At 44.9% G+C, this 124,433-nt stretch overlaps 1 protein-coding gene across 3 annotated transcripts; it reads right to left on the bottom strand.

The window, feature by feature from the left end:
* Positions 1-5,973: 5,973 nt before the first annotated feature.
* Positions 5,974-74,871, bottom strand: Frmd6 (FERM domain containing 6). Of its 3 annotated transcripts, none has more exons than XM_050153611.1 (14): positions 74,849-74,871; positions 45,182-45,434; positions 37,839-37,929; positions 32,921-33,024; positions 31,881-31,957; positions 28,850-29,036; positions 25,989-26,144; positions 22,230-22,295; positions 21,489-21,557; positions 19,230-19,404; positions 14,867-15,202; positions 13,881-14,012; positions 10,975-11,066; positions 5,974-8,838 (listed from the first exon to the last, which is right to left on the bottom strand). In XM_050153611.1, exons 2-14 carry the CDS (start codon positions 45,278-45,280, stop codon positions 8,554-8,556), a joined length of 1,869 nt encoding a protein of 622 aa, XP_050009568.1. In that variant the 5' UTR covers positions 45,281-45,434; positions 74,849-74,871; the 3' UTR covers positions 5,974-8,553. The 3 variants fall into 3 exon arrangements, with proteins under 3 accessions (XP_050009568.1, XP_050009570.1, XP_050009569.1); XM_050153613.1 differs by having other exon boundaries at positions 32,945-33,024; XM_050153612.1 differs by lacking the exon at positions 74,849-74,871 and adding an exon at positions 74,279-74,401.
* Between the last annotated feature and the right edge of the window lie 49,562 nt (positions 74,872-124,433).

The raw sequence follows: 124,433 nt of genomic DNA, 5'->3' as shown, positions 1-124,433 counted from the left end.
GTCTTCTTTTCATGCATGTGGCCTGCCTCTTCTGATTTACTCGTAGCTTTGCTAAGTGTCCTTCATGATCATTTGCCACACACTTCCCATGTAAGCAGACACAGACAGCCACGTGACTTTTCCTCAGACCACGCTACTAGAGACGGTTTGTTTCGGCCACTGAGAGGTGTCAGTGAGGCGGGAGTGGTGGCTGCAGAGCAGCTCACGTCACAGCAGCCGGCGTGCACAGAAAGAGCCTGTCTTCGTTTGTGCCTTCAGCCCACGGGATGGTCCAGTCCTTTGCCTGCTAGTTAATCCTCTCTGAAATGTCCGTCCAGATACACCAGGAGTGCGCCTTTCTAACTGAGGCAACTTTTCCATTCAGTCAGGCTGACAATCAAGCTTGTCCTTCATGGATAGCCAGGGAGCCAAAAGCAGCCTGCTACCTGTAGTTTTGTTTTGGTGTGTGTGCGTGTGCGTGTGTGTGTGTGTGTGTGTGTGTGTGCGTGCATGTGTGTGTGACTATCTCTTTATTTGGAACAGATCCATGATCCTTTGCTTCTATGTTGTCTAGGGCTGTGCTCAAGCTACAGCAGAGGTATGTAGTTCTAACACACTTCACATGTTAGATAAATGTTCATTTATTGGCCTTTTATAAAAAACACATTTCTAGTTTTTTTGATAGTATATTTTCATCTTTCCTGCGCTATTATTGCCAGACACTTTCTTTCCATATATGCTTATATGTGTGTGTATATATATGTATATATGTATGTATATATATGCATATAAACTTTGTAATATATTGCTTTGGTTTTTGCTTCAACTCTTCAGTCCTGAGTGTCTCCTCAGTGTTTTCTCAGCTCACTAGGTCTCTTCATTCCCACTGGCAGGGGTGCAAACAGCTCCCGGCCTGGCTAAGCTCCAGGGTTTTGTCTATTCTGCTTTCTGTGGGTTCTTTCAGGGCCGAGTGTTTTCCTTGTGTGTACCAAGTCCTCAGTTCTGTCTCCTCCGCCTCAGTACTCAACCCCATTAGCTCTCGCCCCTTCACTTTACCTGTCTCCTCACCTTTCCTTTCTCATTCAAGGGGGCCCTGGGCTCTCCTGGGTGCCCTCCCCCTGTTGTGGCCTGGAAGCTCTCCAGGCATTGATCAGGGTATTGACAATGATGCCCGTTTCCCGTCTCTGTGCCTGCCCACTGCCAATCATCCGCAACCATCTAAAACACAGTCTACACATATTTTTAAAATTAGTTAAGGCAATTCATCACTCCACATTAGCCTTCATCACTCCATCGTGGTTGCCATGGCTCATTTTGGTTGCAGCTGGTGGAATTATCATACGTTATTGCAGCTGATGGGAATAACATCCGTCACTGCAGCTGATGGGAATAACATCCGTCACTGCAGCTGATGGAATAACATATGTCACTGCAGCTGATGGAATAACATACGTCACTGCAGATGATGGGAATAACATACGTCACTGCAGCTGATGGAATAACATACGTCGCTGCAGCTGATGGGAATAACATACGTCACTGCAGCTGATGGAATAACATACATCACTGCAGATGATGGGAATAACATCTGTCACTGCAGATGATGGGAATAACATATGTCACTGCAGATGATGGGAATAACATATGTCACTGCAGCTGATGGGAATAACATACGTTATTTCAGCTCTACATTTTAGGGACACAGCAGATCAATTATTTCGGCCTTCCATTAAATCCTCATTAAATCGCACTTACCTTATCTCACCCACGGTGACAGGACGTGACACCAACAACTTAGGACTCACAACTCTGGATACACAATCCACCCTGACCCCAGTGGCAGTGGGACTGGGTCCTGCCTGTAGCCGTTGAGGAATGCTTGTGTCCCTTTGACAGATGGGGAAGCCCCTTGATTGTTAAGACATGCATTTGGAGTTAATGGGCGAGTGTGTGTGCTGAGGTTCCCTTTAATTCAGTCTTGGGCTGGGTCCGCAGGAGGGTGCCACCTCTATTCAAGGTATGTCTCTCCCTTCAGCTAACCGTCCCTGGGAAAGTCCTCAAAGGCACATCAAAAGGTGTGTCTCACTAATGCCCAGGGATTTTACTCATCCAATTAAGTTGAAAATTAATCAGCTTAACCATCGCCCCCGTTCATATTGCTGTTGCATTTCAAGCCTTCACGTAAGTTCCTTAGCTTTTCTAAAACACTTCTACCCTGAGACCATTCAGTGGTAGAATCTTCAGGCCCTGAGCAGCTCCTAGCCCTTCCTTTCACCTCTGTGGATCTGAAGATGACATTTTCTAGGCCTTTCTCCCATGATGCCAGATCTTCCAGTGCTGCTCTGAACTTGGGGGGTTGCGGATGAGGAGATGGTGAATATTCTTCAGCTCCAAGACAAGCGCTTCACCTGGCCTGGCTTACCTGACGCTAATTTCTCTGTGTTATAGCTGAGCACAGAGGAGCCATGAGAAGGGAAACCTGAGATTTCACTCTTGCCTTGCAGGCTCTGCTGTCTTCTTTGCACCTGCTTGTGGGGGTCACCTCTGCTTGTGGGGGGCACTCCACCTACTTTCTTTGACAGATGGTTACTAATGCACATGGTGAAAAAAAAAAAGAAAAAGAAATCTCTAATAATATCCCTGGACGAAACAGGCATTTGCAGGCCAGTAAGGGAAGTGGGATGCGTGTTCTAAATGTCAGACGATCAATTTAGAAGCACACTTGGAACACGATTCCTTTCCCATCTGAGAGCTGTCTGTTCCAACAAAATCAGCCTCTGGCAGTGATGACGGCAACGCATGGAGACCTCAGCTGATTACAGCTGACACCAGATGGGTAAACATCCAGCCCATGTAATAAGGTGGTTAATTATAGCTCTGCCATGTTTATAGAATTCGATTAATCTCTTGAGCGTATTTAACTTTGTCACCTACAACGGCTCAGGGTATCTATCTGAGCAGGACTTCTGAGAAGTCACGCTCCTGTGTTGACTCTACACGCATGCCTCAAGAATCAAAGGGCTAGGTGGGGTAGCTTGCTTTCATTATCCTCTGCTTGAGGATAAATCTACACAAAGCATCTGAGAAATGCTGAGGCAAATGAAACAGTGGCTGGGGAGTTAAGAACATCTGAGGGCACTCCCTGGTCCCCACCCTCACGCTCAGTTACAGCGCCCAGCACTCTCCCCTAGGGAGGGAGGATGCATTCCCATGTCCTGGAACAGTGAGCCCACCGCCTCATCTGAACTCGAATCCCTCTAAAAAAGGAATGTTATTCTCGCCAAATGCAATATCCTTGGATGCCCTGGAGACCCAGCCCATCCCAAGCAAGGATCATGGCAGTTTAGGGGTAATAGCCTGACTAGTCCATATTGCTCAGGTTCAGTTCCAGACAACAGGCTCAACCCTTGTGCATCTACCTCAAACTACCCTGGATGAACCTGGCCAGATGCCCAGGCTAGCCCTGGGCCAGGCCTGGTTTATGTTCTATAGGTCTTTGTAATGGGCAGCCGAGACTGAAGAGAGTAGGGAACCGGTAGCCACTGGGACTGTTTTTTTAACAAAGTATTCACACAGCGTACTTGTCACTAGAGTTGTAGATAACCGTCATCGTCCCAGGCCCTCTGCCAAGCGTGCAACTGTCTGCTCTTAGCGGGTGAGAAGACTGTCTAACAGCCCTTGGATTCTGCTACCCCATGGCCACATCCCATTCAGGCTCTCCATCCTCTCTAGTCTGGCTTCTGCTCCCTAACCATCTGTAAGCACCATTCCGCTGTTTATCTCAAACCAACACACATTTTCTTCCTTCTGTATCATCCGTCAGTGACTCCTTCCATCGAGGAAACAAAACAAAACTCAGTGTCTTCTCTCCATCCTCAAGACCTTTCACCGCTATGCAGAAGAGTCACCAGGTCCCTAGAGGTCCTCACAGGGCCCCAGAAGACCCCTGCCGTGTGACGTTCAAGTCTTTGTTTGGCTAGCCCCATCCTGCCAGGAGGTCCCTATTGAAGCATAGTCTTCCCCCAAAAGCCTCTGCTCTCCCACTCTTTAAGCCCAATCCTTCATCGCTTTTAGGTTAAAGCAAAGCCTGAGCCTTGTACACGCCTGGCATATCGGGTGCTAAAAAGCAAATTACTTAATTAGCACATTTTACTTTCACCCCTAAAATGTGGTTCTTCCCCTTAGCGTCTGTTTTCTCTAAGGGCTTTGGTTATGTTGGTAGGTTCAGTGGGAAAGGTTTTGTGTAGATTTGGGTTTAAAACTCTGATTCATGGTGCTGGAGAGATGGCCCAGCAGTTCAGAGCAGTCCCGGCACCCACATGGCGACACACCTGCTCACCTGTAACGCCAGTTCCAGAGGACCTGCGGCTTCCTCCGGCCTGTGCTGGCTTCAGGCGTGCACACGGTACTCATACATACATGAAAACAAGATTACTCAGACAAAAATGTAAATGCTATGGTACCATTCACTAGCGACAGGGTCTTGAGCAAGATCCACTGTTTCCTCAGTGGTGAACCAAGGGTGATAACTCCTTCAATCGCCCGAGGATTAGATAAGACGGATGTAGCATTGGATGAATAACAGTAGCCTGACTTTTTTTCCCATTGACTTCTTCAATTTACTCTGCAACATTCATGAATAACACCCCACTACAAAGTTCTGGTTTTAGCTAGGCCTGATGATACAGGCCTGTAATTTATTCAGTAGGCTGAGACAGGGGGATCATGAGTTTAAGGCCAGCCTGGGCAATTCAGTGAGATCCTGCTTTGGGGGTGGGACGGGGGGGGGGAGAGGGAGACTAGGGGGACAGCTCAATGGATAAAGCATAAGGACTGGGGGTTGGAATCCCAGAAGCCACATAAATGCTGGGCAGGTGCGGTGGCCACCTGTAATCCCAGCCCTCAGAAGGCAGGGACAGGGACTAGGCAGTTTGGCTAGCTAGACTAGCTGAGGCTAGTGACTTCCAGGTTCAGCACGAGACCTGCCCCAATAGAGTAGAGAAAGATTAAGGAAGACAGTGTTAACTTTGGGCCTACACACGCATTCATTCACACACACAGAAGCATCATACATAAGCAAAAAACCATGGGCTATAGCTCAGTGGTACAGTGCCTGCTAGCCTGCTTAGGGCCCTAACTCCAAACCTCAGTGTTACACACACACACACACACACACACACACTCCCCTACCCATCCCACCTCTCACTGTGGACTCTAGGCTCCTAAATGACTCTATCCCAGAAGAGCTAAATGCCTGAAGTTCTGAAAGCTCTTGCTTCTCATCCTACTCACCAGGGTATCTTATTACTTTAATTTCTTAGTCCTTTGAATTATTATTGCCTCTTTGAGCCGAGAAAATCAGAGCAGAGGTAAGGTCTTGTCTTTGAGGGCGAGAGAGGCTCTGCAGAGATCATCTCTAGACACTAATTCCTGGCTCCTTCCCTTTACGCCTCAGGGCATCCAGCCTCGCGAATGCAGCCACTTAAAATCAACGGACAATGTTAAATGTCTAAAGTTACTGCCTTTTTTTTTTAAAGTCAGGGAGATACCTTAGTGGATAAAGGTACTTACTGCTGAGCCCAATAACCTGAGTGCGATTCCCAGAACCCACATGACGGAAGAACCAATTCCTGCAAGTTGTCACCTGACCTCTATACAGACACTGTGGTCTATGTGCACCCCCACGTACTCCCCCCCCCCCCCACACCTTTGAGCCTCTGATGAGACAGCGGTGTGTGACTTTGCCACAGTATCTGGAAAAGCCCTCGAAACCTTGGTTCACCCTAGCTGGCAAGACTCGCCGCCTCACAGACATGAGGATTAACGTGTGCAGCCCTAATCTGGCAACACAGGCCTGGCAGACGGCAGAACTCAGCACCCCCTCTCACCGCCCTGCACGAGGGTGTCTTAACTATCCTCTACAGCACAAAGAAAGCATACAGGGCACTTCTTCCTGCTTCCTGCTGAACACGAAGCCGAATAACAAAAGACACCTTAAAGGCCAAAAAGTTAACTTTATTGACTGCCGATCTCACCATGAAACACCTATAAGAAATAATTACAAAATAATGCGAGTTTTTTTTTTTTAAACATACTTTCAGTATCATCCCGACATGGTGATCCTTTCACAGAAAGGATTATTTACAGCTTACTGAGATATAAAGCTCACTGTGGCGAATACAAACGTGGGTGACATGGAGCGGTGACATGTTCCGACCTGGTCTGTGTACCAGTCATCGACATGTTAACCAATGCAGCATCAACAACAGCTGTGTCATTTTCTTTTCCTTTATTTTTAAAAACAATTTCCCAATACAAAAATGTCAATTATTCAAAGTGGGTTTTCACATAGCTACCTGTGTGCGAGTCTACCATGGACCACAGAATTACAAATGTTCCCTAGCAGGTTTCTTCTTTGAAAAATCTGTAAGGCTAATCCCAAATCCAGCCAAAGGAGAGGGAAGGAAAAGCAACACCCCTGGCAGAACCCTGGAGACTGGATTCTGGAGCAGAGAGGAAAAAGAATACAGAGTACGACCTGTTCAATTAAACAACTATTTTATCTTTGTATCTGCAAGCGCCGCCGAGGGCCCTGGGAACACACGGCATGGCGACCGGGGCTCTCAAGAAGACCAACTCCACCAGGGCCTGGCCCCTAAGTGTCTGTGAAAAAAATGGTGAGATTATGTAATGACTCATAAGCAAAAGAAGTCATTAAATCATCCCTTCAACTTCCAGCCTTCTGCAAGGAGACTGAGATAAATTCTGGTATCTGAGACTTTGGTTCTTCTAAAAAGCATTTGACAACAGCAAAAATAATGTCATGGCCACAGAACTTTTTTCTTTTGTTCTTCTTTTTAAGGGGTCCGGTGAGAGTTACTGGGTGACATTCTGCGGCAGCTGTGCCTGCACAGGAGGGCAGCATGGTGGGGCGGCCCCGTGACCGCCACTGGTTCTGTAACACTGACTCCCACCCACAGGGAACGCTGCTTAAGTTCTGCCGTGCCCTACGTCTACTTCTTCGTTACTTGAAAACATAATTTTGTAGAAAAATATGAGCTTCTTTAGAAAATAATACATTTTTTTAATAATAAAACCTGGCAGATAGCAAAAATGGAGTATCAAAATATGGTAAACAAATGTTGTAAAATACTACATCATTAAAAACACCCCCTAGAAAGACAGTGTGCTGTGAAGTCCTCTCCCGAAGTGCGAGCAACATTTCACTGCACGTCAAGTTGCTAAACTCGTCCCCTGGCTTGCTCTCACCACACACTGTAACAGTAGCAGGGCAGTGACCGTCTTCTTAAACATGGCCCATTCACCATCGCTAATACCCCGGTATACTTTTATTTCAAAGTTAATAAAAATACTCTCTTGGATCAGTGGGCTCCAGCCCTACTGTGCATTACTTCTGCCTGGTAAACTTTACAAGAAAAGACAGTCTCACCCGGGCCCCATCCACAAGAGCCTGATTTGAACTGACCTGGGGTAGGAGCCAGGCTTGTTTTAAAAGCTCCCCAGAGGAAGTCTTATGATGCAATCGGGGTTGAGAATCTTGGCCAAAGGCACACAAGGAAAGTCACTCTTAACTCTACATTTTCAACTGATTGTCTGTGGCTACCATTCTTCCAATAATGTACCCTCAACATTAAACAAGGAATTCTATGTGTGCAAGACATACACGGAAATCCAAATGAAGAGTCATTAGGTTTCAAACACATATGAACACATAGAGTTCCATGTATCTATATATGTGTGACATATACACACAGTTAGGGTATCTTTTTAAAGCAGAAACTAGCATTGCCACCATTAAAAAAAAACAACAAAGAAAACACCACCAAACAAACTTTTTCTAAGACATTTCCACTGTTTTTTAACATATACCAGCTTTGTAAACTCCACAAAACGCACCATGTCACGGACACAAGCGAATCCCAGAGCTTCCTGGAAGACCAGCACAGTGGGCATGCACCGTGTGAAGGAGTCCCAGCGCGTCTTCCGGGCTCTGAGTAGCACTTCCATTGTACACGCATCTTTGGCTAGAACCCCAGACTCCCACCACTCTGTCGGTGTTCATTTTGGGCCAGCCTCTGTGAGGCAGCCATGGCTATAGACCTAAGAATGACTCTCTGTAAAAGAAGAGAGAACTTCCATCTGTCCTCCCTCAAGACATAAGCGCTCCATGAGGGAGTGGCTAAAAAAAAATACACAAACAAACAGATAAACCTAACATCTTCTATGTGAATAACGTATTTGAACTAGAAAACAAGGGATGAACACACACCACAGCCTAAGCCTGGAAGCTGGGCAAGCTCTAAAGCACACTTCCCCCCAAAGGGTCAATAAACATCCGGGCACTTGTCTGCCTTTTACATTCTGTGTATCTTTTACCTCTGCATAATACTTAAAGTGCATTGTCCCAAGGCTTTCGTTTCCATCATGGAGATTATAAAGAAAGAGCTAAATTTGGGGTGAAAAAAAAATATGGCACAAATAATATGTGAAGGACCTCGGACTCCACAGCCTCCAGCAGACAGCAGCTGCCCGCAGGGCTGCCCGCAGTGGGGCTTATACGACGAACTCCGGGACCTCGTCGTGAGTGAGGTCCAGGGAGAAGTATTTGCTGGTTCTTTTGACTGGGAAAGTGTCTTGGATGTTGACGCACTGCCGAGCCAAGCAGCTGTTGCAGTAGAGACCGTCCTCCTCCAGTCCATGGCCACACCCGAAGGTGTAACTCTGAGCAGTGTCCTGACACAGGCCTGCGATGCGCAGGAAGTCTTTCTGGTACAGCCTGATGTCATCGAGGCTCAGGCTGTGTCGATCGGTGGACGTCTTTGGTTTCCGACATATTGTCTGCAAGACAAGGGAAGGGTGAGAAGATGCGGTGATGTGGACTGCCTGGAAAGGTAGTGGTGTCTCTGGCCAGCTGAGAGAGCCGCGGCAAAAGCGTAAAATGTCAAGCAGTCCTTCCGTGTTACAAAGTGCTTTCCTACCCACGGCTTCTGCGGGAAGGAACTTTGATGGACTATTTAAATCAGTGTGCCTGTATTCTGCCTAGACATTCAGCTGGTAGGAACTGTGTACTGTCCCTCCCCAGTCTATAGAACCAACACAAAGACAGGTGGGCAACTCCTCCTAGCACTTGAGAGATCCAGCAATTACTGCAAAAGAAGGCTATAAAGATAGAAATACTGTTTTTCTTTCTTTTTTTCCTTCCATCAGGACAGGGCAGTTCAACTTGCTAGCACCCTTCCTGTTTGTGTCTATTAATATTTTAATAAGAAATGGAAAAGCAATTATCACTCAAGAAACACAGCTTGAAGAAGCAAGTTCTAGAGTCCAGAATAGAGAGCTCTTGCTGCCGAAAGCTGGGAGGAAACTGGGGCTGCAAAGACGGCTTAGCTGTTAAGAGCATGGGCTGCTCTTGCAGAAAACCCGGTTCAGGTCCCAGTACCCACAGCAGTGCCTCATAACCGCTTGTAACTCTGGCTCTTGGGACCCGCCACTCTCTTCTGTCCTCTACAGGTACCTGCATGCATGTGCACACACATGCACACTAATAAAAAATAAATTTCGAAACACAGAATGAAAAAAACAGCAGTTCTGGCCACTCAGAGAGGGCCTGTCCTTCCAAACGGTACCGGTAGGTGGCAGGCCTTTGGAATTCATTTCCAAGTGGTCCTGGTGTAACAGAGAAGTTAACACTGGCTGAGAGAGTAACACAAACTGGAGATGCTTACTGGGTGATGTGAGGAAACCAGAGAGTCTAAGCTTGTTGTTTGGCACCACAAGGAACATCTTGTCGGAAAAAGGCACCACTTTTCTAGACACTAACATTCCAGGAGCACATTTTGCTAAAAAGGGTCACATATGAGAGACACTGGCTATATGGAATGTCCCCTTAAACTTGATATAGTCTTCCCAGGTCTCAAAAGAAGCTCAGACATGGAGTTATTTGGTTATTACCAGAAACCCTCAAGGCACACAAATGTCCCAGAGCTGTAGGTTTGGCATTTGCTGCTTAGCTGTGATACCTGTGACATCCGTGCACAGTGTAGTACATATGGGGTGGCAGGACTTGGGTTCCAATTTTCCATGCTACACCTACTGTTTAATATTGGGATTCTAGAATTATATAAGTATGTCTACATTTTTAAAGAGTTGTACCAGCGGCCACAGCCTCAGACAGTGTAAGTGTAGCTCAGCACCAGCGGCCACAGCCTCAGACAGTGTAAGTGTAGCTCAGCACCAGCGGCCACAGCCTCAGACAGTGTAGCTCAGCATACTTTGGAAATTCAGTGAATTTCCTGCCCTGCTAGTTACACACTCAACAATGATCTTCCCATTCGCTGAGGTGACACACACTAACACAAACATACACCTTCTCAGGTGCACACAAGCAGTTATCCATAAGGCCTACTGATCAGAGTTTATGACAAAGTACACAATTATCCAAATAAAACCCAAATATAAGTGGAACTAGCAAGATACAAATAAATTCAGAATATAGTGAGCTGTATGTAGCTGGTCACGACTTGTTTCCTTCTGGCTGTTTTTTGCTCATTTGTATGAACTGCAGTCCTATGTAAGCATGTGATGGTCCTATGTAAGCATGTGATGATGATTGGCCCATAGGAAGTGGCACTATTAGGAGGTGTGGCCTTGTTGGAGGAAGTGCATCACTGTGAAGGTGGGCTTTGAGGTCTTATATGCTCAAGCTATACCCTGTGTGGCCCACAGTTCACTTCCTGCTGCCTGTGGATCATGATGTAGACCTCTCAGCTCCTCTCCAGGACTATGTCTGCCTGCATTCTGCCATGTTTTCCTGCCATGCTGATAACGGACTAAACCTCTGAACTGTAAGCCAGCTCCAATTACATGTCATCCTTTATAGGAGTTGCCGTGGTCAGTGTGTTTCTTTACAGCAATAGAAACCCTATGAAGGCAGAATGCCTACAACTCCAGTTCACAATATAAAGGTTTCAGTACCTGTGGAAGGGAGTCGGTGCTCTGTCCACGCAGCTTGACAACCGTTTCTGAAGAGCTGGAGGTGGAAGAGCTGATTTCTTTCACAATTAACCCTGAGGTGGAACAGAAAGAACAATGAGCCTCCTCCACATTTCCGACAAGGCCAGCTGTGACCATTACGGAGGACTGTCATGGCGGCTCCTCGGTGGCTCCCAGCTAGTGGCACCCACTCTTTGCTAGGAAGCAGAGGGTGACGAGTAAGGGTCAGCTGGGGTGGGGAGGTTCAGGAGTAAGTTGTTCACAGCATGAGAAGAGGCCTCTTGACCTCGTCTCCGCGTCTCCCTTCTCCTCTCCATGTATCACAGTGTGCAGCACCAACATAATCTCCTAGCCTTGGGTCTATGTGGACATTAGGAGTGAGGACGTCGGCCTCTGCAATCAGGTGGCGGGGGCTGGAACCTGCCCAGATAATTAACTGACTGTGTACCCTGGCCAATTCTCAAGTCTCCCCACATCTCATTAGCTTCCTTCTACAAACAGGGCCGCTACGCAACTAGCATTTTCGTGATGGTTAAACAGCAATGGACAAAAAGAGTCAGGAGCTCCGGCTGGCCAACAGGTCACTATGACCACAGCCCCCATGGCAGATCCCAGTGGGAAGAGATCAAGATGGAGATGGCAGTGAGAACTCAGCACTGGGTCTCAGATATCAGCACAGCCCTTAATCACCTCTGGGTCTCAAGGAAACCTCCATTTCCAGGACCAGAAAGGATGATAGTCTCCTTTGTGACTTTAACATGGGAGTGATGTACTCTCCAAAAAGTTCCCTAGGCTAAAATCACCAACCCGGGCTGGATATTGGACAAACAAGTGAGGACCAGCAGAGGCGTAAAGACAATGGCTCAGAGGGACATACACCCCCAGCACCCCACGGCCAGCAGCCTATGCCGCCTAGCATGCACCTTGTAAATACGGAGGATTCAGTAAGCAGCTCAACTGAAACATGAACCATGAAGCTTCTACACAGGTGCTTTAGATGCTCTTGCTTGGGATGCAGTGTGAGCCCCTGAGTAGATCCCACAGGACTGAAGGGCTCGCGCACCATTGGGTATGTGGGATGAATCTGTGTGGGCTCTCTGGTAATGTTCTTGGCTCCTATGCCTGTGAACACTCCTCCACGCTCAGATCCGCCACTGAAGAAGTCAGAGTCAGGCATGGCTGCCCTCATCAGTCCTCAGTCCACCACGAGAGTGCAAAGGCCATGCTCATGTGGTACAGAAAGTGGAGAGCTGGGGTGATGCGAGGAGCAACTGAAAGCATCCGTGACCCCATCAAAGTCACGTTTTTATGTGTTCTATGTAAACAGTTTTAGTTATATCACTTTCATATAACTTGTGTTTTTGTTGCCTAGCTTTTGAATTCTGTATAGTATCCTTCAAAAACTCATGTAAAGGTTATCTCCAATGTCTAGTGATCAGATAACAACTAGTCACTGTTTGCCTTCTTCACTATTAAAAAGGTATATCAAATATTAACAGCCATACTATTTAAATTCTGTTTCTATTCAAAATTACAAAATTATTCATCTCATGAAAATTGAAAGCAGAAACATACAAATACGAAGCACTTGCTAGTGGCCCACATATTCCACTTTCATGGGCATTTGTGTATACCGCTTCAAATCATTTTCTTTTTACAAACGTAACTATGCAGTTATCACATGCACACAGCTGAGGATTTCCACATAATGAGAATGGGCAGAAGGCACCAAGGCTGGCCCAGCATCGTGAACCTGGGCTGGTGTGGACAGGAGGCTCCATCTCCACCGAGGCTGGGTCGGCCATGGTTTGGGCTGAGCATCTACAAGTGTGCTTAGGCTGGGTGAGCAAATGGGATTCTGCAAGGGATTGTTCCTCGTGCTCTGTACAGTAGGAGGCGGGATGAAGGAGACTGTGTGTCTGTCTAGTTTCCCTCTGACGGCTGGTGTCTGCCACTCAGAGAGACAGATGGAACAGCCTCTCCCTTGAGCAGAGCTGAAAGTGGTTGGGGAATAAGGATCCGGGGTCCCTTTACAGAGCTGGCTCCCTAAATCTTAAGTCTTAAGAACAGACCCGTGATAGAGGCACACAGAGGTTTTAAAACAAACTTACACTGCTGACTTTAGATGGTGGAAATATGCATTACAGAATATTATATAACCCTAGTGTTGAAGTTACTGTGAAGGCACGTTTTCTAGAAGAATTCGTGCAAATATGCACTTTAAGAATGTCCACCTCTGTGAATGACAGCATGGTCTACAGAGCGAATTCTAGGGGAGCCTGGAATTTGAGATAGAGAAAGCCTGTCTCAAACAAACAAATAAACAACAACAAAAGAGAAAAAAAAGACTATCAAAAAACTACCCTGGTTTTTCTTGCAGATTCTTTTCTTCATATAATACAGTGGGGGACACAGACCAAACCTGGAGACCTGACTTTTGTTTCTAGCCATCGACACTTGTCTCTTTAATCTCTATGTACTTCTCATGTACACAAGGAAAGCGGCCAGACTGAAGGGGTCTCCAAGGTTTCCTCTGGGGCTACAGGATTCTCTAATTATCAGGTTGATAATAGCAAGGAGGGAGATGGGAGAAGGAAAGAAAAGAAAGTCAGTCACCCTATAGCACAGCGTGGTCCACAGCCTGTGTAAAAGATGCTAATGCTCCTTCCTGGTATACGGCACGCGCGCGCGCACACACACACACACACACACACACACAGTCTACAGATGGCACCTGGCCTTGTGACGGTCGAGTGACCCAGAGTGGCTACTCTCCATGGTGAACTGAGCATGCCCACTCTCCTAGTCTCAGAGTCACACACTTGTGGGTTGATGCCCACTCTCCTAGTCTCAGAGTCACACACTTGTGGGTTGCTGTGAGAGCTCACCCGAGTGTCCATTCAGCTTCCTCGACAGGAGCATGTCCTCTGTGATGTAGATGCACACATCGGGGCTGACTTCCAGTGACTCTTCTGTCATTGGCTCCAGGTCCCTGGGGTCATCGACCAACATCTCTATTTCTGACACAGAAGCAGGGAAGAAGACATTGAATGATCTCAAGGAAAATGAAGACCATACCCACAGCCACATCATACTGCGAGGGCGGCCAGGTAAGCATCCACACTGAGAATGAACCCAGAGCGCGACTCTCAGTCTCTGAAGGACCGCTGGTGCTGCCGCAGCCTCTGGGCCACAATCTGCCATCAACCGCTCCACTCTTTACGCGGTAGGGTCATGCTGCAGTGACCCGGGGCTAACTGATGCTGACGGGTCATTAGCACCAGGGCGAGGACTGCTGACCCATGCCCACCTGAGCGCCCCAAAGCGGCTGCTGTGGAGTCCTGTGCAGCGGTGCAGCGTTCAGGGGCCTAACATGTTGTGCAGCTTTTCTTAACAGAGCCAATCGTGTTTCTTTGTTTGTCTGTTTTCATCAAGCCCAGATGTCACAGAACTCATGTGAAACAGAACAAAAGAGGTAAACAAACGCTACATCTGGCAGACACAGGCTGGGATCTGCTGCGTTCTCTCCACAGGGAGCGATGTCCTAGCAGCCAGGTTCCGTGTTTCTTTTATATTCCCTGTAGTTCCGGTGGCATGGGGAACACTCAAGAAAACACTTTAGGGGTTATCGGTATGTACTGGGTGCAATGTTTCAGGGGAAGAAGAACACAGGACAAAAGGGCTACAGGACTTCCGTCCCCTTGACTTCATACAAGCTGCCAACCCTGAGTCTGCCAAAGTCCCTTACAGACATGGGTAACTCAACCATGTCCCTGGGGAGACGGCCAGACCTCTCTACCACCATTACTTAGTCACTAACCAGATACTAATGCTACGGGACCAACATGGGAAACGCCGCAGGGCCAGGAGTTACCATCGTCCTGAGAGTCCTCTTCCAGGCGCTCTTTGCCGCCGCTCTCCACTCCTGAGGTGTGGGAGCTGCCATGGCTGGTCATGGAGCTGCAGGTCTTCAGCTTGCGGTGCATGGCGCTGCCGGAACAGCTGTCTTCTGGCCCGGGGTCGCGGGGCTTAGTGTCTGCTTCGATGCCGGAGGTGTGGGAGCTGCTGTGGCTGGCCGTGGAGTGGCGGGACAGACGCTTATGCTTCGCGCTGCCAGCGCTGCTCCCGCTGGCACGGGACCGCTTTTCCAGCTGGTCCATGTCAAGGTCCAGGGTGTCGCTGATGTAGGATTCCCGGTACTGCTTCTTCTCTGTGTGGGAAAACGCATCTCAGCAGCATGCTCAGTCAAGGCAGAGGGCATGAGAGTGCCAGCCTGAGATCAAGGGCAGCCTCTCTGAACCTAGAGACTGAGGAATTCGGGGAGCTGGAGCTTGCTGTAGGAACACTATGCGGGGAATAAACATCAACGCAGCAGTGCCTTGGGGGGGGACTTAGCCAGTTATGAAGCTCCAGACACCAGAAAAGTGAGCCCTTCCGAGTGTCATGGCATGTCACTTACTCCCTGTCTGCAGACTGCTACCATTCCACAGTGAAATAAATTCAGGGACTGAGAGCACCTATCACCTTGCAGCGTGACGGTGACATTACCACGGCAGTCACTACGGGATTCTGCATTTTGCAAAGCTGGCTGACAACAGCATGTTAAATATCAAAATCTGGTCCTCCACAGATGATTCTAGAAACATTCAATGACTAGTTATTCAATATGCTAACTGCTGTTCAATTTTGGTGTCCTGTTACCTTCAGTTGCTGAACCCAACAAGACAAAGCTATTCAGAAAATTTCTTTCAAAAGATTCTAAAACTTAGCTTTTCAAGTAATCCAAGAAGAATGACTCTCCAGTTTGGCCAAAAAGTGAGGCACTCTTTACCATGGTCATCACTAATGGCTTCGTGCCACACCCAGGTGACCTTCGATTGGTAAAAATCCTCAGCTGTTGGCTGAAGCAGTCAAAGCAGATACTGGAAAGCCAGACTTGAGGAAGCTCTCTTAGCAAACACTAAGCTAAATGGACATGGAGTTACAAAGCCACACATGGACACGTAAAATGAGCAGCTGGACTAGGGGGCGGTGCTCACTGCCGAAATTTTATGTTTCAGATGAGAAACATTTAAAAGCAACAGTCTGGCTTCCTTAAAACTGATGAGAAAGAAACACAGCAGACCAATGTTAAGGACAGAGTACATTTGGGGACCATTAAACTGATGTAATTTTAGACTAGCAGACTATAATTGGGATCTTGGGGGCCTGTTAATGGACATACTTGTCCTGCTTCTTGGCTAAGTGGAAACACTTGCAGCCCTTCTGTCTGCACACAGCCCTGAACCTGCACCCCCACCCGCTCTCTGGAGGCAGTGGGTGGCAGGACAAAAAAAGGAGGCCTGGGGATGCAGCTCACAGTCCCCTGCCTCCTTCTGACCACAAGAGCCCGTGGCCAGATCATCAGAACCATGCCTTCTACAGAGGAAGCCGGGAGAGCAGAGGTTTTTCCAGACTATATTTTGGAATATAATGTCGTAACTATGACTTCTTGATCTGGGACCTAAGAATGAGTTCTAGTAACTGTAGATGATGTTTTTTGTTCGTTTGCTTTTTTCAAGACAGGGTTTCTCTGTGTAGCAGCCCTAGTGTCCTGGGTTTCACTGGCCTCGAACTCACAGAGAGTTGCCTGCCTCGGATGATGCTGAGATTACAGGCAAGCACCACTGACTGGCTAGATGATATTTGAAAGACACTAGGCATACTTCCCTTCTCTCAACCCCAAGGAAGTATTCTTGTGACCTTTTCTATAATAATGGTGAAACGGTAGTATCTTAAGAAGGTATGTAGAAATGAAATTTAAGAATACCCTCTCTTTTTTTTCCTTTTAAATATTTATTTATTTATTCATTTATTTATTTATGTATGTATGTATGTATGTATGTATGTATGTATGTATTATGTATACAATATTCTGTCTGTGTGTATGTCTGCAGGCCAGAAGAGGGCACCAAACCTCATTACAGATGGTTGTGAGCCACCATGTGGTTGCTGGGAATTGAACTCAGGACCTTTGGAAGAGCAGGCAATACTCTTAACCACTGAGCCATCTCTCCAGCCCCGAATACCCTCTCTTTTTATGTTCAACTAAATGCAAAAAAAAGGGCTTTTCTGGTAAAAATGATAAGGCCCTTACATGTGGATTAGCTCACAGAAATTTGGTGTGAGAATTTTTTCAGACCTGAAGGTACCTCTAAGTAGGAAAAATAAACAAACAACCCCACCCCCTGCCCAGATGGGTTTTCTTTGTGTAAGTCCTAGCTGTCCTGGAACTAGCTCTGTAGAACAGGCTGGCCTTGATTCACAGAGATCTGCCTGCCTCTGCCTCCCAGGTGCTGGGATTAAAGTGCGCCACCACTGCCTATATATATGTATATATATACATATATATAAATTTATTTATTTATTATGTATATAGTGTTCTGCTTGCACACCAGAAAGAGCACCAGACCTCATTACAGATGGCTGTGAGCCACCATGTGGTTACTGGGAATTGAACTCAGGACCTTGGGAAAAGCAGACAGTGCTCTTAACCTCTGAGCCATCTCTCCAGCCCCCGTATATTTTTTTGTAGGAATACTGTCCCCATCATTTATTTGAATTGAACCAAATAAAAGATGCAACATGTACCGTTATCATTTCTCCAGTCCCCTATTATGCTCTGAGTGCCCCCTCACAACCCTGGTTGAAATTTCATCAGCATTGAGACAGCGTAAGATGTGGGGCTGTTCGGAGGTGACGAGGCTGTGACAGCTCTATCCTTATTAATGGGCAAATGTGACCGTGGGAGTCTCCTCCAGTCTCCTGCGCCTGCTCCTTGTTCTTCCAGATGATGCATCAGGAAGTCCCTGCCAGACGCCCAGCCTTGTTGGGCTTCCCTGACAGTCTCTCTGCCTCACCAGCCTGGAGCGCTCTGCTCCGGCAGCAGACTGAACTGAAACACTTGCTCCCTTAAGTTCTAACACATCAAGGGGACCGTGCCCCGGCCTCCACGAGCTCAGCGTCCTCTGTAGCCTCACCAAATCTACCATACTCTCAAGGGTTCCACTCAAGGTCTTCTGCATCACCAAAATGCTTTGGGCTGAGAATTGGTGTGATAAATAAATCTCTTTTAAGGTGCCACAGTGGCCACTTAGGAATGAGGCAGGGGTGGAAAATCATGGGCTCTACACCCGGCTGAGTCACCTGTTCTCACAGGCTCCTCCTTGGTGCTTTTGTCCCTGAGAGGATCCCTCTTAACATTCATGCCAGCCCAGAGGTGACATACTGGCTAGGCTGAAGAACAATGGCAGTCTGCAGCAGCAGCCAGGACATCGGATGGCCACAGGAGAGTCACAGTGGCAGATGGGACAGATTCACGTTCCCATCATTGCAGACAAAGGACTCTCCACACAGATCTGACCACACCGGCTTTAGGGAAGTTGGTCAGATGCACGTGTCTTTAAGGCTGCGCTGTTAGAGGAGCGCTGGAGTCAGCAGTTGCTTCCAGAGCTAAAGCATGAACCGCATGCACCACTGTGTCCTGAGGCCCGGCAGACATTCCGTTTCTAATCTGATTACTGTGACAGTGACCACAATAGGACTCTGTGCAACAAACTGAAAGCAATGCTCAGCAAACCGCATTTGGGGCTGAGGAGCTGGTATTTACTAAGCAGAGGAGCCCCAGGGTGTCACAACTGACGACAAAGACAGAATCTGTTAAACTGAGGTCTCCTACCGGAGGCCCCAACACTGCCTCCTTCCCCACACATTGGCCCTCTTAGGAACAGTGCTAGGACCTCAGACACGCTCTTCAGCTTCACTGCATCTCCACGGAACCACCACGCTGCTGTGGGCAAACTCCTTGGCTGGAAAAAGCCTCCTCCACTTTTATTATTATAGGGTCAGTCACCTTGAGGGTCTTCCCTGCTGTCAGTCAGAGAAGCTGTGATCTATCTTCACTGACACTTGGGCCTAAGGAAAGCACCACATTAGGAGGAACTGCAGCTTCCCGTAGACAGCAAGGCCATGGCCGGGTGCGGTCAGACTCTGATGCAGAAGGTTCCATCCTAGCTCTCTGCAAGCTTTTCAGGCTGGGGAGCTGCTCAGTGGGAGGGCCTCCTGGGCTGAGACCAGAGTGGAACTGAGCTCTGAAGTCCTAGTCCCTGCTCCTGGCAGGGAGAGCAGGAGGCTAGCGGGGCTAAGGCAGTCTTTGCTTTCCCCATGTGGGACCTACAACGCCACCCCACCCGTCCCACCTTCGTTCTCCTCCAGCTTGCGGAGGTGGCGCAGGACCGGCTGCAGGTTCATGTAGAGGCGGTGGCTATTGCTCAGCAGCTGCAGGAGATGCCGGGAGCGTGTGGGACACCCTGTGTAGTAGACTAGCTTCCTGGCCGAGGGAAGGCCGTCGGGCAAAATCTCAAACTTCTTGCCCTGTGGAGAAAAAGCGCAAATCAAATTATGGCAGAAAACTCCCCCAACAGCCAAAGTCCCCTAAGCTTTTTATTTATTTATTTATTTGTTTGTTTGTTTATTTAATTATTTGTTTATTTATTTTAGATAGTTTATTTATTTTTACTTTATGTATATTGGTGTTTTGTCTGCATGTATGTCTGTGAGGGTGTCAGATCTTGGATTTACAGACAGTTGTGAGCTGCCATGTGGCTGCTGGGAATTGAACCTAGGACTATGGAAGAGCCGTCAGTGCTCTCAACCGCTGAGCCATCTCTCCAGCCCGTCCCCTACACCGTTAAACTAAGATTCTCACAGATGTGTGAAGCTGAACTGACCATTCCGAGGGACAAATCATTGTTTTTTCTCCTTCAGAGCTGTTGAAGGGCAGAGAATACCAAACTCAGGTGGGTTCTATCCAGGGTTTCCGGGAAGCCCTCACGGTGGGACGGGTAGGGCCCAGCACAAGAGATCCCTCCAAACACAATCCCAATACCTTAATGTAGCACATGAAAGGAGGTGGAGCTGGAGCAAAGGAACAGGGGACGGAAACTCACATACAGATTATGTTTATGTTTTTAAAGCATTGACTCTTGGATTTATTGGGCCACAATGTTGGGACGTCAATAACTGAATTTAGTAAGCATTAAACATGCATCAATTCATCTAGCCCTCACAAGAAGTCTGCCACTTGGTAGAAGAACAGACTATCACTATTTGAAAGGAATGCCAAGGGGGAGAGAAACTGAGTCTCTTGTTAAAGGTCACATGTAGGCAGGGCTGGGAGACTTGGGAAATGGATTCCTGGTGTCCATGCCAATGGATAAACCTCCCGGGGAGGGAAACGAGGCTGAGAAACCTGCCACCTTCAACAAGATCCTAGGTAAGGGTGGTGTGGTGGGAGTTTCAGGGGTCACGGTCAGACAACCCTAAAGAGACTTAAAAAGGGCTAGGCCATGAGAGCACAGCGAGGAGGGGGCAGAGCAAGCTCCACTTAGCGTGAGTGAGGCCAGAGAAGTCGGTGCTCAAGGAATCAAGGCAATGCAGAGTCAGGCCTGACTGGCAGAGCTGCGCGGGCCAGGGTTCCGCTCCAACCAGGTAAGATGGCCCTCTGTCTGCACAGGCCTTCTGGTCGGTAGAAAGGAATGCGTGTCTACATATCTTTTACAACGTTTTCTGGTCTACTTTTGTTGATTGCTCCAGAACTCAGGAGGATTATGGATATTTGTGACCTCCATATAGACACACATGACGGTAATTCTTGTAATTCTTGGAACGCTACCACACAGTGATCATGGCTGGTAAAGAGGGTCACAGTGAAGAGTCAAGACTTTGTTCTCATAGACCCCATGTCAGTCCTTACTGCTTCCCCATTGCTTATGGCAGATCACTGGAAATGGTGGAGGTTACAGGGTCTGGCATTCATGGAAACACCTTTGTCAGTTTTACGTTGCATTCTGGACTTCCTAGGCCAACAGTCAGTCTACACACTGAGCCATTTACTCTACGTGCCGACAACTCCTCTACTGTGGAGTTTGAAATACAACTCCATGTGGCGGACAACTTCTATTTTCTCCTTCACTTCCTCCCTGCAGTCCATACTCATGGTGGTGTGGCAGGAACTGGACTCACAGATGAAATTCTTTGGTTCTAATTTGCTTCTGACATAAATAACTTTGGTTACGAGAATACTTGAGAAAGCAAATTGCTCTCAGCTTTTTTACTTTTGAAAAACCGCTTAAACACTTATTTTGTTTTTGGGGCCGGTGAGAGGACAGCCTGTAGGGTCAGGCCCTCTCCTTCCACCTGGTGGGTCCCAGGGAGTCAACCTCAGGTTGTTAAGTTTGGCCGCTAGCCCTCCATGCGGAGTCATTTCACCCATTTAAAATGCTTAGATTGAAAAGAAAACAAAACAACCAACCATTCCTGACCCCATTTAAAAAAAAAATCTGATGACTTTTGCTCTTGGACACAATATTTTTCAAAATGAAACCCTTAGATTCTCAAAAACAACCATTCTTCTTTTTCTCCTTTCCACCGCTTTTTCTTAGTTACTTTATACTTACCACAAATACCAACTTCCCGACATTCGTCCAGGGGAAATCATACAGCAATTGTTTCTCTTCTTCTAGATTCTGCGGGAAAAGAATGTCGGCACATGAGGAGTTAAGAGGAAACGACAGACATCCTACAGCTGCTGACTCATCTCATAGTAAACAAGGATTCAGTAATTAAAAACCGAAAGAGTCCTCAACCTTGTGTGGAGAGAGGCGGACCGGACCGTAATTAAAATGATCGGCTCCTCTGGACCTCAGTCACTGGTCCTAGGCAATTTCCCCTTTGGTCTTATCCCCGAATTTAAATAGGACGTCCAAAAGACTCAGAGACTGGGCAACCCAACCAAGGGAATGAGACTTCTGGATATTTTCCTGGATCAAAGATAAGACATCTTTCTATCTTCTTCGAAGAGAGCTACTTCCTCCCAGTAGTTCCTGATATAAAGCTAAAGCTCCCACCAGCGGAAGGGAGACTATGGGACATCGTGTATCAGAAAACTGTAAAAGACACGGAATCATCGGGAAGACCCGAGGAGCAGAGTTTGGATAGTGAGGCTCTGGAGACTGGGCCCATCTTGCGCCCTGCATTTTCTGTCAAGAGGGGTGAAGCTGCTCCATCCATGACTTACACCACCCACCTCTGTGCCGACTCACAGGAGATGAGGGCTGAGCCTGGCAGGCTGGCACAGCATTCCCCGTAGTAGACCCGCTCACCACCATTTGATACTCCTCCCCCTCCCCTTTACAAACCTGAAAAATCTGTATTCCCCGCATGGTCAACCCCAGGGCCAGTGAAGCTTCAACTTCCCTTTTATCCTGGAGGAACAAAATTTTATGAAAAACCATTTTTCCTTGTATAATAAACAACTGAGTAATGAAGAAACAAAAAGATACTTTTCAGAATTAGGTTTTTTGTTTTCTTAAAATAACTGTTCAAATCGTTCACATCCTTGGTTTCCTGCAAGACTTAAAATTTTGTGTATTTATTAAACCAATTATTCTCTTTATTTCCGACTCCTTAGGTTTCCAGGTCTTAGTGCTCAGCACTGTATACGCAGTGTCCACTTCTGAGACTACTCTAAATACTAACGTCGCTAAGAACTTGGGCAGCAGGCGTTTCCTGCTGCCTTCCCACTTCTGATGACTGTCGCCTTCCACTCTATGCTCACTTACTGTTGGACACCACACTATTGATTCAGGGGTCTAGCTATAGTATAAGACGGAATTCACAGGCTTACAGGTTTCAAATCGGGTAACTCTCCCAGCTCCCTATCCCTGAAGCCAAAAGAAGAGACAAGAGACCAAACACGGCTCACCCACAGAAGATTTATATTGTTCATCTGCAGATACGTGCCGATGCACACTCTACTATTATGTGTGCATATACAGAAACTGTAAAACTGAAGCCATTATAACTGTAAGAAAAACAATACTACAATTTAAAAATGTGCTCAGATTGGGCAAATCTTTAAGGACTTATATGTAATGAGTAAGCCATGAAGCTTTAAAAGTTACTAATATTTTCTTTACAAGTTATCGCAAAAACAAAAAATGAATATTATCAAATCTTCGACTTTAAAAATACTTTTAGATTTATTTTACATGCATGGTATTTTGCCCGTGTGTGCGCATGTGCTGTGGGCTGGCAGAAGTGAAAAAGGGTGTTGGATGCCTGGAACTGACGTTACGGATGCTTGTGAGGCACTGTGTGGGTGGTGGGCATCTAATCCAGGTCCTCTGAAAGAGCAGCAAGTACTCCAAACCACTAAGCCATCTCCTCAGCCCCTAGATCTTTTTTATTAAGCTTAAGGCCAGTTTTCTCAAGAACCCAGGAAGAAGTATTAGAAATTATGTTCTTGCCTGAATAGAGAGAAAAAACTGACCTGTTACTAGGTTGGATTACTTCTTCCCAGCGAATCAATTTTTACGTCAAGAAAGGCACCTGCAGGGTCAGGCTCAACAGGGCCTGTTCCATCAGCACACAACCTCAGGTGGTTTCCCTCCCCAGGCTGTGCCCGTGCTTCTGAAATAAGATTGGGTCCAAAGCAATACTGTGTGTGCGTGCCTGAGGAGTGCACAGAGAAAACAGGCACCAAACCGTGGGAATGCTCCCCGTCTGCCTTCTCCCTTCTACAAGTGACCCCTGATGAAGCAGATTTAATGGTAGTAGTATCTCCTTCACCCTCTTCAGTCACAGCTCTGGTGAGTCTCTTTTTAAAGCAGGCAAGGCATTCTCTACACAACGCAGAACCAGATACTAAGCCAACTGCCCCCACACATCCTCAAAAGATCAAGTTGTATATATCAATTTTACTGAAAGACTTATTTCTTATCAAGCTTCTTTAAACTAGCAAATTTCCCCAGCAAATGAGACAAAAAGCAATGGTCAATTTCTAAACACTTGCTAATGTGATGGGTGTCCCACCTTGCTATTTCAAGCCCGTTACTGCATGGCCTTCACAGGCAACAGAGTCGTTCTTACTCGACAGATGGCCTATGACCAGTACAGCTGCCCAGGATCCCCAGGGCCTCTACCTGATACCTCATTCCAGGACCACAGTCTGTCCAACATATCATTTGGATCTCTAATGCACTTCGAAATACGAACAGATTGCCCCAGATGCCACTTACTGGAACTGTCTCGTGTAAAGTGGGGTGTCACAAAGATACCTCTTAGGAAGAGCGAGTCAGTCCTTTAGGAACTTAGATCGTAGGGAACTAACTCTGTGGGCCTCGCTAGGATGGTGAGGTGTTAACTCTGAGAGCCAGAGCAAAGGAGGGGGATTGTGCTGAGATCTGCGTGCAGCTGGGAAGACTACCCAGCAATATGACCAAACACCCTCCTCCGTGTGCGTGCACACACAATGGTTCAGCTATACTGATCTCATCACAAAGGATGTGGTAGGGACAGCAAACATATCAATGAAGCAGCTTGCTGAACATCATGTGACATGTGACATGTGACAGACACTGTTTTAAGCATGGTTCCCTCATCAATTCTTTTAGACTGCAGTCCTGAGGGGTAGGTATGTTCTAGTGATCCTTTAAGCGATGGGAAATCTGCAGCACAGAGATGTTAAATGCTTGCCTAAGGTCACACAGTAAAGAGCCAAACTATGTTCAACCTCACAGTTAAGACCTACTGATCATATTTTAACAACTTCATCCCATTGGGCTTATAAAAACAACTTGAGTACTTAGAATCCAGTTCTAGTCAAAGAATAGCACTTGTAAGGATAGGGAAGATGTGTGGGGGGCAGGGAGGGAAGGCAAGAAGATGCTGAAGCCCCGACATGAGTGTGTGCACAGCAGAGCACTCCTCCGCCCAATGCTCGGGGACTGTGTGGTCCATATCAGAAAGAAAAACAGAGCTAGGGATACAAAGGAGACTAAGGCACCCGAGTGCGGCAGTGCTTGACTTAAACACACTGTCATCGAGGAGCCCGCTGAATCCAGTCTGCTGCTTGGTTTTGCAGCCTTAGTGAATTATTTAACTTCCTTAAGCCTCAAGTTTCCTGGCCTATAAAATGAGCACACACTTCTTGCAGAGTGGTGGGGGACTGAACGAAACAATGAGGAATACCGTGCTCTGTCTGCACTGGCTGCTGTGGGGACAGTCGTGCAATTAAAGGATCTCAACGGAGGTGAATGAAGGCTAAATAATATCCACCAAGTGGGTTGCAAGGGTTACTCTTCAAAGCAAAAAAAACCTACGGAATAGGGGCTGCAGAGATGGCTCAGTGGTTAAGAGCACCGAGAATCCTCTTTTGGAGGTCTTGAGTTCAACGCCCAACTGTAATGATCTGTCCTGTCCCTTTAAGAGACAAGCTCGGCCCACTCCCACCCCTCTGTTCACTGAGGCAAGCTGATCTTCCTTCAGCTTCCAGACTAAGCTCCTTCTCTTTCCATCTTTCTTCTAAAGAGGCGGCTTCTCTTCTCCTCTTCCTCCCTCTTCCCTCTTCTCCCCTTTCCCTCCATAACCCACTAAATAAATACCCACTCTCTTTGCATGGGGTGCCTATCTGCCTGTCTCTCACCTGCTGCAACTCCTCAAACTCTCACCCGCCTTGCAGCTCCCTGCCTGGGACCCACTGTCCCTCATGGCCTGCTGCCCTCTGCTGCCCCTCGGGGAATGCGGCCGTTTTATTTTTACCATTACACCAACACCCACATGGCAGCTCACAACTGTCTGTAACTTCAGGACTCAACACCCTCCCACAGACTTACATGCCAGCTAAACATTAATGCATATAAAATAATAAATAATATAAACAAAGGGCATTAAAAACAACTACAGATTAAGCACCAAAGAGGCAGATTCATGATCTACAGTCGTCTGTTACGGTACTGTTACAAACATTTAAGGCATCCTCCATCTTGCTTCTAGGCTGGATCAAGATGGCCTCTGGCCTGACCTGTGGAAGCCAAGGGCAAGCCAAGAGAAGCTCTTTCTACAGCTGTGCAGTGCTCAGGCGAGCTCATCCCAGGGGCGGGGCCTCAGACTCCTACCTTGTACAGCCTGTAGTAATGGATGGCAACGTCGTCCAGTCGGACGGCCTCTTTGATGTATTTCAGATGCGCCTCGGAGGCCGTCAGTGCAAACTGGTCTTTGTGCATGTTCGGAATGTGCTTCAGGATGTACTCCTTCCCCCTCTTGGAAACAACCTGTTGGAACACCGGCCCCCACAAACGACAAAAGGATGAGGAGCTAAAACAGGCCACATAAACTGGCTGATTTCCATTAGAAAACTCTAATTTTATCCCCTTTCCACTGTCTTGTTATACTACTGGGTGGAACTGGCTAACATTATGAGCCACAAATCCATTTGGTAGAAGAAAAATTCCAATGGGAAAAACAGTTTCTCTTTGTTTTAACAATCACCAAAGTGGGGGAAAAATCCCACGCAATCTGGTGTAACTTCATATACTTCATGGATTATACTCCCAAAATGGTGGGTACCTTAAAAAACGCCTACGTCAGAAAAACGCCTACGTCAGAACATCTGCAGGCTCTGGCTCCCGCTCATTCCCACAGTCACACACACACACACACACACACACACACACACACACACACACGGAACACAAGACTGTAAATGTGCGTCTGGGGAAAGTAAGGGAATAGGCAGGGTTCTTTGGAACACTTTTGATTTTCACACAAAAGGAACTCTACTTAAAAATGCGTGAGGAAACTGTTTCAACTCAATGTTCATTGTGATTTGTTGAGGCTCAGATTCCGATGGTGTCAAAGGCACACAGGACCCAGCAGCTGCAGGCTAACAGATGCAGAGAACGCCCTACCTGATTTTACATGGAAAGGTGGTGGCAACGTGAGCAAAAGGAAGGGCTTCAAACAGGAGTGAAAATACTCCTGAGTTTTTAGCTTTAACGTGGCTTTTCAGATATGGTGTTTGCTTCTCACTTTGAATATTTCATAAAGAATTATATATGGCACATCTTTAACCCCAGCACTCGGGAGGCAGAGGCAGGTGGATGATGACACTTATTGTATAGAAACTTCTTGTGTACACTGCAGGACCGCGAGGCACACTGCTGGACACCCCAGCAGGAACACCCGCCCAGCAGGAGCCGATTTCCAAGGGTCAGGAGTCAGGCAGCTGAAACGAGGGGAGTGGCTTCAAGTTCCTTTAGCATTGGGTGTGGTGCTGTGTGGACAGGTTTTTAATGCCAGCACTCAGGAGGAAGAGGCAGGAGGATTTCAGTGAGTACCAAACCAGCCTGGTTTACATGGAGAGGTCCTGGAAAGCCAGGTCATACAGTGAAAGCCTGTCACAAAACACAAAACCACCAGCCAATCATTCAAGCAAGCAAGCAAGCAAGCAAACAAACAAACAAAAAAAAAAAAAAAAAAGAGGAGAGGCCCAAGGTATGAAACATCACAGTAACGATGCCGACATACAGGTAAGTCACTGGCTGGGTGATGCCAGGCAGACATACAGGTAAGTCACTGGCTGGGTGACATTAGAACACATAGTTTAAGGTGCAGGACAAGCAATTAAGAAGAGCTGGAGGGGCAGTGGGAGCCAGATCCTGGAGTTTGACATTTGGGAGCTGGGACTTCCCGCCACAGGGAACTGGGGAGTTGCTGCAGGCAAGTTGCAGGTGCAAGCTGGGGAACACAGAAGCAAGGATAGCGCCACCCGGTGTGCTGAGATCTGGGACTCAAACGGAGGGATTGCTGAAGGGAGGGGATGCAATGCACATGGATGGGAAATAACAGTAACAAGAAGATTCGGGACTAAAGAGGGTGGCAGGTGACGTCAGAGGATGCTGCTGCTACTGGGTGGAACACGGAAGAAGCCAAGCACCAAGCAGAGTCCACGTGATGCCAGCCAGGTTCAGGGCAACCGGGCCAATGGCAATGTCCAGCACTCTATACCAGAAATATGGAGGTTCGCTGCTTCTGTGGAGTTGAGGAAAGGAGCATGATGGGGTGCTCTGAGTTTGCAGTACTTAGGACTGCACGGCTGTTAACAGTACTGTGTAAACATATTGAGGGGTCACCTGCATATTGTGACAGTAGTCATGAAAAGCAGTGATCAGGATGAAATCTCCCTGGTGTAAATGGACAAGTGCCATGTGCAGTAGACAAACTCCGCAGAAAGAGAAAAGTGTCTGCTAAATCAGCAATGTGTACAGCTGAGCGGAAGCAGGCAGGCGGAGGTGGACCAAGGTATGCACACGGGAAGGAAGAAGCTGGAAAAATCAAAAACACTTGGCCTATCTTTAGCTTTTTCAAGCTTTCCCGAGACAGGAAGCAAGCCAGGTGGCTCTGCTTTGTGGACGCAGGTGACCCACTGTTCTATAAACACTATCTACTGCGGGAGAGTGATCCAGAGCCAGAGCAGAGGACTCGGAAGAGAGGGCCAGGGTGGCCTGTGGGAAGAATGGCAACCCAACAGGCTAGGGAGCCTGCTGACCTACATCTACCTTCTCCCCGACAGAAGCACAGAAGCGGGTGGCTCCTCGCCTGGCAGGGAAGGACACAGAGGGCAGAGCCAACAGTTGATTTAGATTTCTTTTCTCAGCCCATTAAAACTGTGAATGACCTCATCTCTTGAGAAGCCACCATTTTTTCCTCAAAGGGAGAAAATGCATGTCAGCAGGAGGATCCTGAGTGCCACCACCACGCACATCCAACAGGGGGCTGTGGACGCTTGCGGCCCCCAGCATCTAGGCTGGCCGGTGAGCCTCCTCAGCTATGAGCAGACTGGGAAAGACCTGCAGTGTACCGAGCTCCCGTACTTGGGCATCGTGAGCAGTTTCACTGTCCCCAGAACCCGCAGGTTCATCTCTCAAAGAAGGTGGTGCACCTGAATGGGTGGACGGGGAATCCAGACAGTACCTACCCATGCCGGGAAGTAAGCCTCCGGCTCAAAGTACTTTTCACGGTGCTTATTCCTTTTGAAGTTCCCGAGATCAGCCTGTAGCGCGAAGGCCGCCAGCAGGAAGTAGGCCTCCTCTCTGAGCACACACTGAGAGTGCAGGACTTGTTTCCTCAGGTGCCAGTAATAATAATACCGCGCTATGCGGTCACTAGAACACAGGAAAACAGCCGTCATGTTCCGGGGGAATGGCACAAACATGTCAACAGAACCCAAATCTCACTCTGCATCTGCTGGCAGATGCCTTTGGCTTTTCTTCCCTGTACCCACATCACCAAGGGCTGAAGGCCCAAGCTGGAACCAGATCACCACCTCAGGAGGCTGCAGGAGTCAGAAGGCCCAGATGCCAAAACATACTCTAAGGCCCACAGCCTTTGATTTGTTCAAAGAAAGGGAAGTCCGAGGAATTCCACTCCAGTAAGGCAAGTACGTCACAGAACACAGAGTGGCCATGCTGGAAGCCAATGTTTATTTTTCCCCTGCACATCAACGCTGTGCACACCACTCGATGGGAAGAGCCTGACTGATGCTCTTTGGATTGCTCCAAAGGCTCTACAGCTCTTTAGAATGCTTGTCGGCGAACACCACACACCAGTGGTCTGTTACTCTCCTGTGGCTGAGGAAGAATGGACCAGAGCTTCCCTTACACCTGCCCTGTGTTACAGGAAGAGGATGCCGTCTTACAGAGTGTTTTCCCAGGCACGTCATGACAACCATGATGCTTCCCCCAAGAGGAAATACCAACGGCGCACGCTCTGTAATCCACTCGAGCCAGAAATAAACTCAGTCTCCGCTGAGATGAGTAGAAAGCGCTGGCTGTAGTGGTGGCAGGGGTGGGTGGGCCACAGGACATCTAGTCAGCTCTACAGAAATGTTCCCGGATAGCTTTGCGATTAAGAGAAACCATCACAGACATGCACGCTCTCAGCGAGGTCACTGCTCTCCCTACTTCAGACTGTTTTCCTGAGGTCACGGCTCATCGGCAGGTAACAGAGCATAATGGTCTGTTTTAACTAAGACCAAGGCTAAGAATACAGAGCTTAGGAAGGAAGCATCTATGGCATTCCTTCCCATAGACAGGGCACCTTTCAGTGTTGCCTTTTATGACACCGATTACATGCTGTCGGGTGCTGAGAACCCAGCCTGCCTCCATCTTCTAGTAAGGACAAACTAGGTTTATTCCTGTTTATGATTAAACTTCTATTTCTCAGAGATGGGGTGGGCTATGTCCCACCTGTCACCTTAACTACAAATGGTTCTGTGCTGCCTGTTCCAGGAATGGCGATCATGTCTTTGTTCTAAAAAGTTGTTTATAGGGGGCTAGAGAGATGGCTCAGAGGTTAAGAGCATTGCCTGCTCTTCCAAAGGTCCTGAGTTCAATTCCCAGCAACCACATGGTGGCCCACAACCACCTGTAATGGGGTCTGGTGCCCTCTTCTGGCCTGCAAGCATACATGTAGACAGAATATTGTATACATAATAAATAAATAAATAGTTGTTTATAACCAACTTACTCCCCTCCCTTTGTTTCAAAAGGTTGCAGGGCCACCTATGACTTACCTCGCTATGACTACCTGTTGTCATGACAACCGTGTTATTGTTTCAGGTGGCCGCCAGGACTCACTTGCTATGCTTGTGTTCTGCTCCTGTAACCCCGCCTATTTTGCCTACAAATCCCCCATTTGGAAATCCCCTACCCTGAGCTACAGAAGCCTTGTCTTCCTCACATCCAATGCTGACCCCTCAAACTCCGACTTAGGGAAGGCAGCCCGTGTATATGGATAAAAAAGCTTGCTTTAATTAATTTCGTCAGGATGATTTGGGTCTGTGGTCTTTCTCCTCCCGTCTTTGGGGTTAATAGTGGGGGTAGGGGCACACAGAAGTCAAGGGTTAATATTCGTTAGCCCTGTGGGGTTCATTAGTGGCCCAGTACTATATTTTACTTCCTTGCAGGGCATTCCATATAACCAGGTAAAGTGGGTGAGCACATCACACAACAGGCAAACCAGTGAGGTTTCTAGCCTCTAGAAATAGTCTGGGTATTAGTACCTCTTACTCTTCCTTTGCAGCTGATAATAACAGAAAAAAAATAAGTGCTAATTTTTCACATTACATTGGCCCAGCATCCTTCAAGGTAAAGGAAAACAAGTTCTTATTTCTTGTGGTTTCTGTCGGCCAAATATGCGATCTCTTCACGTTCTCTAACATTGAATCCCACACCAAAGAAAGAGATTCAGAACCAGTTAATTCTGACTCACATCATGGTGCAGATCACACATCCACCTCTGAGAAGAAGAACCCTGTTCCCCGCCCATCAGAGTGTACCCTCGAATTCCACAGTTAGCTTCTGAACCACTGGCTAAGAGTGCAAACAAGACCTCAAGTGAAAACCAAGCGGACCCCTAAAACTCAGTGGCTTGAGAGTTTGAGGCCCTGTCCCGCCTGGAAAAGAATATAATTGCCAAGCGGTGGTGGCGCACGCCTTTAATCCCAGCACTCAGGAAGCAGAGACAGGCGGATCTCTGTGAGTTTGAGGCCAACCTGGTCTACATAGTGAGTTCTAGGATAGCCAGGGCTATTCAGAAAAACCGTATCTCAAAACAAACAAACAAACAAACAAAAACCCCAAAACAACCAAACGAACAAGAACAGACTCATATTTAATGAGTCTCTTTACAACGGTGACAGTTCCTTCTTGGGGACTGTGAGTGGCAATGTGAGCCAGTGACATTAACATTGTCACCTTTAGTCTATGATTTACTTAGCCCACAAACACTTGTTCGGCAACAAATGTACCCTGTGTTTAGGCACCGAGAATACACGAATGTCAAAGACAAGCAAGCGAACAGACGAACAAACAGACTGCTGCTGTTGTAGACTTTACATTCCAGCGGGAGAAGAAAGCAAAGAACACCATGATGTGTCCGGTGTGTGTGAGGAAAACGTGCTGTGGAGGAGACCAAGGCCCAGGCTCACGACTGCTTCGTCTTCATACCTGATCAGTTTTCCATTCTCCACATAGTACTGCACCCGGAAATGGATGATCATGGGAGGCCCGAACTGGTCGATGCCCTAAGATGGAGACACGGGCAGTGAGCTGTGTGTAGTTACCTCCACCGCAGGCCTCAAAGGCAATCACACTGGCATCGCTAGCAAAGCACATTCCCCCGCACAGAGAGGTTTTATATGCTTGGAATGTGGAGCTTGAAGTAGGCACTGTTGTCCCATGCAGACACCAGGTCCACGTCCAACCACAAAGTTACAAGGCGAAACAGGGCACCCTCCCTCTTTGGATTCTCATCCGTGGTGATGCCAATGGGAACATAAGGGAAGATAAAAATAAACACCATGGAAATTTCTAGCTGAGATCCGGCTTCTGGCCCAGCTCTGTCCCCTGTGGTGACCATTTGCTCCCTATTACAAGTGCTCTCTTGTTCCCTCAGCATTCCACACGCCACATTCTAATATGCTGCTTGTTTACTTAAACGTTGGAGTGTTTTACTCTGTGGCTGGCTTTGAAGTCCGCCTTCCAGTGCAGCCCAAGAATCCTACACCGCTAAGGGAGAATCTGGATTAGAAGTGCGGATTTCATTCCTGACTCACCAGGGTGATGGGGAAACCACACAGCCCCCCTGTGCCTGCTCCCTCGCTCAGAAGGAACTGATGTTTACTACATAAAGACGCCAGCACAGTAAAACAACAAAGGCCCGAATGCAAGAACTCTTAAGAAGGCAAATTTAAAATTACTAAAGACTCCGGCAAGTTTTGACAGCACTGTCACAGGAGAAAAGCAAATACTTTCTCATGCTTTTCACCCCAGACACTACCCCAAGATTACCAAAACATTACTACCAACAGGTAGTTTACACTGTCAGGTATTCACACCCGAGCCACAAGACGTTTTAGCGCCTAGAATTCATTTCCTTTCCTCATTCTCCACTGGAGAAGTTGCTGCTTAAGACTTTTCCTAACGTGACAGCTAAAATAAACAGCTTTAAAGAATAAAAAGAAGTTTGCGCATAAATGCAATCTCACCCAAGTGACTTCGTATTGTCGTACCTTGCTGGCCTCTTTTTTCCATTCTTTTGGACAATACTTATAAAGCTTTTGTGACAACTCCATATATACGTGTTCATTATCTGCACATTAAAAAAAAAAAGACAAGATGCTAAAGAGAAAAAAATCTGTTTCAGAGAAAAACTATGCAAAGCGACAGTTCAATAAATACAGCCTCACGATCTATGAATAAAATGTGAACCAGGAAAACTCAAGACACAAAAAAATCCAAGGTGTATTAGCTAGACATTAATGAGGTTATGAATTCTCTTGCTTCTGCAACACAGAACTCAAGATTGTAGAACATGTAATGCTCAGGAGAACTGGGGCTTCTAACTCTCCCTGGGCTTAGCTTCCAGAATCTGTAGACAGCATCCAGCACCCACTCCCGTGGACATGCATCTTAGAAAATACACTTTGGTTCGGTGTACAGAACACTCTTCTCATAGATGCAAAACACTGATCCAGCGGCAGCACCAGACCAGCCTCTGTGAGACACTAAACACTGATGATAGCTCACTTCCAAGGGTGGGCATGACACCTGCTTTGTGAAGAGCTGGCTTTAAAAACATCCATTCTCTGTGTTCCCACGCCAGAGCACAGCTTGCCAGAATGACAAACCACTCCTGGCTCTGCCTTTGGGATCTATCCTATCAGAAAAGCTCTGCAAAAACCAAGAGTTAACACCAAACAATCCCTCGAGGGGGTGACTTGCTGTTAGAGTGAACAGAAAATATGCCCACTGGAACTTATGAGAGATGAGTGAGTGTAAAAAACAAGCTGGAAGATGCCATTAGGACAGTTATGCTACTCTGGCTATAAAGGGGCTCTTCGGTCCTCTTAACATGAAAGAAACATGGGGATGGGACGCCCCAAAGAGGAAAGACAGGAGGTGCTGCTTAACCCAGTTAGCAGGTCAGTGAGTGCTGCCACCTTCCCTCCCGTTTTTTTACTGACTGAACACAACTGATGTACGTGTGGCTGGAGCCCCTGTCAGAAGCAGCAAAATGATGACCCAAGTGAGACCGCTCAGAGTAGCTCATGCATATTTTCATTTTATATACTGTCGAAAATAATTTTTTAGACAATATATTCAGATCATGGTTTCCTCTCTCCCATTCCCTTCCACATCCTCCCCACCTCTCCTCTCAGCCAACTCCATGCCTTCTCTCTTTAGAAAACAAGCAGGCAAATAAAGCAAACTAAAACATTTAAAACAAAACAAAACAAAGAAAAAACACAAGAAATACAGACACAAAATGCATAAAAATACAAAATCAGAAACTGTAAGATACAAGCAAAAGGCCAGTTAAGATAAAAAAAAAAAAAAAGGCCCAAACAAAGCACTAGGAGTCAAAATGTTTGCAAAAAAGTGTCTGTTTTGTGCACTGAGTTTGTTTTGTGCTGGCCATCTACTGCCAGGCATGGGGCCTGCCCTTGAGTGTGGGTTGTTTCCCCAGTAAAACTCCACAGGACAAACTCATTTTTCCTCTGTGAGTGGTTGTTAATTAGAGATGCTTCTTGGTTAGGCATGGGAACCACTTCCCCCTCTTGGGGCTGAGACTCCATTTGGCTTAGATTTATTTGCACAGGCCCTGTGTATGCTGCCAGAGTCTCTGAGTTCATGAGCACATGCATTATTTTAAAATTATCTTTATGTGTCTATCACTTGACAGTGTGACCAGCTCTGTCTGGCTTAAGAACTCTGGGTATCTGAACACAGGGGAACTGGTATCCAATGAGAGCAGATGGGTGTCCCTCCCTATATCCTGCCCTAGTATCTGTGCCTCTGCAGCATCCTTTATGGCACAGTCCTAAATGCCTGAGCAAATAACCCAGGTTTCACACGGTCCAAGGGAAAGAAGAAGGGGTAGGAAGAATCTCATGGAACTAGATTATAATAAGGGTTAATATGAGCTCATGAATACCAAGGAACGCATGTGGAGAAATTTTTGCCAAAAGCTAACATCACCTTAAAGGCATAAGTAACTATTGTGTGTCTCATGATACTGTATACTGAGACGGGCTCGTTATCATTTATCTGATATTCCCACCCAAATCAGGCATAACCTAAATTAATCATGAAGAAACATGAACCAAATCAAATTAAAAGACATTACACGAAGTAACTTGTCTCTTCTCTTAAAATAAAAAGCAAAGATCACAAGGAGGGGTGATGGAATGGCTGAAGAACAGACCTGAGCCAGGCTATCATAGTTCCTGATAGTCCATAGTCCCTGGACTATGATGGCTATTTCCAGGCTCCTCGGCATCAGCGTGCCGACTTCCTGACAATGAAGTTCCCACCACGGTTATGTAAGAGATGTTGGAAAGATGGGAAACGGGTAGATCACAGATGGAGAAGGCATGCACTCTGGCGTTAACACCTGAGGACATCTCTATCATCTTCTTACATAGCTGGAAGTTCGAAATTATTTTAAAATGAAAGTAGCAGAACTGGGATGATGTTAGGGTTCCTCATGCTTGGATTCCTCCTTGGACAGCTTTCGAGAAGAGTGTCAGAATGGCTGGATTTGAAAATGCCAGTGTCTGAATTACTTGAGAATTACATTCTTTCCAACTACTCAACGGACAAGGAGAATTTCAGCTGAGAATCCACAACTGTTGAAATAGGAGCGGCGGGGCTGCGTCCCCAGCACCCCGGCCGCCTGCTAGCTTATGCCCCGAAATAACAACACACAAACTATATTCTTTTAAACACTGCTTTGCCCATTATATCTAGCCTCTTCTTGGCTCTCACATCTGGACTAGCCCATTTCTAATAATGTGTGTAAGCACCCCAAGGTGTGCTTACCGGGGAGATTCTAGCCTACGTCCATCCTGGGTCGGAGCTTCATCGCGTGTGTCTCTGAGAGGAGCTATGGAGTCTGTCTGAGGAGTCTTACCTCACTTCCTCTTCCTCCCAGCATTCTGTTCTGTTTACTCCTCCCACCTATGTTTTAACCTATCAGGGCAAGCAGTTTCTTTATTTAATTAACCAATGACCTTCCTCCATCACACAACCGTGTGAGTGGCTTGGGGCAGTGACGTCATCCTGCACACCGTGACCACATGCCATACATCCGTGCAAAGCCGTGGGATACAAACACCCGAGTGAACCCGGGGGCAGATGATGGACTCTGGGTGGGTTCACTGGTCACCACACCAGGGTTGGGGCTGACAGTGGGGAATCTGTGCCTGCAGGTGACTGGCTTTCTGGAACTCTCTAGACTTCCTGTTCAACTGGGCTGGGAGTCCAAAACCATACCAATCAAACAAAACCTGTGAGACAAATTCTCAAGCACACTTCCAATTTGTATCTGATGTGAAACAACTTGACAATGAGGAAGCCTGGTGGCCTGTCTGCAGGTTCGCTGCTAGCCAGCAGTAGAGCCAGAATCAGAACCTGGTCACCCGGCTGCTGTTCCGACGCTTTCACTACACTGCAAACTCTCTTCTACAGAGCATCTCAAACGCTCCCCTTGGAAACGGAAGGAAGCTAGGAACTGGTTTCCTTGGACCGACTTGTTGAACCACAGAGACCACCAGTCTGGCCGCAGGTGCAAAAGGAAGAATTAGCCTTGAGGAGACCACAGAAAGAGCCGCCTGGAGTCTGTAAGGCATCTTACTGGTTCTAGACCAGCGGTTCTCAACCCACGGGCTGCGACCCCTTTGGGGGTCTAACAACCCTTTCACAGGGGGCCGCCTAAGACCATCAGAAAACACAGATACTTACATTAAAATTCATTAACAATAGCAAAATTACAGTTATGAAGTAGCAACTAAATAATTTTATGATTGGGGTCACCAAACATGAGGAACTATATTAAGGGGTCACAGTAATAGGAAGGTTGAGAAGCACTGTTTAAGACCCTTCCTAGAAAGATAATGGAAAAGCAGGGAGTCAATGGCTTTTGCAGGGCCCTCTGTAGTCTCCATCCCATGTTCCTAGACAACTGAGCACAGTTCCCATTCAGAGGAAGGGAGCTGGCTTTATCTGCTGACCACAGTACGTTCTTGAACTCGGCAGATGTGAATATGCACAGCGCAGTCCAGATTCTCAAGCTATCATAATCAGTTTAGATTTAAACTGATTCAAGTAAAATATTATCCACATAAACATAGAAAGCATAATTAAATACAAGTAAATCTCCTTGAAAAAGATGAAAGAGATGCTAAAAGACTCTGGAATTTAGAAAACTAACGCAGAGGAATTTGCAGATACAAACTGACACGGGACAGCTTTTATCAATCGGATGCAGGTGGTCCCAAGTGCCTGGAGCTAAGTAAGGCACACAAGACGGCAATGTGTCTCTGAAATCAAATTTCTCATGTAATGGAGGAAGACAATAACTGTGTCTCAAAGTCACACAGCCTGACCAGAAAAAGAAAAGAGCACAAAGAAAACCAGAAAATAAAATTCAGTGAATCATCTGTTACACTGCTAACCAGGAATCTAAACAGAAGAAAGGCAGCTTTACTGAGCTCAACATTTTTGTGATGCTACAAGCCATTATCACTTACAGTTATTATAGATCGTAATGATAACTGACAAGAACATCTACTTTCCTCCCAGCTACAGCTGGTCTGTGTACAAGAAAACTAAACAAAGATCAAACTCGGTTCACTAAAACAAAACAAAATAGGGAACAGATATATGAGCATCTAGATTCCTAAAAAGGAATCGCTATTAAGTTCAAAATGTAATAAATATAATAAAAATCCCGACTCATGTAAAAAGTACATCATTGCTGATATTGGAAAATAAATACCAGACTAAGAATGAAGATTAGTTGATGGGTATCTGACAGTCAGTTTACACAGCATGGTGGCTTTAGGGTTTACAATGTCATTTCCTCGGGGACACTTGGCTGACAGAGAATGAACTGAGACTTACTTTGTATAACACTGAGACCAAAGAGGTGACAGTCCTTTAACCTGAGCAGGTCACACACCTGGACCAGCAACTCGTGACAGAGAATTTTAACCTGTAGGAGGGAAGAGGAAAGACACTTGAGACAATCAAATTCGGCTCACAGTGAGTCACAATCAGCCACTTTCCAACAGGACACTTGCTCACATCCTCACCGCCGGCTTATCACTGCAACCTGTGGCTGTGTGTCAACCGTTATCACAGCGTCACTCTCCACAGCGCTAACAGAGCACCAACACAATCTTTCATCTCCACAGCGCTAACAGAGCACCAACACAATCTTTCACAGGATTCATAATCTCAGGACACACGGATCCAGTTCTCAGATCCATAGGACAAATGGGCCCTTCAGAGGTCCCTTAGAGGAGCTTGCTCCACTACAGGCATTTATGTTTGCTCTCTCAACATTTTTTCTTACTTTAATGGATATGCTTTTACACAGTATTCAATGTTTTGGTATATGTATACCCTACAGAATGGATTAACCAATGCATGGCTTCACATACCTATTATTTTTTGGTGTGTATTTAAGATCTGCTCTCAGTCAGCACAAGACTAGTTACAATTGCCATTCTACATAGGTTTCCTGAACTGATTCATCCTGCAGATGAAACTTTGGATCCTTTGACCAACACCTCCCCGCCTTGACTACTTCAGGCCCTGGTACCTACAGTAACTGCCTTACACTCTGTTTCTATGAGGTAGCCTTTTTTGGATTCCACACAAATGAGACTATGCAGTCTGTGCCTGGCTTATGACATTTAGTATAATGTTCTCCGGAATTACCCATATTGTTGTAAATGACAAACTCTCTCTCCTGGTGTGGCTTATTACTTCAGCCTGTGTGGACACACTACACTTGGTCTCTTCAGTCATCAGTGGGCACAGCTGACAGCCCTGAACAAGGCTAGGGACTGTCAGAGTGCAGGTGCATTTCCACCACGGTGACCTCATTTCCTCTGGATGCCCAGGGATGGCCCTCCGAGATCACAGACTCGCGCTATACCCAGGGATGGCCCTCCGAGATCACAGACTCGCGCTATACCCAGGGATGGCCCTCCGAGATCATAGGCTCGTGCTATATTTAACATTCTGAGGAACCACATGCTAGCTGTCACAAGGGTCACGCTGCTTCACATTCTGATCACAGATGACACATGCTCCTCTCTTCTACGTCCTCGGGACTCTGTGTGGTGACAGTCATTTTAACAGCTGTAAGTTTCAATTTGTTCTCTTGATGCTGAGGCCGAGCTCCTTGGTGCACACCCATCAGCCACTTGTCTATCTTCCCACTAGAAACGGTTCCGCAGGGCATCTTTGCTCAAGGAAGTTTTCTTCTTAAAGGTCTAAGCAAAGTATTCACCCACTGCACAATGACAGCCTGCCAGATTTTAGTTATTTAAATCAATCACTTTTATTACTTATTTTCCCTTTCTGAGTCTTAGCATAACTCAATCACACTAACATTCTGAGGATGAGCTATTACTAACTGAGAAGGCATCACTTGGGTATGTGTGTATCTGTATCCATGTATTTGTGTTTGTGAAGTGTGTGTGTGTGTGTGGGGGGACAACCTTGGGTGTCAGTCCGCACCTTTCACCTTGTCTAGGGGGTCTCTTTGCTTGTGGTCCTCTGTGTCCACTTTCCCACCTCCCTGCTTGAGCTGCTAAGTCAGGCTTTTAATTGGGTTCTGGGGACTCAAATCCAGGTCCTCGAGTTTGCACAGCAAGCGCTTTAACCCTGTGAGTCAAATCCCCAGCCCCCAGACACAGATTTGATGCTTTCTCTATTGTGAGGGAGCTGTCAGGTGACAGCGCCGTGAGTGTCCAGAGTCAGGCGCACTGCACCCAGAGTCACCTAAGAGACGACCCAGCTCCATCTCTTCACCTCACAGAAGTAGAAAACGAAACTGTTCAGTCATGTAAGCGACTAGTGACGAAGGCAGGCCCTTATAACTTACGAGTGTCAAAGGTTGCACACGGGTTAAAACGTGCAACACAACCTTGGTGATTCTGATCTACGTACGGTCATGATGACACCAGTCATGTTTTTATACAGGACTAAAATTAAGAAAATGAAAATTATGCAAAACCCCACTGGAAAGAGTAGAAGACACTGAAGGCCACAGGGACCTGTCGAATTCTCCAAGCCCCAGGGACTGAAGAAAGCTGTGGTGGCTTTAGGGACTTCTTGCCACTGTGACAAAATAGTTGACAAGCAACTGAGGAGGAAGGGCGCATTGCGTTCTGGCTTACAAGGAGCTGCATTCCATTGCTGTGGGAGGGTGGGGGTGTGGTGGGTGCAGGAGCTTGAGGCGGGGTCACCAGGCACCCAGTCAGCAGAGGAGGGAATGCTGCTGCTCACTCTGTCAATCTCACTCAGTCTGGGCTCCCAGGGCATGGTGGTCACCCACATTTAGGATGTGTCTTCCTGTATCTGGGAACCTGACCCAGAGACTCCCTCACAGCTGTGCTGTGAAGTTTCTAGATCCTGTCATGGTGACAATAAAGATGAGCTGTCACGGGTAGTGTCCCTTTATATGCAGGATTCGATTCCCAGCGAGCTCCAGGGCACCTCCACTGTGGTCCCCTAGAGACCGCCCCCTCAGATACCCCCATGGACACTCTCGCTTATGAATGTGCCATCCAGCGATATTGTAAACACTTACTTTATAATATGCACGGGCGTTTGCCTGAATGGGTCTGTGTACCCATGCATAGAGTGCCCTCTGAGGCCAGAAAAGAGCATCGGGTCCCCTGGACCTGATGAGCTCCCGCCCGTGCCTCCAGCTGCGGAGCCAGCACCCTTCCCCACTCTGTGCTAGCTCTATCCAACAGCTTGGCGTACTTGACTTGTGTCCTAGAGAAGTTGGACTAATTTCCGACACTCACTGTAAACACTGAATTTGTATTTCATGCCGTAACTATACTGCCTCAAAGAAGCTGGAACAGACTGACAGAGAGGAGGAAAAAGGGCCACACTGACAGACAGCTCTTACCCCGAGCTCCATAAACTCGAAACTTACTTCAAATGTCGCACTGCTCTGGGGCACTTTTAACCCTTAGCTTGGCTGTTTAAACTCTGGTTGGCTTGGCTGAATATGGAGCAGCCAGGGTGAAATGGGACAAGCAAGCAGCCGAATTCCAGATTCCAAACCCAATGTTTGTAAAATAAAGTATGTGGTGAATCTTGACTAAATAAGGCTGTGCCTCTCTTCCAGGCATCCCATCTAGTTAATACTGTCCTGCTACTTAAATCAAGTGTCTGGAGCCTTCTGCTGAAGCGCTCTAACAATCATCAAGTAAGTGCAGTGTGCTTGTTTAAAAACTATAATTAAATAAGGATGCGGCTTGAAAGGGTTACCTGCTGTGAAAGCAATCTCCAGCCTCGGGTGTGTGCAGAGCACAGTCTTTATAAAGCCACATGGCTGACTGTGAAGTTTTGTAATTCTTCTAGTCTTCAGGGGCAATGGGAACTTTAGAAGCACTATGTTCTCGACTGCGTGGGCTTTACCTAAAAATACCCCCCATATGGAACTTTGAAGTGGAAGGGGGTTTGATCCTCGCTGGGCCAATGGTGTGTTACCATGCAAGGATATCTGAACTGTTCTCTGGAAAGAAAGAATTGTTCGCTTTGCCGCAGGAAGGGAGGTATAAGCTTCTGGCTCTGTGATTTCTGCCACCCTAAAAACTTTCCGCCTCTTATATTCACCATAATTTTATTAAGTTTCTATGTTTTATATTCATTTGATGATTAAGATGATTTAAAATAGCCCCTGCTAATACAATTTATGGATATTCAAAATGATTAAAACATTAAATTGATTCCACATGCAGAAAGCCAATATGAAGTCACCTATACCTGAGAGGGGAAAAACTCTTACTGCTGGGGGTGGGCACCGATAAACTTTTTTTTTTTTACTACAATTAATTTGTTACACCCAGCTATGTAAACATCAAAATCACCCTTCTCAGCTGTGGGGAAAGGGGTTCTGGGCACTCTGGCCTGTTCTTCTAGCAGTGGGCAAGACTCCAGGGTACCCCATCCTTCCTGAGGTCCCAGGACTTGCTGGAGGGGAGCCTCGGCATGGCAGAGTGCCCTAAAGAAATGAATCAACAGCACAAGGATCTAGACGAAGGCAATGTCACTCCATAACGACCGACTCACTGAGCGACTCCGAGGACAGACACTAACGTGCTCTACATACAGTGTCTTTAAATCCTTGTTTCCACACGAGGCATAGAACAGCCAGCCCCTCTTCATGTATGAGGAAAACAAACCAAATCATGAACAACAGACTTAAGAATCATGCCGAAGACTGCAAAGAAAGCCAGGGAGTAGACAGTTCAGACAAGGTCCCTGGTGTCAACGGCCTCAGGAAGTGAGGGGCTGGGGCACAGTCTCTTCTGCCTACTTAGGACTTCAGCCATCTGTGTCCTGCCCTAGACCTACATCAGTGTCTCCATGAGTGACGCCCACAGAGCTGAGCCCCTCCCCCAACAATTCTAGGGGACAGTCAAGATTTAAAGCCACTGATCTACATAGCAGCAGCTATGGGGAAAACTAATCCACAGCACCGCATTAAGGCAACTTTTGCTTAATTCTATTAGACAGCAATTAGATGAAAGAAAAAATATGGAGGTTGACAGTAGAAAGAGGCATTTAAAAAATGCTAGGTATGATACCATAAGACATGCCATGAGTCTGCCTGCCGTCTTTCGGTCTGTTCTCCAAAAGTATTTCCCTCAGTGACTGGAGACTCCAGTGTCAGCAAACGCCTTTAGAAACTGCAGTCACCTTAGTGTTCCTCACCATGACAGATCTGGTACGCCTTTCCCCATCCTGTACGAGCCACAGGCTCAGCAACATGGATGCACCCTTAACCGGGCAAAATGACAGGAAAGAGGCAGGAGTTTCCTCAGTGCTTATGCTGTATGTCCTGGATTGTGTGTGCTTAAAAAGTCCAAAGGACACATTGCGCATGTGTGTGTGTGTGTCTGTGTGTATGTGTGTGAGAACGAGACTTCACACAGCAGATCTACGGTAGAGTTTACTTTACATTTCCATTTACGTTGCTGATACCCACACTGACATGTTTTCCATTTTCATCAGGCTTTAGAAATCAAGTGCTCTGCACTCTGCACGACCAAAATCAACTTCAAGTCCCCTAATCAGGAAGGTAGCCATCACTAGAGACTGCCCGGAAGACAGTAAAACCCGTCTGGGAGGCAGGCTTGATGCTCCAAAATGCATACGAGCAGAAACCAGGTGGCAAGGGTAAATCAGGAAACTGTTGACTGCTTGAGGAAGACCAAGACGTCTATGGTTACAAGCAAAACCTTGCTGCAATCTAAGCTTTTAATGAGGTTATTTCAATGTCGTATCTGCTCTGCATAACCATCCCATTATACAGAGATTATTATTAAAACTACATAGCATACCAGTTGGAAACTAATTCAAGGGGTGACAGTTAAGACAAGTTTTCCTTAGTTCCATCAGAATGCAGTTATGGGAAAGAAACAATATGAAAATTGATAGGTCTGGGCATGGCGGCCTACGCCTTTAGCTCCAGCACTCGGAAGGCATAGGTGGGCAGATCTCTGCGGGATCGAGGCTAGCCTGGTCTACATAGTTTTTTCCAGGCCATCCTGGCCTACTTTGTGAAGCCCTGTCTCAAAAACAAAAACAAACAAACAAACAAACAGGTTGATAGGTACAAAATCGACTGCCATGAGTCCGCCTGGCAGTTCCTACCCAGGGCGCTCGCTGTCTCACCTTGGTGGTCTGCGATTCACACATCTACTCTGACAAGTGTGTGTCTGTGTTTGTGGGGCTACCCCGAAATGCGCACAGCAGCTTCCTTCATATTCAAATGACATACCATCCATCAGCCACAGTGAGTGAGTGAGTAAATGGGGCACGGCCACACTGCTGAAATATTATCTTATAATGAAAACAAACACTGCTGTGTCAATTTCACGGGCCAGATGCTGAGTGAGAAGTATCGAAGACGAGAAGAACGCATCACATCGCTCCTGTGGCAGGAGCCGAGGACAACGGATTACTGTCACGAAGCGTCATCAAGGGTCTTTCTCCCCAGAAAGATGAAATTAGTATCTTTCATTGGGCAATGGTTACATGGGTGTATATACTAACAGTGTATGTACTGGGCTGCACATTTAAAAGAGTTTTAAGCTTTGCAATGTGTAAATTGTAATTTAACTGTTAAAAGTTAAAAGGAAAAAACTAAAAATAGTATTCCAGTCCTCAATGTGCTGGTTAACTAAGTATCTGAATCTGATTTAAGAGCCTGGGGTAGAATCTTAGCTTACCCACGGCCCTTCAGCTCATCTGGGATATTGCTTAGGCTGACTGATCAAACCAGTCAAGACGCAGATGAGAAACTTAGCAACGGCTACCATTTTATGACATGGGCAACAACTCTGAGCATTTAAACCACAAATAGGGGCTATATAGATGGCTCAAGTGATTAAGAGCACTGACTGCTCTTCCAGAAGGCCTGGGCTCAATTCCCAGCACCCACAGGGCAGCTCACAACTGTCCATAACTCCATTTCCAGGGCACCCGACACCCATGGCAAAACACCAATGCACATAAAGTAAATAAATTTTTAAAAAACCCACAAATGGACAGACTTAAACAGAAAGTTTATTCAGAAAGCCAAGCAATTTTAGAGGCAAAACCAAGGCTCAAAAATGTTCAGCTTTGGGCTTCCTTACTCCATCTATAGTCTCTGGCCCCCGACTCGTTGCATTAATTCTTAGCTAAGAAAGAGACTCCCACACAGTAGGAAGAGCAAAAAGAATCCTTCCCAGTACAGAAACTAGGAGCAGAGGAAGCCAAAGAAGCTGAGTCCGACGGTGGGATCTGAGGGGATCCTGTCGCTGGGCAATATTAGGAGCATTCCCTAGACCTGAGTGGAAAAGGGAAGGTATTCCAAAGGATCCCAGATGTATCCACGGCTGAACACACAGAAAGATGAAGAAATAGAGAAATTTAATAAGTTAATTCAACCGAAAAATTATTCAATAAAGTTTAAAAACAGAAACCTTTTTTTTTTTTTTAGCGTAGTACCCAAACTCCTAATTTTACCCCACTAAGACTGCTGAAGGTAGCTGTGCTGAACGGAGCCAGAATGCTGCTTCCAGCCGTGTGGATGCCTAGGAGGAAGCCTGCCACACTATCTCTGGTTCACTCTCTGATGACTTCGCCCTGAACTACCTGATGTGGGTGTGGTCTGGCAGGGGAACAGCCCATCAGAACGCTCCTAGAGGAGACCTACTCACGTTTATGATGATGTTCAGGGACTCATCATTGGGAAGGAAGATGCACACGCTACGCCGGTCCTGCATGACTCTGTTGTTATGGAAGGTCAGTTTGTTCATTGTGTTGTGGGCTCTCCAGTGGGCAGGCTGGGCGCACGAGTGCTCAGCAGTTGCTCCAAAGCCAGCTTCTCCTCATCCTCACATGGCCAACAGGAGAAGCATCGTGGTGTCCCACTATGTAGGTTTCATAGCTGGAGAAAGTCCACGGGGAGGCCTGTGAAGAAAGGGGCAGTCTGGTTAGCGGAGAGGCAGGCAGGAGAGCACACAGCTATTTGTCAGGCGCAGGGAGCAGACTGCTGTACCCGGGACGCGAGACGGCACAGACACACTCTGCCCCTTAACACCCATCTCCACACTCCATTCTCAGACATCAGTTAATAGACACAGTGAGAGCCTGGACAGTCACAGACGGCCAAGCACCACAGACTCCAGGCGATGGATCCCGACTGAAGAGTTCCCAGTCTCTCAGGGGAAATGGCGGGGTTCTGGAGTGAATGCAAGGATGGCATCAACAGAAGCCTCTCTTCTGGGGTATGGAACACAGATGGGTCCCTGGCCTCTACCACATTCCTTCATTTCACCAGCTGGTTCTACAAAGGGAGCCCTGGCTGCTGGACCACCCACGGGGGTCCACGGGAGCAGCAGTAGCCACTGGAGCTGATTTCTCCATGGCATCCTCCAGGGTTATTGAGTTCGCCTTGTTTTTTATGTCCTGTTTTCTCCTGGTTCTCTAACTAGCTAATGAAAAATTAATTCATTAGTTCATCAATCAAATAATAAAGCAATACTCATGCTGTATTACCAAGCCAGGTATACATGTAAAAAGAACTATGGGTCTTAGAAACTTCTCGTGTTTTGTCAGTTTACTAAACGTTAAGTTGGCCCCCTGCTCCCCGAAGTTTTAAAGTATGTAACTTTGCTTGCAAGTAACGAAACTTTTATATCTCTGGTCTTCAGTATTTCACCCTTCATTTCTGTTTTCTGCCTCCCGGTATTGTAAAAGCCTGCAGAGTGATTGTCAAGCACTGGGGTCTTTTTCCTGCTCTCGAGGAGGGCTTCATATGTTGCCGTTAGCAGGACATTACTCAACCGCGGTGTGTTGAGACTAGCTGTCTCTGTGCCATCGGTATTTACAGTACTCCTCGGAGCTGTATTTGCAGGGTGCGAGAAAGCAAGCCCAGGAATGCGAAGCTGATTTCCAAGGCAGAATCCTGACCTCTCTGCTCCTTAAAGCTCATCTGTTCTCAGCAAGAGAGACGATAGTCATAGATGGTAACATGAGTAAGTGTGATCTAGTGGTTTTTAAGAACGTAAGTAAAGCTGGGCAGTGGAGCATGCCTTCAATCCCAGCACTCAGGAGGCAGAGGCAGGCAGATCTCTGTGAGTTCGAGGCCAGCTCGGGTCTACAGAGCTAGTTCCAGGACAGGCTCCAAAGCTACAGAGGAACCTTGTCTCAAAAAAACAAAAAACAAAAACAAAAACCCCCAAAACAACAAACAAACAAAAACCACTTTAGTAAAATATAATCGTCAAGAGATTTATTGAAAACTAAAATTAGGTGGTTAATCTTGCATGTGGTACTTCTTTCTTAGGAAGGGGACCATCTACTCAGGCATTCTGTCTTCCTTAGAGGAAAGGGTGATTGCTTCTCCTTGGTTTCCAGTACATCTCTAGAGGCCAGGGCCTTTTTAGAATATGGATGCTCAGTCCCTGAGTTCTAGGAACTATTCCCCAAATGCAATCACTCACCTAAAAAATATTCTTTTCTTTTTTAAAAAATATTTATTTATTATGCATACAATATTCTGTCTGTGTATATGTCTGCAGGCCAGAAGAGGGCACCAGACCTCATTACAGATGGTTGTGAGCCACAATGTGGTTGCCGGGAATTGAATTCAGGACCTTTGGAAGAGCAGGCAATGCTCTTAACCACTGAGCCATCTCTCCAGCCCAGTATTCTTTTCTTTTAAAATTTATTTATTATGTATACAGTGTTCTATCTGCACACCAGAAGAGGACACCAGATCTCAGTACAGATGGTTGTGAGCCACCATGTGGTTGCTGGGAACTGAACTCAGAACCTCTGGAAGAGCAGCCAGTGCTCTTAACCTCTGAGCCATCTCTCCAGCCCCAAGTGTTCTTTTCTTAACCAACGGTGCCCAAGCACCAGCTCGAAGGGCGATGCTGGCTACATGTGACCCACTCGTGGGGTTGGAGATAAATGCAGAGTCCAAGCCACAGTGACACTTCTACTCATGACAACTTCCTGCTGTGCCGCAATGTGGAGACCACCACTTCATACTCCACCCCACTCTCGGGGCATGCCGGGGGAACATCCTAAGACCTGACCCACCAGAGAGTGACCCCTCATTGCTACTGCTGAAAATGTCCTCAGCATTTTCAAAGGTAGACATCCCTAAAGTACACGGGGTACATGCTGGGAGTCTCAGCACTAAAGCACAAGAATTTCAGGCTCAAGGCCATCCTATACATTCCCATCCAGTCCTATACAGAGCAGGAGCCTACCTCATGGAGCCAAACACGAGCCAGGTGTGGTGGTGCACACTTGCGATCCTGCCCTGCAGAAGCAGGAGATGAACAGCTGCACATTGGGGCCAATCCAGCCAGAGTTACACAGGGAGACTCTGTCTCAAAAACACTGAAACTAATAAAATTCCTGAAATGGATCAAATCTGGAGACCAAGAGCCCCCCACTTAAAAATTCTAAAAGTATTAAAGGCTCTGAGAAGGTGCATAGGCAGATTCCTTAAAGCTGACAACATCCCACACGCTCACTGGGCACATCTCTCCCCAGAGACTATTACGGTCCTGGAGAACAAAGCCTTAGGCACATCCTATCAACTGAGAAAGGCAGTTCTGGAGTGATTCCACGGCAAAAGGTCCCCCTATCAATTGGAATAGTCCAACGTTTAGGCCTCTCTTTACTACATAAATTATAAGCTATGCTTAAATATATCTTAAATCAAACTCTTAAGTGATATGAATTCCACTATAATTTCTCGTATTTAAATCTGCACTTCATATTGAGAAAGTTCCATTTTTAAATTAAATCAATTAAATCAGGATATTTCTACTGACCTACTTTTTAGAATTTAAAAGTTAAATGAGGGGGGATCATCTAAGGTTTAGGATGGTTCTAGCTTCATTAAAATACATTAAAATTCTTGTTTGGGTGTGATTTGTATTTTGTGATTTGGACACAGTACAAAGTCTGGACAAAGCTTACAGCAGCAGAGTTACTGACAGCCACAGAAGAAGGTGCACTACTTCACTGCCGCCTTAACACGAGGGTGACCCACCCAAACCCCCTAAACAGAGAAGGGACTAAGCCTTCACTATGCCAAGACACCGTCAAAGCTGACTTAAACGTCCTACTAAAAAGGCAAACACAAACCAAACCAACCCTATCTCTAACACATACCAGCATAAAATTCAATCTAACCCAGACTGTCCTGGGAAACAGTAAATAGAATTTATACCAACTTGGACTGCAGAAATCAGGAAGAAATCACCAGCTATGTCGTTATGTTCTATGCTGGGCCCCACCTCAGTGCCAGGGGGCCATTTCTACCCCAGAGCAGTGCCTTTTTGTGCCAGGAGTGACAAACGACTGTGCTGACAGTGATCAGACCCCCAGCTCTTTTCCCAAAGAGACTTACAAAAAATATACATTGCAGAATCTTTAGTTTTAAGTTTTTACCACATGATGTAGTTTCAGTTGAGAAAGCGGCAAAAAGGATTCTCTTTTTGCATCTACCTTCTCAAAATGTAACCAGATGACCCTTCGGGAGTGTTATGCTTAAGGAGTGCCATTATGGAAGCTGTTCATAAAGCTTCCAATTGCACAGGATTCTGGTTTATGACTTTGTGTTGTTAGAGCCTGTGTGTGCACTTGTCATCCCTCAAGCCACTGCTGAATTCTGGCCACCAGAGCTCATAATCTCCATGAGGAGCTAAAGGTAGCACAGCAGAAACAACAGGAAGTAACACTGTGATATTCTAGTTGAATGCCAAGTGATGCTATAAAATGAGACACTCGTCAGAGGGACGTCCACCAACCAGTGGCCTGCTCTAGCTACCCTGATGGTTCTGAACGCTGCTGTTGCTATTCTGACTTCTGTTCTCACCATCACTATTTTCTGTAACATTCGCACTCACTTGAGGAAGAAGGCTAAGCAAAGGACAAGACAGCTGTGGTACTTGGGGAAGTGACGTGACTGTTCCTGCCCTACAGACCAGCAGCACAGTCCTTCAAAGCCTGACTTGGCATGCCCGTTCTCTAGAGTGAGGGGGAACAGGCACCGGACTGTTAACCTATGATGGGAAGGGCTTTGTCCTGGAGTCCAGAAAAGAGTCAGGGTGACCTGCCATTCTTTCTAAAACCCTGCTGGAAATGTCACGTTTATCCTGGCCGTACACCAGAGAAAATAAGTGTCAGTTAATTAGCCCTCCCACCATCTGAATACTTACCCGGAGAACACAGTGTCACAGGCCATAGTGATGAGATGAATAATCTTTCCAACCCAAAGACTAAGGGGACGGGACAGATGACCAAGTGATCTTCGAGGTCTGACAATAATCTTAGAAGGGAAAAGTGGTACTCCTCTCCTCTGGGGTCCACCCTTCTGATGACCATGATCATCTGACCATGGTTAGCTGCTGTTCTTGCCTGGATTCTCAAGTTCTCTTGTATTCTTGTATTGTTCCTTAACCACACACCCAGGTGCTTCTGTGTTAACAAACGCTGATCACAGATAACACATGCTCACATTCTTCAATGGCTTGGCACTTCTCTGGACACGATTGATTGTCAAGGCTCACTTTGGGTTACTGCAAATCATTTCAGATTTTCTCTTGCTTTTGATCACGCTGATCCCTCTGGTTTCTTCCACCCCCCCCCCCCCCCCCCCCCCCCCCCCCCCCCCCCCCCCCCCCCCCCCCCGCATCCCGTCCCGGCCGTCAACTTCTTCAGAGAACAAACATGGTCCTTCCTGCTCCCTAGAAAACACAGGTGCTGGTCTAGAAAACCTGCCTCCTCATCCCTGGGTGGTCAGCAGCTGCTGCTTCCACTCCGTTCAGGGGATATGGTCCTTCTCCAAGACAGGTCTTTGTTAGCCTGGAGGAGTGCTCTACTTCAACACTGGGAACCCAGTGAGACTCGCTGAGTATTTTAGAGTTACTTGACAAAAAAGCAAACAAACTCCTTAGTAATTAAGATTAATATTATGTTCCTTAGATATCCTTTGGAGCCAGTCATAGTAGCTCATGACTATATTCCTAACACTTAGTAGGCGGAGGCAGGAGGATTGCTGAGTGTTTCAGTCTATCCTGGGCTACGTAGTGAATGATGGGGCCAGGCCCTGTCTCAAACACCAACCAGTAAGCAAGGAAGCAAACAAAGGAATCCTTTCTTTCCCCAGTGGTATTAAGTACTGACCTCTGCTTTTTAAACATCACAAGGGTTAGAGTCAAAATGGGCACATCTTTTCTTTTCCTCCAAATGGAATGGGCACACAATGAGAATACTATCCCCCAACAACTTATCAACACAATATCTTTTTTAAGTCTCAATAACTTCCGGTAATGTCAACTTATATTAAAATAAACATAGTGAAAAGTCATGGTTGGCTTCCCTAAATTGCAAGTGCCAAAAAATACCCAACTGAAACCTGAACGGTGGTGCCAACTGCTTGATTCCAACTCTTTGTTCGCCATTTACCAGCTAACCGGCTACACACCAGCTGTATACTCGGGGATGAGTCCTATCACCTTTCGGTATCATCCGTGTGTTGGAGGGTCTTGTAAGGCATATGGTAAGTTCGATACAAATCTTAACTATTGTTAAGTAATATGACTCATTAAATAATTCAAGGAGATTTATAAAGGCAATGTCTTATGTGGGTCTGATGGAGAACACAATGCCATCTAGGACCTCGTTTCTTCCTGATGCCCTGAAATTGGTTCTATCTGAACCGGCATCTCTCAGAGGGGCTGCATCAATTAGAAGGTGGTAGGCAGCAAACAAGAACACTCGACTAATGCCATGGGTCACAAGGCCCCATCAAAAGGCAGGAGCAAGTCCGCCTTTACATCAGGAGGAAGAATCAGCTTCCCTGGAAGCAAACCAAAACCAAAATTGAGTACCGTGGTGAAGCTGAGATGGTGAGGTTAGACGGACAATCAGCAGGGAAGACAAAAGCAATGCTAAAATTCATGAATTTTAAACCACAGAAATGTTATTTCCACAGCCATCTGCAGTCAAAAGTCGTATCATGTTTAGCAATGAGGCACAAAAATTCCTTTCAACCAAGATGAACTTCTAGCCTGACACTGCCAAGGGAAAGTGCTGTTCTCAGGGAAAACACTAGACTCAAACGCGTCTGCTTCTAACTCCTACAATGAAATCTTTGATTCCTTCATTAGCAGGACCTGCACTCAGTTCCATCTGACACACGAATTATGGTTTTGTAGATCATGATTTTGTTGTAAAATTCTCATTATATATACACACACATATATATGAGGATAAATATATACATGTATGTATGTATGTATGTATAGAATTTTTTGTATGTATAGAATTTTAACATCAACTTTTTGGATGTTTCTCCTAAAATACTTTTCTCCAAAGAAAACATAATTATAATGCCTTTAAGGAAGACTGAATGAAACACTTGAGAAGTCGCTGGCTTTCTTGGATACTGCATAGTCTCCATATCATTAAGGAACTCCTCATAACAACACACACACAAGTTGAAAACAGAGGCATCCACGGCCAAGAGTAACATAATCAGCATTAAATACCACTCACAGGGAAAATGAATGAATACACAAACAAAAATCTCAAAAATGATGAATGAAAACAAATCAAGTTAATAGAAAGATATATGATTCTACCTCTAGGATTAGCAAGTTCAAAAATAGGCAAAAATAAAGAACAATTCATTTAGGAAGACAGGATAGACATACAAGGCAAGACTCCTAAGGGAAGCAAAGGAACAATTCAACTCAAAATTGTATAAAAATTACATATAAATCTTTATTCTATATGCGACTTTCCAATTTTAGAGAGCAAAACCAATCCGTGGGTACTGATGATAAAAATAACCACATACTAGCGAATGAATCTTAATATATCTATATCTATCTATCTATCTATCTATCTATCTATCTATCTATCTATAAGGGCTGGAAATATACGTGATTCTGCTACGACTGCCTGCCACACTTCACAAGATGACCCACTGAGGACTGTATCAGCTTATCACACTTCAAGTTAATATAAAATATTTCACCTACCACATAATTGCTATCATGGCTTTGAAACTGAAAAACAGCCTCCAGGGCACTTAGTGCTAACTTAGGAGACAATTTACTAACAACATGTGTCTTCCGTCTTGAGTTTCTAAGTATCCTATATGGAAACATTGTAATCAGGCACAATCAATGACACCTTTACCTCTGCTCCACTAGCTGAACGTGGGAACTTGACAGGTGAAAAAACTGGCACCTGACCAAATGACCCTGTCAGTGTGGGCTGGGCTTTTCCTTGCAAGACTCTCCCTCCCTAGTTTAAAACAATAATGGATATGAAATAATTTAAATCTCCTTGGAAGGCACAATAGCTACATATTTCATAAAAAGTTAAAAAACATTTGGAAGCATTTAACTGTGTCAAACACACTCAAGTGCTAATAAAATGTCTTTTTTTCCCTACGCGGCTAGCCACAGAATTACATGGGAAAACCTATGACGTTAGAGAAAGACTCTGAGATGCCAGAAATTCAATATCCATACATATATTATGAGACTGAGGTTATACTGTTACACAGACACACCCAAACATGTGGCAGTTCCACAAAGAATCATCATGTCCATGCACACGTGGCCTGTATACATGTAGTCTGGGACAGACACTCTTTTCAGTAAAAGATCAAAAGCACAATCTACAGGCTTCAAAGGAGAATTTTCTAACAAAGCTTTATATTGCTATGAAGTCTTGTTTTACACCCCCTTGGGGATTTTGCTTTGAATACATGAGTTGGAGACAAAGATGTCATATATAGACAGAGCTGTGATTTATGGCTGAAAAGGTACTTAAGAAAACGATAAAAGTATTTGCTCTATGCATGACCTACTTTTTACAGCCTCACACAATGTTCGCTATAGCTACTCGCACAGGGAGTCTCTATCAGACGCCTGGAAAGATATGTCTGCTCCGGCCAGCTTCGGTCAACAGTCCCTAAAGTGTCATTAAATTCATGAGCCTGTCTGCTCTGAGGAAATCATGGTGGTTTGTGTACCAGTTGGAGTGGCTGTTGGGTGATGGCGGCAAGCCACAGCTATGGTCCTTACCCAGGGAAATCTTCCCCCTGAAGCTGTCTCTCTTGACCAATGGCCAGTATTTAATTACTTCAGCTTACTCACATCTGGAAATAACTACCATAAGCACGCAAGTTCACCAGCTGCAATGTCATTTCTGAAGGGTGCTTACCTGTGGGGTAGCATCCTGTTTTCCCTTACGCCAATTCACAAGTCTTATTCTTTAGCTCTTTTCACTGAGGTTTTTGAAATCAGATAAAAATCAAGGCCAACTCAATGATTATCCATTTCTTCTCTGGGGGATGGAAAGGAAGCCAAGGCCTGACCCTCTGTGCCTTTGGGTGTGCGAGGCAGTGAGCCCTGAGCACAGACCCCATGCTTGCTCCCTGGACCTCTGGTTGTGAGAAGCGCATCTCTGCATCTCCCTTGACAGGGCACATTCCTTCTTAAAGAGATCACCGGCGGATGCTGGGAGAGACTTGCAGTCTGGCTTTCCGAGGGTGTGGAGGAAGGAAATCAGAATCACACCTTACCTACACTAACACGCTTAATCTTCCGTGAAACAAATGGAACCATCCCTCAACCTTAAAGGTTACAGTTTTAAAAAGTCCCAGGCTAAACAGAACCAGAAACTGCCCCACCTCTGCTCGGGACTTTTTTTTCATAAGGCTGTGATCACACCGGAAAGGCAACTATTTTTGAGCTGAGCCAGGGACTTTCTGCCCGGGGAAACGGGATGTGCAGCTCACCCGTGGCCAGCTGTCACTCATGGCAGGACCAGTGCCCAGCTCCAGTGGTCCAGGGTCACCCTATCGATTCCCTCGATTCCCCCCAGGACAAGCCTGTCTACTGCCAGCGGCCTCAGAACCATTTCATCTGTGAGCCAGAAACAAGGCATTCCAATGTTTTATTTAAAAGTACTCCTTTTGCCAGCATGCCTTTAATTCCAGGACTTGAGAGGCAAAGGCAGGCGGATCTTTGTGAGTTTGAAGCCAGCCTGGTCTATGTAATGAGTTCCAGGAAAGCAGATCTACATAGCGAGACCCTGTCTAGAAATAAATTAAAAATAAAAAACCATACTCTTAGTCAAGTGGTGGTGGCACACATCTTTAATTTCAGCACTCGGGAGGCAGAGGCAGGCGGGTCTCTGTGAGTTTGAGGCCAGCTTGGTCTACAAATCAAATTCCAGGACAGGCTCCAAAGCTACACAGAAAAACTTTGTCTTGAAAAAAAAAAAAAAAAAAAAAACAAAAAACCCAATAAGACAAAAAACAAAAAACAAACAAACAAAAAAACCCCAAACTGAAACATATTCTTGATTCAGTGAGATGGCTCAGTGGGTAAAAGGAACCTTATGCATAAAACCTGATGATCTCTGAGTTCAATTCCAGTATCCCACAGTGGAAAAACAGAACCCACTCCTGAAATCCACCCCTACTCTGACCACCATACAAGCACCACTCTCTCTCTCTCTCTCTCTCTCTCTCTCTCTCTCTCTCTCTCTCTCTCACACACACACACACACACACACACACACACACAGAGCACAAATACACTTTTTCATTAATTAAAACTACTTGTGTGTCTAGACTGAGGATATGGCTAAGAGGCAGAACTCCTGGTTAGGGTTAATTTGGGCCCTGGGTTCAAACTCCAGAACCCTGGGATGGGGAGGGAATGAGTTAAGAAAGCATGTTACCCCTAATGCTGAGCTTCCTAGTATGGAGAGTTGGGTGAGAATCTTTCTCACATATAAGATCTGCAAAAACGCTATCTGCTGTTGATACAGGGCACCATATTCTGATGATCCTAAAACCTCCCCTGGCAAGTCTTTCTTTCAAAAGCCATCTTCCAACTGAACACAAACTACTTAGAGTTTGGAAACGATTTCCTGTGAGGGCAAAGGCAGGCCGTTCCCCAAGCACCTGCCCTCCAGGTTATCAACACTAGTGATGAGGCCATCAGCGGCAGAGATCTTCATTTTGGTCGTACCTTGGCAACTGCGCAGTACACTCTGGATGAGCTGGAGACAAATTTCCATTAGCACTTGAGTGCTCGCTGGAGCCATGCTTGGAAATAAGCACCAGCATAAAAATTAGGCATGAGATACTGAGTGTTGTGCTGTCCATATTCTCACAAGTATTTCTTCTGGTTTAAGGAGTTTTAAAGATTAAAAACAAAACAAAACAACACCACATCTAGGAATTTCTAGCGCTTGCCAAGTTCTGTCTGGCTGAGGCGAGAAGACTGAGATCAGAGCTGGAGTGGTAGAGGCATCTGGGGCTAGGACAGCACAGAACATCAAAGAGGATGCCGAGGTACAAAGCAAGGGCTAAGCGTCTATAGGGGTGGGGGGAACATGTTGGAAACCACCAGCCTGGTATCCGTAAGTCCCACAAAGTCAGACACAGACTCCTCAGAGAGTAATAGGCCAAATGATCCCCAGAGTTCACAGGGTCTGGCAATGGCTCCAGGCCCCATTAGCCAGGAAGAACAACCCTCTAGCATGCATCGTAACAGACGGCTTAACTCCGAAGGCCCTCCTCATAGCAAGTATCCGAAGTAGCTGTCATTTGAAGGCAACTCTCAAAATACCTTATAAGCTTCAAATCTTCCGAGGGCCAAACGTGAACCCACGTGCTAGAATAAAGCCCAAACTCAAAATTTGGCAACTGGTACAGAAGTGTGAACCGTTTAAGTTGACAGACACTACAACGTCGCTGAAAAACGTTCAGATTTTTCAGAAGACACAACTGACCAAAGCTCAGTGGAGAAATAAGCTATCTGTATGCACCACTGTCTGTCCTACAGATCCATGTTCTAGGAAAATTAGACAAAGAAAATACCAAGTGCAGATGCTGTCCCTCCAACTACTATCAACGTTTAAAGAAAAAACAACCCAATTCTCTACAAATTTTCTAGGCAATTAAAGAGAAGTATTTCCCCATTGTTTTTATGAGGCCAGCATTTCCAAAACCTGTTCATTAGAGAAAAACAAAATGAGCAACATCTCTCACAGATGCACTTAATAAAAACCTTTACTAAAACTACCAACATCTCTCACAGATGCTCTTAATAAAAACCTTTACTAAAACTACCAACATCTCTCACAGATGCACTTAATAAAAACCTTTACTAAAACTTGGTGTATTGAATCCAGCAAAATATAAAAAACAAATATGAAGCTGAACATGGTGGCACACATCTTTAATCCCAGCACTCGGGAGGCAGAGGCAGGTGGATCTCCGAGTTCGAGGCCAGCCTGGTCTACAGAGTGAGCTCCAGGACAGTTAGGACTATTCAGAGAAACCCGTTTCCAAAAATCCAAATCCAAAAACCCCAAACTAAAAACTCCAAGAACCCAAGAGGAAACACAGTAGGTCTAAGTCTGTAGCATAGATCATAGCATTATGCCAAAGCTAAGGTCATGGTCTGGAAAGCATATATAGTTATGAGATTCTCTTTTCTCCCAGTGGGGAGGTTATCAAAGGTACGATGGAACTACTATTTTTGTGGGTCTCAAATTATTTCAAAATTAAGTTTTAAAGCTTTGCAGTATGCTTTTTTTCAACTCAAAAATAAACAAGTGGATATAAAATTAGCTAAAATGATTTTGAAGATACCAAAGTAGGTCTCACGACCCCATTCATAGAATTCTTTTGAAAGATATAGCAACCAAAGCAGTACAATACGCGCCTAAGGAAAGGTGTAGGTCGCTAGAACCAAACAAAACCAGAAATACTCAACCGGTAGAATAAAGGGTTCAGGAAAAAAGCCTGTATAAAGTTATCTAACTTTTGACAAAAGTGATTTATTAATACATTTTTATCAAATTGTACTGAAACTACTAGACCTAACTATATGGAGGAAAATTACCATAGACCTTAAACAAAAAAAAAAATTGTCCACAGAACTCTGCGCTTTGAAAGTCACCTTAAAGATGAAGACATTTTCACACTGGAAAAAAAGGTAAACACCTGCTTCAAAACAAGTCCAGAAAACATGAATAACACAAATAGCTCTCATAACGAAACAGAACCGACAACTTCTTAAAAATATGACCAATAAATCTGAATAGTCATTCAGCGAGGACCAGGTGGGAAGGACAAAGAAACACTTGGGATGATGCTCGGCATCATTAGTCTTTAGGAGACACAGATAAGAGCCAGAGTAAGCTACCTACACACTCATAAAACTGCAAAGACTGACAACGCAAGACTCGGCAAGAATTCGGACAAAGAACTCTTGGCCATCATCGCTCATAGGACCTTGAAATGGCACAAGCCACTTAAGAAAAACAATCAGGCAGTTTCTCTATCAAGTTATGTATTCCCATACCAGGCAACTAAGACAGGAAACAAACATGGATATTCTTGGTAACTTTAGGATGGCTCTAAAATAGGACAACCCATCAGTAGGGGAATGAATGAGCCAACCGACAACTGGATGCCACCCAAGAATGCAAAAGGAGCTACTGGCATGGGCAACCAATGGTGAATTCAAAGCCATAGGAACTTTTTCTTTTCTTTTTCTTCCCCTTTTTTTCAACACAGGGTTTCTCTGTGTTGCCCTAACTGTCCTGGAATTTGCTCTGTAGACCAAGCTAGCCACAAACTCAGAGATCCTTCGGCCCTCTGCCTTACAAGTGCTGGGATTAAAGGTACAGTGCCACCATCATCTGGCAAGAACTTTTTCTTTAAAAAAGATCACTCATGAACACGCTCACCAAAATCCCTAACAAAACTTGATATCCCCCAAACACATATACTAAATGACAGAAGAAACCATGTACAAAAGCAAGGTGAAAGAAAGAATGGGGTGTGACTAAAAAGGGGCCACAGTAAACATTTGGTCCGACAGAATGGCCTATATTCTAGCTATTTTGTTGGTTACATGAGTGAATACATTTACCCAAACTCAATTATCTACTTATAACTTGTGAACTTTATTTCTCATGCATGTAATTTGTCTTAAGAAAGGTAAAATGTTTAAAAACAAATCTACATATCCACTAGTGTTTATACAGTAAATAGCAGTTATTACCGCAAGGCTCTTGTTAATGTGCAATGAATACAACACAGAATTGGCTCAATTGGTAAACCCGAGGCTTTAGCTTAAACCCTGAGCTTAAACTCAACCTTAGAACTGAAATGTAGGAAGTCATGGTCATTTGGTAACTGAGACAAGGTCAAGGCTACTTCATAAAACAAAGACCCAGTTACCACTGAGCAAGAATTCCGAATGCTTTTAATCTCAGCACTTGTGAGGCAGAGGCAGATGGATCTCTGTGAGTTTGAGGCCAGCCTAGTCTACAGAGTGAGTTCCAGGATATCCAGGACTACACAGAGAAACCCTGTCTTAAAAAACTGAAGAGAGTTTAAAAAAAAAAAAAAGAAAAAAAGAAAAAAATTCTGAACAGCAAAAGATAATTTGTTGTCAAACAAAAACAGGAGAGCAGTTATACGTAGCATCCTCCTTAATTAATACGCTGTGTTAAGTGTGTTTTCCTTGTCCTTCTGGCCGACCTGTGCTAGGCTCCTGTTCTGCTCATCTCTGATTTTCAGCAAAATCTCTGGCACATACACCAGTGTTGAGACAAGTCATCCGCTTTCAAAGTGACCTGTGAGCACAGCAGAAGGTCCGTGGAAGAAACACTTCCATAAAGCACCAGTTGTGCTACCTCATGGGTGCCACAGGCTTCTGCATTCCAGGCTTTAAACGGAAGCTGTAAAGAGTATGCGAAGTTTCTGAACTGAGTATCTAACCTTTAAATACACAATGTGCAATCATTTCAAAACACTTTTCACTTTAGATTTCTTGCTAGTGGGTTCGAAAAAGCAATAAGATAACATCTGCAATGACCAAAGGAGCCACAGTGTAAGATTTTACACACATCTTTGCCTTTTGTGATTAAAGGTCAATGATTTGGAATTCTGGGTCAAGCTGAAAATGTCTGAAAAGACAGACTTTAGTTGGCCTGAAATAAAACTTCTCTCCAACAAAATAAACACGAGCTAAAGAAAATAAGTTGCTAGTGTCTGACAGAAACCACAACTGGCTTTGTAAGTTATCAAAAGGGTACCTGGGAGGTTGAGGCAGGGCTGTGGCAAATTAGAGGCTAGCCTAGTCTAAGTAGAGGTATCAGACCAGTCAAGGCTATGTAGTGAGACTCTATCTCAAATAAATTATTACGTAAATTTTAAAGGGGCTAAAAGAAAAGGAATAAAAAATGTTGTGCCATATATTTCAAAAACTGTAATTATTTTATCGAACAAGGTAGTTAGCGGAAAAGGGCACAGGCCTTAAAGAGGGCCTGTTCTGCTGCAGCCACCGACTGCCCAGGGAAAGGTGTCCTGCCACTTAACTCACTCCTTACAGGCTCCGTCTTAGAGCTATTTCCTATCTGAAGTCTTCAGACTCAGTTCTCAGAGTCTTTAGAAAATTTAAGCATTAAATACATCTTGTTCTTAAGGAGTGGTGCTTTGCTTCCTGGTCAAGCTGCCGGTTCCTGGCCGTTGGGAGCCATCACCCATGCTGAGATGGCTTTGGGGGTGCGTCCGAGTCACTTCTGCACTTGGCCCTAACCCTTCACCCATATTCCTGTAAGTAACCCCCATAAAACTCATGGTTCACCAAGTTGGACTTTGGGGTGTCAGTACATTGGTTTGTCCCGGGCTCCGAATCTGTGAACAGACATGTGTCGCATCTCCCCAGAAAGTTTTGTCACACAATATCCCCAAACTCAGGTATTTCAAAAGACAGAGCTTACATTGAGAAAGCACAGAAAATTTCTACTGCTATTTTCTATCAGTAGTCATAAAACTCAGTCTCTACTTAGGGCCTTTTGAATATCTGAGGAACAAAATTTGTATTCTTTTCAATGCAAATATTAAGAGCTGTTACAAGACGATAGAGTTTATTCATATGCCAGACTTAGGACAGAACACATTCCCTTTGCGGGCCAGCAGGTAAACATGTGATTTGCCTAAGGTGTGAACCCGAATGCCAGCTGACTGACCTCACAGTGCTCGGAAGGAACAAAGCGGAGACACCGCTAGACACAGGTCAAGAGCCACCAGTGCTCCAGGTGGCAGGAAGGAGTCCAGAAGGGCAGAACAGGAGCCGTTACCTGTTGGCAAGCTGCTTGCTGCCTACCTGTTAAGCCACAAGAGGCCTCCCAGCAGTGTCGGTGTCACTGCGCGAGACACAGGAGCTACCATCACAAAGTCCTGCCAAGACTCGAAAGGCCAAAAAGGCAGTTTGGCTGACCCCAAAGCAAGGCCTACCCCCCCCCCCCCCGCCAGTCCCAAAGCCCTCAAACCAAATTTCACAGCCTTTCTCATCACTTAGGCAATTTAAGATAGTACTTCAAACTCTATTCAGCAGAAAACAGATTACAGAATAAAGGTATTAATTTAGCTCTCTGTCTCTAGCATTCCGATTCCCAGGGTCCTTCACAATATCCTCCTCAGGAAGCAGGCCTATGGAAGGACAAGGCTGCTACTAAAGGGAACTGCACGCTCTATCTTGGGTCACTTCCATTAGCTTTCTGTGACGTCATGAAAATGTCTCTTAGTGTTCCTCTAGGCACCTGTGAAAGTAAATAATCAATCAAATGTCCTTTTCCAGATATTTAAAATGAACACAGGCTCAGAAAAGAAACTCTGGAGATTACAAAGGCTTTATTTTAAATGGACTTAGTTAGGGTTTACTGCAAATTCTAGACCCTCAACATTCCTAGAAAAAACTGCTTCTTAGTTTGATTTTTTTAATGTTAAATTTGAAAATCTCACGTTTACTTGAAGTAACACTCCCTAAAATCTGCCCATAAGTAACTTGACTCCTTAATAAAGATCTTAAACTGGCACCTTGAAGCTGACTTTAGTATGAAAAACAAATGAACTTTAATACTGTATTTAGATAGGTTTGGTTAAGCACAGGATTCTCTTTTCTTTGGAAGAAAAACACGAGCCGTTTCTGGTTGTGGTGATGGAACCTACGCCAACACAGAGACTGACTCCAGCCAAGTCCTCAACATTTCCCAGAGATATCAGATGGGGAAAATCGTTATGAGCTTGGAACCATTAAATAAAGGCTACCCACTTCTCATGGGGAGGGAGTGTTCGTTTATTTTCATTTTTTCCTTCTCAGAGCAATGAGACAAGACCTTACTGTTACTATCTTTGAAATAGTTCATAGTCCCGTAAGTTATTCCCAAACTGGCTGTGTCTGTCTTACATTTGAAGCCTGATTTTCCCATTGTCTTTTATTCAGTCAATTCCTAGAGTCATAAAGTGTTATTTTCTTTTTCTTTTTTTTTTTTGAGGATGCACACCTTTTTTTTAATATTTATTTATTTATTATGGATACATATTCTGTTTGCATATATGCCTGATAGAAGAGGACACTAGACCTCATTACAGATGGTTGTGAGCCACCATGTGGTTGCTGGGAATCGAACTCGGGTCCTTTGGAAGAGCACGCAATGCTCTTAACCGCTGAGCCATCTCTCCAGCCCAAGTGTTATTTTCTTTAACACTGCTGCAATGGCAACAGGCAAAGAAAATTCTCTGGACAATAGTTTTTCCTTTTTTGAACATTTTCATCCCCCAAGCCCTGGCTTTCTGTTACATCTTCACTCATTTTTGTCCCAAAGGCTGTAGGTTTACATTCTGATTAATTTTTTTAAAATATTTATTTATTATGTATACAATAGTCTATCTGTGTGTATGCCGAAGGCCAGAAGAGGGCACCAGACCTTATTGCAGATGGCTGTGAGCCACCATGTGGTTGCTGGGAATTGAACTCAGGACCTTTGGAAGAGCAGGCAATGCTCTTAACCACTGAGCCATCTCTCCAGCCCTACATTCTGATTATTTTTAAATCTTCTGTTGGAGAGCAGAAAGGAAGGAGAAGGAATTCAGAACCTGGTCACTATCACATGCCCTACCTTTGCCCTCCTCCCAGACACTCAGAGCAATCTCTAAGATCTTGCTGTATACCTCTCTCTCTCTCTCTCTCTCTCTCTCTCTCTCTCTCTCTCTCTCTCTCGGTTTTTTGAGACAGGGTTTATCTGTGTAGCAGATTCTGGCTATCCTGGAACTGGCCTCAAACTCACAGAGATCTGCCTGCCTTCTGAGTGCTCTGTACCACCACTGCCCGGGTTTGTTGTATACTTACTGCAATAATTTTCAAAACTAAACCATTATGTATTCTAGTATGTAGAACCTACCTTTCACAACCAGTCACTGTGGTCCACACCTTTAGTCTCAGCACTCAGGCAGGCAGACGCAGGCAGACTTGTGAGTTCAAGGTTAGCCTGGCCTACAGAGTGAGTTCTAGGCCAGCCAGAAGATACACAAGTGAGACCTTGTCTTCACAAACAAAATCAAAACTAAAAACAACTCGGGAGGCAGAGGCAGGAGAATCTCTATGTTTGAGGCCAGCCTGGTCTACAGAGCGAGTTCTAAGACAGCCAGGGTTAACACAGAGAAATCCTGTCTCAAACAACAACAACAAAAGTAATGTATACATTATTTGTAAATGAAAGAAAAACTCTGGACTTCTGAAAGTGGTCATAGCTAAGATGAAGCATACCGCTCCCCCAAACTGGTAGGCAGTACTGACTCATTAATCTGGAAACCACACATTTTCACATTACACACTGTACAGAAGCTACACACCTATACAACAGGACAGAACATTGACAGTAACTGAAGCATTAGTGAATGGATACGCAAGGAGATTGTGCAAACACTATGAGAACAGGCTTGGGAATAATATATCTAGAAAGTACAGTTTGAAGGCGATTTTACGTAAGACTGCTATTTTCCATTTCTATACCATCACCATAATTATAGAGTTCTATGCACCAGAAACTAAATCAAAAAAGCTAATCCAGTAAATCTAAAATAAACTTTCCTGGTACTGGTAAATTATATGGTCTTTGCTTTCAAGAAACGAGTGGGGAGACTGGGCGAGCCAGGTACCACGCGCAAAGCTGACTGCACAAGGTGCCGGGTGCCAGGTTTCGGCTGTGAGGAGCAACAGAGAGCCTGGATTCCGGAAAGAAATCCCAGAAGAGGAAATACGGCGTCAGCGTGCCACACGGGATTGACGGGGAAGACAATTTAACTAGACCTAAGGCGCTCTGAGATGACACACAGCCCACTGGAAGAAGCAGGCTACTGTGAGACGAAGCAGCCCATCTCAGGAGATGTGGACACTGGCTCTCTGCTGGCCTCTATGGGGCTGAGGAGCACACGCCCACACAAAGAAGGTCACGGCCAGGGGTTCTGACCTTTCAAGGGGAAGTATAAAATACAATTTTTAAAATGTCAAATTTCCCAAGATTTAAATGTTGGCGAATAAAAGTGGTAAAAGCTAAATTATGTCCGCCGCCGCCAATCTTGCTGATGGGCGTGAAAAATCTCATGCTAAGAACTCTGGATAGCGTCCTACAGTCCCGGACAGCAGAGACTAGACATGGTCTGCTTAAAGTTCAGCACCATAGAGCATCCACCATGGGAAACACTGCACTGCAGAACCATTTCACACTGGCCTGGTGTGTTTCTGTTACGAGGCAATTATGACCATTTAGCTAGCCGTAGAGTGACTTGCAAGCTTTAGCTGAAAAAACATGCAAAACGATGATAAAGAAGTGTGGACAGCGCATGCCTGAGCATGTTGACATTAGATGCCCGAACCACAGTCTGCTGGAAACAGGCTACCATCAGGGTGCTCCAATATCCAAAAGCCATGTGCCATAACCCACTGCCAACGAAGCCTTTGCCCTTTCCAGCACTTCTTCATAATCAGTGACTTTCTACAGAATCTTTTATTACCAAACAATAGTCAAATCGTGTAACAAAGTCTTAATTCTCCCAATCACTTTGTAAGCCTTTAACGCTCCAAAAGCTTAAGTGTCGGTGTTTGAATACACTTAGAGAAAGATAATTAGTATTAGGGATGCGTTATTCATTTTGATGACAGCATTACATAAAATTACCATTATAATCCAAAGTTAATTCCAGGAAGGGAAAATTCTTGGTGCCCAATTATGATATAAAATCCAAAATTACAAAAATTGCTTAATCACATGCTTAGAAATAACGATCATGATGAAAGCCATTAGCGGGGTATAGAACAAACACTAAAGAGAACTTCATTATTTGCTTTGACTCTTGAGAACCTCTAGTCCTAATCCCCTCTGTGAAAGAGGACTTCCAGTGTGGGCCCTAAGCATAGCCTGGGCACCCCAAACCTACCGCTTTTCAGGCATGTATCTCTTTTCCTACAAAAGAACTTCATATACTGAATCCAAGAACAGATCACTGGACAGATAAAGACTCATGTGAAGGGCTTTCAGGGTACAGTTTTTAGCTAAAGACAGTCAACCTGCAGCTTGAAAACTGCGATAGAACAGTTCTCTTATTTCAAAAAAAAGTAGATACATACAATCTGGACACCGGAACCTTACCAACAATTACCAAGGAGAGGGGCGTAAAGGTGCCCAACTCCTGTCTGAGCCCACTGAAGCCCTCAGGCTCCCAACAATCCCATTTCTGAAATAATGCCCCATATTAAAATAAAAAACATAACCAATATTAAAGATTTATAAATGGCAGAATTACAAACAGTTACCGCTCATAAACGTCTGGTTCTCTTGGGACCCTCTCCAACTGGGCATCTGTCCCTACCCTTGCTATCACCACAGCTTTTGCCTTGGTCTAGAATGATTTCAGGGGTTCAAAGAATGACTCTCCTACCTTACCCCGCTTGACCTCGACCTCTGAGCAACACGTGACACTCACTCACTCACTCTCCCCGACTCTGGGAGACATTTACTGACTTCTGGGACATTCCCTACTATCTTCTGGGAGTTCATTCTAAATTCAAGTCTGTTGATGAAGCAGTCCAAGCACCACAGTCAGAAAAACAACTCCTCTGCCCGTGGTGCAGACAACGGTGTTCGTAACAGCATTAGACGGTCAAGGAGGAGCCCACGCCACTGGAAACGTTTAAGACCCTCGGCTTAAAAGCCTTCCTAGGAGAGTTCGTTTCTTCTCTTCTCCACCAACTACAGATACTTATCTGCCCTGCGGCTTTGCTCATAGGCCTTTCTCTGTCTGCACAAGCTATCTCCCGCACACCGTGTTGGCAACTTCCAAACTCTGGACCCTTTCCCTGGACTCCAGATCCCACAGCCAATCTCCCTCCTCCTCGGCTCCTCCACTTGGAAGTCGGTCAAAACAGCTTCCGGGAACTCTGCCCATCGCAGTCACCATCACTGGCACAATGAAGCAAAATGCTTTTGGTACTGCCCTGATATCAGCGTCTCTACTCCAAGCAGTAATGTCCCCATCTCCCTGGACCAGCATTTCTTTTGACCTCCTTTTGTTTCATACTTATGACCTTCTGAACACATAAAATGGACTTCACTTCCTGTCCATCTCTTAATAGACTACCATGAAGGTACAGCTCTGTTCTCTCTTCTGTTCACTTACGTATCTCTGGGGCCTACAACACAACCTGGCATATGCCGGTTATGTATTATGTTAGACGAACAACGGAATTTAAACATCCAGTCACTTCAATTTCTTAGTTTTCTTCTAATACTTGAGGCTTTTTCCTGAACTCCAGGCAAGTTCCCAAAGATGGAGCTCAGCCTGGCTTCCTACCTACCAGAGGCTCAGCACCCAAAGATGGGACTAGACATCATACCCTTGGCCACGACCACTTGTTTCCTAATTGCTAATTTGGCACTTCCCTAGGGACACCTAACTCCTTTCCCCATACTTGTATTTCACTGGCCAGGCAGACAGGGGCTGCAGGCATCACTCAGTATAGCTCTGAACACTTCACGCAGACACTGAACCTAGTTTCTGTTGGTCTAGCGCACACCGCTAAGGTGCTCAGTTTACTCCAGCCTGAGGTTTGCAGAGTGCACAGGCAGGAATGGGCCATGTGAGGTAGCACCCCCACTTCCGGGAACAGATCAGAGTGATACAGCACGGCTCATCCGGGCCTATAGCTGAGCTAGTAATTATGCTGTTTAGATGTAAATGTATCTTCCCGATACGCTTAAGCTAAGTTCCTTTTTGCTTAAATGCTCCCTCTGAAACTTTCAGACTATTAATTTCCCCTGAATGAATGGTTTTAAAATCTTAAACTCTGGGCCCAATAACAGAAAGTCATTAAGGGGTTTGACTCACAGTGTATAAACTGGGCCAATGGGGAGGGGGGCTGAGGAATAAACAGTAACAGGGGCTTTGAAAGGGCTCATGGGAAATTCTGCAGGGTGTATGAGCAGAAAGCAGGGTCCTCTGCCACTCTTCAGTCTGAAAGCGCTACCCAATATATTAATGACATAGAGAGAATACTTTTAATATGCAGATTTACTTTTTGGTATCTGTAAAAGAAAGAAAAACAATTAGAAGACAACTTGGAAAACTTCCTCCCATCAACCAGTAGGAAAAGCCAGCTGTTTTAATGCAGCAACCAATGGCCCAATATCTGAACATATAAAGGTTTTGTTGCCTGCTCTTCCTGAGAGGAAAATCCAATGATCCAGTAGTAAACAAAGGCAATCTCTAAGAAGCCCATTACTTTTTCTGTATATAGCGATAACAGCTCAAACCACTTGACTGCTTGCTGTATGTCAAAACCAGGCCAGTTGTTTTGCATGTACCATTTCATCTAATGGTCACAGGAACTCTGTGGGGCAATCAAAACTTCTGTCGCCCATCATTTTATAGGAGGGAAGGAAATGCAAAGCACAAGTCATTTCTCCAGCTACCCATGGAGAACAGCCGAGTCTGGATTCCAGGGAGTGACTTCAAAGTTACCCAGTGGAATCTGGGTCAGCATACTAGAGACACTGCTCATGACTGACAGCCCTGTTGTGGAGTCAGCCTAGGTGCCTATTAGCAGATGAATGGATGAGGAAAAATTTGGTGTGCGTGCGTGTGTGGGTTTTATCCAATCATAAAGTATATCATTTGCAGGACCAAACTCAGAAAGACACATACCACATTTTCTCTAATATATGGTTTCTAGATTTCATATACATGTATAAAATCATTTATGTGTGTGTGTGTGTGTGTGTGACATGAAAAGAGAAGCAAGAATAGCTGGATATAGGAAGAGCATGAAGTGGGAGGGGCAAATACAGCCAAATCACATGATACATTTGAATAGAAACTTCTTATGAAACCTATCACTATGTAAAATGAATACATGCCCACTTAAAAATATCCTTGCCAGGCAGCGGTGGCACATGCTTTTAATCTCAGCACTCAGGAGGTAGAGACAGGCAGATTTCTGTGATTCTGACGCCAGCCTGGTCTACAGAGTGGTCCCAGACAGGCTCCGAAGCTACTGAGAAATCCTGTCTCAAAACTGCCTCCTCACCTCCTCAAAAAATTCTCATCATTAAGTAGGCCTGTGGTGATGCATGGCTTCAATCCCAGCATTGGGGAGGCAGAGACAGGTAGATCTCTGAGTTCAAGGTAAGCATGGCCTACAGAGTGAGTTCCAGGACAGCTGGGCCTACACTGAGAAACCCTGTCTAAAAAGAAACAGAAACAAAATCCTCACCTTACCACCTCACGTCCCTGCCTCTCTTCTCTACAGTCCTCAAGCTATAGTAATCTCTTGTGATTTCACTGAGTAACATGTCAGGACTGTAGATCTGCGGTCATCATATACATTTTCCTGGGATGCTATCTGACAAGACTTTGCTGTTGAATGTAGTGCCTCATTCCATCAGGGCTGGAGACGACACACTCTTATTTAAATTTCTGTAGCTCTACCACCCACTACCACCTTCTTCATGAGCCTAAACCAAAATGGCAAGCCTTGTCTGGAGCCATGAAAATGCCCTTTATTCTTCAGGGAGACTTGAGAGAAAGAGCACATCTGCATTCCTTGTGAACTCTTGGTTTCATCCACCGGGTCTCAGTGTGACCACAATCCCAGGCTTCTCTGTTTAGGCTTCCAGGGCGGGCCACAGCTCTCGGCAGCAGAACTTCACCTCTGTTTTTGGTGAAGACTGGCTGTTTCTGAGGATATTTACTTGCTGGGGGAGAATACAAAGAAGGAGGGAAACTTCAGAGAGGGAGAAAGCTTACATGGAGGAACCCAAACGGTGAACCTTCTTTAGAGACAAGATCTTTGAAATTAGAGTCCATCTTAACAGGGTCCAAGATACCCACTCAGCTGTCTGCAGCCCAGCATCTCTGGCTGGCCTAGACAGGAAGAAGATGAGAGCGATGGGGAAGAGGGAGGGGGAGAAGACAGATTTCAATAGCTCAGTGTGGAAGGCGCAGGGGTAGGGGTGGGGTCAATGGGCATGGATGGATAGAGGGATGGACAGATGGACAGGGGGATGGACGGATGTCCCACATCATTACAGATCCATTCTAACAGGTTGGACTACCTGAGCAGAGCCACACAACATCATGGGGTGAATCAGAAAAAGGCATCTACCCTCTAGGCACTGAGCTTCCAGGCAGACTGGGATGAGAACTACCGGGTTCCAGGCCTGTGCTCTCCCCCGCAGGGTCTGGACAGTAGCCCCATCTGTCTAGCTGCTGGCTGGACCACACTGATCCTGAGACACGCCCACTGGTGTGAGTCATTCTGCCCCTAAGAATGATGGGTTAGTTGATATGTCACCTAAGGCCCCTTTCACTACCTTCAGTGCTCAGCTGAAGCCCAGCACTATTTAGCTGAAACACTTCAAACAAGCCCATAAAGTTTGAGTTCCCAGCTGAACCTTCAGTGTTTCTGTTGATAAATACTGCTTTAAAAAAAAATCATGGCATACCCTATTTTTGAAGTTATTTTTAATCTTAATATTATACTCTCAATTCTGAAATAATTTCTTTTTGAGCCACCAAAGCATCAGTCAGTACATATGAGCCCCACACTACCCGACTGTCTGGTAACAGAATGGAGAAACTGGATGTATTAATTAGTGGAAATTCAAGAAAAAGAATCACCACTCACGACATAATTTCTATGAATTATGTGACATTGTTAGGCTAACCATCCAACCCCCCAAAAGGCAAAATACAAAAGAAAACCAAGCAACTTATATTTGCCCGTCTTTAGATGCAATCTAAGAACAGATTAACCTTATATAAGAATCCAGAATAATGGTCCTCCTTGGACCAGATCCCTTTGTGCCAGATGATTCTGAGTTAAGCATGTCTCTGGTTATATATAATAAGTGAGCAACAGATTCAAAGAGATAAAGCAACAAGGACTAAAAGGTGTGAAAGAAAGTCAGCCAGCCACTGCAACTGTACAGTACAAGCTGTGTCCTGTGGGGAGAATATTAACTACATCTCATTCAATGTGACCAGAGAGCCAGCTCCTGAGTTAGCTTCACTTAGGGAAGACTTTCTCTCTCACAGTAGACTGCGGCTGTGTGTTGATATAAAACGGTGTTTTATAAAAAGTATAAAAACGTTGGAAAACATCTGCGGGTACGCCGGGGTAAGTCACTCAGAAAACTCCGTATCTAAGTTGATGCTTCTGAACGGAACCTTGTCCCAGCTCCCGGGGAACATCTGGATCGCTCCTTAGTTTCTTACTGTCTGAGCTCTGCCGCAAGGGCCATGCAGGTGGGAAAAGCAAAGCAAGCAAACGCTGAGCTAGAGACACCGCCAGGGAAGCCCCAGGTCAACAGTGCCTTTTCCTCGGGAATATGTATGCTTGGTTCATCTGAGAATTCATTTCAACACATTCTTCTCTTCCTGGAGCAACACAGCCAGCGGTCAGATCAGTTATTTTCCTTGTCCTTCTCATGGCCTGCAATCTCTCTTTGATCAATATAATATATTGCACGTGGTGCACATAAAGAGTGACCATATACAAACTTGCACTAGAAGTAATTACACCACTAAATCATGAAAAGTTACGAGATGCACAGAGTGCCTGCTTCTACCCCAAACTTAATGTCGGCCATTGCTGTTGAAGAACCTTTGGTCTCACGGCTTTTACCAAGCATGTATTAATAGCCTTCCCAAATGGTAGAGACCAATTAAATATCTGTATAATCATTAGCATTTACACACAAAAATTTTCCACTTTTTAAAATGGGAAGTGGCTGGGTAGGGGTGAGCAATAATGGCATTCGGCTCCTACACATTACTTAACAGCAAACTAGTGAGTCAACACCAAGGGAGTGAAGGTTTCCAGGACAACAATCAATCAGCAGCCAGTCCCACTGCAGGCTGTATACAGACCCTCGGCATGTCAATTCCAAATTTATCCTTTGTGCAGCTAAGAAAGATATTATTCTTTTAATTCAAATAGAAAGGTCTCCCTACTTTAACGCTGACATTCACTATTTATCCTTCTAAGTTTAAATTCCCCATGCAAGCCAATGCTCAGTATTTTGATACCTGGTTCCTCTCAAATTATCCTTTACCTTGTTTCTACTTATTTATATAGATCAGCAAGGCCTCCTCCCCAGACAGTGTGCGATTTTAACAGCCCTCTCAACTGTCTCCTACCCACTGAAGTCTCGCCACTAAGGCTGGCAATCCCACTCTTCTCACTTAGCTTTGGGGAAGACACATTTTTATGAAAATTCCACAGCTCCTTGACAGAGCTGGGCAGTGATGTCGCACGCCTTTAACCCCACACTCGGGAGGCAGAGGCCAGCCTGGTCTATAGAACGAGCTTCAAGACAGCCAAAGCTGTTACATAGAGAAACCCAGTCTTGAAAAAAACAAACAAACAAATCAATCAATCTTCTTTCTCTTTTAAACTACTTGTTCAAACTCAGAAGGGGGCAGAAGGTTAAGGCTAGTCAAACAAGACCCAAAGACACTTGAGACCACAAGACAAGCCCTTACAGCGGGACTCTAATGAAACACCTGAAACTTCTTTTTCTGTTAAAGGAAAGCTAGACTCAGGTAACTAAAGGAAACCTTTGAAGGCTAGCCCCCTACATGCTCTCTACCTCCTGTTTTTACACTAAGGAACAGACTGCATGTCCTGCGCTGGGACCCTGCAGGCGTCTGTGGGAATAACAAGCTCCCGCCCTGCTATGGTTCAGAAAGCTTTCTATTCTCGAGATTTAAAATAACATTAAAGTGACTTTGGAGAAAGCCCATGAAATGCGGTCCTCAACTCAGAAACAGGCCTATGGGATAATTTGTGGATGCCATCTGGGATCCAGGCAGTCTCATCCACAAAAGGAAACTTGTTGAGATCATCCAAATCTAAAATTCACATACATTTTTTACATCTGGACTGAATTAATCTTTTCTTGGTACTGGCTTTCACGTAACAAAATAATTGTTTGCAGGTTTCATTTAAACACACACACACACACACACACAGCTTTGGAGATCAAAATGTATAACATCCAAGTTGAAAACCACAAAGAATTCCTTTATCAGAGAGTTTGCTGTGAGGCAGGAGTCATTTACACAAAACTCTTAAACCTGACAGCTCAGTCAAAAACAATTCTATTTGAAACTTGCATTCCAAGCAACTGCCACAAAAGGCTACACAGCCCATTATGTCATAAGTTCTGAAAGTCAAACGTTCTTTATAAGCATAGTTAAATGTGGAAGGGTCTTCAACAGCCCCCAATTCAGCCAGCCCAACTGAATGACAGATTTTTAAAAACCTATAGCACACTGGCATGTTGCCTTCAAAGCAGGGCCTCAGGAGCCTGCCCAGGTTGCTTGCAGGCATTTTCCTGTAAAGCCAGGGGTATCTGAAATCTACACGCAGATTGTGTCCTCAAAGCTGGGGTCTTCTCCCTGTTAGATCCAAAAAGGAAGGGACAAAGAAGCCAGAAAGATCTGTCCTGTGTCAGAAGGTTTTGAGTCCTGCAAGAACTGCCCATCAGGGTCAAATCACGGGTATTCTACAAGCAACCCAAAACCGGCGGGGAACGAATTCTGATTAGAGTCAGCCCACTTTCTGGAGAAGATATCCTGCAGATAACTTGATACGGGATATCCCCTGGGGGACCCCTTCCATCTAATAATCCCACCTAAGGTCTACTTTACTATGAAATATGAAGTCAGTGTGTTTACAAACATAGCTCCCTCAACCCCCCCCCCCATTTCCATGTCACCTGCCTCCAACTGTGGAGCATTCTCAGTTTTAATGTAAAACTGTAATTTCTTAAAACCACACCCAAGGAAAATGGTTAGGTGCTAGGAGTTTTACTACAAAGGACCAGGGCAAAAGGCATCTGTTTTCCTGTCCCTTTCTGTTCCCTTCCCCTCCCCCACTCTCCATCCTGCAAGCCATTTGTAGGTCTTGGTTGTTAAAACTTTCTACAGCAGTCACAATACTCTAGATTGGGGATAAAGAAAGCAAACAAAACAAAACAAAAAAACCAAGACGCCTTCTTGTCCCTTTAACAATGCTGGGCCTGAATTTATGCACTGTTCTTAAGGAGAAAACCCAAAAGTCACAAGTCTTTTAAATGACAGATGTATTACGGAAAATTTTCCCCACAGAGTTTTGATGCTGTGAAACATCAACTCCCTGAAACCACAGAAAGGAAATGACTTACATTCTTGGAAAATGAAGCCACTAGCAGCTTTCTCCAAAAGCATTCTCTAATCCCCAAACTACACCCTGTGGCAACAGGGGGGATTTCGTGTAAAAACTAAATGTAAGTAGATGCTTAGAAAACCATCTAACAAACATCACCAGGTCAAAAAAAAAAAAAAAAAAAAAAAGGAGGGAATCGTGCGTGGAAAATCCGGCAAGGTACACTTTCCCTCCACATTCAGAAGTGCCGAGAACCTTTGCGCAAGTTTTCTTTCCCCGCTGTGGGCACCACACAGCTCCCGAGGGCAATGCAGGCAAAACAGACCGGCTGCTTAAATAAATAAATAAACAAAACCAGAAAAGGTGTAAGGGGGCCAATGAGGTAATATTTCTTCTTCCGACACCAGCCACACAACGGCACGGTCTGAAAATCGTGCCAGCTTTTATTTTAACCTTAAATGTGCTTGTTTTGACAGCTTTCCATCTATCCCCGCCTTTAAGAAAGCGCCCCACCATTAGGCTAAGTCATCCTGGAACTCCAAGTGTTGTTTTAATCCTGTAGACCTCACAGGGGTGGCCCCCAGCTGTCCGCGTCCCCGCCTTCCCGGCTCGAAGGAGGCTAGTGGTCTCCTTTGCTTGGCCGTATTAAGTTCCTCCAGACACCCAAATTCTACAGGCCGCACCCCCCGCTCGTGTATCCCTGAGGCCCCCTTCAGGGGCTTCCCACACTAGGCAATTGCGGGGACCCCGGACGGCCGCGCTGGGGTGCTGCCTTCCCAAAGCCGGCAGCCCGGCCTGCGCGAGTAACAGGCAATCCTCGGAAACACCCGGTTCACGACTGGTCCCAGCTAGTCAGACGGGGCGCTACAAGCAGGCGCCCCACGAACCGGGGTCTCGGAGATTGGGGGCTCAGGATCGCAGCGCCGGACACCCCCAGATCCGCGCCTCCCTCGCGGCCGCGACTGCCCCGGGGCCCCGGCCTGGGCGAGCTCCGACTCGCGGAGAGACGACCTGCCCGCCCGGTGCCCGACGCCCAGAGAGCCCCGTGAGAGAGAAGAAAGAAGCCGAGAGCGGCACTGCGGGGAAATCGCACTTTAGACCAGCAGGGGGCACAGCGGCGGCCGGGGTGCACCGTCCCAAAAAGGGGGCCAGCAGGCCCGCGCCCGCTCCCGCGCGTACCTCCAAAGTCGCCAGCGCCAGGCGTCCGACTCCGAACCGGCGTCTGCTCCAGCGGCGCCGAGCCTTCTCGCTGCTCCCAACCCCTCTACCGCCGCCAGACCAACGCTGCAACTGCCCCGCCCCCCGCCCCCGCCTTCCGCTCCGCCCCCTCGAGCCCCCGCCCACGCCCCGCCTAGGACACGCCCCACTTTCTCGAGGCCCCGCCCCTCCCCGAGTTGGAGGCAGAGGCCGAGCAGCGGAAGAAGCCGAAAGCTCGGGATCGCAGCCGCACGTGGAGGCTGCCCTCCCCGCCCCGCCCCGGACCTAACCAACAATCCGGCGGAGGGGTGAGGCGACCTGGGGGCGAGGGAATGCGGAGGAGAGCCGTCCCTCCTCTGAGCCCCGGATAACCGAGCCAGGCTCAAATGCAATAGAGTGGACTCTGTCTTTGCACGCATTTTCCCGGTACGATGGATGCCAGGGCACGAGGGTAGACTGTCGGCTCCCCCCTCCGTCTGAATGGTCCACTTCTCCGCTCGCCTCCGCACTCCCAGCCCCCTAGGCGCACCCTCGGCGGCCCAGACGGGTTACCTGTGGGTGGCTGTTTGACCTGAGTTCTCGCCTGATAATTAGGAATAAACAGGGGCGGCCACTCCGAGAGGAGGCGGTCCCCAATGGAGGCGGCTTCGTGACTCCTCGGTCCCCTCCTGTCCCGCTCCCACCTAGCCCTCATAGCTTTGTCCTGCAAGCAGGACGTGGGCGCGGCCCAAACCCATCCGCCCCCGCTCAGTCTGTCTCTCCCAGTTGACACCGCCTCTGCCTGTGACCCTCAAAATGATGTTCGCCCCAGGTGAAGCTGGCCCGCGCAGCGGCGAGTAATGAAGGGGGCAGCAAGAAATGATTTCATTGGCACCAAAGACCCCAGCAGGGCTTGGAGGTTTCCTTGCCTTCCTTAGTTATCAGGTGGAGAAGTGAAGTCCACTTTGTTGGGCACCCATCTGGCCCTGCAGCGGTTCCTGGCAGGTCAGAGAGAGCGACCCCAACTGGCCACGAGGCATGCCACCCACAGAACTACACGCTGGGTTCTGTGGGCATTGCTGCTCTAATGAGGGGGCGGTCTGTGTGTCTGGCTTTGCGAGGTAGGTGCAGAGACCCATGAAAGAACAGTTGACACCGGTAGAATCTAGCTTTGAAATTGTCCTCGTCTTTCGATCCATACATAATTATATAAAGCTCTCTGTTATTGACTGAGTAGACGTGCCTTATCTGTGTGACTTGTTTGCATAGCCAAAGATGGTCAGTTTAGGGTTCCTTAAAGATGCTTGGAACAGTTAACTTCTGTCTTAGTTATGTTTTCTATTTCTATGATTAAACACTGTTACCAAAAGGAAAGGATTTTATTTCAGCTTCCAAGTCTCAGGCCACTCTCCATCACTGAAAGAGCAGGAATCTGGTGTCAGGAGCTGATGCAAAAGGCCTTGGATGAGTGCTGCTTACTGGTTTGGCTCAGCTTGCTTCCTTAGAGTATCCAGGACCACCAACCCGGGGGTGGCACCTCCACCCCCAACACATACACACATGTGAGCTGGCCCATCTATCAAGAGAATGCACCAAAGGCCAATGTGGTTGGGGGCATTTTCTCAATTGAGTTCCGTCTTCCCAAATGACTCTCATCTATGTCCAGTTGACATAAAAACGAAACAGCACACCCCCTCAAAAGCCTTTCCTGTTTGGGAAATTAAGGATTGTGATCACTTACCTTTTCTTGGGCAGTTTCTACGAAAATTACACTTAGAGCCTACAGTTGTGACCTGTTTATGGAAAGCAGAACGAAAAGTGTGTTTCAATAAAAGCTTTTACTTACTGTTATGCTAATATAAAATACTAGTTAACAGAAGTGAATCACGATGTCTTGTATTGCATTTAAAGTAGATAATGGGGTCAGAGGGGTGGCTTTATCAGTAAGGCACTGGTGGCCAAGCCTGACCACCTGTCCCCCCTGATGGAAGGAGAAAACCAACACCCCGACTTCCCTGGGAGCACGTGAGTAGACGACTTGTTCTCACATTTTATACTTACTCAGGATGGGTACGTATTGGGTATTAGTTGGGTAATAATGTAACCAGTGTTTAATGAGACAAACCAGCATTTATTGTATATGATAAATGAGAAACATATTACTGTCTTAGGAAAAAATTCCTAACTCTGGTTCATTTTCAGGTTTCATGTATCAAAACTTAGCAGAGAAAAAAGAAAACAACATATTGTTAGACTGTGAAACATAACTGCAATTATTGAAACAATTAGGCAACCCAAAGAGCAAAATATTTTAAATAGGTTTTAAAAAATGTTTAAGAGTAGATTTATTGCCCAGAATTAGATTGTCTTAAAATTTATTATGTGAATATTTTTTCTGAATTGTAATGGCCATATTTTAACAGCGATGAACTGCACAGTAACCCACTCTTACATAACACATTTTGTAAACTACTTCAAACTTTCTAAATCAGTTTTATAAACCCCTGCGACATAAAATGCCAACAGTTGCCTTGGAAGCAACACACAGGGCCCTAAAGACAGAAAGGGGATTGAGAAAGGATGCTTCTGATCATCACAGGATATGGTTTTTAATGTGCTCATTACGATAGGAATGTAGTTCTGTGTGCAGTCTGGTTTTCTCCTTCAATCTTGAGATCTCGTTTGTTTTCACTGGTACAATGAGATGTTTCTCTAATGTGTAATATGTCACCAGTGACACATTCTGAGCATCTTAAATTATCACTTTTTTCCAAAGCATTTAAATATCAGCATGGCACGTTTTTAGTTTTGTTTTTCTTTGGATCTATTCCATGGGTGTGATAAGTATTCCCAACACTGGGGCATAGGGTTAGCCCTGGGAGCCAAAGATAAAAATTCATTCCTGCATCTTAGAGCAGACAGGGAGGACATTATATGGGCACAAATGTCCAACACTGGATTTCGTGCTGCGGGGAATCCGTCCCCACTTCTGCTGTATGTCTTTCTGTCCTGAGCCCTTCTGCTCTTCCCTATCACCTATGGAATGCGAGGCCTCACTCATAAGCCAGCCATCCTGTTTTCACAAGTCCTCAGCTGCATTTCAGCGAGCCCAGTGTCCCTTCAGCTAGCCCTGCCTCTGCTGCCACTGAGTCTTGTGACAGAGCTTAGAGATGTCCTCCATCCTGGGTCACACCTTTGCAAGAAAGAAGGACTGGGTGGGGTCCTCCTGGCCTTATCTATGGAGCCTTTCTCCTCACTCTGTAGTATTTGAATATTCTAGTTTACCAGGACTGAGGTTGTGGTGTTTGTGGGAAAGCAAACCATATAGACTGTGTGGCCTGCATCCTGTATGTGCTGATTAAAAATCAATCTTTGTCCCTCAGGAATCAAGGTATCCTACTGCTAAAGATTGTCTCCAATATTAATGAGCAAAACCAAGTATGGTGTTGCATGTCTGTAATTCCAGCACTTGGGGAACTGAGGCAGGAGGACAACTGAGTTCAGGGCCTACTCAGTCTACATAGCAAGACCCTGCCTCATACCAAACTTGATGAGCAAGTGAGAATTTAATGTTTCAGTTTTGTGCTGCTAAACTGGATAAAGGTACTCTTTTGAAGTAGGTTGCTCAGTAGCATTAATCCTCCCAATTACTCATTGAATGGTACACACTACAGAGTATATTCTGTTTACTCTGATCATGTGGCTGGTTTGTGAGTGTGTGTGTGTTACAGCTTTCTGCACCCTAATATAACAGGAAAGTATGTCATTATCACGAGGTCAAGGGAAGACCAAATCTCAAAATCTAAACGATGTGTGGGTTTCACTGAACACAGACAATTCGCTTCTACAACATCCAATAAAAAGGTCCTAAATTACATGAATTGGGACCACCTATATTTAAATTTCTGCATTGGTGCTCCTGGTAGAATAATCAGATAGAGTAAATATCTGAAGTCCATGTTCTTGACCTGATCACCAAAACCTCTTTCTGTGCTTTTATTTTGCAGGATGCAGTGATGAAGCCGCTGAGATCAGTAAAAAGTGTTTTAAATGTTGGGGTGTGAGAGCCCGTAGGGAAGTGCCACACTTTAAGTGTCTGTGTGCTGTAAGACATTTGAAGCATTTAGAATAGGACTTCAATGATCTCATTTAGAGTGTATTTTAGTTTGCTTTAAAAAAATGAATCTCAATAATTGTCAAATGGAAAATGAGCTTAATCTGCATGACCTTCAACCAATATGACACATAGTCTTTAATTTTGGAAAAGTTTTCTTTAAAAGCCAGTATGTCAAATTATTGACTTATCTTTTAGACCAGAACCAAAATTTCAGTATTAAAATATACTATGAAGCTGGGCGGTGGTGGTGCATACCTTTAATCCCAGCACTTGGGAGTCAGAGGCAGGTGGATCTCTGTGAGTTAGAGGCCAGCCTAGTCTACAAGTGCTAGTTCCAGGGCAAGTTCCAAAGCTACAGAGAAACATTGTCTCGAAAAACAAACAAGCAAATAAATAAATAAATAAAATATACTATGAATTCCTCAAAAACTTGAAGTATGTAATAGATGAAAACCTAAAGTTTTCTTCAGTCTATGGAACTTATTTTAACTGTTCACAATGTTATTCTGGCATCTAGAAAGTGCTTATACAGGAATGCTTACTATAGCAGATGCAATTTAGAACACGCTCACAGAGTTAATTTTTATCGTAGTTTAATTCTAAACAATAAAATCAATCTTAAAATATTTCTAAAAACTTATTTATAATAATTTGTTCTTTTGGTTTTTCTATACACAGGTACTCCTTATATCAAAAGCCCGAGGTAGCTGGGATGGCAGCACTTCCCTGCACTCAGTGGTCAGAGAAAGGAGGAGAATGATGGCAAGGTGAGGCCAGTCAGGACTACACAGCAAGACTTTGTCAGAACAAACAAACAAAAAGTGAAGTTTGGTTTTGTATAGCAAGGATATAGGAGATAGTCTGTATGGTTGTCTTTTTTTAAACTGCACAGACAGGATGCAAGCCACACACCCACGGATGGGTAACAGTCTCACCTGGAGTTAGATTAGATGGGAGACTAAGGAAGCGTGAGTCTGGCCTGCACACCCACTGGTTATTCAGTCTTATTTCTGCTTCTGGCACGTCCTATCTTCTGTCTGCTATCTGAGATAGTTATCCTAGGAGGAGTCACTTTAAGACAGTGATAACATATAGATATCTTGGGCCATTGAGGTTTTATTCACTGTTTCTATGATTTCGTGCCTGCAACAGCTGAGCGAGAAAGGGGAACTTTGATCTTTCAGAATCTGTGTGTCCTGGTTGTCAAAAGCTGGCTTTGGAGAGAACACCAGCAACAAGCGGTGCCATTCATTGAGAGGCCTTCACGAAAACCCCTCCCGCATCCTTTCTTAACTGGTCACCTTGAGTAGGTTGTAAGCATAACAAACCTTCTCTCAAACTTGGATTTCAGTGCTTAAAACAGATTGATGGATAAATACAAGTGAGATATTGGAGCCCAGGGAATAAGTTCATTAAAGTCAAAGGACCTGTGGTGCGGCCTCTAAGAATAAACCTCAATGCCTGGCAACTGGGGTGTAAAACATGGCTCTGCTGGATAGGAAAAATAATTTGGGACATCTTCATTAATTCCCTAACTTTCTTCATCTGTAAGTTAGAAAAAAATCAATACTCATTCTTACTCAGTTTGGGTACGGAGTCAACTGCCAAATAAAGTATTCTACAAGCAAGTCCCTGCTTACACTTTTCCTTTTTAAATGGTGGCCTCACAAATCACCCTGGAGTGATTGCCTCTACGTCAGTTCTTAAGGGAAGAATCCTGGCAATAACACCTCAGATCGTGAATTAGGAACCATGGGCGGGGAAATTATTCTCAAAATCCTCAGATCAAGGTGTTGAATTTTTTTTGTTTTGTTTTGTTTTTCAAGACAGGGTTTTTCTGTGCAATATCCCTTGCTCTGGAACTAATTCTGTAGACCCCACTTGCCTCAAACTCAGAGATCCTCCTGCTTCTGCCTCCCGAGTGCTGGGATTAAAGGCGTGCACCACCACGGCCCAGCAAGGTGTTGACTTTTGATAGGCGCAAAGACAGGGTAGTATTGGGCAGTACCAGTTTTAGCTGATTGGCTTTGAAGGAGAGATGGGGAATGCATTTGTGAGACTTATTCTTTTCAAAAGTTAACTATGTATTTGCAATTTGTGTGTAATTAGGCCAAACATCGCACTCGGTTTCTTTCTTTGTATTTTTTGAGGTATCAGATGTCTCATGTAGCTGGGGATGGCCAGATCGCTCTCCTGCATCTCCCAAGTGTTATGATCATGGGTGGCACCATGTCCAACTTCCCCGTGGTTTCTTAAGCTGGAAACACAGAAGGCAGTTCTTTTCTTCGACCACTAATCTGTATTGGGTAGTAGCTTTTGTCCTTGTCTTAAAAGATAATGGGCACATGTCTATAGCCTATGATAATTTCATATAACATAGATTTATTAAAAATCTATATAAGGTATTCATGATCATGTACATTCATCTTTTTTCATAACACTTCACCCTCTGAAATTATTTATGAATGAGTTTGTCTCTTGGAGTTTCAGCTTTGCATGAGCACACAGCTTATCTCTGCTGTGGCCCTAGTCTCTAGAACATGCCTGGCATATATTCACTGAATGAGTCTCAGGAATGATGTGGAGGGGTGGGGAATCTGATTTGTGTTTGTGTGTTGAGGTGGGGTGGAGGGCGGAGAGTCATGGCAGGGTGAGAATGTGGAAGGCAAAAGAGCATTTGAGATGCTTCTTGGGCAGATAACCCTGAGGCTGACGAGAAAAGGAATTTTGATGGGCATGAATAGGATGCCTTAAGTCAACCAACTCACATAATGTTTAGTTTTTCAGGTATAGATAGGAGATAATGATTAAAATTCTGTATCCGTTGATGATTTTCCTTACTATAGATGGTGTTTCTACCCTAACCCTTCCCTCTGCTTTTGCCTAATCACCCTATAGCCCTTCTACAAGTTAAGATGTTTGCCAAAGCCATTTTTTTACAGGTAGGTAAAAACTGCTGAATTCATGCTGCTGGGATGATGTCCTTGGAGACAGAGTGGCTTGAGTGACCAGGGTGGGGTGGGTGGGTGGGTGGGGATGAGTGATCTTGTTTCCTCTGGCACAGCACCCCTCCTCTATGTGAAGTTAGCAGTAGGGGCTCCACCTTCCTAGCCCTTACTGGAAACCACTGGCTCCACCAAGTCCCGCCTTCTCTCTCCCCTCCCCACCCAGGAGTCTCAGTTTAGTTCCTGGGTTTTTGGCTTCACTCCTTTTCTTTTCAGGTCAATCCCTGAGGTAGTCTTGAGTCCTGGGCCTCTTGACCTTCTAATCCAGCTTTTCTAACGACCCCAAAATGAAGGCCAACCCAGCCATTGCTTTCCCTGCTTTTTGCTTTAAAGTTACCGAGGAAGCCTATGAAAATCCAATAAACGAGCTGACTAATCTTGATGACTAGTCATGTCACCAAGACAACAGCTCCATCAGGGTTTCCACAGACGCTCGATCAACTTTGTATTTCTCCCTGCTTGGACCGCTTTTCCATCACTGTGACTTAATGTTTCTAGATAGTATTTGTTCTCCTCACCCCCTTCCTCTTCTCCCTCTCCTTCCCTGCTTCTCCTCATTTCAGACACAATAACATTCTGAAAACCAACCATTTGCTGTTATGGAGGGATCTGTTGCCTTGAAGGCATTTTAACACCTGAAAGGTGGGAGATGTCTGTGACACAGAAATCTTCAAGTTCGTGTTTCACACTTGTAGTGGCCCTTATGCAGAGGGCACTTTGTCCTCAGAGAACATTTGGTCATGTCTAGAGAGGAGAGGAGAAGGGCAGTGGTCAGGCTAGCAGGGAGAGCCTAGAGACACCGCTAAACATCCTATACAGTACAAAGGACCGTACCTACAATGAAGAATTTCCACCGCTGGTTAGGAATCACTGATCTAGAAGGTAAATATAAGGAGAGCAGTGTGCTTGTGTTTTAGGGTGGGGGTGGGATCCATCTGGGGATCCTGACTAAGCCTGCAGGAAGCTCGGGACAGAGCCGCTGGAGTACACCTCATGTTCTTGGGACCCTACAAAGTGGCTTGGTAGAGATGTATTTAATAGATCAAACAGCATGTATGTTAAACAAGTTGCCCCCACTAAATATATAGAATTAAGCTTTGTTTTTATGCATTTCTAGATATTGAATGCAGGACCTTGTATATGATGAGCAAGCATTCTACCACTGAACCATATCCCCAATGTTTTAAAATTAAGCTCTGAAATGATTGAGAGCTATCAAGTGTTGATTATATAAATTAAACTGATCAACTGTCTATTAGTCTTATTGACTAAGACTCTTGCTTAGCTCTAAATTTCCATTGTTAATCATATCTCTATCATTTATGATAAAGAATTATAAATCTTATATACTTAAATATATTGAAGATCCCATGAAAGCAAAACCCAAGAATAGCTATAAAAGGTAGAACAAATCATCTTGTAAAAATATTGTCTGATTCCCACTTAGATTTATTAGCTGATTTCTTTTTGGCAGTGATTTCCAAATCTGGCAGTGGATCGGAACCATGTAAGAACGGGTGACAAGGCTGAGCATCTTGATTTAAAATAACTACAGCCAACTCCAAGTGATTGTGACAGTCATTCATGACCACATGACCATGTGAGGCTGGTGCCAAAGCAAAATTTAAATGAAGTCAAGAATATAAAGTGTTTATTTTAAAGCATTAAAATGCTTTAAAAAGCTTTACTGCCCCCTTCCAGGGAATAAAGCCCGTAGAAGGGGTATGTGTCAAGATGTGATTAGTAATCTTTTTACCACAATAAGGGCATTGACGTCCTTGCAGTCAAGTCAGGTTGAGGGAGGGTTGTCTATTTTTAATTTCCTGTGATGCGAATAGGATAATCAAAATTGATTATTAATTTGGGCAATAAGAAGCTGTTCAACTAAAGATAATGAAACGGAAACGACCAGTGTCTTGGTGAATAGTGTAATTGCATTTGGCCCCTAGAAACTGCCACATCAATCTAATTATGTATCAATGAATCAGAGCCTTAATTAACATTTCCATAAATATGCTGAAGCTGAGAATATAGACTGAGCAGGTTATATGAACACCCCAATTTCTATCTCACACTCTGAAGTTCGCTCTTTTGAACATTTATATAATTTACACCTATACCTAGGTAAATGAACATATTTCATCCCTATTCTTCTGCTCATTATAGTGTTTGGAAAGAGACAATTCACAGATAAATAGATACAAGGTGACATGGCTAGAAAGTGGTTTGTTGAGTGAATGACAAGGGTAGGATTTCTAGGAATGTATTGCGTTTATAAGTAACTTATTAACAGCTGATTGCTTATGGTCATTAAGTTTATTGTTGTATTAATCATAGCAGCAATACTATGGGATAGGTGCATCATATATTTTGTTTTACAAATAAGGAAACAAGACATAGGCAAATTACCCCAAATTGAATAATTCATTAATGGTTGAACTTCTGAGTAATTTGAAAAGAGAATGGTTCTGTCAGGTCAAATGGAAACGCCTATTTCTAATGGAGAAAAGAGGTGGCACTGAGTGTCCACCTTCTCGGCAGAGTGTGAGGATTTCAGGCAGCCATCTGTGTGTCAGAATACAGGGGAAATTACTTAAGGTGTGTGCCCACATGTGTATTTGGAGCAGGAAGGGCTGAGGGCAGACTTTCAGCCCGTTTCCAATGGGTGGGCCTCTTTAAAAATAATTACAAAGACTCGCTGGAGGTCATTTGGCAAGAAGGAGTCAATAAGCCGAGCTTGATGACACCGCTTTCTCTGCACCAGCTCAGCTTTGCCTTGGTCTTGAAAGGAAGGAATTAAAGAAAGGGTCAGATCGAAGCTCTCAAGTTGCCACGCCCCTCAGCATTCTAAAAGGAACTCAGGTTTTGTGCTTTCAAATCTCCAGTTGCTCCATGTGACACACACACACACACACACACACACACACACACACACACACACGAGAGTTTGACCATTCAAATCACAGGTGGAAAGCTGTCAGTCCCTCGAGTCAGTGCCGTCAGTTTCTCTGGTTGTGTGTAGCATTGCTGGAGCCACGTGGTAAAATCCCACATGTGACAAGAGCCTCTGATGTTAGCTGTGGCTCCCAGAGAAACTGCCCAGCCACGAGAGCAAGAATGTGAGTAATGCAGAGCCACCCTCTTCTGGAGGCTCCCAGGCCAGGTGGAGTGAAGAGGAGCCCACGTCCTTCCGTCCTTCCGCTGGCCTTGGCTGCCAGGCCATCCTGGCCCCTCCAATCATTAAGCCAGGAGTGAACGTGGCAAAATTTCTACTTTTTTCAGACAATCCTGCTGCTCTTAGTGTCTTGGAGAATTCCTAAGTATCCTCAAATTTCAAGAAGAAGAAGAAGAAGCTATTAAAATCTTCTGGGAGATTTGGGTGGGAGGGTGGGAGTTAAGTTGAAATGACCTTGGAAAAACCTGGTCGGGTGTACAGATTCCGTTCATGAACACGAGAAGACATCAACATGTGAATTTAGTCTTTAGTTTTACTACTTGCTCCACCTTCAGAATGAAATCCCTTTAGTGTTGTGGCTGGTTCTGCTGACCAACACAGGGACAAGCTTTCCTTGTTCCGTTTCTTTTATTTCCCTGGGATGCAATTGCCCTGGAAGTCTGTGGTGGCAAACAGTTGCAGATTTTTCTGCCCTCTGCTGATGGGCATGCCATTTGCTTTAGCTCAGACGCTATTTCCGGGCAGAGTTATCACTCTTGTTGCTCTTCAAAAATATGTTTGTATTTATAGCAAAGCTATGTTCCTAAAATAAAGGGATGACATATGACATATTTGACATCATCTCCATGCTAAGCCAGGGCACATCCATTAGTCAAGTCATGTTTTCAAGTGTTTTGATGTAGCAGCTTTTACTTATTTTTAAGGTTTATTCTTGACCGTAAATCGGAAGCATAGTCATCCAAGAAGAATTTCTGGACAATTATTTCAATTAGCAAGTGAATTTTTATTTTTAAGCGTGAAATGTATCTACTCTTATAGTATTTATGAGTGTGGGAAAATAGTTCCAAATGAATCTGGACTTTTCTTCCCTCCGGTTGCCTCTGTCTTTCTGTTGTTTGTCAGCTCTCTTGGGAACGAACTCTACTGCTTCCTTCTCAGAGTGCGTGGGGGACATAGAACTCCAGCACGCTTGTAAATGAGCACGTGATCTTGTCACACTGAAAGGCTTCAGATATCACATCCCCCATTTTAACCTCGATGGCCTCAAATGGGACCTTTCCATACTAAGTAATATTTTATACGGCTAGACTACAGACACATTTCTTGTAGCTTGCCAAAACAGGAAGCTGTTGGCCAATAGAAGGGCTTTTCGAGCCATCCTCAACACAAATCAGCATTTCATGCAATAATTTCCCTGTGGGAAATATAATGGGCCACAGTACAAAGCCAGACAGGAGACTAGGTAGGTCGGTAAGTAGATGAGTTGACCCAAGCCAAAGGTCAGTTCATGGCAGAAGGCTCTGGTCCCCAAAGAGGGGTAGGAAATGCTGTCAGTCAGTGACCTACCGCTGCCCTCCACACTTCCTACAGAATGCATTCGAACTGGGCAAAATGAAAAGCTTAATCAACCTAAAAGGAATGGGTTTTGGTTTGGTGTTTCTCTTTTGTTTTGTTTTGTTTTGAGACGGGGTCTCAAGTAGCTTGTGCTGGCTCCAAACTCTCTCTACTGCCTTATAGTAGTAGAGGAATACGTTGAACTCTTGATCACCTGTGTCTGCCTAGAAAGCATTGGGATTACAGGTGTGTCCCACCACACTCAACCCAAAATAATAGAATTCATGGTGGTTTGGTCAGAAAAGTACTATTTTTCTAGATGAAGGGAATATGAAAAAAGTCAATTATGATGCTTTATCAATGGATTCCTGTGTATCCGGTACTAAAGTATTTTCATTTACTTCTTACGCCTCCTAACAAACTCACGAGAGAGTACTTTCTAATTAAATAACCAGTCTTTTTAAAAGATAAAGTTACTCTACAGCACAGAGAAGTCCCCTACCTGAATCTAAAGCTAAATTCAAACCCAGAGGGTCAATGGAAGAGACTAAATCCTCTACAGCTAGAATGTGCTGCCCCATGGTAAAGCATATTTAAAACATTAAAGAAAATGAGAGCACTTGAATTTCTTTCCCCTAAATATATTTTACAGCCCCCCTCCCCAGCAACCAGAAACATTCATTGACAAGTACGGATTTTGTTTTCCAGTGGCTAGGTTCCCAACATTTGTGATGCCACTGGGGCCAAGTGCTAGGCAGTGCTGGCCAAGAAGCTAAGCCACCACCAAGCACAGGTCAGTCCCTGCTTGGAGGACAGTGGGGAACGGGCTGTTTTCAGACCTTTTGTACATGAGGAGCAATGAGGTGACTTTACTGGGGTAGGGACAGGCAATGTGCCGGGCCTGTCTCTGTTTTCCTCATCACATTCGTGCAGCAGCACTAAGTTATCTCCAGACGCACGAGATCAGATTGTGCGCTTTCTCCTCTAGGATTCATCGTTTTGTTTTGCTAAAAGCTAATAAGTTAATCTTTAAAAATTTTCCTTTGATTTTTTTTTTAAGAAAGGGAAAGAAAGGTAAATAAATTGTGTTTGGATTTCTCAAGCACATTTGAATTTCATGAGTTTTGCATTTGCTACAAAAGGGGCCAAGCCCAGCAATTTAATTTTCTTAGGCTAAGAGCTTTGATTAAAGCCTTCACCTTGACAAATAATTGGTTTGGGGAGTAGGGGAATAGAGATAATTCAGAGATAGGATAAACAGTCATTCATTTATTCAAGCAGATACTCATTGCATGCTAAATATGGTTGAGACACCATGCTAGATACAGGTCAGACAAACATCATTACAACAAAGTCCTTTCCCTTGAGGGGAGTGTTTCCCCAATCTCCCCTCTTAGCAAAGGAACTGTATATTTATTCTTGCTTCACTTAGACTGTGTCTCCCAAGGTGTAGCATGAAGACTGTGTGTGGTATACCACGTGACTTTAGGTGGCAGGAAACAAACATTTTGAAGAAATAGTTATGTATCATTTCATTGTGTGAAAATGTACTTGTATATCCAGTGTGGTTATATATTCATTTCTGTGTGGAAAAGCCCAAGCAGCCCATGTCCATATACTGGATAACACTCAGCATATATGGAATAGGGCCTCACTGCTAACTCTTTTTACCCACTTGGCACCCACAAGCCGAACAAGCTGTTATGCTTAGGCATGCTATTTTATTTTATTTTATTTTATTTTATTTTATTTTATTTTATTTTTCCTTCCTTCTTGTGGCAGAACTGAGGCCCTTATGCAGCCTAAGTCTTCTGCTCTGAAGTTTCATAAACAGGATGATACAGATTTTTAAGAACACAGAAGAGTAGCCGGGCGGTGGTAGCTCACCCCTTTAATCCCAGGACTTGGGAGGCAGAGGCAGGTGGATCTCCATGAGTACGAGGCCAACCTGGTCTACAGAATGAGTTCCGGGACAGCCAGCACTACACAGAAATCCTGTCTCGAGAAGACAAATGAAAAAGAATACAGAAGTTTGAACCACAATACAGACTGCATGAGCTGAATTTCTCTGTTCACCCCCACATTCCTTTAAAGATACATAAAAATAAAATGGGGGAGGGATCCCACAAAGTCTAAGAAGGTGTGTCAAAACGCTACTTGTGGGGCTGATTGTTCTGCGTGTGGAATCTGTAGCTGCTCGCTGCTAATTCTGAGCAGTCCGGTTCCCTCTCAGCAGTTTGTTTTTAGGTACATGTGTGAAAATTGATTAGAGTTATTATGCGTACCATTTGATTTAACATGCTCTACTTGTAAAAACATAGCATTGCTTTTTATTCTAATTCTGTGGCTACCTTCTAATTAAGGCAAATAATTACTCACTTTCTCACTTTTTAATTCAAAGATGTGCAGCTGTGTTTGTATTTCAAACAGCAAACACATCGGAACTAATCAGTAGTAACAAGACGTGTTAAATTTCCTTGTTTCGCGAGACGGTCGATCCGTGAGCTAGCATCTGCAACCTTACTCTGTGCATCACTGTTCACTGACATGGGCCCAGGCTGCGATGGCTGGATATGTATGAAACTTGTAACAGTCTGGAGGCAACCTGTACCTCAGCTTTCCCAACCAGAAAACCCTGAAAGTGTGGAAAAGGAGAGGGAGAGGAGGAAAAGACATTGACAATAAGATAATAGCAGACTCCCTTCCAGTCCAAGCTTCAGTGCATTTGACTTCTTAGATTGGGGCTGATAAATCCGCATTTAAATTTTATCATGGGGTCTGGAGAGATGGCACAGTGATCAAGACTGTGTACCCTCAACAAAGACATTCACTCTGTGATCCTCAAACCTATAATGAAGTTGGGGCTGTCTAGCCCATACAGATCATCTCTTGGAACACGGTTTGGGAACAGGTTGACCTCTGCCACATCGCTGCCTTCGTTAACTTCACAGCTGGTTCAGCAGAACACCTTGAAGTTTCTCACCAGTTCTTCCTCTTACCCTTAGGCCCCAGGTGTTAACTAGTAGTTTTTTTATCCGTTAGAAGCTAAGTGTTATTAAGTACATGAGATGAGACAAGTAACAGGATTCTGCCGGAGTTGGGATTCAAATATAAAGTCCTAAAATATAAAGACTTAGATGCTAAACACACAAATAACCCTCAATTACCAAAATTTTTGTAGATTGTGATAACTAGAAAGGTCACTTCCTGATCCATGATTCATTCATATTCTCATCTTCTGTCCCTTGTCTTACAATCCCACACTCAGCATGAACAGCCCCTGACTTGATTCTGGAAGGAATGGGGGACTAGACAGTCTACAGGCAATGGATGACTTCTCCCAGAAGGGGCCCTGTAGCTTCTTCCATGCAAAGCATCCCTTCTACACCTCAAGAACCACCACGCAGAGATGCCAGGTGGCCGTGGGTGGCGGTGACATCAGTAAAAATTCCTCTTACCCGAGGGAAGCAGAACTATTACTCAAAAATGTACCAGTTTAATTCTGGAGCCGCTCTGCTTCTCACCTTGGGTGGTAAAAATGACTCTGTGGATTTTCTCTGTACTAACCAGGCAAGTACGCAGGATGAACAATCTTTTCTTAGCTGGGAGAAAAATGGAAATGTCTTTTGAGCAATCAGGAATCCCACTCCTCCACGCTCCTCCTGGAGCAGCTCAGTCTCCAGGGCTCAAACTCTGCATCACGCATTGCACCAGAGTGTGGACGTAAGAAGCCCCGCACCACAGGAGGGATGATTGGCAACTGAAAGGCTTGGTGTCAGAGTTCCCATTAGCTGCCGTGTGTGTGTGTGTGTGTGTGTGTGTGTGTGTGTGTGTGTGTGCTTTCCTTTAAACTCCTCCTGACCATTAGATTGTGCTGTCTTGTTTGTTCTTGGCAACGTGAAATCCAGCTTGGAACTAAATGATGGAGACTGGAATCTTAGCGTCTCTCGCTATCTGTGTGACCCTTTGTGATTTACTTAACCTCTCTGTGCCTGTGTTTCTTCACTTGTGGGATGATGATTATAAAACTAACTTAAGGGTTATGAGTTTTATGATAAAAAAAAGTATGGAAATGTTCGTCTCAGATCTGGCACGTGGGCAGTTAATGAACATTGAGTCTCTTTGCTGTTCCACCTCCCAACCCCAGCATACAATCCCATCATTTTGATAAGAAAATGAAGAACCAACTATTTCTTTGGTTCTGTTTGTTTTCTTCGAAATAGCAACACAGGATATGAGAGGCTTATCCTAAAAGGCCCTGCCTCAGTTTGTGGGAACAGGGCAGGCCTCACATAGAGAAGCAACTTCCCAGTGGTCCGGGGGAAGGAGACTTGCCTCCAGCACCTCTTTTCAACATCTGCCACAAGTCTCTTTCCCCGCTTTATTCTGAGTGTCTGACTAAACATACCTTTTCTGCCTGTGCGGTTCCAGGTTGATGCATGACTGTGTGTCCCTGTATGGTGTATATGATTTCAAGTATGAGTATCATTAAAAGACAGAGGCCAGGCCATGCAAAGCTATGAAGCAACTGGAACCCTCGTGCAAGGCCAGTGGGAATGGGGAATTCTTTTCATTCCGGAAAGCAACTTGGCAGTTCCTCAACAAGTTAAACTTAGGATATCACCCAGCCATTCAGCTCTGGGGAATGAAGAGAAATGAAAACATATCCATTCCAAGACGTGTACAAAGATTTTTTTTGGCATTTTTTTTAACGTTTTTATTGAGCTATATATTTTTCTCTGCTTTCCTCCCTTCCTCCCCTCTCTCCTGTTATCTTCCCTGTGACCCCATGCTCCCAATTTACTCAGGAGATCTTGTCTTTTTCTCCTTCCTATGTAAATCCATGTATGTGTCTCTCTTAGGGTCCTCTTTGTTGTCTAGGTTCTCTGGGATTGTGGACTGTAGACTGGCTTTACTTTGCTTCTTGTCTAAAAGCCACTTACAAGTGAGAACATATATTATATTTGTCTTTCTGGGTCTGGGTTAACTCACACAATATGTTTTTTTCTAGATTCATCCATTTGCCTACAAATTTCAAGATGTCATTACATTTTACCACTGTGTAGTACTCCATTGTGTAAATGTGCCACAATTTCTTTATCTATTCTTTGGTTGAGGTGCAGCTAGGTTGTTTTCAGGTTCTGGCTACTAAGAATAATATTGCTATGAACATAGTTGACACATGTCCTTGTGGTATGATTGAGTATCCTTTGAGTATATGATATGGGATTCTCCTCTGTATGCTGTGAATACCATTGGTGGATAAAGAAACTGCCTTGGCCTGTTGATAGGGCAGAACTTAGGTAGATGGGGAAAACTAAACTGAATGCTGTGAGAAAGGAGGCAGAGTCATAGAGAAGTCATGTAGCCCCACTGGAGACAGATGCCAGAACTTTAGCCAGTAAGCCACAGCCATGTGGCAATACACAGATTACTAGAGATGGGTTAGTTTAGGGTATGAGTTAGCCAGAGATATGTTTAAGCTATTGGTCAAAAGTATTGCAAATAATATGGTTTCTGTGTGATTATTTCAGGGCTGAGCAGCCGGGAACAAACAAGCGACCCCCTCCAACAAATTGGCACACCAACATGGGTAACTACATTCATATAAAAACCTGAGAAAACTTAAAAAGGAATTCTAGATACAAAAGAAGCATGGCTTTTGGTAGCCACAATTTTTTTTCCTAGATGGGCTCATGGTGAGCAGGGCAGGCTGCTTTAAGAGAGGTACAGTAAAAAGCAGCTTCTTTAAAAAATAAAAGTGGCTACTTCCTGGTTTGGTAGCACAAAGGGCTCTGACTCTTTCTGGAGGTCCTGCTATGGAGGTTTGTGAGCAGAGGGCTACAACTTGCTTAATGGCAACATAGACTGGCTGTGTGCCTAAAAATGGGGCTGTGAGTATGGCTCTCAGAGGCAGCAAATAGCTTCTCCATGCTGGACTGGGCGGGGCAAGTAGGAAGTGCCAAATATACCCTAGCAATGTTGCAACTTAGGTTTTTAAGAAGCGCTTAGCATTTTAATAAACAGTCCTGGTCTGAAAATAATTATAAAGATACAATAAAGACAAATTCAGATGGAAAAGACCCTACATGGGTCATATTGTTGGATAAATTTACGTAGGCTTGGGAGAGAGAAGAAAAAGAATATAGAGAGTTATAAAAAGAAGTAAATGGTTTACAAAAAATAAAATACAGTCTTTAAAGAGACAGAGTACAGACAGTCATAGATGAAAGGAATAAAGATAATAAAATAAATATTAAAAAGTAATAGAGTATAAACAAGCCATGTAAAGATGAAACATGCACAGAGAGTCCGGATTATGTATATTATTATGTTTTTTTAAAAATTTTTTTGACTGTAAAGGAGCTAAATAACCAACAAATATACTTTAAAGGTATCTTGAGTTCAGAATTTGGGTCTAAGGATATGTTGCTTTGGAAAAGAGGTTCTGCTTTTGTTTCCACAGAAGATGAGAACCTGTGGATTAATTCTAGACTAATGTGGTTTGATGCACCAAGACCCCCCCGAAAAGTTGCTGTGAACACCCCAAAAATACTTTGCCCAACAAAAAGCAAGAAGTAGTTTGGAAAGAACTATGCCCATATTCCTAAATATTGTTTATAAATGTTTGTTTACATTTAAAGGAGGATATGCTATAGAGATTTGCATTGGTATGGATCTTGATTCAAATTTAAGGTCAATTGTGTTATACTATGTATATGTATTTCTGCTCTTGATTAAGGTATTGTGTTTGTGCAGCTCATTTAAAATTTAATGTATAATTAAGAAATATGGGTTAATATATAATCATCTATAATAGTAGTCATGTTAGATTTTCTAAATGTACAGAGATGTATATCAGATGGATAGGCATTCTTCAAACCTTTCAAAGACTACAGAGTATGACATTTAAAATGTTTTAAGAATTTAGGACTTTTCATGACAGTGAGACACATCTGCTCCTGGCAACACCAATTACTTCAAGAGGATGGATGGACATCGAAGAGGCTCATTATGGAGTCTGTTAGTCATTTGGGCCAGAAACTGCTCTTTCCTGGACTGCTTGATGCTATGCTGTGTAAACTGGACATGTCGGACACACAGAGAGATGAGTGCTGAACATGCCTCAAGGTGAGACTGTCCTTTGGGGTTTCTGCTTCATAAAAGAGTCTGCAGATATTTTGCAGGACGCAGAAAACAAACTGCCAATATAGGCAGAACTGTCTTTGAAATTTCCTGCCTCATGGAAAAGTCTGCTAGATACTGTGGGCCTGTAGGCTGAAGATGGATGCCCCAATGGTACAGAAGAACTTTGGGGAAGTCTCCAGGCAGTGAGATGTCTCTGTCAGTTCTAGAGTTTTGGAAGTTGCTTACAATGCACTTCCTTTTTACATCGGTGATATATCCTTCTGGAGTCTTTGATGGAGTTGGAGAGTAAATAGTAATACTATAGTTTTCCTTAGCTATGATAAAAGATAATGTAGATATAAATATTGTAACTATAATTCTTGCTTGATAACTGTTTTGTTATATGTAATTTTACTATGTTAAAGTTAAAACCTTCCTTTTCATTTAAACAGAAGAGGGGAGATAATGTGGGATTCCCCTCTGTATGATGTGAATACCATTGGTGGATAAAGAAACTGCCTTGGCCTGTTGATAGGACAGAACTTAGGTAAGTGGGGAAAACTAAACTGAATGCTGTGAGAAAGGAGGCAGAATCAGAGAGAAGCCATGTAGTCCCACTGGAGACTGATGCCAGAACTTTAGCCAGTAAGCCACAGCTACATGGTGATACACAGATTATTAGAGATGGGTTAGTTTAGGATATGAATTAGCTAGAAATATGCTTAAGCTATTGATCAAACAGTATTGTAAATAATATGGTTTCTGTATGATTATTTCGGGGCTGAGCAGTTGGGAAGAAACAAGAGGTCTCTTAGAACAGGTATATGCCCAAGAGTGGTGTTGTTGGGTCTTGAGGTTCTACCTCAATTGTTTCCTAATTTTCTGAGAAATTGCTATACTGATTTCTAAAGCAGCTGTACCAGTTTGCACTCCCACCAGCAATAGAGGAGTGTTCCTCTTACCCCAGTTCCTCTCTAACATAAGCTGTCATCAGTGTTTTTGATCTTGGCCATTCTGACAGGTGTAAAATGGAATCTCAGAGTTGTTTTGATTTGCATTTCTCTGAACAAATATTCTCCCCCTGTCCCCAAGACAGTATTTCTCTGGGTAACCCTGGCTATCCTGGAATTTATTCTATAGACCAGACTGGCCTACGGTTCACAGAGTTCTGCCTGTCTCTGCTTCCTAAGTGCTGGGATTAAAGGTGTGCACCACCATTGCCCTGCATGTATGGGTATTCTTAGCAGTATTTGCAATGTCAATTGGAAATGATTTGGTGCAGGGAAAGGGAGGTCTATTCAGAATAAAAGGAACAGATGGCTGCCACCACACAGATGCTCTTTAAAGCCATCGTACTCAGTGAAGGGAGGAAGATATAAAAGTCAGACTGTATGATCCCATTGAATGAGGAATCAATGGAAACAGTATTTAGAAGCTGCCTGCGGCTTGGAATAAGAGACTGGAAAACTGTCCTGGGACTTATCTGTGGGATGTTGGAATTATTCCCAAACTGGATTATGGTGATGATTATACAACTCTAAAAAGTTCCTAGAACATTTCCGTGTGTAAAATTTATGACCTTACTTCAAGTTGTTTGGAATGTCTCATTACTATATAATTCATAGTGTTCTCTTATCAAACGTAGCAGTCACGGTCGTGTGGAATCTCGTCATCATGCGTTCCTGAAAACGGACGGCCTCGGTCTTGAAGACTATGGCTGTGCAGGTAACAGCGCCCGTGCTGCGACTTTTAAACTGGGCGAAGCGCGGAATGGCGAGCAAAGCAGACAAACACGTTGACTGACAGCAAATCCAAAGAGAGAACATAGGGAAATAGGGAGCAGGCCAGAAACCACTTCTTCTGGTATTTAACATTAGCCATGGAGATGGCCTGCACCCGGCACCCAGCACCCAACACACCCATCTGCCACTTCTTGTCTCAGCCCTGCAGCCTCTATCTATGCTCTCCTATTTTCCTTTGGCTTGATTTATAATCATCTCTGATAATCCATACTTTTTCCTCTGTTGCTCCTCAGCTACCTGTACCCCAGCCTGTCACATCTGGGGACTTTTCTGATGAGGCTTAGTCCCTTTGTGTCACTTTTAAAGTTCATGAAGTGTCTCTCTAGGTCTTATAAACATATACCTAAGCGGCCGCTGGGACTATTCATTTGTGATTAATGTTACAGCGAGAAAAACACGTGGTTGAGAATCTCAAAGAATAGTGAATGAAATCTAGTTCAGGACTAGATTGTTTAGTAATGCTTTCTTTCAACTTCATCCAGTCTCAGTTGTTTGTTTGTTTTGAGGAAGGGTCTCGCTGTGTAGCCCTGGAAGCCCTGGAACTTGCGGAAGAGACCTTCCTGCCTCTCTCTGTCTCCCGAATGCCAGGAATAAAGGTGTGCGCCACCCGTCCAGTCTCAGTCCTTCCAAGTATGAGTGTTAAGATAGCGTGAGCTCTGGACCATGCAGAGAGATACACATAGCACTGATCGGTGCAGGGCTTTGTTGTGTGTTTGTTTGTTTGCTGTGTTGGGGATTGAAGCCAGGGCCTTGTACGTGTGAGGCAAGTGCGCTTACTGCCGAGCTACATTCCCAGCCCACGTGGGTGTAGTTCCAAAGGCACGGAAAGAATAGTCAGAGAGCGCGTGAGTCATCTGAGTGTCAGTTCATTTGGCATACAAATGAAGCCTACTTAAAACCTCCTTAAAGTTGAAAAGGTCCCCCAAGCCCACCTGGCAGCTAACTAACTGCGATTTTGAACTCTGTGAGTCTCTTACTATAAGAAGCTTATAGCACTTTGAAAATTATAGTTGATAATTATCAAGGAGGCATAATGGCCCAGCACTTTGCGTAATCTTCACAATGTCCCTATACAGTAGGTACAACAATTATTCCCATTTTCCAGATGAGAGAGATGAGACCTCTAGAGGTGCCCTGCTCAAGGGCAAAGCTGGTAGCACAGGTATGGATTCAAGGCCAGGTCTTTCTGACCCTACTGCCATTGCCCACTGTCGCTACCCCACGCATCTAACCGAACCTCACGATGACGATCATCTTACAAGACAGTCACCCTCCCCGTAGATGGGAGGCCGTGAGAGGCCAAGGAAACGTGACCCTTAGAGAAGAGTAGGCAGCAAGGTGCGTCTTTGTAGATCCCCGGGCTTGAGCATATACCCTCCTCCCAGCCCCCACCCCAATTCCTCACCAGTTCATCTGGCTGTCTTAACCAGTGCACTTACTCATGATCCAGCTAAAGCGTCCCAAGTCAACCAGAAGACTGCAGGCTCCTCCTTTGCTGGCAATCACTGGGGCAACTGAAAAAAAAAAAAAAGCCCATTTGTATTCAGGGAGTCGGATAATGAGACCCAGTAAAGAAACAACTTTATTTGGCTTACATTTTGTTCAAAGGTTTTGCGCGCCTGCCTACTGCAGAAAGACAAAGGACCTGAAGACCATTATCCCACAGCGCATCTCTGCAGAGATTTTAAGTCACTCAAACTTAAAATCATTTGGTCATTTGACTCAAGGTAAGTGCTTACACGGCAAACTCCTTTACGATCTCCCTCTGATGGGTCTTAGAGGTCTTTGTCTTACTTTGACATCAGACTGGAGTAACTTGGGGAGGATGATAAATCCTGACAGTGAGTGAATGACTGCAGAACGAAACCTCTGGAAACCTTTTCCTTATGAAGGAATGCCTGGTGCTGTATTCATGGTGCAGAAAACCCTAGTCCAGATCCTGGGGGTGAAGAGGAAAAGTCACATGGGCAAGCCTGCCACACACTGCAGCCATTCCTGTGTCCCCTCCCCTGATTCTCTCCCGCTGAGTGCAAGTAATGCTACTCAATAATGTTTATTTCCCTGAATAGGAAATACCTCAAAGCCACATTCATCTATTTGGCGGACTAGTACACAAGGGAATATTTATCGTCTAGAACTTGATGCATAAACAGCTGCCGTTTGGTCCAGAACCTCTTTAGAGACGGCATAGTACCTGCCTCTTACCGTGGCAACAACGAAGAAAATGGGGGCTATGGAAGTTAAAAAGCCCTGTCGGATGCAAAACGCCTGTTCTTTCTTTCCACTGTGCTATCTCCCTCCTCATCAGACCTTGGAGTACCACCAAGGATTGGACACACAAATATTTATCTTGCATATTTAATGCCAAGTGAAAGCCTAGGACAGGACGATTCCACAGAATAAGACATGTGCCTCGTTCTTTGGGATCTCATAATTTAGTCAAGATGAAAGGAGAGGAGAATAGTATTAAATTCTGTAAAGACTGATTTTGGAAGTAAATTAGATGAGAATTTAATTAGTAAATTAGCTAGAGAATTAGATGGATGCAGTTAATGTGAGTGGGTTGGGATGGCTCCCTATACAGTGGGACTCCGCAGTGGATCTAAAGAAGGCAAGATCTGGGTAAGCTGGGAAGGGAAGGAAGAATATTTTACAAAGACCTGGAATGAGGGATGAACATTGAACATAACCTCCTGGCTGAGAGGTGAGGTTTCTGCTGAGGTGCTAAAAGATTTGAAGGCTATAGCAATGCATGTTGATAGATATAATCAACAAAACTTTATATGTTTATGTGTGCATATTTAATAAGAGTCTTATGCAACACTGAATGAATTTAGTTCCAAAGTTTAGGCAAAAGTTGTATAGGTACTGCTTTCTACCCTGTCTAGAATATGCCTGTTTTCAAGTCCTCATATTAAAGAAAGAAGGAAGGAGAGAAAGAAAGGGAGAGAGAGAGAGAGAGAGAGAGAGAGAGAAAAGGGGAATACCAAATGAGTCATGTGACAAATATAGGATTACAAATATTCAAAATACCAGGTTCTGTTTTCAGTTTTTGTCTCATTGATTCTCTAAGAATGCAAACAATAGGAATCATTCGACTTCTCCCGAGCTCATTTTTCACTGGGAAAGCTGCAGAGCCCTTTCATTCCTGCCACTACCACTCGGGTTCTAACTACGATTTTGCCGGTGAAGTTTTCTCTCCAGCCTCACATGATGCCTGAGACAGAGCAGGCAGTCAATGATGGTGCTAGCAAACGGTGATAATGCTGGCTCTTCTAGCTATCAGGAGAGCTGATGTGAACTGTCTTTCTAGGTTTCAAGCTGCACAATGTAACTTTTATTAGCATTGTAATTTTTTTCTTCTAACCTAGATCATTTAAAAGCTTTCTAATGCATTTAATTACCCAGTTTTAAATTTGTACAAAATTGGGCTGAATTATCATTTAAGATTGGTATTAAACAGGCAAGTTAGCATCCCAGACAAGATTTCCAAACTCCCTGAGCTCCAATTTGGATTTAAAAAAAAATCATTTTACTAACTCATGGAGCACAAAAGATTTGACGCTGATGTTTAGCAGTCTCGGCATTGAGGTTTATTAAGAGTAAGTGGAAACCATCCCCAAGGGCTCCTGGGACAGCAGAAATCAGCTGCAGATGACACTCTGATCACTGGATAAATAAAGCCTGGCACAGTTCACTTCATGAACAAGACAGGAACAGAACACACATGAGCGCGTGCACACACATATACACACCTCTATAATAGAATGATACACTCACCTCTACTTCCCCTACTAGTCATTTCATTATTAGGAAGGCAACAATATTAACATCTAGAAGAGGGTATAGTTGCAAAACTGACAAGTCCAATTTAGCAATTCTACGTTATTCAGAGTCTCCCAGACACTTTGCCGGCAGGGGAAACAGAGAAAGTGCTTGTGACCTGGCAAAAGTCACTGATGGAGCTGGGAGGGGCCTGAGTGATTTATGGAAGCTTCTGGTGTGTGTAAGGGTCCTCCATGTTGTGCCAAGCTCCGAAAGAGAGCTGCCAGGCTATGGTAGACTGCAATCTCTACCCTTCAAGGCCTCCCAACAATATTATTGCAAGACCTTGTTTAAATAAATAAGCGCATAAATATTTTTGATTTTCCCCCTTTTTGGAGGAGCTGGTATTAGTCATTCTCACTGTATAGTCCAGACAATGGAAGATCTTAATGTTGATGGACAAAGCGGCTAAGTGAGTTTGCATTAAGAAAGAACTAGATTGAAGGACTCTCCAAGACTGGTTTGGGCAGAATTTGGGGGGTTCTGCAAACAAGAGCCAATCACTGGGAGCTAAACTGTGTGTACTGTGTGTGTGTGAATCCAAGTAGGCATTGATGCCAAGTGAAGCTCCAGGGTCAGAAGTAACAGAAGCAATGGGTACCGGAAAGGACGGACCAATGGGCCACTTTCATCCTATATAACCAGGGACTACTGCTGAGTTTGTATCTTCGTCTGGGAGCCTCAGTTGGAGCTGAGAGATTTGCTTGCATTTCTCAAGCTTTCTTGAGTGATCATCTCTTCCTACTTTCACCATTGTTGATGTGGTACAGTGAGAAGTTGTCCATATTTTCCCCCTCATGGGATGATGTCGACTGTTCTGTCTCCAGGCCATCCCACCTAGGCAGTGCCCTTGCACAGGTGTGGAACCTGAAGCTTACACAGTTTGGGGGGCAAGTAGGACAGGTGTGTGTGAGAGGTGACTTACTTTGTTTTTTTTTTTAAGATTTGTTGTAATTTTTGTATGTCTGTGTGTTTCCACGTGAATATGACTATATACAAGTATGTGTGGGTTCCATGGAGGCCAGAAGACAGCATCAGCTCCCTGGGAGCTGAAGTTTTGGGGTGATTGTGAGGCCTCTGACATGGGAGCCGGGAGCCAAACTTGGCTCCTCAGGAAGAGCAGCAAGTGCTCTTAACCACTGAACCATCTCTCCAGCCCCAGACTGATTTCTAGAAAGAAGAGTAAAAACATGCATGCAAAGGGAATCACCAAATTAACAATTACTTGGGACAACGTATGAAATCTGAAAGGTCGCCAATGTGAGACTTTATTGAAGGCAAATGCCTGGAAATGCGTCTGTAAGAACGCGTCAATCTTTCCGTCCCCTCCCCACTCCGGTCACAGCCAGCGCAGCGCTCACGAATCTCTCACAACTGAACGACCTGAGCCCTACAGTCAGTCCATCGACCTCATGAGTCCCCCAGATGCGCTCCCACTGGCAAAGGCTACAGCAGAAGCGCTAAGCCATGGCTGCCAGACAAACTGTATTCTTTAGCTGTGGCCAATAATTCCTGCTGTGTTCTAAAACCAGCCCTGGTTTGCATGCTGCTTGATATGGTCACCCTCTTTGCATGGGTCTCCTCTGTGACCACTTGAGCTTGACCCAGATGGGAAGCTTTTTCAGTTCTAACTTTAGCACCTCTGCTGGCTTTCTGCCCAAGCTGTGCCTAAGCAGAATCTGTTTCCCAACCTTAAAGTGGGCGTAATCAGATTGACCTACTTACAGTGGGTTGCAAGAAGGATTCTGTTATACATTTTTCTATACTCTTAAAAGTTCCTGTTTCCAAATTACATACATTTAAACCAATGGTTTGAAAACAGTCATTGCTGGACAGCTTCTTTCATTTAGAGATCACAGACACAGTGAGGAACAGCAACTAACCCAGGAGAGTTATCCCCGTTGTGGCCTCACGAGGCTCGGCCCATCTTCCTGAACAGCCCTGCAGGGTGGGGCAACCAGACATTCAGGTCTCTTCAGAAGCTCATTTGGCTGAAACAGGTCATCTGGATGTGCTGTAGCACTAGAGAAGTTGATCCCAGAGGTCACTTGACCTTGGTGGGTGGCAGGAGGGCAGCTCAGAACCAAGAAGGAATGGCCTTGGCTCTTAGTCTCAAGTGCTCGAAGCCCCATGCAAAGCTGGATCACTGAGAACCGCAGGGCGGTTCTCTAGCGGAGGCTACACGTCCAGCTCCACACTCAGAGCCTTTGAGTCACCCCAGCGAGCACAAATAATCAGGCTGCCGAAGTCACATGCGGTGTCGAGGAACTTCAAAAAGTTAAGGCTTAAAAGGCAGTTCCCTCTGAGTGCTGATTTGGCTACGTAAACAGTGGCATGGTTAGATGCCACTGTGTGTTTAAAGTAAATTATACCGCAGCCCTGGAATGTGGGCCTGTGAAGGCCCCGGGGCAGCAAAGAGAGTCGATTCCATCAGCAAACTGGCAAGTCAGCTGGCTTGGGTGCCACTGCAGCTTCCTCAAGTTCCTGTTTCCGACTTGGAGGCCGTCTCCAGAAGCATCAGAACTTGAAGACACATGTGAGTGCACTGCTGAGCTCCGGAAAGCTTGGGCCAGCATCGTGTGTCTGCGGCGTGGCTTGGGGAGCTGGGTCCCTAGGTCCTCCATAGGACTGTAGTCACGCACGCTTCATACACGGGCCTTGGAAGACAGCTCAGACCCATGGTGGCAGCGGGGCTATGAGTCTGGACATTATTATTCTGTCTTGGCAGATCTTGAAGGGACGAGACTGCAACTGTTCAGCAAGAGGGAAAATACTCAACAGGAAAAGACTCAGGGAGATGTGAGGTTCCCAGGAAAAACCTCCCTAGGGATCAAGAGATACGCTCAGGTTGTAGGAGCCCATGTTGAGGGCCCACTGTGATTAAGATAGCTTAACTTCTTTCTGAACAGAAGGATTCAGGAGAATCAGACCTCTCTGACTTGGGACACTCTTGGGAGTCATACTTTCTCAGAGAACGAGACACGGTTATCACCCCAGCCCCCAAATCCGCGGAACCTTTCTTGAGGTCTGGGGAGAATCATTTCCCTATACCCTCACGAGCTCCCTCGGTTAGCTGCTGCTGGCATCTGTATTTCTGCTAATTAGCTACCCTTGATGGATTTATTTCATCCAGTTGTAACTTTTAGAGACGTTCCCAGGCCAATTTAGAAGTGGCGTGCACGAACCAAATTGAGTGGAAATCAGGTTTGGATGACCTCCACGGAGCGGTTAAGCCAGTTCCCATGGGGGTGGGTTTGACCTCTTCGTTCCCGGAGAGCACTAAAGTTGCAGAAAGATGCTTGAGGAAGAAATCTCATGCAGACCATTTAATTCAATTGCTTCATTTTGCAAACGAGAGACCTGGGGGCTCATAAAGGTGAATAGCTTATCGGGCAGAGCTGGACGCTGAGATTGAAAACATGGAAGGTGCTACAGACTATAAGGGATGTGTTCGTTACTGGGACAGTGTGGATAGTCACCACGAGGAGCGGCGTTGGCTATTAGTCTCTTATTATTTATTAGTCTATTATTCATCTTCCTTTCATTTTCCAACGTTTTTTTAAAAAAATGGAGTAATAGTAAAACCCATAAGAAAGCACATGAAACCCAGCTGTTGAGCTATTTCAGATATTCCAGAAAATATTCAGTGTAGCTGGCATAGTTTCAGTAAGGTCAGCTGCTAGGAAGCATGGGGCTTCCCAAACATCTGGAAGGGTCTGTGTCTTCAGTTAATCGTGCCCTGTGTACTTGCTATAAACCTTGGTGCACTGAGTGCAGGGTGGTCTCGATCCACGCTCCATCCAGCACTTTAGGAGTATAGGGAGTCATTCTGTGAGGTCGTGGGGGCAGAGAACTTGCTTTTGGGGTATGGAGAAGAAATCTTTCCTGTCATATATATGATGTTTCCAAATGGGACGTTTTTCTTTATATACTGGCCTCGGATTTGTTAGAGGGAAAGTCCAGGATGGTTTTCTCCTCTCCTGTCTTTTCCTCTTTTCTTCTCTCTCCTCCTCCTTTTCCCCAACACCTCAAATCCCAGCTCAGTGACTTAGTAAACATCCATCTACAGTAAATGCTTATGTAAGGGCCATGCTTAATTCTGGCCTCCTATGATTTAGGAAAAATAAGTGTTTCTTCATATTGCTCAATTTCACCACAGGTTTAAATTTCTATTTTATACACAAGAAGACTCTCTGTTTTATTTTTCATCAAATCAAGAACAGTTAGTGTGAAACTTATGTCATGAGAAATATCTGTCAGCAGGTTCAATGGCGCCAAACTAAAAGTCAAGGCAATTTGAAATCACTGAATAACCCATTGAGATTTTGCCTCATTATTTGAAATTCCTTATGCACGTGGAGTCCAAGAATCATCTGGACTTCTTTAATATTATAAATACATATGTATATAGACATGCATGCATACACATTATATATAGATTTCACAATGTTTCACAATGACAGATGCAACTGTCAATTTGTTGTAAAATACATTTGCAATTATGCTATAACATTTTACTGAATGTGATGGGATAAAATTGCTTACAGTATGATTGCATGATTCTGAAAGCAGATTCCACAGCATCCCCTTCCCTGCTGGGTCTGTTCCTCCTGTAGACTGCACTATTTCAGTCAGTGGTGGCATCATCTGTCCATCACCTCAGCCTATATGCCTGGGTGTTACATCTCTGTGTGATTTTTTTTTTCAGTGCTAAGGTTGGGATCCAGGCCCTTGCACGTGCTAGACAAGTCTCTACCTCTGAACTGTGACCCCCAAGCCCTATGAGTCCTTAACACCCTTCAATATTTATCTTCTTATTCAACCCAGCATGGAGACCTGCCAGTTTCCGTTCCAAAATGTGTTTAGACTCTAGACTCTGCCTCCATTCCCTCCCTTCTCCCTAAGCCACCATCAAGGAAGTGGTCACTCACCCAGGGCCTCCTAACAGGCTTCCACACTTGCCTCTCTCTCTCTCTCTGTGTTGCTCACAGTGACTAGAGGAGGTGTTTGAAGGGGGAGGAGACGTGTGCAAATGGTTCCTGCTTCTAGATTCCTGAATGTAGCTCTAAATCGGTTTCCACTTCTCCAGGGGCTCCCTGAGCCCCAGCCGCCTTGGCCTTGGTTGACATCTAAGACATACAAACCTTTTGCTTCCCTTTCACCCTGCGCTGTACCTAACTCTGTACAGTACAGGTTTCTTTCTATCCTCAGGTCTTAACTGAATGTAAATTTCCAGAGAACGCTTTCACCCACGCTTGTGGAAACAATATAATGGAACCAGAGAAAGTAATTATTACTCTCAAATACAACACTGGGTACTGCTTTAAAAGCTCTTACAAATGTAGGCTGGAGAAATGGTGTAGCAGTTAAGAATACTGGTTGTTTTGCAAAGGACCTGGGTTCAGTTCCCATGGCAGCTCACAACCGCCATAACTCCAGTTGCAGGGCATCCAACTTCCTCTTCTGACCTCTCTGGAGGCACCGCACACATCTGGTACACATACACCTATACAGGCAAAACACTCAAATGCATAAAATACAAATAAATAAGTCCTAAAACAACAACAGGAAAAACCTCTTGCAATGGCCAGGCATGGTGGCACATTCCTTTAATCCCAGCACTTGAGAGGCAAAGGCAGGGGGATCTCTATGAGTTCAATCCCAGCCTGTTCTACATAGTGAGTTCTGGGACAGCCAGAATTACACAGAGAAGGTTTGTCTCAAAAACCTCCTGCAAATGTGAATATTATATTTTAATGTATTATATCACACTAATATATTTTATTGTTGTGTTTATATTATGTGTGATTTTATGCATGGTCTCTAGACACTGTATGTGTTTCAACTCAATGTAGGCATATAATAAACGTCCAATAAATTTGCATCAAAAAAGATCATTAATGTCATACATTTGAAAGTCGCATGTGTTAATCTCACAAGCATGACTATCCTAATATCACTAAATTCACTTACAAATTCACCAGGTGACTTTTGGCTTTCACTAGATAATAAGACAAAGCTTCACAAGTACAGTCCTCCCAGCAACTCTATAAATCAGACAATGGCATGTTTACCCATGTTGGTGTTTGTTTATTTGATTTTGAGACGTAGCCCTGGCCATCCTGGAACTATGTAGATTAGGCTGGCCTCGAACTCACAGAGATCCACCTGTCTCTGCCTCCCAAGTGCTGGTATTAAAGGTGTACGCCACCGCTCCAGGCTATTATTTTTCTGCTTTTTTACAGATAGGAAAGCTAGAGATAGATAGAGCTGAAATGACAAACTCAAGGTCTCAAGCACGCATACAGCAGTAGGTCAATTTAAATGTGTTTCACAGTAGAATGCATGTTCCTATTGTTTATCTCGCTGAGGTGCAGTTGGGACACACTGAGCATCGCGTAGTTAGGTTTCCCATATTGAGCAATAGTCCAGGTTACAGAATAACTTCCAGCCAGTCTTCACCAGCAGCAGTCCCTTCTCGGCAGCTCCTGCCTCTGCTCTTCCAGCTCCCTCTTCCTTCCCTTCTCTTCCCTTCCTTCCATCCATCTGCTGTGCAGTCAGGAAATCCCTGAGGGAGCCACTTCTCTGCCAGGCTATCATATATAAGGTCAATGTTCCCACATTCCAAAGGTAGGTCGATGTGTGTGGAGAGCAGGGACTTCTGCCAGAACAATGACTCGCTGTGTACGATGCAAAGCAGTTCAAGGGGAGGTCACCCTTTAGTTAAGAGCAGGGTGCCTGTCCCCAGGAATGCAAGAGGGCTACCACAGAGCCCTCCGAAGGGTCGAGTGTGGCTTCTGTGACACTCGGGAAAGTCAAACCCATCATAAACCGGTCCTGATGTTTTATTTCATGACTGAAAGGAGGTGAGGACACTGTGCAGTTCTCAATGTTACAACATCGTACACATTTATAGTGAGCACACACAGCCGCCTCTAGGTTATTCAGCAGCTAATAATCCAGGCAGGGACGTATCTGGTTCCTTTTCATCTCTTCGTGGCTTGTTTACTTGCCTGTCTTTCTGACCCAGAGTCCTGTTGACTAGAACATCTACTAGCACAGATATGGGATTGTGGAGGGATGGGCCTGGGTAGCTTCCTGTCTCATTATTTCCAAGACCTGGCTAGACCGAATGGAAATGACTTGAGCCGTATTCACACCTCTGTACCTTTGAGTGTTTGGTCTGTCCTACCACGACCTTAGTAACCACCGAAGCCTACTTTGGGACTAGCCTCCCTGCTGGTATAATATTGCTACTGTGTATGGGGGTGGGGAGCGGCAGACAGCCCTTGCAGATTGGGGCGCTAACAAATTTGTTATCTCAAGACTTACTTTGTCTTTAAGGTTGACTCATAGTGTACCTTGCCCGTGCTCAATTCCCTTTCTCATTCCCCCGATCCCAGTGGGGATACCAAGCCTCTGCTGCGTTCCCAATCCCTTCAATTTAAATCAGTAGTTCTCGTTCATCACATCTTAGTCTAATCACCCCAAACCCTTTAAAAAGTTCTTTCCTAGGTTGTTATCCAAGATTAATGAAATTAAATCCGCTGGCATCAAATCTAAGCAAGGTTTTTTGCTTTTTAATTACTTTTGTGTGTGGAGGTCAGGGGACAGCTCATGGGAGTCGGTTCTCTCTAATGTGGATCCTGGAGACAAAACTCGGGTCATCAGGCTTGGTGGCCTTTACCGAGTCATCTCACTCAGCCAAGCATTGATTATTTTTTCTTTTTTTAAAGATTTCAAGATAATTTCAGTTTATAGCTGAGGACTAAACCAATGCTTTCAAGGAATAACAACACTTTATAAATCACTAGAAGATGTATAAACCCTTAAAGCATAGACAGACACCTCACCCCCGAATCCTCTCCAAGTTGTTCTATAGCCAACCTTCTCTTCCTTCCCTTCCTTCGGGTTTTAGAGATTTGGGCATCTCTTGCTCTGTGTGGACAAGTTCTGGCTATGGTCTCTTTTATCCTATCTTCCATGGACTGAATCTCTTCTCTGGGGCCGAGTCTTTCCCTCCAGGTTGTAAGTAAGCTAAAGTCTAATCTCTAGAAAGATAATCCTAGACTGTGCCATTTCTACCAGCGTCTCCAGTCTTGCTTCTGTCTCCTCCTTCTTGGGTCTTTCATTTACTGGTTGTCTTCTCTCTGGAATCCTTGACTTTCATAATTCAGCTAAGCCTTACCAATCTCTCAGAACTTGGCTCTATTGTTATACTCTTCATGAAATGTTTCTAAATTCACCGGCTGCATCAAGCCACTACCCTAGCACTTGGCCCCCATAGTTGGGTTCTCTATTTTTCCTTCTTCCTCAGATGTATGACGCTTCCTGAGAGCAGGAACCAAGCTGTCTTCATCTTTGTTGATATCAGAACCTGGCTCACTCTAGGTGTTCTGTCTGTGCTTTCTGGGCAGAATTGCAAACAAACAAACAAACAACCATTCTCTACCTGAGGAGAATGTGCCTAGCAATGTGAGCTTTATTTCGTCAGGTTCTTACTTTCTAATTTGCACAAACAATTGCTATAGAGGTCGTAGGGCACATTTTTTTAGAGTTTTATACCATGTCACAAGATAATGGCACGTTTACTTTTTTAAAGCATGCTTCTACACCACTTTAACATAGAATTCCTCTCATCAGCGTTTCTGCCCTCTCCAAGGCAACCCCCCCAGTGGCCATCAGAAGAAAGAAGGACCAACAAGATGACTTATACTTTATAGTATTAGTAATTAAAATTCTTAGTTGGGTGATGCTGACACACACCTTTAAACACACACCCAGCACTTGGGAGGCAGAGGCAGATGGATCTCTATGAGTTCAAGACCAGCCTCGTCTACGAAATGAGTTCTAGGACAGTCAGGGATACAGTGTAAAACCCTGTCTTGAAAAACTGAAAAGGAAGGAAGGAAGGAAGGAAGGAAGGAAGGAAGGAAGGAAGGAAGGAAGGGAGGAAGGAAGGAAGGAAGGAAGGAAAAGCAAGATGAAAATTCTTGCTTGGACACATTTTACTTTTCTGCTTCATTTTAAAATTGGGTACCACTTCCCTGTGCTGACCTGTCTCCAGCAATCAGAGAGAGAGCAGGCTGGGCCACAATAGTGAGCAGCCCTATGCTGACAATTTCCTGCTTCCTTTCTTTTTCTTTTAAACATTTTTTAAAATTTATTTATTTATTTATTAAAGATTTCTATCTCTTCCCCACTGCCGCCTCCCTTTTCCCTCCCCCTCCCCCAATCAAGTCCCCCTCCCTCGTCAGTCCAAAGAGCAATCAGGGTTCCCTGCCCTGTGGGAAGTCCAAGGACCACCCACCTCCATCCAGGTCTAGTAAGGTGAGCATCCACACTGCCTCGGCTGCCCCCACGAAACCAATAGGTACAGTAGGATCAAAAACCCATTGCCATTGTTCTTGAGTTCTCAGTAGTCCTCATTGTCCGCTATGTTCAGCGAGACCGGTTTTAACCCAGGCTTTTTCAGACCCAGGCCAGCTGGCCTTGGTGAGTTCCCGATAGAACATCCCCATTGTCTCAGTGTGTGGGTGCACCCCTCGCGGTCCTGAGTTCCTTGCTCGTGCTCTCTCTCCTTCTGCTCCTGATTTGGACCTTTCTTAAACATTTTTTTTAAAACACACACACACACACACACACACACACACACACACACACACACGTCTGTCCTTGGTTGTCCTCTAAATGCTTGCTCTTGAAGGAGAGGGCTCTCTTCATCATCCAATTAGTTGGCTGAATGGATCTAAGAAACTCCTCGGCCCTGTCCCCCTCTTCCTGCCAAAATTTTATGAAACTCAAGACTGCATGTATTCATAAGCACCAGAAAACACCTGCAAGCAATTAACCACACGCCCTTGATTTAGAAGCCTTGGTAATATGCTGGTGGCCTTTAGACCGTTGTCGCAGGCCTATAATTATGCAAGACCACAACCAAACCATCCCAACAAGCCAATTACAGGAAGGGCCATTCTTTCCCATACGATGTGACCCTGCCTCTAAAATCATTTTGTCCAGGACTCCGAGAGACGTACTCTTTAGAGAGGGCAATCTTTAAAGGATCCATATGTAGGGGTTTGGGAAGGGACTAGGCCTTATGGCATGTCTCTGAAATATGTATATAAACAACGCATGGGGAAAGGAAGCTACCAAACTCAATGAAAAGAAATTGTAGAATTAAAAGTCCTATTTAAAGTTATCCATCTAGAAAATGTCACAGATAACTCCTCATTCTGTCCAGTCCGGAAGCAATCTCCACAGGGTTAACAAACTAATTCTGCAAGCAACAGTGCCTCCTAGAAAATGCCTAAATCTATCTTTTAGTAGATAGCCCACTGTCGGGTTGCAAAACAAAAAGATTTGCCGAATCCTTTATGTGCAAGAATGAGTTCTTATCATTACACGGGGCACTTTATTTCACATTTGACGTGAGCGAGATATTAAAAGGGAAGCCTTCCAGCACTGGAGAAAGCCATCTTTTTCTAGAATCAGACTCTAACCACAGGGCCATAGAAGCCAGTGTTCTTAACCAAGTGCAGGTGTGCCTGGTGAGTGCTAAGAAGTTCCATGATATCCGGACCCTCTCCTAAGTCTTTGTAGTTTTCAGACAGCAGAGTAGTGGTCTATGGCTGCATCGAATACAGTGTCAACTGTTCTGTGTGGCTACTGAACACTGTAATCTCTCGCCTCAATCAAGGGGCATGCAAGACTGAAATTCACACTTGATTGTGAAGCCTTACAGTGACAAGAATGTTGACTAGCTCTGTAAAAATTTTATTGATTAGAGAAGAAATTATATTTTATATATGTTGGACTGAAATTATTATTAAAATGGATTTTATCTTTCTTTTTGCTTTGAAAATACATGGCAATTAGAAAAACTGAAGTTGCGCAAGTAGCTCATATTTATATAATATAATATAATATAATATAATATAATATAATATTTCTATAGGAGATTACTGGTCTATCACTTTCTTTAGAATTGCTGAGGACCCTTTTTCTTAGAGGAACGAGAGTCTTGTGAAGATGTGCAGACTCGCACCTCAGCCTGTAGATGATGTCTTACCGGGTTTCTGATGGAGCCCAGTACCAGGGCACTGTGACATTAGGCTAGGCTGACATGGCTGGTAATTGTCAGGAACAGAATGATCCACCCATCAGTCAACTGACCACTTAACAGAGAGTCTGCACTCGTCCATTTTCTAGGTTTCCCTGGGTCTGCTGGGTCCACCTTTCTGGTTTCTCCACCCGAGGACTGGATAATTCAGCGGCTCTCACCCTAATCCTGCTCCTCTTGCATTTTCTATCTGGGTCACAGCCATGTATGGCTTCCTCCTCTCTGAATTGTGTGCCCACACCCAGCCTGCAAACAGTCATTAAGGCCGATCCATCTCTCAGTACACCCTTTAGGATCCCGCGGCCACCATTGCTTGGATTATTGCTAGAATCTCCCAACTCTCTTCCTCCATCTCATCTTCCTCACTGAGGTTAATTTAAAACAATGGCAAATCTAGTAGATCACCCCCTGGTTCAAACATTAAGCCATAAGCCCTTCATAGTAGACAAAATGTTTCTTCTTCAGCTGCTTTTGTCCTGGTCCTGTATCTACCTGTCTCCCCACATGGGCTCTAGCCATCCTGACCCAGTCTTCTTCGTTCACGCCTCTAAACCTGGGAACTGGAGCGCCTCTCCCTCCCCTCTCCTTGGACTTCACTTTATCCCCATTCCCACCCCCTACTGCCAATTTGGGACTTCACTGTTGTGCATTTTCCCATTGTGACACATACACTGTTGTACTGACTTTATTTGTGACTTCTTGTGCTTGTCGCCTAGTAGGTGGCTAAGAACTGATGAAAAGTGACAGCTAGAGAAATTCCGGATTAGATAATGTTCCTACAGATCTTCTCCAAACACAGCCCTCCAACTTTATGAGTCTGGAGGAACCTCAGGGGTCCTCTACCCTCTCATCTCCCCCGGAGCCTATGATGGAGGCGGAGCATCCCTTAATGCCTGCTCTCTCATTTCTTGCTCACACTGACCTCTGAAGCTAATCAAAAATAAGAGTGAATTTAAGCATTAAATTGGATATATAAACACATTTAATTTACTGTTTTGCTTGTTCGTTTCTTTTTTTTTGTTGTTGTTGTTTTTGAGACAGAATTTCTGTGTGTAAGAGCTCTGGTTGCTCTGGAACTTGATTCTGGAACAGGTTGGCCTTGAAGTCACAGAGATCCACCTGCCTCTTCTTCCAGAATGTTGGGATTAAAGGTATGTGCCACCACTGCCCAGCTTAAATTTATTGTTTTCAGTTTGCAGATTTTTCGGCATTTCTTTGGGCAATATTTCATGTGTCACAGAAGTATATGGTTATAACCATCGAATGCTTGACAACCATGAAAATGAAGAGAACATCACTACCAAGATCACTAATAGTAGGCCAGGTAGTGGTAGTGGCGGTGGTGGCATTTAACCCCAGTACTCGGCAGAGGCAGAGAAAACTCTGGATTCAAGGTCAGCCTGGTCAACATAGCAAGTTCCAGAATAGCCAGGGCTACACAGAGAAACCCTGCCTTGAAAAATCAAAAGAAAAAACAACCGGTGTGGGGGCAGAGCAGCAGGGAGATCACTAGTAGCGGGTGGATCACTAGTAGCGGGTGGATCACTAGTAGCGGGTGGATCACTAGTAGCGGGCGGATCACTAGTAGCGGGTGGATCACTAGTAGCGGGTGGATCACTAGTAGCGGGTGGATCACTAGTAGCGGGTGGATCACTAGTAGCAGGTGGATCACTAGTAGTGTGTCTGGAGTAATGACTCAGCAGTTAAGAACGTGTGCTATCACCTGGGGCCATGGTGGTGCCCGAGAGTCACGCTGTCTCCAGGGCCATACAGATGGGGTGGCCTGCGCTGTCACCCAGGGCCATGGTGACATTAGCGCACTGGCTGCTGCCAAGGGTTATATCTAGGTCTGTGGTCCTGCTGTAGCTGGGGTCTGTGTTGATGTCCATTGCTTGTGTTACCACAGGAGCCCATGTGAGCCATGTGTTGAACCACAAGAGCTATGGGGGCTGTGCTGAGATGACCTCACCCTTCACTGGCCTGGGGATAGCTGACCCTGCCCTGGGATAACTGAACCTATGACTCCGGCACTGGAGAGCTGGCCCTGCCCTTCATAGGAGAGCACCCCCAACTTAGGAAAGCTGGCCCCAACCTCTGTGGGTGTAGGAGAGCTGGCTTTAACCCTTGCCTGAGGGGGCTGGTCCCAGCAGACCAGACTGGCCAACTCAGCTACCATCCAGACCCACATCCAAGGCTTTGAGTTGGTACTCTCCAGCATCTACCCCATTGGTGACTTGCTGGAGCACATGAAGGAACAGGAATGTGGAACCACAGCCACATGATCCCCATGACTGGGGCAACAGCAGGATGCCTGAGAGGAGTTATGGTAAGGGTCCAGTATCAATGGTGTAGCAGAAGCCGGAGGTCTGGAACCTGACCAACAACACATTATACAATGAACCTGTGCAAGTAAAGCTGTTTGGACAAAAGGGTCTACTGGACGGTACACAGCAGCATCCAGTGTCACTAAGATGAACGGAGAGGTGGGACGGATGGAGGAGTGAAGTGATTTTGTTTGGTTGTTTTTAAATTAATATTCTTATTTATAGTTAAACTTTTTATTATTTCTTTTTAGGCTTCCCTTTGTGGGGGCCATAAAAGGGTGAAGGGCAGAGGAGGGACTGAGATATGAGATTTGTAAATAATCAATAAAAAATTATGTGATTATTGTTTTTTTGTTTTTGTTTTTTAAGGAACATGTACTGAGGGCCAGAGTTAAGTGTCTAGCAGCCATATCAGGTGGCTCACACTTACCTGTAACTCTAGTTGTAGGAGATCCAACACCTTCTTGTTTTCTCCTCCACACACATGCACATGAGTGTATGTACATATACATAAGTAAAAATAAGTTTTTTTTTAAAATGATCATTATTGATGTAATTCTTATTTTTTTTTACCCATGCATTTTATTGAACAACACTTATGGTCATATAAAATTTTATCTGCCACCTTCTAGTTTGGTTCAGTTCAGTTTTGGTTTTGGGCAGGGACTCACTTCTTTAGAGCAGGCTTGCCTCAAACTCATAGTCCTCCTGCCTCAGCCTCCCAGGTTTGGGATTATAGGTATATGACACTGCTTTTATGATTAGAAAGAAATGGCTTGACTTTGGGACGTAAGCATTCTGCTGTGATAGCTGTACCTTCACTCCTGGAACTATTCACCGCTCTAGTGGTCTGCCAACCACTCGCATCAGAATGCTGAGTTGTAGAGTGACCGATAGCTAACGATAGGGAATCCAGGAAACCAATGGTATTAACAACATAACATGGGTTCAGAGATCTCGCCTCCTTCTCTTCTCGGGTGTAGCCCACCTAGATCAGCCTAGCTCAAGGGGGACTTGTTAGATATGCATCCTCTTGGGCTCTATCCCCAGCCTACCGAATTCAAATCGGCATTTGAGATCTACGGGTGATTCATGTGCACGTACAGTAAGAGGAACAGTGGTTCTCAACCGTGGCTACGCTTCAGAAAAGCATGGAAAGATCTTCAAGATCCTAACGCCCAGGCTGCACCCTCTGCTTATCAAGTCACTACAAATGGATCCCACCCAGTCGCGCTTATCAAAGCCACCCTGGTGATTCCGTAATGTGCAAGGGACACGGAAGGGACTGAGTCACTGCCACAAACAGATCCAAAGCTGTTTAGACAGCACCACGCTCCAGCGGTGGAGTTCTTCCTATTAGACCACTCTATGCCTTTCCATGAGGAGTTCTGGGGAAATGAGACAAACCTGAGACAGGCAAACTAAGGGAGTAGTTCAGCAACCTGTGACTACACTTAGTTTGGGCTATGTACCTACCCCTCTGCTAGCAATTGTCCACTTGGCATCCTGGGACACTTATTCAATTTGTATACACATTCTACGCTCAACAATACACCTAGCAACCCAATTTTGAACTCCTACCTACATTGAGCTACGTGCACACCCCTTTTTAAACAAAATAGATTTCTCCTCCCCTGACACAGTCAAACTTAGCCAGATCCTATTCGGTTGTAGTCTTGTGTCTGGGTAGCAGGGTGGAAGGGCCAAGCAAGCTGAACTGATTTGGGCGCATGTTCAATAAGGCAAAATTGTGTCCTCAAAGCAAGTGTAGAGAGATACCCCCCCCCCCCCCCCCCGTCTAGCATCTAAAGTCTATCCAGTCAGGTGTACACAATGATTAAAGTCAGACGCATTGCAGGAAGGGAAAGACATAAATAATTGAGAAATAATTATAACCTAATCTAGCAATCAAAATAGAGAACCATCCGAACTACATTCCCTAACAAGCGGCCCCACCTTCCTTTAGAATCCCAGGAAAAGAGATATAGGGTCCTTAAATAATCTCATTCAGGAGGCCCTAATCTCTTACATTGTAATCTGCCCTTTCTATCACTTCACTTTGAATAAAATTGCCTCGGCACTTTTGCAAATGTCTGTGAACCTTTGTTTCAGTTCTTTGAATAAGAGGCCAAGAACCCAGGAATTCTAGGTCTGGACTCAAACTGCCATCAAGAAAACAACAACAAAATAATATAGAAGCCTCCTTCTCTATGTTTCTCTTCCCTAAAGTGATTTCTGGTTTTTGATGTGTCAGGCTACAAACAATGGTTTCTGTGTGTCCTGGAGCCACGGGACCATAGGAAGATCAGCCTGTTTCTTCCCCTAATTTATTGTCCTGACATTCTCCTGATTGCTGCATGTCTGGTCTCTCTTGTGCCTGCATTTAAGCAAGCCACTGGATTTTGAAATTCTGATTCCAGCTACACAATGCCACAGGTGAAAGACATAAAAGTCACACCCATCCCGTGATTGTCATCATTTTTTTCTTTCAGTTCCTTCCTTCCTTCCTTCCTTCCTTCCTTCCTTCCTTCCTTTCTTTCTTTCTTTCTTTCTTTCTTTCTTTTGTTCTTTCTTTCTGAGACAGGGTTTCTCTGTGTACCCTGGCTGTCCTGGAACTCACTCTGCAGGCCAGGCTTGGCCTGGCCTTAAATTTACAGAGATCTTCCTGCCTCTGCCTCCCAGTGCTGAGATTAAAAGCATGTGCTACCACCGCCCGACTTTCTTTCTAATCAATTGGCCACTTCACAAAGAGATCCTTTGGGCTGGAGAGATGGCTCAGCATTTCAGAGCACTGGCTGTTCTCATCCAGAGGATTTGTGTTCAATTCCTAGTAGCCACAATAGCAGCTCACAAACCAGTTGTAACTCTGCAGGTACCTACTGTGAAACTGGTACATAGATGTATACACAGACATGCACAAAATAAAAATAAACTAAATCAAAAAAAAATCTTTGAAGAAGAGAGAAAGCAACTCTTGTGGGAGGTTGGAGTCTCCTATGACTGCAGAGTATTTAATAGTTTCTAACTTAGGACCAGAGGAATATAAATCTTTCCATAAACAGTTGGTATTGTTCCTGTTTTTTTTTTTGCAGAGTTAGAACCATATTGCATGATACTTTTGAGTGTTTTGACATTTGTAGAGAATATTAGAATGGAAAATGACATATTGATATGCTATTGGTAAGGAAAATGATTCTAAAATTTTCTTAAAATCTTTATTATGATGATGATGGGAGAGTGGGGATCGAACTCAGAGCCTTGTACCTACCAGCTGGGTAAGCAGCTCTGAGTTACACTCTACTGCCTTTCATATCTTTAAACTTAGCTGCATGATATTTAAAAGTTATTGGTAAACTTTGTTGTGATGGTTTGAAAGAAAATAACCTCCAAAGGGTATGGCATTGTTAGGAGGTGTGGCTTTGTTGGAGTAGGTATGGCCTTGATGGAGGAAGTGTGTCACTTGGGAGGTGAGCTTTGAGGTTTTATAAACGCTCAAGGCATGCCCAGTGTCTCAGACCACTTCCTGTTGCCTGAGCAAAATGTAGAGCTTTCGGCTTCCTCTCCAGCACCATGCTTGCCTGCCATGTCCCACCATAATGATAATGGAATGAATCTCTGGACTGTAATTGAGCCACCACAATGAAATGTTTTCCTTCATAATAGTTGCCGAGGTCATGGTGTCTCTTCACAGCAATAGAAACCCTAAGACGTTTTTATAACAAATAGAAAAAGAAAAAAAAAAAGATGGTAATGGCTTTCCTTTCTTCTTGGAAGTCACCAAACACTGAAAAGTTAAAAAAAAAAAAAAAAGGAATGAAAAGAAACTGAGAAAGGAGCTTCCAGCTTCTGGACAATTTGAGAAGGTTTTTGCAGAAAGCAACGTGGTAGAAGGTGACCTGAAAGAAAAGCAGATTCAACATCTATTTTCCAACTCCTGGTTCAGGTCCCTTGGGAGAGGACGGTCCTGGGACTGAGTCTGTGAGTAGTTCAAGGAAGAAGAGAGAGGTAATCTGGGGAAATAATAGAGCTTGTGTAGTACTGCCTGCTGCAGCTGCCACCAGAACCACACACAGGTGGATGCCCAGCCCAGCGGTGGCTCTTCAGCTGTGGGTAGCTGGAAGCATGAAAGTTGGATCTCAATCCTACCTATGCACACAGTACTCCTTAAGCCTTTCAGAGGCTTCTCCTGAGCCCAAGCAGGCACACTGAAACAGGCTTCAGAGTCTTGTGACCTCAGACTCTGTGTTCATACGCATGTTTGGGGTGAGAAGATCTATGATCTGTACCATCCCATTTTCCAGAGGTCTGTGTTAAGAGTTTAAGATACACACTTAGAAAGCCTGGTCTCTAATGCAGCAGGGGAGGGTCTGAGCAATCCAGAGGAACCAGCTGTCTTGAGCTGAATCTCCTGACAGCCCCTGCCTTACCTTCAGTTATAAAATAAACTCTGCTGCGCATGATCCCCACATTGGGCGCCATTTGTAAACAGATTTTTATTTTATTTGTCATCAGCTCACAAAAAATGACAGACTTATTATTAATTATGAAAGCTCGGCCTGTAGCTTAGGCTTGTCCCGTCAGCTCTTCATAACTTAACCCATTTCTAGTCATCTATGTGTTGCATGTGACTTGTGGCTTTTACCTCTCCTCCTGAACATCTGTTTCCTCTGTATCTGGCTTCTGATTCCTCCATTATTCTTTCCAGGGCTCTCTGTCCCCAGAATCCCACCTATACCTCCTGCCTAGCTATTGGCCATTCAACTCTTTAGTAAACAATCACAGTGACATTTTCACACAGTGCGACTATTCCACAACAGAACTCTAGTCCCAGAATCCCTCATCTCTCACCAGTCTCAACACACATGACATGGTGAGCTCTTTAATACCACTTTGATAGAATCTGCATCCCCCACCCCCACCCCACGCTGTCCTTTATTACTTGCAAACCTTGCCCTGCCTGGTAAATCCCCTCCTGTCCTTTGGAGCTCAGTCACAACATAACCACATGGCCTCTTCCACTGGCCCTCCACTTCCTCCCAGTGTTTTCTTCCACTGTTTTCTGACCAATGCACATGCTCATGTCTGTAGAACAATCCCAGTATTGTCCCTGTGTGTGTGCGCTACTCTCTTCTAGTTGTGTGCAGTCCAGAGAGCACACAAATCATGGCTCTCTCTACTCCAAATCAAAACTGAGGATGTAGCAGACAAAAACAACCTGAGAGAGGCAGTGATTGCATTAATCAACAAGGTCAACAGTCTCCTTGGATCCTACACTGTTACAAGATTGGGATAATCGAGGCCAGGCTCCCTGACTAAGTTCTTAGGCACTCTCCTGGTCAAAATACACATCTAAGTCTGATTCTTTTACACATTTAAAAGATACTATTTTAAAAAGAATAATCAGAGAATAGAAAGATTACTAAGAGATAAAAACCAGAATACAAAAGAACATAAAATTTAATAGGATGTTTGGAAGATAGAATTGGAGCAACTTAGAGAACAGAGCAGCCGTTCAACCAGAATATCTCTGTGCACCCTGCACTAGCATAGCTCATTGACATGGCTCTGTCTGCTGGGCTCCACAACAGGGACCAAATCTCTTTCTTCCCCATCAGCACTCCAGCGTTTAGTAAATGATAGTTGCGGGCACATTTCTTCTGAAGGAATGAAGGGTGAGCCCATCAGTGAGTGATGTACTTGACAATGGAGCTAGGGTCTGAACAAAGATAGGATGTAAACAGCTTTGGTATTTTAGGAAAAGACGAGGGAAGAAGCGCCAAGGACTTCCACCCAGGGAAGAGCCAGGCAAGGGAGGCAGCAGCGAGCTCCCAGCATCATAACGGAAGAAGGGGAAGATGGACCTACAGATCATTGTTTACAAGAGCAGCATCAGGATTTCTCATGCTGTCTCCCGCAAACCTTCACAGTACTGCAAGGTAGCTATGATCTTCATTGCCAAGACAAGCTCCCTTTATCTGTGGTTTTCCAAGGTTTCAGTTGCCTAAAAGGTAACTATGGTCCAAAAATACTAAATGGAAAATTCCAGAAATAAATCGCTTGTGTATTTGAAGTCTCCTTTTAATTATAGCATATTGGTGTAATTATTCTATTATTATTTATTAATATTAATGTCTTACTGAGCCTAGTTTACAAATGAGTGTTTATTATAGGGATGGATGTATAGGAAACAAAACATCACTAATGAAGCCCTATGCCGAGGAAAGGAGGCTACCATACATGTTTTCGGGATGCCAGGACAAGGCTGTGCAGAGGTACTTATCTGTCCAGAGAGTCTAGAGCCAAAAGGTCATTCTAGGACCTTGAATTTGAGGAAAAGAATCTGACTGTGTCTGTATTGCTTTGATGCTGGGCTATCATCCCTGGCACGGTTCACGCCAATCTTCCTGTGAGTCCTGCTTTCCTGGCCTTCACCCAGCTGGGACTCCCAGCTTCTCTAAAGATCAAGGCTCCCAGCCAGGATGCCCCCTCCCACTCCTCACCCTGAAAATTCTGTGTGGGAGAGTAATAACTGGGTTTAGGGCATAATGGCTTTCTTCTGTTTTGTGTTATGGGGTCTGGTGTGTGCACGCGTGTACACACACACACACACACATACACACACATACACACACACAGACACTACCCAGAACTTCAAGTAATTACAGTAAGATGACTCTGCTTCCTTCTCTTGGCCACAGCAGACAGGCAGGAGCCCAGACACTGCAGAGAGGGCAGAGTGACTGCAAGACGGGAAAGGCAGGGACTAGGAATTAGCGGCTGTGACAGAGCCTCAAACTCAGCGTGGCACTGGGCGGGAGCGAGGGGAAGGCCCTGCCTAGAGGGCCAGGGACTTGTCTCATTGAAAAACCACTTAATAGGAAGCCCTTTCAGACAAACAATTACGTGAGGGGAACGGCAAGTCTAAGACAACTCATATACTAGGCTATCATTTCCGTCAAGAAAGAGAGGGCTGGGGAACGACCGACAGCGCTTTTCTGTGGGGAGAGAGCAGTTTGGGGGGGAGGAGGAAGGGTTTTGCCTTTGTTGGAAATAAGATAACAAACTCAAGAGACTAGTGAAAAAGAAGCAGCTTTTAATATAGAGATCTGCAGAAAGAGACACCAGCGGGGAGAGAAGGCAAACGTGGCTTGCTTGCTGATTTGGAGCAAGGTTCTTTTGGAGCTGGCCCATCATTTTCCTGTCTCTCTTCCCATAGCCCAAGGCTTGCCCCCTTCCCAAAGTCCCCCTCCTATTGGCCCAGTTCACAAAGACTCGGCCAATGAACAATTTGGGGCTTGAGGCTGCCCCCCTTTTCTGATGGGGGCTTAGGCACGATGCAGATGATGCCAGTAACTTTCCAATTCTCCTCCAGAGACAAGCTGGCGCCAGGTGCCAGCTAGGGAGAGAGAGGTCCAGAGCCTCCTGCCCCTCTGTGACTCCGATGAACTCTATAAATGCACCTCAGATTGAAAATGGACCGCAGCAGTCTGTTTCTTACAGGAATTATCTATAATTTTGAAATTTTCACAATACTATGACAAGCATGTATCACCGGGTAATGAAAACAGTAAAACTAAATCAAAGGAATTTAAGAGATGGATAATGTGGAAGACGTGACCACTCCTTTCCTTGTCCATGAAGATTAGACAGAGCCATTTTATTCTTTGATCTCAATGACCATGACCCCCTTCCCCATATTAAATTAGATGGAGTTCACTTTCTACCATACAGCGCAAACAAGGCTAATTTCACAGTCTGTTTGAGCAAGAAAGGACTGAAGAAATCGTCCGATCTACCGTTTCCAGAGACAACACAGGGAAGTCAGCTCCTACCTGCTACCCTCTTACTTCTGGTCACCACAGATTTCCCTTTTTCTCAGCATTAATTTCAGTCTCTTGATCCTAGAGATATCAGGAAGGGAAAAATTGGTAGGAGGAGGCTGGGATCAACAGTCTAGCTCAAGGCCAGAGCACCATTGAAACAGAAGGCTGGGGAGGGATTCTGGTGTGAGAGACAGTAGAAAGTGGCCTTCGGACATGGCCTGCCAGTGCTCAGCGGGTTTGTGTACGTATGTGTTTATGTGAATATGAGTGTACATGTAACGTGTGTGCTCATGTTTGTGTGACTGTGTAGGCGTTTAAGTCTGTATAGCTGAATATGTGTAGTTATGCATATTTTGTGAACAAACTGTGGATGTTTATGATTATATTAGTTCCTGTGTGTGGATGTGTATGAGAGAATGTCTATGTCTATGTGTGGGGTGGAAGATTTCTTTCTCTAGGCCAAGCTGATTGAAAAATCTGCTGCTACATGCTACATTCTTTCTTTTTCTTCTTCTTTCTTCTTCTTCTTCTTCTTCTTCTTCTTCTTCTTCTTCTTCTTCTTCTTCTTCTTCTTCCTCCTCCTCCTCCTCCTCCTCCTCCTCCTCCTCCTCCTCCTCCTCCTCCTCCTCCTCCTTCTTTCTTCAAGACAGGGTTTTTCTGTGTATTCCTGGCTGTCCTGGAATTCATTCTGTAGATACGCATGGCCTCAAACTCGAATTCAGAGATCTGACTGCCTCTGCCTCCTAAGTGCTGGGATTAAAGTCATGCACCTCTACAGCCTGGCCTGATGTTTTGATTCATCCTTTTGATGATCTTGAAGCACCAAACCAGGATGCAAGTGTGTGGCAGGAGAATGTCCTTCTCCCACTCAGGAGAGAACAGCCTTTCTATAGTCTCAGAAGACTGACCCATCTTGCTTCTAAGTCACCAATTTTCAATTGACATCAATTTCTCTGACCCTCCAGAGTCAATGGCAAGGAATCTGGGTTGTTAAGAGTCCCTGCGGAGTAGCTTAGAGTCTAAGGAGCAGTCCTACGAAGGTAAGAAGTCTTGGCACACAAGGGTTCTCATTCCTTCTGCTTGCCCTTTAACAAATGAATAACATGATGTTTGGGAAGTCTAGTTGCAGTCCTCTTCAATGGGTTTCAAAATTAATAAATATTACATCATCAATTTTTAAAGGTATGCATACTATCTCAAATAGAGGGGGCCAAGCTATCAAATAGCCATATTCCAGATCTCAGAAGTTAATTCTGTACTACCTTGATCTACTGGTGACTTTTCTGTAGATAGAAAAATCTGGAACAAAGTAATATACTCTAGAGAGACACTCATGTCTCTCTAGCTGACTATCAGGCTGTTAAAACAATGGACCCCAAAGAAGTGGGAATTTTCCCAGGAATCTCATGCTGAGAGAAGGAAAGGGGCAACCAGAGGGGCACTTATTTCCCTAAACAACTAATCAAATCCACCTTACAGGATATGACTGGAGCCCGGACAATGGGCCAAGCTGGGTGGGGCAACACCTTGACCAAAACTGCTTATCCTATATATCCTAGCCCTCTATTTAAATGTTGATTTTACTTCAGGATCCCAAAGATGGACTTGAGGGATTGCTGGATCTCTTTGTTAGGGTTCTTCCTAATGTGGCTACATTGCATAAATCTCCTTTTTCTGCTTTCCATGCTTAATACGGTTTCTTTTATTGGCTTATCAAGAATGGGTGCCCAGTTCTGACTTGGGTACATGTGATCTCTAAATTTGATAGTACCTTTTTTGTTTGTTTATTTGGTTTGGTTTTTTTGAGACAGAGTTTTGCTGTGGCTTTGGAGTCTGTCCTGGAACTAACTCTTGTAGACCAGGCTGGCCTCAAACTCACAGAGATCTGCCTGCCTCTGCCGCCAAAGTGCTGGGATAAAAGGCGTGCACCACCACCACCGGCACTGAATACTTAAGATACAGAACCTCCCTTCACATCCTCAAGAGTGATATTTAAGTAGAACAATGTACTGTTTGTGGTAAGACAACATACAGACCCAAAGTACTTCAGAAATGAAGTCTGTATCAAGCATTAGAAGAACATTACATTTGTTTTGCATGATGTAGTAGTGATGGTTGCCTAGATAAATCCATCCTAAAACTGGACTAGAGTAAATAACACAATGCAAAGAATATTTGTAAAGAAATACACGTACAAAGGAACCTAGAGAAAGTAGTAGCTGTATAGGTGGCAGGGGTGGAGGGGTGTTTTTGGTTGACTTTCACCCTCCTCTTCACGTGGCTCGCGATCACTGCTCATGTGGGCCATCCACACTTCCAGAATATGGACTCAAGGGCTGAACTGTATTCATGTGCCAGGAATGGTGTAAAGAAATAGTTGAAAAGATTAAGAGAATTTAGCTTTGGGGAGGTTCTGGTAGAACGACATGAGGATATGAACTCTCAGGGTAGCATTCTCTGTAGATTATAAAGAACAAAGGGGTCTAAAAGAATATGGCACACTGTAGGGCTTCTGTTTGACGCTCTCCTACCTAGGGAATGTGCCTTGGTGTCTGCTGAAGATGTGCAATATGCTACAGAACCTTAACTCCCCCCCCCCATTCTCTGAAACTCTTCGTATCTATTCTCTTAGCTTTCTAAATGTTTTCAATTACTCTTTTTAGTCCTCATCCAATTCTATCCAATAATTTCCTCTAATCATAGTTATTGTAGAGGTATTTTAGTAACAATTTTCTTTCTTCTTAGCCCTGAGCTGGAAAATATTCCTTATCATTCTAATTATTTGAGCTGGAAAATGTGTTGGACACACCATGATTGCCTTCAACACCTCCCCCAAAGCAATCTCCTTCCCGCCAGCTCTCTGTGGAGTCAATGTGCCCTAGGCATCTTGGGCTCCTCGTGCTACCACATAAGAGGTATGAAAACCTCTTGGCTGTACTGTGAACTTGGTGATAGTTCTCCTCCAAAGATCCTTCCTATCACACCTATGTGGACATTCTGACTGCTGGTGCCCTCCTTCCCTCAGCAATCTAGCTGTCCCCAAACTACGTGAGAAGTCATGGAAGCTTTCTGACCAAATGACTAGGTGAATGCCCTTCCCAACTACTCCATCTACCCTCATCTTCAGGAGAGCGGGCGTCTCACCCCTGTGGCTGTCCCCCATCCGTCATTCACCTTCCACTCCCGTCACTTCGTGTATTTCACTTTAATGGCCTTTTCCACAAGACAAGCTACTGGAGAATATAGAACATCTTTATAGCCAAACTTTTCTCTGAAGTATGCTGTAAATCAATACCTTGACATGCTTATCTGCTCCCCACTAGGTGAGTTATTGGTTATTTTGCATGCGTTAGCTTATTTAGTGCTTGAAAAAGCAAAAGCGGAGTGTTGTTTTCCTCATCTGAGAACTTGGAAAGAAGACAAAAGCCAGCACAGACAGAAGCACTGACGCCATCCAAATCACCTCGCCAGTGACCTGCAGACCTTTCTCAAGCCCAGTGGGCAGGCTGGGGACAATGTCCGTGTTCCACTGTCTCCTAGCAGGATGAAATATATATCATAGATGTTACAGTTTTCTTCTATTTTTCTTTTAAGTTACGTGTGTGTGTGTGTGTGTGTGTGTGTGTGTGTGTGTGTGGTGTGTTTGAAGTGCCTGGGAATTCCTGAAGAAAGCGTTAGATACCCTGGAGCTGGAATGAATGTGGTTGTGAATCACCCAGTGTGGGTGCTGGGAACTCAACTGTGTCCTCTGTAAGAACTTAGCAGCTGCTGCTCCATTAAAAACAAACAAACAAAAAACGTCTGATTTTGAAATGAGAGGGGAAAAGTTTTTCACTATGTACATGTATATATTCCACTTTTAAAAGTCAATATTTGTTTATAAAAATTTATTTAGAAACTGTACAGACACAAAAAGAAGGGGGGGAAGATCATTTATACCTCTTGGGTATAGCAAGTCTGAATTTAATCGCAAATATTTGAAGACATTTTTAGTTGGTCCCTTTTTGATGAGCCCACACCACACAAAGAGAGTTAATAGCCCCGTATCACTTGCTTCTAGCTTTTCTGAGTTTCTATAACAAAATGCCACAGACTGTGACATTTATTTCTCTGGAGTCTGAGGACTTCAAGGTGTCTGGTAAGAACCTGGATTCTGGCTCACAAATGGGGCATTCTTGCTACGAGCTCACCCAGTAGACGAGCTGGCTGTCTCACTGAGCCCTGTCAAGAGTTAATTCCTCTCATTAGAGCTCTCCCTTCGTGACTCTGTGATTGCCCTAAAACACCCTCTTGTCATGGCCATAATCTTGGGAGTTAGGATTTCAACACATGAATTTACTTTGTGATGGGACACAAAAAATTATACTATTGAACCAATAAAGGATTCCCTGCCTACCGACTGTTTCAGTACACTGTAATTTAACAATACTATATGGCTAGACATGAAGTTTTGTTCTCTGTGTATAATAACCAAGGATGAACAGCTCCTTAAATATTTCTAC

This window comes from Alexandromys fortis, unplaced genomic scaffold (assembly GCF_014885135.2).
Source record: "Alexandromys fortis isolate MF-2015 unplaced genomic scaffold, M_Fortis_MF-2015_v1.1 scaffold_82, whole genome shotgun sequence".
Classification (NCBI taxonomy): Eukaryota; Metazoa; Chordata; class Mammalia; order Rodentia; family Cricetidae; genus Alexandromys; species Alexandromys fortis.
The sequence above is the reverse complement of the archived record's forward strand: the minus strand, read 5'-3'. Positions and strand labels throughout refer to the sequence as shown.

Coding starts and splice junctions, on each gene's coding strand:
- Frmd6 (XM_050153611.1), bottom strand. CDS start 45,280: ATGAACAAACTGACCTTCCATAACAACAGAGTCATGCAGGACCGGCGT. Junction 26,145..28,849: donor AGGCTTACTTCCCGGCATGG/GTAGGTACTGTC, acceptor GTGTTCCAACAG/GTTGTTTCCAAGAGGGGGAA. Junction 22,296..25,988: donor ATTACTACAGGCTGTACAAG/GTAGGAGTCTGA, acceptor TTGTTCCTCCAG/GATAAAAGGGAAGTTGAAGC.